Source organism: Centruroides vittatus, unplaced genomic scaffold, assembly GCF_030686945.1.
Source record: "Centruroides vittatus isolate TY-2023 unplaced genomic scaffold, ASM3068694v2 contig_273, whole genome shotgun sequence".
Lineage (NCBI taxonomy): Eukaryota > Metazoa > Arthropoda > Arachnida > Scorpiones > Buthidae > Centruroides > Centruroides vittatus.
The window spans coordinates 1,073,475-1,180,365 of NW_027121739.1; the positions used below are offsets into that span (position 1 = coordinate 1,073,475).

At 31.0% G+C, this 106,891-nt stretch overlaps 2 protein-coding genes across 2 annotated transcripts; one reads left to right on the top strand and one right to left on the bottom strand.

The window, feature by feature from the left end:
* Positions 1-15,135: 15,135 nt before the first annotated feature.
* Positions 15,136-50,558, top strand: LOC136971863 (F-box only protein 21-like). The gene is made up of 12 exons (XM_067266378.1): positions 15,136-15,401; positions 27,506-27,748; positions 30,860-30,984; positions 31,059-31,214; positions 34,200-34,342; positions 40,888-41,021; positions 47,132-47,270; positions 47,333-47,512; positions 47,609-47,731; positions 47,932-48,002; positions 48,326-48,483; positions 49,849-50,558. The coding sequence occupies exons 1-12, from the start codon at positions 15,220-15,222 to the stop codon at positions 50,028-50,030; spliced, it is 1,836 nt and encodes a 611-aa protein (XP_067122479.1). The 5' UTR covers positions 15,136-15,219; the 3' UTR covers positions 50,031-50,558.
* Positions 50,559-64,010: 13,452 nt separating this feature from the next.
* Positions 64,011-85,407, bottom strand: LOC136971864 (BLOC-1-related complex subunit 8 homolog). Its single transcript, XM_067266379.1, has 5 exons — positions 85,226-85,407; positions 83,791-83,844; positions 73,249-73,361; positions 73,103-73,167; positions 64,011-64,557 (listed from the first exon to the last, which is right to left on the bottom strand). Exons 1-5 carry the CDS (start codon positions 85,236-85,238, stop codon positions 64,167-64,169), a joined length of 636 nt encoding a protein of 211 aa, XP_067122480.1. The 5' UTR covers positions 85,239-85,407; the 3' UTR covers positions 64,011-64,166.
* Positions 85,408-106,891: the final 21,484 nt, after the last annotated feature.

Sequence of the window (106,891 nt, forward strand, 5' to 3'; positions counted from 1 at the left end):
TTAGCCAATTAAATAAAGAATTTATACAGCCAAAAACGTAAAATAAGAAAATTATACGTCACGAGAAGACAGCCAACGTAATTCAAGTTTCCATTATTTTATAGAATTAGGTTGAGAATTGTACATAAAACACTTTATATATTTTTAAATGCACATCCTGATAGACTGGAATTTTATTTGATATACTAAAAAACACGTGTCTACTGTATAGAATCCCATTGAAAAGGTAAAGAATCTCTTCCATCCGAACGTTAATTTCATCACAAATCTTCTTATCAATTTCTTTAACTGTTTCCTCTTTACTATATTTACTAAGGCATTAACCTAAACCCTTATCCTATTATAGACCAAAATGTTATTTAAAATAAAAGATAGAATGACGAAATTTCTCTTATAGAAACGACATGAAGAATTAATAGTTTCTACGAATTGTTCGGAGAATTTACTGATATTTCAATTCTCTTTTGTATAAATCGGATTTTGCTTGCATCGGAAGATAAGTGAAAGAATAGAATCAACACTCCAGAAATCACGTTAGTGCCGAATAAGAGAAAAATGAATAAAGAGAAAGGACATAGATAAGAAATATCATTTCCTCAAAAAGAAGTTGGACCCAAGAGATGGTTATTGATCTTAACCTGGCAGGGGGCCATTTCTTCACCAATCTCGTTGCTGAGATTTAAGAATATACCAGAGGAGTTGCCATGGTTCAAAGATTTCCAATAGATTTATCGTAGGAATTGATATTCTACTTCGTGCAAGGCGAAAAGGGTTCAACATACCCAGGACAAACTGGCCATTGCTAATCAAACCAATGGGCAGTTTGTCTTCTCTACAGCCTTTTCCTTCCAAAGATACTACAAAATCTTTTTTTTTTTTTTTAGTTTTTTCGCTAAGGAAGGTCTTTTTTCCATGCCCATTATAGGTCTGGCTAGGCCCACAATGGAGGCATCCGGGATGGGGAATGGAGTCCGACTTATCGGAGACAGATCACCCACAAAAAATTCCTGGATCTGTTCAATCGGATCGATCTCGGGTCCCCCAGAGCGGTAGGTAGAGCGAGGCCTTACTGTATATTAACAATTAACCGTAAATATTTTTAATAAATTCTTTCAATTTTTTTAGTATAATGATAATTATTAAACTACATTACTTATAATTATACATTATAATTATAATTAATAATAATACATTAAGCAATACACACATTTACGCAAAATTAAGCGAAAAAAATTACCTCTTCCTGTACTTTTTGTGTCATTTACTATCCAGCGCCATCTAGTATCGATTATGTAAAATTATCTTTCGATTTTTTGTAAAATTTTAAATCGTAATTTAAACCAAGTAAAATTTTTTTTAGTATAATTAACTTAGTTGCAAGTTATTTATATTTAAAAAAAAAATTAGATATTTATATAAATAATTCTCTATTTCACTAATCTCAATGAAAGACAGCCGGATGGACCGAGCGGTAAAGGTGGCAGCCTACCGCTCTGGGGGACCCGGGATCGAATCCGAACGGGTCGAATAATCCCCAGGAATTTTTCGGGGGGTGGTCCGTTCGGATATGTCGGGCCCCGTCCCTCACCACCCGGTCGCCCCATTGTGGGCCTGGCCGAACCCATAATGGGCCTACTAAAAGAGGCCCTCTTAGTGCCCACAGGGCGGAAAGAGTTAAAAAAAAAAAAAAAAAAAAAAAATCTCAATGAAAACAAAGACATACTTGGCAGCCATATTGGTAATGAAGTCTTAAATATATAGTAAATTTCATTGTAAAAGTCTTATGTAAGTTAAAAGACATTAAACACTTGACATATATTGTAGGATCAGTACGATATTCGTACAATATTTTTATATTGTTGCACTAAATTTACTAGATATACATACATAGGCCTATATATAGACACAATATATCGAAACAACATATGTGTATTGTTATATTCAAAACTAGACTTTTTTAAAAAAGTTAATAATAAATACTAAAATTCCATTACAAGTAAACAAATATTTAAAGTTTCTCTTGTTGTAGTCATTCCTCCACTATGGCATCTTAATATTTTATGGTTTGCATTACATTAGACATGATTTCGTTCTTACGGTGTGCAATGAGATGAGCCTGCACCAAACATGGAAAAGTGTAATTAATGTTTAGTTCCTCAAAATAAAGTAATGTTAAAAGTATTGTGAAGTAACAAAGCCTTCATGAATTATTTTTATCATAAAAAATAATGAATTCGGTTTCGGTTTGATGGGATAACACGTGGGCGAACTGTCAAAAGGGTACCTCCCAGGGGACTTTCAATGGAAATCTGGGCTATTTTCAGATACGTGTAGTCACTTGAAGAAAACCCGAAAAACTTCTTCACCAGCCATGCAGTAGTTAGACGCGAACCCGCGACCAGTAACCACTAGTGTTCAGTGATTTTTAGTCATTCTGTCACTGGTGGGCTATAATGGATTTGTACGGGGTGATTTACAAAGATTTGTTAGCATTTAAGTATCCAATCCTGGCAACATTTTGAGTAAAAATTCCCATATGATCATGGATCAAGTTTTCGAATTCTTTTTTTCTTAAAACACATCACTATGAGATCGTCTGATCTAAATTCTTAAGTTTTGTATTTCGGGTATAGATTAAAGACAATGTTTACATGTCGAACGTAGGACACGAGGAATTACTTGCCAGTGTTATGAATATCGTTGCACTCATCAACAATAGTCATGTTCCAGTGTTCAGATAGGCACAGTTCACAGGCACGCCAAAATGCAAAAATGCAAGAAATCTTTGAAAAATCTCCTTTAAGCATGATACAAAACTTGTCATTTTATCAATAGAAAGCTTTCGAGCATTTTATTTTATGTTTTTCATTGATTCCTTTGTATTCCATTTAAAATTAGTTACAGTTATTTCCGAATAATCCAATGTAATTGTATATCAGATAAAGTTTCCTCCTCTTTAAAGCGCTATTTATTAACACGCGTTAAACTTTTGTATCGATAAGTATTGAACAAATAAAGTTATAATAATTATCTAGTAACCCATTATGATTATAATAAACCCGTTTGTGTCACACTTCGATTTATCACTTGCAGACAATTTCCAATTCCTTCCTCTAATGTTACCAACTGATAACAACATTACTACTAGGATTTAACTCTAATTGTGTTTTATTTAAATTAACTCTTTTAACCCTCCTTAATTCATGTACTACAGTATAATAATTTTAACGTATAATTACCCTCTAACTCCGTCCGTTCTCCGTCTCCATTTCTTGGGAAGAAATGAAGTAATCCTATATCATCGAACCCTATAAATCATCTTGACCACCTTTAGGGTTTATAATTCTTTTGTAGAAACTCTCTCTGTCATACTAAAATTAACCCCTCCTTATCCACATCAAAAAAATCTTTACGGGATCTTCCTGTCTTCTTTGCATGTCAGTGGGTACGAGTGTCGTCGTGATGATCTCGACAAATGTCTTTGCCCGAATTAATAACTTTAACGTCTTCTTTTTTAAATTTAGAGTAAAATAAATGTTAATTTGCAATTACACTTTAAAAGATCGTTAAAAATATTCCGTATATCGCACAATACAACCGATTCCAAATGAAAACACACCAACACCAATCACGACCAATAACTGCCCCCCATCAAAATTCCACTATTCAATAAAGTAACAACTTATTAATTTAGAATAACTTAATAAATAATTTGAGGATTATTCATGTATTAAACCATTCATTATTTAATTTATAATTCGTTTAATTGTAATTAAATTTAAATATTTTTGCCTTGTCGTCTTAATTCCTCACAGTGTTAAAGTGTAATTTCTAACTACAGTTGATTCAGAAATAGACGTTTGTGTTTGTTAGTAATGGGAATCGTTGATCGGGGTGCTTCGAAACTATTCAAAATGGTTAGTGTGAATCAACAAAGTCCGGGTCTCTCTCACGATAGGTTTGAATAGTCAACTCTGTAGTCTTAATAGTTAAAGTATCGTCCTACTCGCTATAACGTCTCCAGTTTCGAAACCGAACGACCTCCAGGAATTTTTCATGAACAATCTTTTGTTCCTCACCACTTGGCCACGTCTATTGTGGGTCTGGCCATTATGGTTTGGGATGTCATTCTTCATCCTTCTTTCAATGTTAGCCAAGTCCATTGAGAATCAAGCTCGTCGGTAATGGACATAAAATAATAGCCCCGTATAGTTTTAATATATTAGTGTTTCACTTTGAAATATCAAATTCGTTTATTTTACATCTGAATACAGTAGATGTATTTATTGTAATTACTTTTGGGATTAGCCTATGCCGACAACAATGATCGAGTGATAAAATTATGTGGTGAAAGTTAATTATACGCGTACCAACAATTCGATAAATATTACCGGTACTAATCAAACGTTACAAAGGAATTCTTATCGGACTACTATAAGCTAATTAATTAATTAATTTGGACTATAGACAGGACTTCTTCCATTACGTTAAGAGTAACATATCGTTCTTCAATTAAACAGTAATACAGATGTGATTTTCATTATTTCTTGCGATTATCTTGGACAATAGCAAATAGCAAGTCTTTAGCGACCGGCCATTCATTACATGTACAGTTTTTAAGCCACTTTTAATTCTCTCCCTCTTTGTTGTGTATAATGACGTACTTTTAGTAAATATCCTCCCCTTTAATTACGTTTATTTCATGAACCCTGACGTCGAAGAAATAACTTAAGGAAGTTCTGCAAATATAGTCTGACAGTTTACTCGCGTGACTAGTAAGTAGGCTTATAATAACAAATAGATACGGCATTAATAACACTAAAAAAAGTCCACATAGACAATGTCCCCCCTTTCTCCCTCAAATCGTGTTCATAATTAATGAAGTAACAAGTGCCACAAATCCAAACCATCCAATATATATAATATATGGATGCTATTTATTAATTATTCCCACGTAAACCTAAGTTATTCCTTTTAATTGCTAAGTTTCCTATATTAATTACTACAAAGTAATCACAATAAAATCGCCCAAGTTAAAGCAATGAATACAAATTCATTAGATGTAAGCCAAATGTAATCAGAATTAATATGTAACGGCGATTGCATGAGATGAACGAACTTAAAGCTTCATAATTCTATCAATTTTTAATTAATTTATGATATAAATATAGAGATATTGTTACTTACAGTCTAGCTTTTTTTATCGAAAATTAATTGAAAATATTTTTTAACAATGAAATGCCAATAGCAACTCTAAAATGGTGGCCATGTGGCCGAGTGATTAACGTGGCAACTCACCGCTCTGGGAACCCGGGATCGGATCCTGAGATATTCATTGCTGTTCCTAACCGTTATTTATAAGTTTATTTTGATTAACCAACTTTGGAGCCATCCTGTACATAATAAAGGCCTTTATATAAAGCATTAAAAAAAAATTAAAGGGAAGTATATAGAAAAAGACTCAGAATGTGACAACACCAAACTTTCATGTATTGCAACTGATATTATTATTTATTCATTATCTATTGAAGATTGCAATTTAATGTGTGGCACGTATGTTCTATGCTGAAGATAAAAAGATTACCAGTAATAAAGCATCACAATCTCTCATCTAGAAATTACAGTGTTTGAGTAATTTGTCAGAGGAGGAGACTGGCTTCTGTCCAACTAATTCGAGTTATCTGATTTACTACTTCCCTACACATATCACGAAATTTGTACCTTCGACCAACAGCTCTTAAAATCTCTTCTTAATATAAAGATAATAAGTATTTTATAAGTTCATGTACTACTTAACACTCTCACTTATTAATATTCCAAAATAATTTATTTTTTAGTGGGTTTAAAATGCACGAAAACCGAGAGAAGTGCAAATTAAAAAGCACTCCATTGTCCATCGTGGGTCGTTTATTTAAAAATAATCTGATTTAAATGGTATAATGTGATGTTTATTATAAAAATGTTTATATTTTTCGTTGTTTTTCTTAAACGCTTTAAGTTTCTTTAAGTAGAAATAAGATTATAACGTTTTTTATTAAATATTATAATGTGGGTTTTAATAATATAATAATGGCTGCTATAATAATAATGATAATGATAACTGTATTAATGTTATTATTGAGATAAAATTAAATGATTATTTAAACTTTTAAATATTTTATTTTAATTCTAAAGTGGTATTATTAAATTTATTTTTACTTAAATTAGCTTCTATAGCAATAGGATAGTGTTTTTGTCATATGTTTTATTACGATTTAATATACAAAAATTTTTCTATAAATGTCTTCTGTTTACACTGTTATTGTTAAACTAAATTTCAAATCAACTTACAACGAAAATCGATAAGTAGTTTCCATACGTTAGCGATTTGAAAATCAATTGATTAAGTTTGACTGCAACTTTCAAAGCAACGTATTCACTTACATATGTAAATAGTGGGTCAGAAATAAGTTAACCATGTTTTAATTTGTGTACATAAATCGTAAATTGAGTTTACTGTTTACAAATCTATAAATAACGAGGCAATTTAGCCTTTACAAATGGTTAACTGTCTTTTGGCCGCCTCGTTTATACTTTTAGAAAGTTTCAAAATGTATATTTATCGTAATTTATTCTCTTCAAAAACTTTTAACTTATATTGAATAAGTCAATTTAACCAAAGATAAGTCGTTTGTTTGCTATTGAGATTTATTTAAATCTCAATAGCAAATAAAAAGTCTTATTTTTAAAAATTTTACGTAAATAATAAGTTTCTTAAGAGATTTATTTTGAAAATTTTTAAACAAATAACCTTGTTGAATAAAGTTGAATTTTTCTAGTAAAAAATCTGATAAATTTTTATACTTGAAGAAAAGTTAAAAATCAGAAACAAACTTCAAAGAATAACAATTTTGGAAATCGAACCCGGATCCTGCTGCTTGGTTTTTTTTAACAATATTGAAACTGCTGTATACATTTAACTAATTATAATAACGAGAAAATATTTATTGAGACATCGTCACAATAAATACTGGCTGCAACTTTTAATCATATTTATTTATTTTATTTAAAATATATGCTCTCCATTTTAAATTACTAGTGGCTTGCCCCTCTACATTATACTTTTCCTTTAACAATAAGTCGTGCTGGCCGTCTGCTGAACACCTTTGAGAAGAAAATGTTTGAATTAAAGTAACTTTATTTCTGGTGCAAATCGGAAGTTCAGTATTGGGGCCTCCTGCCCCTAAGGTTTCCATATCTGTCTCGTCTTTCGCAACATTTTGATCAGAAAAAGCTAAAAATTGTTTAAAATTAGAGTTTTAATTATTCTAAATACAGTACTTATAGTTTAAAAATTGTTAAGTCTTTACACGCAGTAAAAATTAATAAATATACTGTAGTAGCTTATAAAATGCATAAAATATAGTAGCCTTGTTTAAACATTAAATAAAAAAATTGCATTATCTATTTATTAGTCTGAATTAATAACTAGAAAATTACAGCTTAAAATCTTTATACATATACGTTAATATAATTGGATATCAGAGAGATTTTAAAATTCTATCAACCAATCAAATTTCAGAAACCGTTTTAACTCTATTACTGTTGTAAAAATCGTTATTTTTCGCTTACATTTTAAATTTCTTTCTCGTTATTTAATCATTTATTTTTCGAAATTGTTCATACAATTACTATAATAAATTAATTGAAATTTTCATGTCACAATTTGAATTCTAACAATATTATTGAATCATTATAATTCATGCTTAATTCCACCTTCACTGTATGTTTTGTTATTACAATAGTATTGTTAACCTGATAGTAGTATTACTGCATAGTTATATTATTACAGTAATATATAATGCTATCGTTATAACATCCTCAATGTACTATTAACTAGTATTAATACACGATTTTATTGTAATAGTGTTGTTAGCGTGTCAATAGCTAGTAGTGTTACTAGTGTATAATTGTATTCAATATAATAATTAATTATTGGATTCAAACTGCTGATGCAGATATAAATGACTTACCGTGATTTACATCTGAATCTGCATTCACAGACACTGGACAGTTATAATATCAGTGGCGCATTATAGCTTCATGAAGCACATGTAAATTTGAATTTTGGGTCCCATATTCAAATTGTTGACAATGTTGACATTCGGCATTTACCCGTAGGATAACGCGCCAATGTGTAATATGTAGTACAGTACTATTCATTCAAATTCATATAAAGACGTTCAATCCGTCAATACAATCATAATGTTATTTGTCTATAAAATATATATATATATTTGTCAATTAAATAACTATCTTAGTATATACATTTTACTATAATTAGATATGAGAAATCAACAAGTTATTTGACAAAGGGAGAATATTTTCCGAAAAATTTCTGTTAGAAATACATTTACAGTCATACTATGTATATCTGAGCTGTTGGGATAACAAAATGGTATGCCCAAAGTATATTTTTATGTTTATTTTTTTAATATATAATAAAGATGTAATTCTTATTGCCTGTTTTAATTGTCAGTATAGTTCTGGAATAATGACACTTAAAAACACTAAGTACAAAATAGATTTATAACTTAATTACAATTTTATTTTCCTTGCATCTTAAAATTTGGGGCTTATCATTTTTTCTGAACAGCTCTTTTATTAAATTAGAGCCTAATAGGATAAAAATATAAAATATTATGCAAAGGAATAATTAAAACAAAACTAAATAGAAATCTGTTGATTCATGAAAATATGTAATAATTATGTACTAAAACCCATCTCTACCCTTAAAATCAAGCTTTTTGCCATTTTATAATAATTAAAAATGTAAAAAGTTTTTAGTAATAAATTATAATAAGAGATGGCGCCACACACGCAGTTTTAAATCAAAATCAGGACAGGATTCCCTACGGAGCCGCCATATTGGGTCCTTAGTTCCAAGGCTGCGGTATAGATTTCATGTTATGTAGATGCGATAAATTAAATAAGGGTATATTTATAAAAATTTATTAAACAATAGACAATACCATAAATAGAAATATCAACTTCAACTTTATTTATTGTTTATTTTATAATAAAATGATTATTAAACAACAATTATTCATTAGAATATGTAATTTGTACTGTTACATTACTCTGAATTATTATGAAATATTAATTTAAATGACTGAAAGTTTTAATTTCAATTACTATATTTTATTTTAAATTTTGAAGTGTTCTTAGTCCACAAACAACATATTATAACAACATATTATTTCTGTTTAATAAATCTGTTATACTTTTGTTTCTGTTAGCCTGTTTAATAAGTTACATAAACATTGCTTTTTTAGATTTAATGTCCTAGTTCAGGCAGATGGTATTTTTTCTTAATGTACTAATATTGAATAAGAAAGTTGATTACATTATCAAACAATAAAATGTCACCATGGGGCAAAAAATCTTTAAGGTGGTATTTCTTTAATAATTTATAATAAAAATTTATTATTATACAATTCTAATAAATCTAGTTACTCTGTATATAATCATTAATAAAGCATTACTTATTAACTTTTAAATCATTACACACATTATTAAACCATTGAGAAACTGGTTTAATTCTTTCATCAAAACTTACAGAATACAGTAGAAAGGTACTGTACTTCATTCTATTTCTAAACTGAAAAGTGAATGCTAGCCTTTGCAGTAAAAGGATAGATTTTATTTAGAGATTCAAAACTTAAAACTTCTTTAGTGAAAATTAACAGATTAAAGTACAAAGATATTTAGCAGATACAGTTTTTATTTTTCTTTTTTTTTTCTTTTTAGTGGAGATTTTAGTCATTATAGTACATGGCTAGATTTTACAGAAAAACAAATACATCATCAGTGTTTCTATGAACAGTAATGTTATAATTGTGAGAATCAGAGAATCAGTACCTCGTTGGTACCTTGTCAGGATGACATTACTGTGACTTTTCGAACAGACACAGAAACCCTAACTTCGAGCGAGCGGTCACGCACGCGGGCAATCGGATTTGGGAGGAGAGGTGTGAGAGATGGCGAAACGGAAGTGATTGACTCGGATACAAGATTAACAACTAAATAACTGGTTTAATTAACATAAACGGAATACAGAAATGGACGATCGAGAGAGAGAGTTTACAGTTAATCGTGTGATGATACAGATACCTTGACTGCAAGTGGGCGTCCTTCCGAATTTTTTTTTTTAACTCTTTCCGCCCTGTGGGCACTAAGAGGGCCTCTTTTAGTAGGCCCATTATGGGGTCGGCCAGGCCCACAATGGGGCGACCGGGTGGTGAGGGACGGGGCCCGACATATCCGAACGGACCACCCCCCGAAAAATTCCTGGGATTTCTCGACCCGTTCGGATTCGATCCCGGGTCCCCCAGAGCGGTAGTCTGCCACCTTTACCGCTCGGCCATCCGGCCGCTCGTCCTTCCGAATTGATGTTCGGGCTGTTATTTGGACGGAGCGGAGATCTTGAGTGTGGGAGACTCTTCTGTTGACAGAGTTGAATGTCCTTTTCTTGGAGGGCGAATAATAATTCGTATCGGAGGGTTAACCAATAATCCGTATCAGAGGATTGAACAGTAATCCGTGTCGGAGGATAGTTCGATATTCGGTGATCCTTTTCTGGGCCGACACTCAGTTTCTGTCCCCTCGGACTCTCGACGACGACCTTCTCCTTGACCTTTTTCCGTTTTATATCTGCAAGCCACGTTACTCTTTTTCACCATAGCAATTTTTGTTATTAGTTCCCCGTGACACATTCGATGAGTTCCATGGGAAAGGAAATGACTCCGGGGAGAGAGATGCGATCATCCTCCGGTAATAAAATGGAAAAATGCAGTTTCTCTGAGATTTAAATAAATGTCTTCTCAAAGACGAAAAGTGAATTTTCTTTCGAAATTTCGTTCAGTCCGACTCTCACATTATCAATTTAAGAGGAACATTATTGTTAATGGAAGTTTACCCACAAATTTAAAATTTACCAAATATAATAAATAGAAATATAATTTAAAACAAAGGGATGACTTATCGACACTTATTTATGACATTTACAACAATTTAAACATTTATATTTGTATACCAGTTACAGTTACTTTCTGTTGTCGCTCTTATAACTTCAGATTGTCACTCCTCAAAATGCATCTAAAAGATTCCATTACATTATATTACAAAAGTTATTGTTTACACTTCGTAAATTTATATTTTACACATTATTTATCCAGTAACATAACCTGGAATTCACAGATTTTTTTTTTTATACTAGGCTCTTTTGTAATATTGAAGCCATTTAGTTCTTCCGGTTTTGTCGGCGAAAAAAACGAAAGAATCTTACGCTTTTTGCTGACGAAATTTTATTTTACAATTCGGCTTCTAACATCAAACCATTTAAAACAAAAATAAACAAGAAATCTGGTTAATTGGGATTGAAAAAACCCGAGCCAACTTCGCTCTTCAAACACCGTAAACACTACCGTATTGGAGAAATGGATCCAATATGGCGACTGCCGCGATGCATCACGATATCGTCACCCACGGGAAGGACTGAACAAATGGATAATTTCAATGAATTTAGGAAATGGCAGACCTCGGGCGATGCTATTCCAGAGGAAAGCGCAGCAGCCAGGTGACCTTTCACCTGGCTACTGCTCAATGAACTAGACGTGACTTTTCATCCTAGTCTGGCTTCCTCCATTTCTAATTTACGACACTCGGACAGATACTTCGGCATCATCCGAAAACTTCACTTAGACCATAGAACAACATGTCGTCACGAATCGTTTTAAATGACTATAACAGGCCAAGGCAACATGATTGAGAGTCCTGACGTAATGAAAAATTTAATTCAAAAATTTTTCTTATTCGTAAGAGAAAAAAAAAAACACAAAAATCGATATGATTATATCTTTTACTACGGACTTGCTTTCAAGTCCAGAGGTGACACATCTGGGTGGGTGTGTCACCGGGAACTAACGAAAAAAAAATCGCTGTTGGACATGGACTTACAATTTATCATAAAAGAGAGTGAACAGTGAGGGGGGACCCCAGAATAAAAGAATGGAATCGATGACGATCGGGAGTTCGTCCATCATCGAAAGTTGGCCGACTTTAAGCGTTTGCTCTCGTCTTGGATTAAAGACACAGTGGTGTCAGAATCCTGACGTGGAATCAACAAGTAGTGCCGATCCTTTTTTTTTCTTTTTCTTTTTTTTTTAACTCTTTCCGCCCAGTGGGCACTAAGAGGGCCTCTTATAGCAAGCCCATTATGGGTTCGGCCAGGCCCACAATGGGGCGGCCGGGTGGTGAGGGACGGGGACCGACATATCCGGACGGACCATCCCCCGAAAAATTCCTGGGGATTTTTCGACCCGTCCGGATTCGATCCCGGGTCCCCCAGGGCGGCAGGCTGCTAACCTTGACCGCTCGGCCATCCGGCCGCTAGTGCCGACCCTTAGTTCCCGTGGTGCGGAAACATAGGGGACGTTTCGCGCATTGTCACAATATATTATACAGATATTTACACTGTATTTCAACCAGCGGCCGGATGGCCGAGCGGTCAAGGTTAGCAGCCTGCCGCCCTGGGGGACCCGGGATCGAATCCGGACGGGTCGAAAAATCCCCAGGAATTTTTCGGGGGATGGTCCGTCCGGATATGTCGGTCCCCGTCCCTCACCACCCGGCCGCCCCATTGTGGGCCTGGCCGAACCAATAATGGGCTTGCTATAAGAGGCCCTCTTAGTGCCCACAGGGCGAAAAGAGTTTTAAAAAAAAACTGTATTTCAACCTTGCTCTAATTAATAAAAATATTCACCACGAAACAGAATGCCACGATATTAGTCATCAGAATGCACTACCAAAAGGAAACCATAAAATTTCATTAAACAATCCGCCAGCAAAAAAATCCTCAAAAAATAGAATTACAAAAGAAATGGGAAAATACTATGGTTATTCGCGACGAATAATGTTTCGCTTACTTCGGTACTAAATAAAATTAAACGTAAATTTGAGGGATTTGCCTAAATCTATCTCATTGTCAAAAAGATAGCATATTCATAGTTTATTTTTAATTTTAACCGCTATGGACTAACATTAATTGTAATCGTTAAATTAAAGAACTAAAAAAAAAAGGTAAACCTTATTACAAAAAAGCAAAATTTTTTTCATTTTTACTTTCTGCCTTTGAGGAATTAAGATTTAGTAAGGAATTACTTTTTATGCTCATCTGTAGGTACGGCCAGGCTCACAACAGGAGAGATCAGGGACGGACCGCCTATGAAAAATTTCCAGGAGTTCTTCCATTCTTTCCAGTTGTTCTTCCGAATTGATTCCAGTTCCACAGAGTGCTAAGATGATATCTTAGACGTCTCGGCGAATACAGTGTTATACAATATATTGTATAATACTGATGCTTGCTTGCATGCTTCAGAGAAAGTTTTGATTGTCAATATACTGTTTATATGAGAACAAATATGCCAATAATTTATTCTAACGTGTAAACTCTTTCATCATTTGTGTTTACTTTTACATTGGCAGCTAGCGGCTAGCCGTTTTAAGTCAGTACGATGCTTACGGGACTCGATCGTTTGCTCGTGTAGAGGTTTCCCATAGCAAACAAGTGCGCGCGCATGACGTCATTCAAAGCATTTAACACGGCTAGATTGTATCGGAACCTGGCCGTGCCCAGGCAGCATACATGTATTGTGTACGGAGCGGATATACATAGAGACTAGTAGGGTTTAAGCCCTGGGCCCCCAGTGTCAAGGGCCCACAAAAATTGAATTATTATATTAATTTTTAGTACTTTTTCACTATAATATATTTTGTGTAGATATAATGGGCTTTATAATAGTCTATACTTTTTTATTCACACCAAATAACGTTTCTGCCTATTATTTAGTGATAGAGATAGGCCTATTATTCTTATTATAACTTTCGGCATGCCCAAAAATGTTGTTCAGGATTCTCCCCTGGTAAAGATGTTTCGGCAAGTTGGTCCTTTATATTCAGCTGTTTCGAAACATTGACTCAATTTTAGTGTGATGCTCTGAAGCATTTTACCGTAAAATTAAACAGTCAATCACCAGAGAATATACCTTTACATCTTAGTATATTCTGCTTAATTTTATTATTTTCAATTAATCCAACAAAATAGACACACTCTCAAGGGACTTATAAATTAAAAGAAATACCAGACAGTATGATAAAAAAGTAAATTCCTCTTATTATTCTAATAAAATATTAATTTCCAGATAGGTCTAGATCTACTGTACTTTATTAGAAAAGTTATAGTCGTAATTCAGAAATTAAACTGTTTCATATCTTTAACTTCATTTCGGAAGAGTTCAATCTAGTGATCTAGCCAGCGCCGGATCCAATAGGTTGCGAGGCCCAATTAATTTTTTTTTTTTTTTTTTTTTTTTTTTTTTTTTTTTTTTGCGGGGCCTCTCAAACTTTAAATAACAAAATTAATTAACAGTTAATTTACATATTGAAATATGCTGTTTTATTTTTTAATAATAATATATCTAGATATTTATTTTTGTAACATGTACTATTTTTAAATATATAAATTTTGACGTGATGCGGGGCCCCTTCAAGCGCGGGGCCTGATATGTACCAATCGCTCCAATCGCCTCAAATCCGGCCCTGGATCTAGCTTTTTCTATCGAACTATTTAAAGTGTATTGCACGAAGCTATGCATTACACTCATTGATTGATTTTTAATTCAGTAATTCGACTCGCTGACTTCAGTGTGTGTGTGTGTGTGTTTCGCCAATAAGTCAAATATCGAAACTATGAGCCGATTCTTTTTACTGTTTATTTGTTTAGTTATGGCAACGCAACACTAGGGCGATCTGCCTAGGGGGTGCCTTCCGGGAGGTCTTTTTAAGGGAAACTGGCCCCTATTTAGGCGTTACAGACGTGGAGAAAACCCGAAAAACTCCACGTTCGATTTCGCGACCCGTCATCGGAAAACCTTTGATCTGGCAACACTAATATATATTTCTATTTAAATAAAACAGGATTTATTATAATTAATAATATTTTATTTACTATCATAAAATTACAAATATTAAAAGATACATTTCAAAAAATATACGTAAAATATTTTTCTTGCCATTTCATTTCTTTTTTTTTTATTTTTTAAATATATCAAAATGAGTGGCGCAGTATTCTACGTTTGTACTTCAGTCAAAACATTCAAGGCGAAGGGCAAGTATTAGAAAATGGATGTAGACGAAGACGATAATAATCCAACTCTAGATTTATTGCCACACGAGGTATTAGAATACATATTATGTCTGCCGAGTTTGATTCACACGGACGTTTGCAACTTCGGGAGAGTTTGCGAGAAGTTTCGTGTTATTTCCAATGGAAACAAGATTTGGAGAAAGAAATACAAAGCCAGGTATGACGATGTTTACATTTGGCCGGATAAAACGGTTATTTCCGTATCCAAATGATTTAACTTGTCGTTATTAATACACCGTGTCATATGTTAATTGTTTCTGCGTTTGTGACGCAGAAATAATTATTTGACGTCATTGTTTATGTTTCCGTACATTGATATTTTCCTTTGTTTGCTGCTTGTTTATTTTGGGTTGAACAAAATTTGGCTGGTGTAAGAATATTTGCTGTTTGAAAAGGAAGTGATTTGTATTTATAAATTATAAACAAAATTATTTTAAAATGAAAGCCACGTTAAATATACCCATATTTTAAGTCAAAAACATTTTCATTTGATAAGAGACAATGCTATTACATGCTTATAATCTATAAGACAACAATGATAATTTTTAAGGGATGTGTTTATTACTTGGTAAAACGTTTTTCGAGGCTGTTTCGTCTCCTCGGATTCAAACTTGACGACAACATCCGAATCAAGTGCAAAAGACATAGTAAGGCTAGACATTTACCCACACTAACTACTATAGTTCAACGGACAAAAATTTTAAACGCTTATAAATGTTCTAATTGCGGGAGATTTGGAGAACCAATTTTGATGTCGTGTTGATAAGTATAACCTTGCCAGACAATATGATTAGAAGTTTTATTATGTAATTTTAGATATGTAAAGTGCTTTTTGAGAGCCATAGATTTAATGTGATGATAAAAATAGACTAAATTTAACAATTATGATGCTGTCTTTAATGATTTTTTTGCATATGTTTGCATATTTATGATGTTTATTTATTTATTTTTTATTTAATATTTATTAAATAAAAAATAAATATATTAATAATATTTAATAGATGATGATAATAATTTTGAGACAAAAAATTTACATATTTTTGATTGTTACAACAAAAAAATGTAAAAATTAAATAAATAAACACTTAAAAACAAAATGTTCATAAATTTAAATCTGGTATTTGGTATATAAATAGTTTGGTTTAGTAAAAATTTAAATTATTTTTATATTTTCATAATTTTATCTTTTTATACAGTAATTTCTCCATTTATGCCTGTTCACTTACGGCTGTTGGGTGTGTTGTTCCATTTATGCTAGTAACTGGTTTCGTGAAAACTTTAAAGAGAGCTGTGGTGTTGCATCACTAAAAAAATTCTAACTTCACTTTAATTCTTAATGGGAATTGTACATGGTAGAATAATAAACCTTATATGTAAATGAAGTATATTTAATAAACTTTCAGAATTTGTAATTTATTTTATTCCTATTAATATAACTTATATAAATATTTTATTTATAATAAAAGGCTATGCATTTTTGACACAACAGATTTTAAACTGCTTGCCTTTCCTAAACCATAAGAGATAGATCTAGATATATTGCATATGAAATACTGTATCATATGTTAAATACGAGGGCTGTTTCTTTTTCAGTCTCCAATGGTCCATAAAACAAAGACAAGTGTAAATAACAAAATGAATTTATTATCAAAAGTTAGGTACGAACATGATTACTTTTCGACATAATCATTGTGAAGATTGAGGCATTTGTCTATGTTGAAAAGTAATCATGTTTGTACCTAACTTTTGATAATAAATTCATTTTGTTATTTACACTTGTCTTTGTTTTATGGACCATCAGAGGTTGAGAAAGAAACAGCCTATGTATAATATACAGGGAATATAACATATAGAAAAACTATAAGCAACACAATCTATATATAAAAATATTTTATTTTTACTTCAAGGTAAGTGTATAGACATATTTATGTCAATGTCTCGGAACCGTGATTCTACTGTCACTTTTTACTACACTATGCATATTTATTACATATTGTAAATAAGTTTAAAGAATGAGTTAAATTGGGGAATTCATAAATTTGTATAATTACAGTATATCAATATATATATCAATATATATATATATATATATACATACTAATTTAATTTACTTTAATGCATTTTACCTATAAAAATTTTAAATTTATGCACTGTGGTGACATCTGGTGACTAGTTGATTAGTGAGCTGCAATATGAAGAAATTGTACACCTATAAATTCCCATTGTTGTCTGTCCATATGTCTTTCCTTATTCTCAAGAATGGAGTTAGGTAAATGAAAGACGAGACCAGATATGGAAACCTTAGGGGTGGAAGGACCTGATTAACTATATATGAACTTCTGATACAAACTGGAAGTCATATAATTTCAATTCAAAAATTTTCCTCCAATAGGTGTTAGATGACTGGGAAGACTGTATTGTTAAAGGAAAGGTATGATATATGGGGGCAAGCCACTACTAATTTGAAGTGGAAAGCATATATGTTAAGTTAAATAAATTAAAAGTTGGAGCCCAGCATTGTGACAATGTCACAATAAATAATTGAAAAATTTTTGGATTTTAAATGAGCAATCACATTAAAGTGAATTTGCATAAATGGAGAACTTACTGTATTTCTAATAGAATATGTGATGTAATAAAATATTTATGACTCTAATAATCTTTAATTATATAGTGTAGTAATATTTAATTGCAGATTACAGTAATATAGGTTGTGTTTCTAATATGTCATGCTGGCATTCATAAATAGATATCAGATGAAAGAAAATTATGACAATCATTTCAAAAATGCAATTGGAAAGTCTGAAAATTCAGATGAACTCGTGTGATTTCTGAATAGAATTGAAATTTTTTGTTGCATTTTTTTCACAGTATTCATGTTTAAAAGTATAAGAACTTGATACTAAATGATACAATAGCATTATCATTTTTACTGTAAACAAGAGTTTTATAAAATGTTTTTCATAATTTATTAATTGATTAGAATATAAACAGTGTATAACTTCCATATTGTGCCAAAATTATGCACCGTTTGAAACTGTGTTTGAAATATTCAGTACACTTATTGTACTGAACCTTTCAATGAGAAAGAATGCTTGCTTGTTTGTATGCATGTCTAATTTTATCTTAAATGTGAAAATTTTAAAACAATTCATTGAAATATTATAAAATTGTTTTATGATTAATTGGATATAAATTAAATCAACTTAGTTTTAATTTTGATTGTTTATAATACAAGTTTGTAATTAGTATAATTAAACTTATTTAAAAACTCAAAAACGAAATAAATTCAATTTTTTTTTAATGTTAAATGAACAAACCTATTTAATTTGTAATTATTATTTGTCAGAAATGTAATGCTCAATTTTGCCTTATTAATGATAGATTCCATATAAACAAATAATGTAAATCTTTGTCAACAACAACTTCATTAAAATTGGTAGTACACTTAGAAAGGAACACACAAAGAACACCAAAGTATAAACATCCAATATATTGGATATTCATAGCTGGTTTTTGTGTTTTGTGTGTGTTCCTGTCTTTGTCAATAGTTTTTATATTTAAAAAATCATACTGGTATCTAGAATATTGAATTTTATTTACTAATCAACAACATAACAGAAATATTTCTTGAAATCCACTATAATGCATTTATCAATATGTTCAATATTTCAATCAGACAACTTTTCCACATATAAATTAGTGAATAGAATTCTAATTTCTTAAGATTGGTCTATATGTAATGTTTAATCATCAGACTTGCATGATTAAGTAAAACTGATGGTGGTCATGTTTTGTGTCAGTTTTATCTGTCTTTCACTCAATCTCTAGTCCAGTCTCTTCCAGAGATAGATAAAATACTGTTGTTAACAATTATTTCATTGTACATGGTGAAATTGAAAAAAAAGGCTGTGCATCACTCAAAGTGTATCAATGAGATAACTTCCTTTTTATTTCCAGCAACTAAATCACAGATATGACAAATGTTTTTGAGCTTGGCTGTTCTGCTTCAGGTCTGTTACAAATGACATCTGTAACAAACCCAAAGCAGAGTGGTCAAGCTACTTTGCCATATCTGCGATTCAATTGCTTGGAATAAAGAAGTTATTTTATTGATATAATACTTCCAGTTAATTTTTACTTTATTAAATAATCTGTAAATAAAGAAGTTATTTCCAGATTATTTAATAAAGTAAAAATTACATTACAGATACTAGGCATATTTTTACTGCTTGCCATGTCCAGTCACCACGAACAACTATTCTCCACTGCAGAGACGACCTTTCTTGGTAGGCTACTACTCTGCACAAATATGTAAAACAATCTAAAATGTCCACAGGTGATAATCCCAACACAATTGTGAAGATATGGCTAGTATCTGTAATGTAATTTTTACTACATTCACCAACTTTTAATATGCAGTCTATTTTATTTACATAATCTAACGTTAAAAGTGTTGTCACTCTCCATGAGAGACTCACTGCAACTTTAACAACACATTTACTTTTACTTTCCCAATTGTTACATATACATAACAAGGGAAAGTTTGGGAATCGTGTCAAACTTGACTATCTGAGGTTTTGCAAATCTCCACATTCTGAGATCCCCGAACCCAAAAAAGTCCAAAAAAAAGGCAAAAAAATTCCATAGATGTGTGTGTGTTGTCATCTACTTCACTTAATATCTCAGGACAGAATGAAGATAAAGAAACAAAATTTGGCATTGTAGCTTGTATATAAAGGGCATTGTTGCTATTAAATTTTGGTTGTGAAAGGTCAATAGGATAGTCACATGTTATATCTTGCAATGGAACAGACTTAATAAAGATTTTAGTAGTAGTAAGCATTTACAGTGTTTTATAAAACTCATCTCTACTCTCAAAATTAAGTCTTTTGTTATTTTATAATTATACAAAACTTTATATAGTTCTAATTATGTTTGGTATCAGTAATATGCACACTGCATGAATGTTTTTTGACTCCTCCCGAGTCCTGCTTCAGGTGGATCCCATTGTTTTGTTGATAGAATGCAATCATGGAAAAATAAAAATTCAAATGTTCATTATAAGCAAATAAAATTCAATGTTTGTTAAAAATCAAACCAATTTAAAAAACGAAACATGTTGGATATTTGAAGTTTTATTTTTCTGTCATTGCATTCTACCAACAAAACAATGAGATTCACCTGAAGCAGGACATGAAGAGCCCGAAAATGTTTGTGCAGCATGCATATTACTGACACCAAACAATAGGTTAATAGTGCAAATTATTTAGTTATTGAGCTATAATTTGAAAAATTGTACACCTATAAATCCCACTGTCATCTGTCCATCTTTCCTTAATCTTGAGAATGGAGTTAGATAGATGAGATCTGAGACCATATATGGAAACCTTAGAAGCAGAAGGCCCTGATTAACTATAAATGAACTTCTGATGCAAACTGGAAATCATGCTATTTCAATTCAAAACTTATCCCCTGAAAGTAGTTAATAGATAAGCAGCACGACTATTGTTAAAGGAAAAGTATGATGTACAGTACAAGACACTACTAATAATTTGAGGTGGAGAGCATATATTTTAAATTAAATAAATGTATGATTAAAAATTGCAGTCGTCTGCATTGTGATGATGTCACAATAAAAAATTGCTCACTTATTTTGATTAATAATACAAGTGTTGTTTTTAAAGTAAAATCTTATAAAAGCTGGGAAAGTTACACAACTCATTGTTATTTGCATTTCTTACTTTAGACAACTCTCTACCATAAACTGTTTGAAAAGAGTTGATTTTTATGCAGTTGTATCTTTAATAGCCTCAAGATCCACTTTTCTACATTTAGTAAACAAAGCAGCACATGATTTTTTTTTTTTTTGGTACATATCATTACAGTCATTTGGTTTAACTTGTCATAGGCAAGAAAACTATGGTATAATTCTATAAATTCAATAAAAAAGTTACGAGACCAATATCTTAAAATCTTGCATCAATTTTTTTTTCTTTAACCAATGTTCGTCAAACATTGGTTAAAGAAAAACAATACAAGATAAATACTTGTTGTACCCTGTTTAGAGAAAGTTAACAGATAAGGCTGATGATCATCTATCTACAAGCAATGACTTGCCTATCAGTTTGCTTGAAAATAATGCTTTGGCTCATTAGCCTTTTGAGAGGTCATTAAACTTCATTCAGTTCATGCAACACGTCAAACTTGCTGTCCACACAATGATTTGATTATTTTGTCTGGTATGCTCATATGGGACTGATTGATAAAATGTTGTGTGTAGTGGCATTTAAACTGATATATGTCAGCCAGCAGGTTTGTGGGACTTGGCCCTATATTCAAAACTTATTTATTATGCAAAAATATATGATATTTTAACAATATTTGTTTGAATCAGTTCATATTTTTATCTGCTGAGTTTATTTTAAAATAAAATATTGCTATGAGAAAAATTTTAAATATTAAGTAAATAGATATACACCAAAGAATATTTATATAAATGAGTTAATATCATAAATGAAATCTGACTAGGCTACTAATGTTGACCTATGAGTATATCATTGATGAAATAGCTTATTTCAGCATATTCATAGATTGTGTCAAGTGTTTTCTAAAATGAAGACTCAGTATGAAATAGATAGTAATTTACTGTTATAAAAATAAGTTATTTATATGCTATGCTATTTTTATAATGATTAAAATAATCATTAATATATTACTTAAACAACAAGTATGCAGTTTGAGACTTATCTAACAGTTTATTATTCGATAAAGTGATCATCCTATAATCCAGAAAATAAATAGATTGAAGAAATAATAAATTTATAAAATGAATTGTATAACTATAATTCTAAATTCAAAATTCAGAAAATAGTCTTTGAGCAAAAGCACTCTACCAGCACCAACTTTGAGAGCTTTACAATAAAGACAGTTAACAATTAAAAAAATATATTTATTATAGTTTTACTCTTTTATCCTAAAGCATTTAGCCAGTATAATCAAGCCTCATCAGTGGATAATGATGCTAGGTTACGTCAACGTTTTTATAGTTGACAAAACTATCCCAACATGCATCGACAGACATTCCCGTATTCAAATTTATGTTATTTACATAATTCTTAATTTTATAATGTTCTTTTATGCAATGCTTAACAATATTGTTTTCTTTATACAGGATTTTAACATTATTTTTATCAATTTTACAATTAATGTAATGAAGTACAGTAGAGCGTCGATAAGTGGAATGTTGGTAAGTGGAGTGGCCGGAAAGTGGAACGATTTTCAGTCGGACTGTGTCGTGCTGAATCGAATGTTTTTGATACTAAATTTACTTCTAAAGTATAATTTTCATGTTTTTTATATTCTTTAATATATTTATTTTGTTTGTACAAAATGCAGAAATAATTTTTAACGATACGATAGCCTCAATGATTATTATAAAAATTTTCGTTAGGCTTAAAATCAACGAAAATTCAACACGAAGCGACACGCAACGGAGAAAAATTTGAACATCGGACAGGTTAATGTATTTTTTCGTACAAAGTCGGAAACTGGAACAAATCATTAACTGGAAGGACCCCAGTCCCCAATTGGTTCCACTTATCGACGCTCTACTGTACAATTAATTTCCGTATTTACTCGAATGTAAGACAACCTTGCACATAGGACGTGGTGTGACTTTAAAGATCAAAATAAAGAAAATTAGTTTTATTAATACAAATTCTAATTTTATTTTGTTTAATCACAAGTAAAACATCAAATGAATGTAAATGCACACATTGTCCTGCAAAAATTACTAGCATTTTAAACTTTAAGGAAAAATCTTGTAAAATTGACAACATAATTTGTTCATGTAAAGCTGGACAATCGGGAACCTTTTTTTGCCAATTCTTAATGGTCGAATCCACTCTACGTCGATTACACTTTATGAGTTTCTCAGAATTCTGATTTCCAAATAATCATCTGTTTTCACGTGGGAATGGATTAAAACGTATATCATGCTCCCATTTGATTTTGGAATTTCAGTCTGGAATTCAATTCAAAAGATTTGCTTTTCCTATTGCTATTCATCTCTATTCCTGTCAGTATAAAAGAATGATTCAAACGACCCAGATAAAACACTTGTTTTTAAATACAAGAGGGTAAGCATCCAGTAAAAAATGTGAATACATGGTTCACAAAAATTATTTGCAAAAACGCAAAGAATCTTTTGCTCACGCGTGTAGGACGACTTGGGAATTTGAAGCTGTGATAAATGAATAAAAACAGTCTTGTCTTATATGTGAGTAAATATGGTAATTATTGAAAGGAAATTATAAATGACTGTGAATATTCATTAAAAATTAAATTTAATATTAATACAGAATTTTTAAATTTTAATTTTCAAATTAATTTGCAATCTTTATTTTAATGCAATCTCTAACCTATTGACCGGAGTAAAAATTTTGTTCTAAAAATTCGCTAACATTTTCATCGCCCCTTCCGGGCACTTCCTCAGGCTTTCGATAAAAGACCGTTGCGAGCTGTATACCAACCTTCAAAGCTCGCATCCGGAGATGTTCGATTACCTAAGAAAGGTTATCAAACACCTCCGGATGCGAGCTTTGAAGGTTGGTATACAGCTCGCAACGGTCTTTTATCGAAAGCCTGAGGAAGTGCCCGGAAGGGGCGACGAAAATGTTAGCGAATTTTTAGAACAAAATTTTTACTCCGTCAATAGGTTAGAGATTGCATTGATTTAACATCCTGGGGTATTGGAAGGATTAGAAAGTAGATTAATCTTTATTTTATTAATATTTCATTATAATTAAACATTAATGTACAAATATTGGTTATCAAAATTTTTAGATGCAATTCCGGATTTAGTTCTGTATTAGTCAAAGGTAAAAATTAGAAATGAAATTATATGCATTATGTTTAAAATATTTAATAAAATTTTTAAGCTGCATCTCTAAATTTATGTATGCAAAACATTTCGTAAACCTAAATAACCAACTATTTTCTTGCATATTTTATCATTTTACATCATCTATATATGAATAACATGTAATATCTTTAATAAGTTCATTCACAGTTCTTTAATAAATCAAATATATAAAAGATTGTCAGATTTTACTGAATTTTTGTTCAAAAAAATTTCATTCGATTTATTCATAAGAGTTAATAGTATATAAAATTACTATTAAAATTATTTCAATTTATCATAATCGATCTAGAAAATTTTTAAAAAATTTATCCAATTAAAGTTTGTCATAACGATGCATTTTTTTATATTAATTAATATATTCTACTGGACACATGAATATTTTGTATTAATTCAAATGATGATTTTAGACTTTAATTCAAATTATTTAACAATTAATTAAGAAAAGTTTAATTAAAAATGATAACATGCAAATGGATATATGTTTTATTTATTTTAAAAAGTCTTAAGCTTCAAAATAGTTTAATAGGAAAGTTATTTAAAAGAAATAAACATCTAAAAAATAAGTTCTTAAAGCATTTTATATCTGTTGAAGTAGTGCCAGGCATTTTGCTAGAATTATATAATTGTAGTATATGTATACACTTTCTACAGCATTTATATATATATATATGAATGACTAAATTCTCTTATATATATACAAAAATTGTAAAATTTATTTTAACAAATTAATTGTAATTTTCCATTTTTTGCTTTTCTTTATATAAATTAATTGTTAATATCAAAGTTAATTTAAAAGTAAAACGTTAAAATTGATTTTTTCAGATTTATACTTTGTACAGATATTATAAACATGTATATGTTTGTCTGTCATTTAGTTTTAAAAAATGAAAGTAGACTATTTCTTTTGAATATAATAGTATAGTTAATTTATTCTCTAAGAAATTGTATTGACAAAAATAGTTACTGAAGTGCAAAAAAAAAACCAAATATGTTTGTAAGGTTATTTGGTTTTTACTAAAATTATTTATGTCAAGGTTCTAGAAATGATTTGCTTGATAATTTAAAAATATATTTTTTATAAATATATTATATTATTTATAAATTTAATTCATTAGATATAAGATAATTCATTAAAACAAATAAAAATATTTGATACTAAAACTATTAATATGATGTGCAGTTATGTTGTTTTTTTTCATATTGGATTTTGATGACAATGTATTTGATTTTAGATTTATCCTGTTTATTAATATTTTTTATTAGGGTAAAATAATTACAAACATAAAAATGTCGACTGTGAAAATATATAGATATTAATGAAAATTTTTATTAATCCAAAAGCTTGCTTTAACTTGGTTCACAGATTGCTTACGAAAATCTGAAAATAACCTATTTCAGTTAATTTCTAAATATTCAACCAAAAAAAATATATATATAAATAATTGAAATAATCTCAAATCTTTGTAATGTAGGATTTATATTGGTTTTTCATATCATTCATACAGCCTTGAAAATAACATTTATTTTTGTAACAAAATACACCTAACCTTATCGGGATTGTTAGAATGATAACAGATATTTTATTTATCTGTTTGATGTATCCTATACATATTGAAGTGTAGAAACCTTAAATACAGTCACTTCATATGTTCTACACTTTATTTTCAATATATCAGCCCAGTAATTTTCATTCTGGATGCCAATACATATTAAGGTGCTGCAATGACACTTTAGAAGTGCCACAAAATATAGTGTTAAGCAACATTGTATACACTACTTATTGCAATTTTTAATATTTTAGTAATACACATACGTCTACATTGATAAAGAAGTAAGGATGTTGGAAGAAAAAAAATGACCAAGTTGGGGGTACCACTATTAGAAAAAGGTTGAAAAAACTGTAGTAGACCGTTAAATGAGATTTGGATGGGTAAACTTTGCCATATCTGATTGTCATACAAGCAGCGCCGGATTAAGCCTCTAGCGGGCCCTAGACAAAATTTAAATTGAGGCCCCATTTAAATAAGTTGCATCTAAACAAATCTTATATAAAGTGACATTAGCGTAGCTAGTATGGGTGACACCCGGTGCGGATATCGTGGTGTCACCCATAACTTTTTAACTCTTTTATAAAACACTATTGAATTGTAATATCTTTGCACTCGAGCAACTTGAACGCTATATCGAATATGCGATGTCGTGACGTATAGGTGTAGATTTATAAAATAAATCATAACCATCCATACATCAGTACTACCACGAGACGCGGTCGTAGGAATATTTGTAGATGGCGCGAGAGATCCCGTGGCGTACATTACTTCTGACGCACGGGTGGCTGTTGACCTTTTTTTTTTTTTTTTTTTAGGTAATGGCTAATCGAGCGGAGTTTAGTGAGAATTGTTAAATACAGCCTTTTCTGTCCTATCGAATTTCGAAATCGAAACAGAGCAGTCTTCTGCACTGAAGCCGGGCCCCTCCGGATTACGGGCCCTAGACATTTGCCTACTTTGCCTATTTGATAATCCGGCCCTGCATACAAGATCAAGTTGTAAATATGAAAACTACAGAAAGTATGTTAGTGTTGTATCTTAAATGATATGACATATATTGCTTTGTTTAGAAGTCAGTTTCAGGCTTCTACTGAAGATTTGTGTTGCAAGTCAAATATTTTAAAATCTTCTGGAATTTCTCTTAGGACATGGAAGAAAAAATTTGAATAAAATTTTAAAAAATTTATAGTAATCAGCTTGCAACACAAATCATCAGTAGAAGCCTGAAACTGATGACTAAATGGAACCAAAAGCATTTTCACTATATTTCACACCTTGTTGCTGCTAGAAACATATGTAGGGTTAATATAAATTACTGTTGTAATAATCTGACCTTTAGTACCAAGCTAAAACTAGCAATATTTGCTGGATATAATTGTTCATGTTTGTAACCACTTAAAAAGGGGTTTTTTTTTCTTTTTGATGAATAAACTGAAATGTTATGTCCAAATCTGATGTTCACCAGTGTTCAAGAAGAATTGTTACTGTGGTTTATGTTGGACAGTCCCAAATATTGGTGTAAACTCTGTCGCAGATTATATCTTTACCAAACAGAGATTAGCAAGAACTCCAATCTGAAATGCATTTAAATAAAATATCTGGGAATAAAATCATGATCTGAGTAATTGCACTCTGGTAATACCAGATTCGAAGGTCATAACATTTTGGTTTATTTGTCAAAAAAGAAAAAAAAACCTTTTAAGTGGTTATAAAAGTGAATTTCAGCTTTATCTATAATCTCTGATTTGATAGCTTATAATTTTTAATAAATTTTTTTTTATTTAGGTGGCCACATTTATATAAACTTTATGATCTTAGTAAACAATATAACTGGAAGGACGAATATAAAATACGATACGACTGTGGATCTGTGCTTCGTAAAAAAGTTTTTATGATGTCGAGTCAATTTTATATGTACGATGAAATGTCACAAGAAGCATTTAGTGATTTTCTAAAAATATCTGATCATCCAATGACTAGGTATTTTCTTATTGAAGAACTAGAGTTCATTCTTCACGATGGTGTACCGTAAGTATTTATGCAAAAATCTTAAGAAATAGTGTTAATTTATTTGTAAATTTAAATACAGTAAAAAAAAAACGTTTATTTAAAATAAAAGTAGAAGCTTCACAAGAAAAAATTTATATCATATTTCACATATTCACAATTTGGTGTTAGCATGTGAACTGTTCACAAAACTGAAATTCATTTATTTGTAAATAGATTAATAAAAATAATATATTAGCAGATAAGAGAGAGAGAACTTTTTAATGTTTTTATCTTAAATATATTTTAAAGTAATTTATATTGTCAACTGTTAGACCATCCTAATGAAAACTATCTCATGGTTACCTGTGCACTGTTAATAAATATTTGCTTATTCTTGAATGCATTGGAAATTCCAGAATTGTGTAGTATTTTACAAGAGGATCTTAATTAGTTTTTCTTATATTCTTATAAATCAACAATGTCATCTAAACAAAACAACTATAGTTAAAATATATGAAAATTAAAGCTCTAAGGAAGACACACTCATTGTAAATGAATATTATAAGATATATGAAGTAAAAGAGAGAGATTACAAATTTGGCAGCAAAATATCTTTATATGAAAATGTATTTTCATTTTCTAAACATTGTTTTTTGTAAGTGTTGTTTTAAAGAAATTTTGAAAATATTTCAATTTTTTAATTTATTTATAAAAAACGAAGAAATGTAAACTTCATTGTCTTTACAAGATAACAGGATTTTAATACTTTACACTGTACACTACACTAAGGAATATTGAATATATATTGAATATTTATGAAGAAAATATTGAAATTATTTTATTGGAACAAAGATAGAGTTATGTAATGAATAAACATTATTATTATTATTTTTTTTATTAAAAAGAATAATGTTTATGCACTCATGCACTATGATAAACTACATAATCTTATAAATGTATACATATGTATAAAATATTTAAATTTATAAATATATATTAACATTGTTTATATATGTTTTTATAATTATAAACTTGTTATTCTATGTATATTATGATTTGATTGACTGAATTGAATTAAAAGTAATGAGTATGAGACAACAGTGAATGTAAATTTTGTTATTATATCAGATGATACTTTAATGTGGAATTTATATATTATAACATATTCAAAATGCATAATAAATGTAATTGTAATTGAAATATAAATTTCTCATAAAAAAAATTCTTAGAGTTGAGCAATAAAACAACTTATTAACGATAAAGATTACTAATATAGTAGAGTGTCGTTTATCCGAATCAATTGGGGACTGGGATGGTTCGGATAACCGATTGTGTACGAAAAAATATATTAACCTGTCCAATGTTGAAATGTTTCTCCGTTGCATGTCGCTTCGTGTTGAATTTTCGTCAATTTTAAGCCTAACGAAAATTTTTATAATAATAATCGAGGCTATTGTATCATTAAAAATTATTTCTTTATTTTGTACAAACAAAATAAATATATTGAAAAATATAAAAACATAAAAATTATACTTTAGAAGTAAATCTAGTATCAAAAAAGTTTGATTCAGCACGACACAGTCCGACTAGAAAGCATTCGGAACACCGGTGTTTGGATAAATGACACTCTACTGTATTTACTAAAAGAACTAGGATATGATTGATTAATCTTATTACGGGGTTTTTTTTTCAACCCTTGATGATCCATAAAACAAAGACAAGCGTAAATAACAAAATGAATTTATTACCAAAAGTTAGGTACGACCATGGTTACTTTTTGACATAAATTACCGTGAAGATTGAGGCATTTGTCATATCTGTGGATGAGCTTTTCCATCCCCTTGTCATAGAATGTTGCCACCAGTGAATTGAGATGGCCTTAACATTGTTTTGAAGATCGTCATTAGTCTCACACTTCTGCCCTGCTAGCCACATTTTCAGTTCAGGAAAGAGGTGGAAGTTTTCACACATTAAAAGGTTCCAAGCTGGGTGCAAGTCTGAAGGGTGGAAGTCTTCACCACCTTTAAACACCCAGCATATAGCCTCAATTTAGTGCCGAGCAACTGCCACCTCTTTCCTGAACAGAGAAAATGGCTAGGAGGGCAGAGGTTTGAGACTAATGACAATCTTCAAAACAGTGGTTACAGCCCATCTCAAGTCATTGGCGACAAGGGGATAGAAAAGCTCATCCACAGATATGACAAATGCCTTAATCTTCACGGTAATTTGTCGAAAAGTAACCATGTTCATACCTAACTTTTGGTAATAAATTCATTTTGTTATTTACACTCGTCTTTGTTTTATGGACTATCAGGGGTTGAAAAAAACTGCCTACATAGAGAGAATTTGTAATGTGGAAGTTATAGATATTTATAATATTTACATCAAATATTGAAAATTTAAAAATTTAAGATACAAAAAGAAACCTCTCTCAGCCAACTTATATGATTAAGTAGTTATTAGTCAGAAGGAAGCTAGGATTACATACAAACTTAAAAAAGAAAAAAATTACAAATATTAATTAACAATAGAGGAATTGATTGATTACAATAGAATTTTCAGAGATTTATCATCATTAATATGATAATTTAAGGAACAAACAAATATATAAGAAGGTTTACCTAAATAAATCAACAGTTAAATCCACAAGTAAAAAATTGATGATTAATGCAGTTTTATTGTTATCACTAAAAATTCTGTCGAACTTATTGTTTTCTTTCATATTTGTTAGATTTGTCGTACGAAGAAAAATATTTTAAATAAATGAAAGATCAGTTTGTTTCAAATGCTACCATTGAAAGATTTACTTCTTTGATTCCTGATATGTATCTAAACTAGAAATTAAGCAAATTATTAAGAATTTTCAGAAAACTTTTTTCATTTTATTTACTATGGTAGTGAGTGGAAGATTTTATTACACATAAGAAGAGATATTACAAATGTTCAAATATATTTTTTTTCTTAAATAAATCCTCAATACTAACAAAACTTTTGTTTTTGTAAGGAATTTTATTCTAGAAGTGTGTGTGTGTGTGTGTGTGAGTATATTATATAGATTTATTAAATATGTATTAATATATAGTCATTTTTAAGTTATTATAGATAGCCAAATTGAGAGAATGAGATTTCATTTTAAAAAATATTTTGCAGATCAAATAATTTAACAATTAAATACTATGCCCAACGAGTTCTTAGATATATTCGTCACGAATGCCTTCAAATCACTTGGAAAAATTTTCTTAGCCTTCCTTCTTCTTTACAAATGCTAGAGAAAGGTAAGATTATGTTTAATTTTAAGTATTATTAAAATAAACAGATAATAATAATTTATGTAAAATAATATATTTAGGTGCAGTATTATTAGCTCAGTGGTGTCAACCTACTGAAAGAATATCTGAAGATGATATCATATCACAATTGGAATATTTAACACATTTAACAAAAAATGAATTGCAAATAAGGCATCCAAAGCATCCTTTATTGCAAACAGAATTAATTAGAAGAGGTAATAAAATTTAATAATTTAATTATAAAACTTTTTTTCTCAATTTTCAAAATAGTAATTTTTACAGATTTGAAAAATACCCTTATTAATCTTTAATTTTAAGAACTTTGAAAAGTTGAAATATTAAACATTCATATTATGTTTTTGAGTAAATGATTACTCTGTTCAAATAATTAGTTAATAACTGATATTTTGTTTATTTTAATATATTTGAATTTAATATTAAATTTAAACATTTAACACACTGCAAAATATATTACAGGTAATTCCCGTATAACACGGGAGTTACGTTCCAAAAAATTGTCGTGTTATGTGAATTCGCGTTATACAAAACAAAGAACTAGTACGAAAAGGGGGGTTACGTTCCAAAAATTAAAAAACATGCTATTATATCTTCATAATTAAGATAAATATCTTTATTAAAATTTTCTTAAGTGATACATATTAATATAGATTAAACAATGTTTTCTTCGTCATCACTAAGCACTTTTAACCAAGAGCATTTTCTTTTTGGCAAATTATCCTTATCTTCTGATCATTTTTCTGCATTATCTTCAGATCCGTGCTTTACCTTTTGCAAAAAGTATGTAGTGTTAGATTGCTTGCTTTTTACTTAAAAAGATCTTTGTAAATTTGCATATATGGTGCCAAGCACTTATGGAGAATAAAGCAAGTTTGGAATAAGGGAAAAACATCTGGCAACATGAAAAGCAGAAGCGTCGAGATCTGGCAACATTGAAACAAGTGTCGAGAAGGACCATATGTATCAACAGAAAGTGGGAAAAGAAAATTTACATACTTAAGTACTAATAGTTCACGAAAATTATTTTCGTAAACTATTAGTACTTAAGTATGTAAAAATTTATTACATTTCATGTTGTACGAGGGTTTTACCTAGAGTACCTGATATGTAGGTACTCTAATTTTACCGAATTCTTGAACCGTGTCAGAGTGAATCTGTGCTATAGAAGTGCCGTGTTATATGGTGGTTATCTGTACTGTATACTTATAATATAGCACACATTATTAATTTACTGTTTTGATAATATGAATGGAAACAAAAATAATTGTTAAAATATTTATCTTGTCATTTTTAGTAAAAGGTTTAATGATATAAAATATAACTTATTTATTTCATTCTGTATTTTAAAATGCTATAATGATGCAAATAAAGCTAGCAAAATCTTAGAAATTTAATTAACAACACAATTTGATTGTTTATTTACTATAATCATATCTTTTCTATTATTCTTTTTAATTCTAAAATCAAACTTTAACATAAGTAGTTTTAAATCACATGATTATTTTTTCATTTATAACAATAAGATTTCTTCAGTAAAGATCATTATAATAGAATAAAGTAAATGTTATATTTTTGGAAATGTCAATCAGATTTATTTTGCACATGAATTCTTAATTGACAATCTTCTCTGTCTCTGTGTACAAGTGCACTCTCGCTAATCCAAACTTGTGCTGCACCACTTCAAACTATGCTCAATCCAGACCCATTTTATTCATTTTTCTACTAAATGCCCTGCTGAAAATGAAAACAAGTTATAGATTATTTTTAAAAAACTGACGAAGTTTTGAAATTAATATGTACTACACATTTTAAATTTATATATAACTTTACTAATCCAAATGCTCTTGTACAATAATTAGTTTGGATTAGTGAGAATGCATTGCATTTATAATATGCTTGTGGAGATTATATTATTAGAGAATGGCACAATATATAGTTTTGAAGTGTGATAATTTAATAAAGCAGAGAATAGTTTCAAATAGCTATATTATACAATCTTCAAAAAACTGGGTTGATAGTCAAAGAGGAACACTCACCAAAACCAAGATCCAGCAGAATAGAAAAATTTTACTGGATCTTTATGTTGGGAGTTCTATCTTTAAAAAGCTATATAATTGCGATGTGAAACAATAAGTTATCGGTGTTCAGTTGAACTATGGTTCTCTACAGCAGATCAAATGCTAATGATACACAAATTTTAAAAAGTGATTTTTCTTTTAAGTTGTTGTTAATTTCATAAAATGAAGTACGGGTATACCTCGAGTTACGTCATTCTCGATTATACATCATTTGTCAAAAAAGTATATGGAAAAATAAAAATCAAGTTTGTGGTTTTATTCGTCTTTACATCCACCTTCCACAAATATTGAAGTCGTAATATCACTAGAAAAGCGTTAAAAGCACAAAATCATACTAAAATATGCACATTTACAGTAAATGTTAATATAATCATCATAAATCCTAGAGAACGAAACATGAAAACATCTGTGTTTCTGTGTTGTCGTCTTATTTAGTGGTCTTTAAGTGCTCGTTATTGGCATTTTCCACGGTAGTTCCAATATCTACCATTTGGCGTCGCTGTCAGCACAACTCAATATTGGTAAATTTAACATAAATTACTTTATTTTCTACTATCGCAAAATAATTTTAATAACTGTATTTGTTATTTAACCTTAAAAAAATCATCATATTTTATAATGTCTTAGAGAAACCACATTCACAAATAAAGACTGTACTGTAAACATCACCAAATTGTAAACATGTACATTTACAAGTATGTACTGTACGTACTGTACATGTATTCATAAATTTAGATTACTTTTTTCTATACTATATTAAAAACTAAAATTTATTTGTTTGTAAGCTTAAAATAGATTCTTATTAACCATGCATTAAAAATGAATTTATAAATAAAATACAGAACTGGGAATGGTAATTTGTGGTTTAGCCTAGTGACAAGTAAATTCAACTTACATTGCCTCTCCTGGAACCAATTACCGATGTAAGGTGAGGTATACCTGTATATTTAGTAACCAACAAAGATATTGACTTCAATTTAAAATAAAAACAAACCAAAACTGAACCTCATATTTATAAAAAAAAATTAAAATATCTGCATGTCTTCTTTTTAAATTAAAAAATGAGATTTTGAAAAATATTTATTTATTAAAATATAATTTCAGATGTGTCATTGGAAAATTCACTTTGGCAACCAGCTGACTGTAGAAGTATTTTGTCTTGTATTAATATTGTTCTTTTTAATCAACAAGAATTTAATGGAAATCGTGATGACTATTATTCTGCTCTGAATTCCTATATTGATCAGGTATTTTTTTGTTAAAATAGTATTTATGATGATGATGATGATTAAATTATTTTAATTTAGTTTGAATTTAAAATATTTAGAAGTTTTTATTTTTATAAATATGTATTAATATTAATGTATTTTTATTGAATCTGTAAAGGATTCTTCCATATCGTTAATAAAAATTCATAATAATTCCATTCAGAACAAATTTATAAACACGAGTTATGGCAATTAAGTTCTAATTCCATATAAATTTAATGGAAGATATTCAATGTTTTCATATTAGAATGAAAAAAGGCTTTAATATTCAAAATCTCATTGAGAAGATAGTTTTTGCACTTATTTTTATAGGAAATGAATTATGAAATGTGTTAAATAAGTAATGCCTTTATATTTATATACAAGATCAGTGGTAGATATTAAACTGAAACCAACACAAGAACAAAGTTTAATATTTCTAATTTAATCAACATACTTCATTTCTTGACAATCCTCTTCAGGTTTAATACAGATATGCCAATACTTAACAAGTTTATCAAACCTATTTCTTTAGAAATCTTCGGGTTGTCAGAACCATTTCCTTATGGCAACTTTTAAGTCTTCATTACAAATAACTTCCTTTGAGATGTTGTCTCTCGAGAGTACAAAACAACTAAAATTCTGAGAGTGCCAAATCTGAGTTATAAGGAAGGTGGTCAAAACCTTCACATCTGCATTTGTGTATAGCTTCTTATGAGAAAATGCTGGTATAGTCTAGCATTGTCATGTTACAGAATCATTTGTTTTGTCCATAATTCGGCACCATAAATTGCCACTAGTCTTTCATGGAGTTTTTTGAAAGACACACTTTCACAAATTGGAAACTTTATAACTGATCATTATTTAACACAGACACAATTGAAAAAATATCATCCATTTTAAACATAATTAAATTCAAACTACAACACGTTTGATGTTCTACTACACGTTAGTTAGCTAATGAAACAAATAATCATTTTCAATATAAAACACAGAAGAAACTAAGTCATCTTCCTTTCCATCCTGTCAAATCACCAGGAACAAAAAAAAGTCTTCCTTTGCAGAGACGACCTTTTATTAGAGGTTCTACTGTTTTACATAATTTTACAGAGGCATAGCCTTTAATGAAAGGTTATCTCTGCAAAGGGAAGACTTTTTTGTTACTGGTGATTGGATAGGATGGCAAGGAAGACAACTTTGTACATTCACAATATAAAATACTTAAGAAACTGTCTTCTTTTTAATTGAAATAAACAACAAATGACTTTCAATAAACTGTTTTCTAGATAACAACTATGTGAAACACTTGCATGGAGGCACTACTTATTGAATGGCTTATATATTGTTAAATGTGTTTAAATTTATTTTTGCTAATTTGTTTGTCATGTAATCATTTTGTTTAATTTTCTCATTAAAAATGTGCAATAAATTTAACCTCCAGAAATTTTCCAGGACCAACAGAATCCTTTTGAACTTTATTGAAGGGATACACGACCATAAGAAAGTTTAAGCTCCCCTCTTATATCAAAAGAAACATGTATCAATTGTAAAGGTGCTTGTGTCAGTATGTCCATCACCATCCGCATAACATTCTAAACACCTTGTACATTTTGACTTGAGTCTAACCAACACTCCCCTTTCTTGGTTGGCAATCCTTACATATTGTTATGTCTGTGATTTGCACAATACAAAATCTTTAATGTGACTTTGTATGAATTATGAATACATGTTGATTGTTTCTGCATACAAGATAAATGATCTTGTATGCAGAAACAATCATATTAGGCAGTTGTCATAGATATCTGGAATCTTGTTTTATTTGCTTTTAATCAGGCACTACTTGTTGTCGGATTTGTAATGTTGTTACTTAAGGATGTGTGTTGCCCTCATCCTACATATTTTCATATTCTTAATGATTTGTTTTGAGAAATTTTACTAAGATCAGGAAGTTTTGTTAGACATTAAAATTTGTTTTATTTATATTTTACTTTGCTTCAATTAGAATACATTAAAACTAATTTTGATGTAGAAACAGAACATTGATATCTAATCAGATTGATAAATACAGAAATACGATAACTGAAATTATTGTTAAACTTAATTATAATTTCTATTAAAGTTCTTCATCTGTTTAGTCTGGATTTTTAAAATTGCATTGTTTGCAGATTGTTTTGTGGTATCTGCAGATCAGTGCAATAGGCTATACGTTACACTCTTGGGTGCTGGTTTCCTATTCTTCTTTTTTTTGGACAATATTCACACTTTTCTCTTGATACTGATATTGTCTGTGGATGATCTGGTTTCTTCCTCAACACTTTCAGGATTTTCATACAGAGATTCTTGCTGTCAATTTCTCTGTCCTACATTTTCTTCCTCAGATTCCTCAAGCCATTTCAGAAACATTTCATCATGTTTTATAATAGTATTTATATACAATATCATTTCGCAATTAGAATCATGCCACTTCAAGTGCAAAAAACAAGACATGGATTACTTGTGGGTGAGTGCCACACTAACTTGTCCAACACAACCAAAACAGAGACTGCACCTAAAGCTTTAGCAATCACTGTCATTTCTAATTCTGGTATCTTGTCAAAGGGGATACTCAGGTAGAAAGGTAGATGAGTTTGGCCACAAAACTTCCAAGAAGCTCAAGTTACAAGCATTTTAAAACAAAAGGTGAGTGAGCAGCCCCCCTCGAAGTAACGCTAGTTAACCCCTTCTCAGTCACTGCTTTGTCCCATATATCTTTATGCAGTGATCACCTTTTGGCTTTGACATACGTCATATGTTTATTGTGAAAAATACTGTAGAAACTTTGATTTTAATTTCTCTGATGCATTCACTGTTGTTAAATATTTATTTCTCTGTTTTTCCAATAGATTGCATTATGTTACAGAAATTATTTTTCTGTTTTTGGTGGGAAAATATAGTTTCATTTCAGAATCTGACAGTATTTATGTAAATTGTTTTTGGTAGTTTTTCTTACAAATAATGAAAATTATTTTATTTTTAGAAAAATACACATGTATGAGCTAATTTTTTGCATATTTTTTTCATAAAAAATTAATTATATATAAAACATCGGACACTTTTTGGATGGTCAACCTGAAAAAATTGGACTGGGAAGGGAGTTAATACTATCAATAATTAATAGTTTTTGAAAATAACATTTATCAATTACTGATTTAAATATTTTATTTTAATTCAAATGTATTAGTTCTGGTAATGCTTCATTTGTAATATTGTTTTATACTACATTACTTTAATACTATAATTATATTTTATCAAATAAAAGATTTTAAAAAATTTTTGTAATCTGTCTTTCTTTTATTTTTGTTCTATCACTTGCATAATGTTTGAACTTGGTTCCACTTAGAGTTTTGAACCCATCCCACAAATGTTTGTCATGTCTGCTTGAAGTAATATGAATTCCTGAAACCCTCTAGGCTTACCTTATTTAAGTAAAAGTTCTTTTTCAGGATTTTGACAGATAGTTCTTTTTGGGACTAAAACATTTGATAAAGAATAGCCAGATCAATAAAAATATTCAGTAAAATCTCACTGAGTTGGACATCTGTGGTGAAGATCCAAAGTGTCTGGGTTAGAGAGATGAGTGTTTCCGTAGACATGTACAGTACATACCTATATGCATACCAAGTTTTCTGCTACTGTTTTGGTAATATAATGCAAGCATCAATTTTTAATATTATCACACAATTTAATGACCAAAAGTGCATGTTATGTAGTTCAATAAGGTATCATTAAACTAGCTTGTAAGATATAAGTTGTAATGTCTTGTCTACACTTATATAATATTAATTATACCAATATGACTTTCCATCAAAACATTCTGATGTCCTGCAGTTGAGTACATTAAGATCAAATTAACATCTGCTTTGATTCTGCAATAGAATTCTGCAAGAATGAATACTTAAAGGTATTCATTCTTGAACCCTTTTCCTTCAAATCCCTTCTCTTTACAATACCAATCACCATGTACTGTACAATCTACTGGCCAAGCAAGCAAGTTTTAATCTGTCACTAGGTGATATTTAGTGTCCAACTTGGAGTTGCCATCAAGAAGTGGAAAAATACGACAGTGGCAGTAATAGATGACCAAGATACAGGATAGTGAAGTACAGTCGAATCCGCATAAGTCGACAACTGATGGTGTCGAGTTATCCGGGTAAGTAGTCACTTTTCTGTGGTCCCGGCCGACTTACATAGGCATTAATGTTAAAAAACTCTGGTTTACTCTACACCGTTTAATTCATCACCACTGGATAAGTTGACATACTTTTGCTGTCCCCCACTCTGATAAGTCATCACCCCCTCCTGAAAAAATGAATTCACTCCGCACGTGTGGTGTGAACCCATGTTTTTTTCAGGAGGGAACTCGATTTATTTATTAATATATAATTAATATATTTAATAATATAATAATATTATTAATATATATATAGATATACATATTAATAAAAATGCCTTAACATTTTATGTATTTTTATGTATAAAATAATAACAGATAAACAAAAAGAAAATATACAATCTGCATCAACATCACACCAGAATCCAATTTTGCATTTTCTCACGCTAGAGGCATTAAGAATCCTTAGACGTTACTTGCTAACAATTGACAATTGCAAAGATGATGATTTCAAGGCATTCGTGATCGTTGAAAAAGAAAGTGGAGACAGTTAAGTGCTCAAAACAAACAACACTAAACAAATTTTTCAGTTTTTCATCTACAGAGTAATTGTAAATGGAGGACACAATGTATTGTAAGCCTATACTACTGTATAACGCACTACTGTATTTTATTAATTGTAGTTTTGTGGTTTTTTTCAAACTTCGTTTTAGTCGTCACATCAGATAACTCGACACATTTCCACTTCCCCTTGGGTTGTCGACTTATGCGGAGTCGACTGTATCTAGGTTATAGAGATAGGAATACATTATAATGTCTATACTTTTGTCTGATGTAAGGGAAAGTGTCCAAGTTAGCAGGGTGTCCAGGTTAGAGAGTTGTCCAACTTTTGAGGTTTTACTGTATATATATATATATATATATATACACATATATATATATATATATATATACTGACCATACAGTATATATACTGTATGGTCAGTGCCAGATGGAAAAAATAATAAAGTGAGGCAAGCTTTGCAATTGATTCCCCATTGTACACAAAATTAATGATGGGAATAAAAACTTATACTGTTGTCTTTACAATTTACAACCACTTGTGCCTTTGAATATTTTATCATAAAAACAAAAACATGCAAAGTACTTTTAAGAAGGATTCATTAGCAAAATGCCACTTCTTAATGAACAAAACCTGATATTTTTTTATACAACCTACAGAGTAAATGTACTTTATTGTATTGAAATCAGCCTCTTCACCAAGACAGAAATTTTCCTGTCTGAAGCCATCATGTAGCTATCACCACCATATCACCATTAATCTTTTGGGTTAGAGTCAAAATTGAACAAACTTTTAATATAATTTTTATGTTAATATTGTACACAGAAGGACTACCTTCAAAATAAGTATCTTCTATAGCTACACATGTTTGCTGACATTGACATTATAAAATAATCTTGTAGCCCATTCTGCATTATCTCCTTGAGTGCAATCATGACAACACTTTTCATGTAATCTGATTTGAATCTGATATGTCAACGGAACTTTCATTTTAGTGAAGATTTGAAATATGTAGGAGTGAAGTCTGGTTAGAAAGGATGCTTTAGAAGAACAACTACCTTCTAAAGCATATCTAACTAGTGTTTTACCAGATATTCACTAACTAGGAAAATGTAATGTGCTGAGGCATTGTTGTGATAGAGTTCAGTTTTTTGCTTTCCAGAAATGAGGCCGTTTTCACTATAGAAATGATCGGAAATGTCAATGAAGGATATGTTGGCATGTCTATCATTGGAAACAAACTTGTGGTGCAACAAGTTATATATATCAAAGCTTTTATATCAAAAAAGCCATTACCATTATCTTTCCTTTTTTTCTGTTATGGTGAAGAGGCTGATTTCCATATTAATCAATAAAGTGAATTTGCTCTGTAGATTGTACAAGAAACATCAACTTTCATTGCCAGTAATTACTCTGAATCTTTATCAACTGTCTCTTTTCTGAGTACATGTTCTTCATATTTGTCATCTGTTAATTTCCTCTGAATAAAATGAGAGTACATACAATGCATTTTCAAGTCATTGTGAAGAATGCCATGTACAGAGCTATGTGAAATTCTGAAAATATCAACCAGATCATCTATTTATTGTCTACAGTCTTCCTAATTTCGTGAATAAATTAAAACAATCATTTCTTCATTTCTTTTCTTCTGAGAGAGACTTTTATAATAGGTTGTACAATCAGTTTATTAGTTTGTATCTGATAGTCATGAATATGTCATTAAAATTAATTAAATTTTTTTGACTTATTACACAATTTAAAAATATTAAAACAACAAATATATAGATTTTATGTATTTTGAATTTAAATTTAATAATTGTTGTTACAAAATAGGTACTTACCCGAAAAACAGGAATACCCATTACTTTATGCATAATTTATGCATCTATTGCAAGGAGGCTTGGTGTTGTTTGTCACCCTGTTAATTTTCCCGGACATTTTCTTCTGAAGTGGCAAGAACATCCCAGGTAGTTTTGTAATTTATTTAAGTTTTCTTAATAATCTCTCCATTATTTCAAGTGTTAAACTTTTGAAATAATGCTGAAATTAATTGAATATTTAAATTAAGTATTTTTTAATTTTAAAAATTATGATATAACTAAATAAATTTTTATCAATTTATAAAAACTAAAATGGGCCATGCAATATATCTGAGAGTTCCACATGTTTTTAATTTTAAATTAAAACTGCATTCCCTGTCCTTGATCTGAAATTCTTGATATCCTATTATCATTATCTTCCAATTACATTTATTCCTATTAAAACATGTTTTTGCTTAACCAAGACTTTAGATGCAGTTAAAAGTTTATAGTACATGTGTTAGCATGTATATAATGGATTCATCTAAGGATAAATTTGACTTCAACAATGTAGACAATACAGAAATGATTAGTAATATTGTTTTGTGCAACATAGATATGCATAAAAAGGAATTGTGATACTTCTGACACTGCTCTTGAATTTGTGTTGAATACTTCTAGTAAATAAAAAGTCATTTTGTACATTTGATTCAACAATCAGGAATGCCTAACTAGTGTTACATTTCATGCCAATTTCTTTAAAATATTCCAAAGTAGCAGTAAAAAAAAATTCCTTGGAAATAATACTTAAAAAAGTCATGATAATTTGCAAATATACCAAGAGTATCTGACAGATACATTGCATGCACTTGTGTTAATTTCCTATTGTGTACACTCCAGGATTAAGTACTTATCTGCATATGTTCTGATTACTTATTCATTGTATACTTAATTTTTATCCTATAATTATACAGATAAGTGATTTTGTATTCATGATGTGATCAAAAAGTTTATGTACTGATTATGATCCTCTATATCAAGTTGTAAAGGTGAAATTTTGAAAAAACTATTAACAATTAATTCAATGCTTGCAGTTCAGTCTTGTAGGTAATCATCAATCACACCTTGCCACTTTCGCTGCAAACTTCAATCCTATGAATGTAGAATCATGTTTCTGTGTTATAAACAGATGGAAATGTTAGTAAAAATGTTATATAAAGCCTACATCTGCTAAAGCTAGGATTAACTGCTAATGCTAACTTTATCCAAGTTTTTTTTTTATCAAAGCAAGTAACATTCTGTTAATTTTGAATTTTATTCGTATAAAACATACTTTGTCCTAGTCACATTAAAGCTATTATTTGTAAATCCAACCTGCATCTTTTCTTTTTCATACATGTCGTTATTTAATAACATGAGGTAAATTTATAGCCTATATTAATATTTTTTTACTAAAATTTCAAAAAATAAAAAATTTTAGTGGAATAAAAATACAAAAAGTATTAATATTTTTCATTATTTTAACCAATTATTTTGATATTTGAGGTCTATAGATATATGATAGCCTGAATTTTTTTCAGGATTTTTTTTTTGTCGTTAATTGAATTTTCTTCTCTTATTAACCAATAATGTTGAAATTAATGAAGAGGACACTAACAAACAAATGAATTTTTTGTCAATAATAATGACTGACTGACTTAGATTTCTCAGATTTCATAATTGAATTATTTATAATGAGAATTGTATCTATTTGACTACGAAATGAAACTATTTGATTCTATTCTACTTTCTTTTCAAAATAACCAATTCAAATAGCAATTAAATACAAAAACTAACATAAAACTTAGTGCATAAGCAGACAATAAGTTTTTTTTTTTTTTTTTTATACAATTAAAAGACACAGTCGCTCTAAAAATCAGACGATCACCATCTTCACCAGTTTACCACACCAATTTTAAGAAAAATTTTTTAATTTTTATTGGTTTTTCTGTGTAAGGAAGTTTTTTAAAAATGGGCAGCTAAGTAGCCTAAAAGGAAAGGTCTGGCTGTCTGATTCGTTCCGGAATACACAGAGAAAATAGAAGATGGTGATCGTCTGATTTTTAGAGCAACTGTGTCTTTTAATTGTATTAAAAAAAAAAAATTTATTCATCCGACGGAAATGAAAACAGACAATAAGTTATCAATTTAATCAATGTTCAATTAAAGTAAAGGTTTTGAGTGGTAAAGTGCATTTTATAAATTACTTTTTTGGGGATCTTTGAAAATATTGCCATTTCTTACAGTTTAATATTAAACATGTTCTAACTCTAACATTGCTTGAATTCAATTTCTTAATGAGAGAGTGCTTCTTAAGAAGTATTTATTGCAAGAAGACATCTGGAGAAGTATTTACTGATTATTAGCTTCAATTTGTAGTCATATTATCTCTGCAAATTATCTTGATTTTGACTGTTAAAATTCTTTTATAAAACAGTCATTGTTAAATCTATATAATATTATCCTCCTTATTCTTCCTATGAGAAGGTTTTAAAGCTGATTGTAACCTCTTTGATCTTCAGCAGATGGCAGTAAAAATGTAATGCTTTTCTATGGGAAAATTCTCAAAAACAAGTAGATAGAACCAAACACACTTTTGCATTTGAATCCCATTTAATTCGTGTATTAATGTAAAGTTTAGAATTTTTTAAAATAAAATTTGTTAATTTTCTACAAATTTTTAATATCACAGAAAATTAACAAATTCAATTTTCAAAATTCTAAACTGTATGCTAATTGAAGAGTTAACTCATTAAAGCATAGCAGTACAATTATTTACCAATATGCATAAGTAGATAATTCATGATGTGCTATAAATTTCACAAATTTTTCTGCAAAATTTCTCAAAAGTACTGTTTTAAGACAAATTTATTTGTAGTGATATCCCTCTAATTCTTTTTATTTTTGGTGATACATTAAAAGCAGGAAAAGTCATGATGATCTTAACATGAATTTTGATTAGGGGTATTTTACATATTCATAAAATTATTATTTTGTTATTTAATAATTGCAATTCATGGACTTAGTTCACAAACTAAGTCCATGAATTGCAATTACTTAGTTGCAATACACTCACTTAGAATAATATTTAGTTAAACCTTCTTTTGTAGAGAAATCCAAGACACAATCTTTATGATATGTTTCTGTACCACTGGACTCTTCCACTATCATACATTTGTTTTGTTAGTGCAAAACTTAAATTTTTTTAAAACTGATATTAACTGCTATTCTGATTTTGGATTATTCTAACCTACTACTAATTTATGTTATGATTATGCTAAATCGTAACTATTTTTATTATGATTCAAGGAAATCTACTCTAAATTTCTTAACTCATTCTTTAGAAAGTATTTTTTCCAGTTGCAGTGTAATTTTTTACCTTTAAAGTAACAGACATTCTGTTTGATGGTTCATTTCCAGCTGCATGGGAAATGTTTGAGAAATTTTTGATGTTGTACAGAGGACATATTTCTGTATGTGTGTTTATTTATTATGCTATTATAATCATTTATTGACATTAACTGAAATAGCTTCCTTAATGAAAGATAATGATCTCAATTTTGAAGACTGTATTAGACCCACTTGATGAGAGTGAATTATCTGGTATAGATTCTATTGATGAGGATGATGGAACTTTAGACAACATTTCAAAAGCATTTTTACCTGACTATTTGATGTTGCCATATACAATGCATGGATTCTAGGCAATGATACATTTAGGAGTACCCAAAGGAAAGTATAACTCAAAAATCATATATAAATACAGGTATACCTTGATTTACGTCGTTTCGAGTTACGTCGTTCCCAATTATACGTCGTTTGTCAAAAAAAGTATATGGAAAAATAAAAATCAAGTTTAAGTCATTTTATTCGACTTCCACCACAAATATTGAAGTTGTAATATCACTAGAAAAGCGTTAAAAGCACATAAAATCATATTAAAATATGTACATTTACATTAAATGTTAATATAATCATCATAAATCCTAGAGAACGAAACATGAAAACATCTGTGTTTCTGTGTTGTCGTCTTATTTAGCGGTCTTTAAGTGCTCATTATTGGCGTTTTCCACCGTAGTTAACTACACAAATAAATTTGACTTACGTCACCTCTCCTGGAACCAATTTCCGATGTAAGGCGAGGTATACCTGTATTTAAATAATAAGTACCATTATTTAACATGTACAGTACATGGCAATTGTATTGCAGATGATCAGATAAACCATATTTGCTATTATAATTGTTTTTAAAAACAATGTTTTGAAGTTTAAATATTTAAATTAAAATTTTTGTGTGTTAATGGGGAAGCCTGTTAGCCCTTCTCTTGTATTCTGAGTCTATCTAGATCAAATGGATCCAGTATATCACAGCTTGAATTCAAGAGACAAGTAGTTGAAATTTATCTTGTCGGTTATTCAAAAAGAGTTGGAACATTTTCTTCGTATTTTCAAATTTGATGCAACAAACTGATCTCCAATATTCAATATGCCCAATTGGATCACTTAGTATGGCTATCGAATAATCATGCCAGGTATACCCGTCGAGATGAAAACTACACTAAATGTGTACAAACTCGGTGCACAAAATATAGCATTGGTCTTTGTCTTCAATGTTTGAAGTTATTTCACGCTTGCTAATTGAACAAAAAAAGTTTTTACCTTACATCTTTAAATAATTTTACAATTTATAATGAAAGTGTAAATTGTAATACAATTTCTTCAACCATTGAATAGTTCATATTTTTTTACCAAAATAATGATTTTGTATATGTAAAATGACCAGTTTTTAAATTACTACATATTAATACTCCTTCCAACAACCCTTGACCATCCATCATATCAAATAAAATACTTTAACAGATATTTCTATTTGTGTGTTTTAATATGATATGTATAAATAAAAACAGAAAAGCAATGAAACTCTTGAAACAAGACTGTACACAAACTTAGCAACATATTTATATAATATAATACTCAAAACTTGATGCTTAATAATTGTTTTGAATGGATGCAACTAATTTGTTAATAAAGGAAAGCTATAAAATTTTAAGAAAAAAGTACAGGCTTTAATGGGTCAAATAGGATTCTAACACAGAAAACTGATTCTATCTTCCATTTTTAACAACTTTTGGAAAAATTTTCCCATTAAATATTTAATGCCATCTGCTAAAAATTGCATGTATAACCAAAGAGGTTGCAATCAGCCTTAAGCATTTTTAGATTAGTATTTCTGCATATGAAAACAATTACAGTTAAATCTTGTTATTTCAAAACTTGAGGGACCAAAAAACGTAACCAAATTATCCAAACTTTTTCAAATTGAAGTTTTGCATAACTCTCAAATAAAATTATGATATTATCTTATATAATTTCACTGGTTCGTTTAGAAATGTTAATATTATGAGTTATTAGTTTTTTCAAAACAGCTTACATTACTGTCAGCTGGTGTGTACTTAAACAACAAAAACATACACTCAAAGAAAGATCTGAAAATAACATATGAAAGAAGCTTAAGTGCTTCTAAAAGAATTAACATGAATTTTATCTAGAGGATCAATGGCTAGTTCTATGAAGAATTCACAGTCTTGAGTTTGAGATTATGAAAATTGTAATTTGATGAAAACAAGCTATATTAACGGTTATAGCTATAAGTACACATTCTGTCGTGAATACGCACGTGTATTTAATGGACTTTGGAATTATTGAAACAATAGATTTTTGCAGAAAATGTCCAAAGTAATTAAATGCCAAATAGATTTCTTCCATAAAAATATAAAAAATTTTAAAAATTCTCACTATTGGCAATGTGTAAAATGTCCAAATGACCTCAAATGGACAATGTATAATTGGTGAAACCAAAAAACTACAATTGAGCATGGAAAATTTCTTATAAATACATAATACGACAGATTTCAAATTAAACAATACTTTTGTGAAATATGCATACAATGACTTTGGATAATTTGAAATATGCATACAATGAAATTCAAAGTAAAATGTATGCAAAATCGTATATTCTTGACTTTGAATTATCCAATATCAAAATAAAAAGGTTTTACTGTATGCAGAATTAAATATATTTTTCTACGAATTAATGAAATTGACATTATTTTAAAAAGTTAATTTTTTAAAAGAAATAATTTAATATAATAATGTTAATATTAGCACAAGTAAAATTTTGTTATAACTTGATTTTAAATCTTAAATAGGTTTTCATTTTATTTTTTCTTTTATTTTAGTTTGCCAACTGATCAGAAATATACTTTTATTGATGCTTTTGATTATGGAAAATTTTTAAGTCAGAAAGATTGCAAAGATTTAGTACCTGGTTATTCTCCAATGGCAGAAAATTGGTATAATACAATTGAGCCAATTCAGGTAAATCATCATTATTAATTTTCTATGCTATTTTGAGATACTTATTATTGCAATAAATTTAGGTATTTAAAAGAATGTGCTGGAATCTCGTCGACGTGGGAAGACAGCAAGAAAGTATGGGAGACGGATTAATGTGTCTTCGAAATGCCTTGGAGCTCCTTGCCATTCTTAGCCCAGACGACGTAGAACATCAGTTGCTACTTGCTCGGGTATATCTACATCTGAACATTAATTTAACAAAAGTAATTCAATATTTATAAAATACATCTTTTTAAAATTTATTATATTAACATTCATATCCAAATACAGAAAATTAATATGAAATATATCCTCAACAGGTAATGTCACTTCTCCAAGGAATATCATCTCGAGATCCCACTTCAGTAGGAATTGTGGAATACGTTTGTCAAGCGGCCCAAAGCCAAATGGCTCTACAAAGGAGTCATCAACAGACTAAAAAGGTTGACGAGTCAATAGATTATATGTTTATTTTAAAGAATATTAGAAAAAATAATTACTAATAAATTAAATAAATTGTCACGAGAATTAAATATTTTCATATATAAAAAAACAAAATCAGTTAATCATATAATTGAAAATCAATATATAATTTGCAGAACAAACTGAGAAATTTTATGTTAATCAAATATATGAATTTTAGGTCAAAATAAAACACCGTAACAACAATCTGAACATTGAATATGCAGTTGGAATGATTATGAGACACAAAAAGTAAGAACACAACATTTTTATTATAATGTGTTTATTGAAAATTATATTATATTTGTATCTAAAATAATAACTATAAAATTTTTCAACAAAAATTTCACCTTTCAAGTGAAATCAAAATCATATGATTACTTAAAATTTCTTTGTCCAATCAAAATAAATTTTCAGTTGATACCTTTTAAGGTATAGAAATTTATCATTAAACAAATTGAAATTTTAACACTATTGATGCAAAATATGTCATAACAGTAAAAAGTAGTAGTAATGTACTAAAATTTTAAATGTTTATTATTAATAGTGTAAATTGATTAAATATATACTTTCAGATATAATTATATCTGTGTTATTTATGGTTGGGATCCTATTTGTGAAGCTAGTCGAGATTGGATATATCAAATGGGAGTGTATAATTTACCCCATAAAGAAAAACAACCTTTTTATAATGTTTTAGTCGAAGATGGTTCCAATCGCTATGCGGCTCAAGGTAAATTATTTGGGAAAAATTTAATGTTTTTGTTTATTTGTAGTAGTTAAATGATGTAATTATAAAGTATTTTCTGGATTGTAAGTAATAACAAAATTCTTAAAAATTTTAAGGAACACACTAATTTCCAAAAGATAAAATTTTTATATCTATTGATGTGTGCTAGATATGTGTTGTTCAAATGAAATATGGCTAAGACTGAATTTCAATGTTGGTTTATTAAATGTCACAATGGTGATACCATCAGAGCAATTTTGTTTACCTGTTTTTGATGTAACATATATTCATCTCAAGCATTCAGACATTTGTTCCATTAATTGCATTAGTTTGTGGATGCTATCTACATAAGGTGAGTGACTGCTGAATGAATTACTCTTTCAGATGTCTAAGCTAATAAGGATATCATGAATTGGAACTGAGGTAAATGAGCAGAGACTTTCCAATGGAAGTGTGCAATGTTTGTGTTACGGTTGGGGACATGTGGCTAGGCTTCTTCAGATAGTATTATTACATGTTGGCAGCCCGGATACTTCTTTTTTGATAACATGGTGGAATCTATTCAAAATATAAATATCTAATTTGTTAGTTGCTGCATTGTCTAGTAGCCAATAACTTAGCAGTGTGCTCTCTTTATTGAAAAAGGTAAACATGATCTTACTTGCACATTACAACAATGTCATCAAAGAAAGCTATTGTTTCAATAATGCATCTTTTGGGGTCAGTGAAAAAAATACTGAGTATGCAATGACAATACTATCTTTTGTTGTTGGTAAAGTATAATAGAATCTTGTTTCTTGCTTTTGGTAACATGTAATGTCTTCAACATAGCACTCATACTGTGTTGTTTGTCCAATAATTATGTTGCAAATGTGTTGTGTGAATATCTTTTTGAGAATCATAATAATCATGGATGATATTGCAAATGGAGCCTATACTAATGTTTAGCTTTGTCAACAATCACTATATTGCCCATTTCTACAATAGTTTCTTGCATGATTGTCCCAGTTGTGAAAAGTCCATCGTACATTCAAGTCCTCAAAGCTCTTCGTACCATTTGAACACACTAATGCATGTGAAGCAAGTTTCTCCAAGCAATCAAAAGAAATTTTGATTGCAAAATCTGGACAAGCCTAGCATTATTTTTGGTCTAGAACTAGATTACTACAGCTGTGGATGACGATATCACGACTTGTAAGATGCTTCTCTATCTGCTCTCTACATTTCATTTGAATGACCCATGTATATTAAAGTGAAAAGAATGTTTTTTAATATGCTTCCATTTCAGATAATATCAGATACTTAAGAGAGAGATCTTTGAGTCAAACAGTTTACATATTTCTCATTTAAATATTATTTTGTTTACAGAAAATCTTGAACTAACTGAATATCCAAAACCTATATCACACCCAGAAATAGGAAAATATTTTCAACATTATTGTACTACTCATTATGTGCCAAATGAAGAAAAAGAAGCTGAATATCCAGAAGATAAATCTATAAGAGAAGAAGTCATTGCAAAACATTTTCCACAAGAAAGGGAAGATTAGATTATCTAAATTTCATCTTGTAAAGTAAACATTTTGCATTCAAGATTTATCATTCCACTTTTGGAAAAAAAATGTGATTTCTCTAATCTATTTATGAAGAGAGAGATATATTCTTGAAGCAGATAAGATTTTAATATGATGTACATATGAATACTTGAACATATTGCATCTTTGTATCATATGGATTGTTAAATGAACTAATAACTGCAATTTATACAAAGCCACTAATATTTTAACATTTCCATCTGCTTAAAATTGTTCTTAATCAGTGCAATGTTTTGGTATTGTGATTAATTTTTTTTTAAATAAATCACTAATGCATATGAAGTTGAAATTATATGCATTATTTTGCCACTTTTTACCAAAAATATATGTATAGAATGTTCTGTAAAAAGTGGAAATTTATTTTGTTTAATGTAAAGTCATTTTCCATTATAAAAAAGTGCAATTTAATGAAATTGCATTAAATTGTTTGAATTTACATTTTGGTATGTATGATAAAAATAAAAATTTTTTATTAAAATTTAATTGTTTCTTTTTAATTTTATTACTTTAATGGAAAGGAATCTCATATATGTCAACAATGTCATTTTCAATATTCAGACAGACACTACGAACAGATCTGAGCTTATTCTCTGCCCACTTCATTTGGAGTCATCCAAGTGAATTATCTGAAAATTTAAGTAAAATGTATTAAATTTTGTTTTCATTAATTAATATTTTAAATACTTACTTCTCTTTGCAGAGATGAAATCAAATTAGAACTTCAAAGTTCAACATGTGGCCTATATCTTCTTTCATTTTGTCTTTCACAATCACAAGTAAGTCCAGGTAATTTTAAAACATAAATAAACCAGTTTGAGAACTTAAAACAGATTTAAAAATTCAAGAATCTATTACCTAATTGTGCATGGAATAAATCAATTACCTTTCCTAAATCCTATTGGGATAATGAGTGCAACCGCCCAGACAGCGCTGGCCGCATCCTTTTTGATTGGTTCCCATCAGTAGATTTATGCTGCTGGAATTCAGGGGAGCTAGCTAACTTCCATCCAAATGGCTCATCGACCATTGGCCTGACCTTCTGCTCCCCGGACTTATTGGGCTCCACCTCGTGGCACCCCTGCGCTGACACATTAACTAGTGACCACACCCCGATCTCTATCACTTTATCCCTCCCGGGCACCCCTAGCCCAACGACTGCCCCACATCTTCATCATACCACAAATTGGAGTCAGTACTCCAATAATCTTGATCAGCTTTGGACCTCCAGGGATTCACATCCCACCTCTTACTACTCCTTCGTCGACAACATCCACAAAACTGTTAATGCTAACACGACAATTCGCTCTATTCCTTCCACGGGTACACCGCCGTGGTGGACCCCCAAATGCAGCCGCATTAGAGCGCAAAAACGTCGTGCGTTCCGTCTTGTCTGTAGGTGTGCATCTTATTCCTGGTGGGACAAATATAAACAATTACGGGCAAAACTCTGTCAGAAGACCTGCCGGGAGCGGTGGGGTTGTCTGTGTGCTTCTCCCCCTCCCAGTCTACACTCTACCGCATCTTCCGTTGTCTGAGGTCACCTCCAGTGATCACAGACATTCAACATATAATCCAAATGACACTCTCCTCAGTCCTATACAGCAGGCAGAAGTGCCTGCTGTATAGGATTTGCCTTTGCATCCTTCTTTGGGCGTGCTCATTCAAGAGGCACTTTCGCCTCTCTCAACGAACCCCGGTCAGGGTCTCCTATGTGCAATGATTTCCCCTTCCACCTTCTCGAACTCTGCCGTGCTTTGCGCTGGCTTTGAAACACAACACTGGGCCCTGACGGCGTGAATGCTTAAGCTCTATGGACCCTCCCTAATATGGGCCTCTCAGTCCTCCATGATCTCCTGAACAACCTCTGGGCCTCAGGGTCCTGCCCCCTGACTGGTTAATCTCCACAATTGTCCCAATCATTCAGCCGGGTTGTGATCGGCCCTGCAAGAAATACATTTACGACTGCCACGGCACATCTTGGACGCGTGACCGAAGTTTAAACAGCAGTCACACTGACGCAGGCAAGGAATGAACCGCTTGCAGCGGTAACGCTGGTAATAAATGCTGACAGACTCCAGTGGGGAGGCACTGGCCACCGAAAAATAAATGGTTGGACTAGGCACGACGATATCTCCGTCCTGTCGCATAAATCAGTGAATCTCTGTGACCGGAAGAGAGGAGGCCGAGAGGATATCATAGATTTTCTGAACTGTAATAGAAGGGTTCACCCCATGTAGGAGATAGGCAGTAATGGCACAGTCCAGGGCCAAATGACCATGGATTGGAATCCCGGCTATGGCGGGAATGTGAAGGGCTGCCTCTGCGGCCTGATGGTCCCGAATTTTGATAATGAGAAAGCCGCTTCGGGAGTAACGGATGTCTTGCAGCCTGTCTGATTTTTTTTCAGGGGGTGGTCCATCCGGATATGTCAGTCTCCGTCCCTCACCACCCGGCCGCCCCATTTTGGGCCTGGCCGAACCCATAATGGGCTTGCTATAAAAGGCCCTCTTAGTGCCCACAGGGCGGAAAGAGTTACAAAAAAAAAAAAAGCCTGTGATTGGGAAAAATGCGGTTTCAGAGCCACATGAAGATCGACAGGCCAAAAGCGATGGAGAGGTCCCTGTCCTTCCAAGAAGACCGTGTAGAGCTGGTCTGAGGGGAAGGACGGACAGATGGAGTGAGATTTCTCCAATTCAGACAAGGGAGAAATAAATCGTAATTCATCGGTGGGTAAGGTCACCGCCGATCCCGGCGGTGGTTGCTGATGGCTTCCGCGCAGGGACAACGCCATCCCAGGGCCCAGAGAAGCCACTCCAGGAGAAAAATCCGAAAAGTAAAACTCCTACCCGGGCGAAGAAAGGACAGTAAAAAGGCCGAAGGAAAAAGGACTATAGCACAGACAGAAAAGCTGGAAATCAAGGAGCGAGGAGAAGCACGGATATGGCGGTCGAATTTCGCGCCTTTTCCATTTGCAGCTCAAAGACCAGTATCTGCTATTATTTTTACTTTAGTGCCATCTTGTGATCACGATACAAACTATCTTCTATACACAAATAATATATATGTAAGAAACAAATGAAATTTAAACTTGTGAATATATTATAATAAAACACAGTAGAGAGTCGTTTATCCGAATCAATTGGGACGGGTGGTTCGGATAACCGATTATGTACGAAAAAATATATTAACCTGTCCGATGTTGAAATTTTTCTCTGTTGCGTGTCGCTTCGTGTTGAATTTTCGTGGATTTTAAGCCTAACGAAAATTTTTATAATAATCGAGGCTATTGTATCGTTAAAAATTATTTCTTTATTTTGTACAAACAAAATAAATATATTAAAAAATATAAAAACACTAGATTTACTTCTAAAGTATAATTTTTATCCAAAATGTTCGATTCAGCACGACACAGTGCGACTGGAAAGCGTTCGGATAAACGACTTTCTACTGTAATTATTATTTTGTGTTTTGAGAGAAATAATAATTACAAAATAATAAGTTCAACCTATGATTATTTAAAAAAAAATCATAACTGCCATGGAATTATTATTACTTTAGTGCCATCTCGATACAAACTATCTTGTAAATACAAATAAACTTCATGTTTGTGATATGTAAAATAAATTAACGCTTTTAAACGTGCATTTTACAATTTTCGAATAAATTGAATTAATTAAATATTTGAATAAGAAAAACGAAGTTAGAAATAATGGAAATGATTTTTTTTTTACTTTAACGCCATCTGGAAATCGTGACAGTAACTTTCTTTTACATACATTAATAATATATTTTATATTAGGATTGCTCATTTCCTGGTGTTTTGCTTATCCCGGGATTCCGGGATAAAAGTGAACTGTTTCCCGGGTCCCGAGATAAAATTAATTATTTTTAGATATACAAAATATCTTGAAATCAAATGATATATTAAATTAAAAAATGAAAAATAATTACGTTCTGCAACCTCCAAAATCATATTAATAATGCTTAAAAGGTAATTTTCGTTTTTTAAATAAAACATATAAAAATTTACAATAATAATTTGTATTAAGATTTTAAAAAGAAAGATGGTCAATACTCCAATCACTCGATCTGGTTCTTATTTAACTAATGAAAAGTCCCGCTACCAAGAATGCCCTTTCCGATTCAATTCCTGTGGAATCGTGTTTAATGCATTTAAGAGAAGACAGATGTTATGTGTTTTGTCACCCGTAGCTTGGAAGATTTCTAGTTCGTTTTCGAGATTGTAGTACTTCTTTTGCTCTCTAGTATTCTTGATTTGTCTACCTCGACTACTTTAATTAATGGCCGCATCAAGCTTATAGCCCGATAATTCGGCATTTCGTTTGTCTTTAATAATTAGGTTTATGAAGAAAAACTTCATACTTACAGAGTTCGTACTCGTTTGTATGCTTGCCCAATTTGCACAACCTGGAGTTACGCAGTTACTGAAGCTACTGGGTATGGTTAAAAAGACAGCATAAGCACAATTATTCCAGATATTACAGGTTCTAGCAAGTAAAGAATTTTCAGAATCCTGCCACAAATAAGCTACGTATTGATTATTGACCATTTGTGACAGGCCATAACGAGCAAAAATTTAAATAACTAATAAGTAGGTTTAAAATTAATAAACACGAATGTATTCTGACAGTTTGAGTTAATTATACTTTCTATTTGCAAAATTTCATCAACCTTAACATAAAATAAGAAAAAAGTGAAATTTTCAGAAATTTGCGGGATTTCCCGGGATATGAGAAATTTCCCGGGTTAAAAAAACAACTGAGATTCCGTTTGAGAAACACTATTTTATATGTCAGTACTGGTGTTTGTATGTGGTAGTAGCCCCAAGTCTTCCATCGTGCACTATGGTGGTTGGGTCTCGATAGCTATAAGGGTGTGAGAGATATGGGGTTTGAAAGTAGTTGACTTCGAAAATGTGTGACGCTTCAATGAGAATGTTCCAGAACTTAGAGGTGAAATTTGGTATACAGTTAGGGTGGTCATGAAAACGCGCCCACACAAGATTTTTCGAAATTTCCCCGCGGGGGGAGAGGGAGAGCATTAAGGCTTAAACCTGAAGAATGGCTTCTACTGTACTATTTTAGATGCGATTTTTTGTTTTTAATTACGTTTAGTCTTCATTGAGTACTTAGGGGTATTAAATTGATAACATTTCAGACATTGTTATAAATATTCTTTATATATTTCGATTTTTTAACCAAATGTTCGAACCATTTTAAATTCGAATTTCTTTTTGCATATTGGTTCGATTATAGAACGATTGTAAACGTTCCAGAAAATTTATCAAATTAAAAACAGGTGTTAAATGACAATTACTCTGGTTGTTGAAATATTAAATGTAAATAGGGTTTGCTTGCAAAATTCGTGCGAGCGAAGCCGCGGGTAACAACTAATCTATATATATAAAAACGAATGTATGTCTGTGTGTGTCTGTGTGGTGTCTGTCCTTCATGCATTACCACACCATTTATCCGATTGCCATGAAACTTCGGGAAGTTGTTTAATACACTCCCGCGAAGGTTTCTGGCATATGGGAAGACCACCATTTTCCCCCTTTCAAAAATATATTTATATATGGATTAAGCCTTTCATGTCCAACAGATGGCGCTAACTTCCGACGACTTAAGTTTGCTTTTCTGTCAGGCATTATGCTTTTCTGTGAGAATGGACTAAAGCAGATCATTTTCTATCTATCTATATAAATAAAATATAACGTTTGTTTGTTCCTACCGATTCCTTTGAAATTTTGACACCACGTTGCATTCGAATACGCACGTTTTTTTATATAATATACATGTCGAAATTCTCCTCACTGGGGGGAGAGGGACAGATTAAGGCTTACTGTGAAGAACTCGGCTTCTATTTATACTATTTTGCTGCGGTTATTTGCGTTTTTAATTGCGTTTTAATAGGTTACGTCAACAGAATATACACTAAAAAGGGATTTTTCGATATTTCCTTGCGGGGGAGAGGGACAAGATTAAGGCTTACTGTGAAGAACTCGACTTTTATTATACTATTTTAGATGCGTGTTTGATTTTGTTTTAATAGGGTACGTCAAGAGAATGTACACTAAGAAGGGATTTTTTGAAATTCCCCCCACGGGGAGGCGTTATACATTTATAATAGATACATTTTGAGCCACAGCAACGCGTGGCCGGGTCTGCTAGTATACATATAAATTTTTATTTATCTTTTGGACTAAATAAACAAATAAAAAATGTATTAAAAATAAAACAACGAATAATTCATAATAAACATTAATCTATATAAATAAAAATGCATATGATGTTTGTTTCTAATAGCTAATCTCCGGAAGTTCTTCACCGATTGCTTTGAAATTTTTACACAACGTTACATTCGAATACGCGCATTTTTATATAACATAGCTGTCGAAATTCCCTCCCTCTCCCCGCGGGGAGAGGGAATTCGACAAAATTAAGGCATAGCGTGAAGAACTGGGCTTCTATTATACTATTTTAGATGCGGTTTTTTGCGTTTTAATATGGTACGTCAAGAGAATATACACTAAGAAGGGATTTTTCGAAATTTCCCCTCTCGGGGGAAGTGTTATACATTTATAATAGATACATTTTGAGCCACAGCAACGCGTGGCGGGTACTGCTAGTTCGTAAATAAATGAAGCTATGAAACAAAAAAGTCATTAAAATTTTTTTTTCATTTCTTCCCTGACATAAAAGATATTAACAGTAGAGTGAAATTCTACTTTCTTGTCTCAACTTTAATGCATTCACGAACCTCCGATAAGCATTTCTAAACCACTTGTCCATTCTCACGCTATCGCATGACTACATCTTTAATGTCATACCGAGTACCGAATGATGCGCATATATCGATTTTTCTTAAAAACAAATATGTTTACATCATCTTTAAAAAAAAAATCTAGAAAAATACGTAACCGGAAAGTCAATTTTATGTAAAAATACTGTTAAATCGAAACATAAAATTAATTTTTTTGCATTAATCTAAGAGGAACTTATACAAGACTCAGCTTTACGACTGCCCGCATTTACTGTAAATTTTCTATTACGACGGCACGAAATGCATATTCTTCTCTTGACCATTTCTAGTGTCTTATTATATACTCTAAATCATATTTCCAGAAACATATCATCTTACAGTGGCGTGCCGTCATTGGAAGCGATGGAAGCGCCGATTCCACCTTCCAATGACCTTCCCTTGTATTTTATAAAATACTAGCAGACCCGGCCACGCGTTGCTGTGGCTCAAAATGTATCTATTATAAATGTATAACGCCTCCCTCGTGGGGGGAATTTCAAAAAATCCCTTCTTAGTGTACATTCTCTTGACGTAACCTATTAAAACGCAATTAAAAACGCAAAAAACCGCATGCAAAATAGTATAAATAGAAGCCGAGTTCTTCACAGTAAGCCTTAATCTTGTCCCTTTCCCCGCTGAGAAATATCGAAAAATCCCTTTTTAGTGTATATTCTGTTGACGTAACCTATTAAAACGCAATTAAAAACGCAAAAAACCGCATGCAAAATAGTATAAATATAGAGTTCTTCACAGTAAGCCTTAATCTTGTCCCTTTCCCCGCTGAGAAATATCGAAAAATCCCTTTTTAGTGTATATTCTGTTGACGTAACCTATTAAAACGCAATTAAAAACGCAAAAAACCGCATGCAAAATAGTATAAATAGAAGCCGAGTTCTTCACAGTAAGCCTTAATCCTGTCCCTCTCCCCCAGTGGGGAGAATTTCGACATGTATATTATATAAAAACACGTGCGTATTCGAATGCAACGTGGTGTCAAAATTTCAAAGGAATCGGTAGGAACGAACAAACGTTATATTTTATTTATATAGATAGATAGAAAATGATCTGCTTTAGTCCATTCTCACAGAAAAGCAAACTTAAGTCGTCGGAAGTTAGCGCCATCTGTTGGACATGAAAGGCTTAATCCATATATAAATATATTTTTGAAAGGGGGGAAATGGTGGTCTTCACATATGCCACAAACCTTCGCGGGAGTGTATTAAACAACTTCCCGAAGTTTCATAGCAATCGGATAAATGGTGTGGTAATGCATGAAGGACAGACAAACACACAGACACACACACACACACAGATAGACATACATTCGTTTTTATATATATAGATTTTAGCCCTTATATCGTGGCTAGTGATTAAAATATTTATTTTAAAAAGTTTTGGCTCAAGACCATATAATGAAAAAGAAAACATTATTAAAAGAGAAAGACCAATGCCTAAATTAAATATAAATACGTCAACAAAAAATTTCGACATTTTGACGATAAAATTTATGACGAATGACGATTCTTTCGTAAAATTGAAGCAATTTGGAAATCAAAGAGGAATAGAATTTAACATTGGTAGACAATATAAAATAAATATTGAAAATTATAACGAGATAATTACGATTAATCGGTATATCTAAATTAATAGATGTTATATGTTTTTTCTCAAAGCAAGAATTGGCATTTAGAGGGCATAGGAAATTTATTGAATCTAATAACGAAGATAATTATATTGAACTTTCTTATTTATTAAGTACGTCAGATAATCTATTAAAAATACATTTAAAGAAGTATACGGTTTTTACTGGCTTATCGAACAAACGAATACGAACGGGCCCTGACGTGCAATTGATTGATTGCCCCTGAAAGTCGGCTTCTTACAGAAACACAGCTTCCCTATCATCAAATGTCACGGCACGCCACTGTCATCTTATGACCCTGCGCCTATGTATATACATATAATGAATGTGTGAATATATGTATTATATAGGGCTCAATATAGCATTTTTCGTTGCTACATAAGTTTTGATTCATAGACTGTAAAACATGAAATAAAGATCAAAGATCAACTTCAAATTTTCTTAGAATAGTTAAGTTAATTATACAATAAAATCTGGGTTAATGTTACCTATGGTTCTAAAATGGCGACTCGTCTCTAATTTCAGCAAATAGAAGAAAGGAAACAGTGTGGACGCACGTTCTAACCTAACCTAACCTAACCTATTCTAGTAATTTATTAGAATAGGTTAGAACGTGCGTCCACACTGTTTCCTTTCTTCTATTTGCTGGAATCAGGGACGAGCTGCCATTTTGGAACCATAGGTAACATTAACCAAAATCTGTATACATTAAGAGAGCCCAAGCGTATTATTGGTTTGGCCATACCTACAATGCTGAAGGGAGATGAAGTCTGACAAATCCAGAACAGATTTCTCAAGAATTCTAGGGGTTTCTAACCTGAGCTCAAACCCAGATCTCCAAGACTGATGCCTTTACAACTTCTCAGTCATTTGATTTAATTCAGTTTTAAATATTTCTGTGCTTCACTGTTTTCAAAAAATTTTGTTACCATTAATATTGCACTCAATAAATTGCTCAATTCTGTTTATACACATTTATGAAAGTAAGTATAATTTTTAAAAACTCCAAATTTTAACCACAAATACTGTATTACAAATATCATTTCATAATACATTAGAAGGAATTAAATAAAATTAAATGTCACTTTAGAAAACTTTATGCATAATCATGACTAGGTAAAATTTGAAAGAAACATATTATTCTGCTTAGTTTGTGTATAAAACAATCATAACTTTCTTAGATATATATAAGTACTATAGAAAAATTGAATTTCTTAATACACAATCTAGTAGATTGTTCTTTTATACTATTCTTTATAAATGTCAGTATATATTCAATATAGTAAAAAAATATGCATTTTTCAATATTTACTTAGAGTCTTACATTAGTTACTTTTATAAAATATGCCTACATTATCTTAGAAATATATTCTATATATTCAAGAAAAGGAATGAATATTAATCAAATATATGTTTGAGTTATTTAAGAAAAAAACTATTCATAAAAATCTATAAATTCAGACAAAGATATTTTAAGCAATAATATTAACCAAATATTCAAAATAGAAGTTAGATTTTCCTTAGTAAATCTATTATAAAAATAATTTATAACTTCTTTCATATTATTTTTTATGTTATAAGCATATTATTACAAAAATTCATTCTATATTTATAAATATTGAACTTTTGTTTTCCTGGTTCATTTCAAATAAGTCTATTCTTTAATATAATAAAAAATTTTATGTTAATATATGTATAAATAATATCTCATTAACATTAAAACATCAAAACAAAACTATAAAAAGTATATTTTTATCATATTACGGTAATAAAAATTTAATCTTACGCTCTAGACTAAGCAGTGGACAATTTCACAATGGCCGAGGACCAGTAAATGTGCGTTACTGATAACTTGAATCAGAACAGCAATAAGTCAAAAGTTCTTGTTGTAACTGAAAAAATAAATTAATCTGATACTAGTTTTATATAATGGTAAAATGCATAATCTGAAAAAATTTTTATTAGATTATGCATATTCAAATTAATTTACAACAGTATTACTACAAAACAAGATCAAATTGTCATGAATTCTAATGCCATTGCCATGAAGGCGATTTTGACTTCATATTACTGTAATACATACATGCAATATACAGTGTCACAAATGAAGTATATAAGATACATTTTTAAATTCAAATTTTTCAGCAATAAAGCCAATGCAAGAAGACTACTCGACGTCCACGTATGTAATTAAAATTGTATTGGCGTCAGAATAAACTATGTCACGTCTTGCACGAATTCTTAGATCTCTATATTCATTACAATTACAGGATGTAGCATTAGCTGTTTGTAATAACATAGCTATATATAATAACATATGACATGATTCATTAACAGTGAATAAACTTGCACAAAACAAGTTTTATTTTCAACTATAAAAATTTTTCATTTAGGAATTCAGTAACAAATTCTCCTCCTCAGCATACATCTTTATTACAACATAATCTTATCTTTTATTAAATTAATTTACATCAATTTTTTTAACAAGAATATACCTTAGGTTTCCACAGCAGGTTTGTGTATCACATTCATAATTTAAAATTTTTATGCTGTTGTCATTGAATTTGCAATCATTTAGGCTACAATGCTAAAAATACACAAAAATATGTTCAGAGCAGGTAATTTCTGTTTTTAGCAAAAAATATGCCTTATCTCTATATATTTTACATTTGTAAAGGAATACTATGGATAATTAATCTTCAAATTTATAACTTACAGCCTTATGATTTTTCACCAGACACACTAAATTATTGTAAATTATTTGTGTATAAATATGTTTAAGAATCTCGTGAGCCATAAAAAAAAAGTCATAGAAGGCCACAAGCAGGTTGCTCACTGTTCTAGAGCAGGGCTGCCCAACCTTTTCATATGCATGAACTACTTTTATGCTAGGACATATTTCATCCAGTGAATTGCTTTTGCTGGTAACACCACCATACTACTGATATCTAGTGATATATCACTCTGCCTGATGTCATTCTCATCACAGTAAATTCACTTATTTTGCCATATTTCTTACTATTGATAGAATCAACAATAATATTTACTATATTTAATAGATGGAGAACATGCAACAGACTGGTTAGGCAGCCCGTTTAGCCAAAATATTTGAGTTATGTTTAATAAATCAATTGATATTTGTTCTCTTTTTTTAACCTGTTAATTTTAGTATCTTTAAATTTCACTGTATTTTTTAAAATAAATGTAGGAGCATCATTATATCAGGGTATATAGAGATAGGACACCCCTCCAAAAGTGATAATGATTTTAGTCAGAAAACCTATCTCACAGTCAAGAAATAATCATGATACAGCCATGAACTACTACAGGTCCATCAGGCAAATGTTTATGTATACCTTTGTGAATAAGCATATTTAATTAATTACTTTCTAAACATTTGAAGTGTCCTATTAATTTAAAACTTAATGTTAAAAGTTTAAACTCGATAACTCATTAGCTTAAGCAGGCATGTAGCCACATTCTTTTTAAAATTTCTAAATAATTTCCTGTTGTTATTTTAAATATAGAATAAAGAAAGCAATTATTAAAGGAAAATTTGATTACCGAGTTGGCTATTTTTATCATATACCCCTCCAAAATTAATGACTTAGCAAAGCCACTGGATATAATGGATGTTTGGCTAACCTGCTTTCTAGGTAACCAAACTTGATTAAGATTTTTGCAGTTGTTTTTTCTACAAAAATTTCTAAACACCTAGTTTTTAATTATGATCACTTTGTATTCAGCATATAACAAGATTCTACTATATTATGTGATGGTTGTTATGAATCAGTATGTAAAGATATTGAATAGAACATTTAAATCTAAAGCCAAGTACAAACAGCATACTGCTTTCATTTCTATATTATTATTAATAATAATTTTGCTGTTGTTTGTAAAAAGGCACCAAAGAATTAAATTTTCCAGGACTGAATCTGGACATCTGCATTTTCTTCTGTTATTTAATGAAAATTTGTCCATGATTATTTTTTCTCTTTTACAATGAAAGATGTAGATTAACAGAACTTGACATTCTCAAACAATGTTTCTGTTAAATAACAAGCAAAAATTACATACTGGTGATATAAATCTAGAAAAAAGTAAATTAATAGAATTATACGATGCAAAATTTACTTTATTTCTCAACTGATTCATTCATTTATAAAATTTTCTTTGGCATTTAGGGTATACATTTAAAAGAAAGTCTAATAACACAAAATATAACTAAAGTAGCACTTGATAATGCATTAAATTATGGCCAACACACAGAACTATACATTGCTATGTTCTCATTATCTTTCTAGACAAAACAATCACTATATATATATATACTTTAAATATTTATATTATCTATACATAATTAAGTATTCATGACAACTTTACTGGCTCATTTATAATGTTAGCCAAGTATTTGGACATCAAAATCTCTTACAAAGTTTATTATTCTAGTATAAATTCTCAAAATAATTAGAGATTTTAATCCAATATGAGAATTAAAAATTCTTTGTATAATAAAAATCTCATTTGTATAGAATGTCCCAAAATCTATCAATCAAGTCAAATGCTTTATTGTATCATCATTCAAATATCATTCAGATCAACATTCAATAGCTTTTATTTTACAATGTATTACAGTATGATTTGCCTGTCGATTACAGTAGCTACACTGCTGTTGTTAGCATAATTTTAGCTACTGTTTATTTAACTATTTATATTTAATTAACTCTTTCCAACCTTTAAAAACTAAGATGGCATTTTTACACTAAAGATAGGTTTGGTCTGCATATTCTCCAATTGTGAATTACTAAAACATCTTTTCATGATATATTTCAAAAATAGAGGCTATCAAACCATTCCAAAGACTTTGGAGAAGCTCAAATCATCTATCGAGTAAGAAATCAACCTTAGTTTTTCAACACGTAAAGTCTGACGTTGCAATAAGACCGAGAAATATTGAGAGCAAATATATTAAGTATGCCATAATATAAGCAGGTTCAAATACTGAATGATAATTGGTTTGTATAACTCGCCATTATGTTTTAATGATGCATTAAACTTGATGGACAAGTTTTGGGTCACACTAGTAATTACTTCAAAATTCTTTGGTAATTACATTAAGTAACTATTATTTAAACTTATCTGAAAATATCTTCTAACACTTTCTAATTGAAACTACATTGTTTTTCCTATTATTCTATATATTTCTTTTTACCTTTAAAAAGATAATTAATTAATTAATTAATTTTAAGTAATTATTTGAGCATTATAAAAAGAAACATGATCTGTAAATGATCATTATTCTTTAGGTATAAAAGAAAAAAAATTAAGATTTTAATCTAAGAATAACAAAGATATTTGATAACGATTTATTAAATAAAACTCTATCTTCTTAATTATTATAAACTTTTTAAGCAATAAAATTCATGAAATAATTTATTTAAATTTTTTTTAATCAAAACAAAATGACAAAATGTAAATATAATTTTAGATAATTTATTACATTTGAATAAATTTTTTTTTTAATAATTTTCTTGTAAATATGAAAACTTTATATATGTATATGTATAGTACACAGTATATCAAAACAACTGAAGTCTCTTATAGAAACATGGCAAGCAAAATAAAAATTAATGGGAGGTACCGCTAGTAGATTTTCCTTCTTGCGAATGTGATGCGTGCAAAATTCGCTTTGGTGTGCTCGAAGGTCTAGTGTGTGACGACGATACGGATGATGCTCTTGCTCTCCTGTTTGGAGAAGCAGACACGCGAGGCGGGAGCGGAGATGATTTTAAATCGGCACTGGCCGATAACGACGTACTAAGTCCCGACATGGAGGGTAAAAAGGAAGATGGAAGATCAAAGGAACCGGAGAAGCGCTGGTACATGCTCGGCTGGGTCTTTTTATCGGTTTTCAGTGATTCTTCGTAGCTGAGTTGTTGTTTCATAAACATGGCATTTTTAATTAATTCTTGAATATTTAGAAAATGTTGTTGACTTCCTTGAATGGATTTAAGTGCACTAAATAGAAAGAAAAAAATAATAAATAAATAAATAAATAAATAAATGTTGTCTTAATTCACTTTTATACTTCCATTTATTATAAAATTTACCAAATTCAGAAAAATGATTTAATGGAGCAACAAATATACTCAAATTCTCATATTATATGCTGTATAACTAGCATAGAAATTTGTTACAATAAACATCATGATTGTCAACCCCTAGTTTTTTGTGTGCACTTTCCCTTGGTATAACAAGTCCTTAAATAAAAGTAAAGTTCTCATAAACGTTTTCTACAATATTTATAACAAAGGACTACAAGCATTAACTGTAATAAATTGTATTCATTTTAACTGGATTACAGGTGTTAGTTGCTGCTTTTATTGTATTTCATCCAGTTTGCATTTTCTTTTGTTCAAGCTTTACTTTGTGCCTTAAAGTTCCTTCACTAATATTGCTCAAAGATTATCTAATGTTCAACCAAATTATTGTAGGAGCAATAACATTAAGGCATAAAGTAAAGCTCAAAGCCTTTATCTGTGACAATGCTTGTTTCCCTGATTTATTATCATGACACTGCTTCATATCAAACTCCCCATAGTTGTAATCTGTGTAATGTGTACTTTATTCACATGTTGAGTCTTACTATCAAATCTGGTTCCAGTATTCTTATGTTACAACTTTCAAGTTTACCTTATTACTTATTCCTTTGTTTAGATGTTTTTGCTGAACTTCACTTTTTAACCTGGTTCCACCAGTTTTTATGGGATAATTTATAAAGTGATACAGTGGAACCTCGTTTAATATTCATTTTTCACTGCTTCAAAAACCTAGGTTGTCCTATTCGTGCGAACAAAGGATCCTTTGCATTTTTGCAATCATTTTTGTGAACCGTGTATAGTTCATGCTGCAATTATAGCAGAGTGCTATCCAGGTCAAGGTGAATGTTGCTTTTAAAGAGATGATCTGAAAATAGCAATGATTATAAATGTAGTTATTTCATATTTGTTAAATTGGTATTTTTAATGAATATTTGTACATTCTGAATCATTAAAAATAAATTTTTTCCTGTCATGTGCAATATAATCTTTTGGTTTTGCTACATGGGTATCAGGTGCGTGGAAAAGCAATCTTCGAAAGCTGATAGCAGTCATTCAGGAAATACTACATTTTAAATTCACTTGACCAATCAGAAGACGATGCTTTGTGGAGTAAGAATGTAAAGAGGAGAATTGTAACGAAGCTTCGGAGGGCGAGTCCGAGTAGACAAAAGGTGATAGCATCAAGAAAACATGGTTGTTTGCTTTAATATGTGCATTTGATGATAATTTATTTTGATTTTTAAAGTCACACGTCATCCTATATGCAAGATTGTCTTATATGTAAGTAAATACGTATTTTACATATAATGTTTATTCAAAGAAAATTATACAATATACATTGTTAAGAAGTGTAAATCATCATCATCATCTTTTCTTCTAGCACAGAATGAATCAACCTGGAATGCAAATTCAATTTGCAAAAAACAAAAAAAAAAATCACAGATAATAGTATGACGGAGCATTTGCACAATCCAGGACTTCCCTCTCCTCGTCACTCGTTATGCAAAACTTTGCTCGTTAAGAGAGTCATTTTTTAAAAATTTGATTTGCCCATTATGCGAAGTGCTTGTTAAGCGAGGTTCCACTGTACAAATGAACTATAACTAGTATTGAATGCATAAGAATATGATTATAAAATCAAACAGGAATATTCTTGCAAATTCTGCTATTTAGTTTTATGCAATTCAGTATTTTGGTTTCCATTATACAGGTTCACCACTGATTTTCTAATAGTCCAGCACTTCTTTTAATCCAGACAGAATTATGAAAAGACAGTTAATCCCCCATTAACAGACTTGCTCACTAAATGGTTACAGATAGCATTACATGTAGTGTGTATTTACCTGGATTGTCTACACTGCTGTTGTTAGCATAATTTTAGCTACTGTTTATTTAACTATTTATATTTAATTAACTCTTTCCAACCTTTAAGAACTAAGATGGCATTTTTACACTAAAGATAGGTTTGGTCAGGCTCTACAATGGATATATCTCTATTACAGAGCCTAGTCAAACCCACAGAACAATATATACACCATTTGGCAATATATTTAAATCTATATTTGTATAATATTTAACATACAAAACTTATAAAAATAAAAGCTGTTACATAATTCCAAATCAAAAATTATTTTGGTAAAGTTTAACTACTCAAAATGAAGTTGTTTTATTTTTCTTATTTAATTACATAATAAATGTAATTTATTATGTAATTTTATTGTCTACAAGATGGATTGTCAGACTATTACATTAATTTATAATTAATATTAGCACAACTGCTAATATTAATTACCTTTAGTACAAATTACACAGTTTGTTAGTTAGTTAGTTAGTTCTAGTTTTTTGGCACAAGAGCCAAACAGGCTATGCTGCGCCATGACAAATGGTAAAATTAAACAAAGCTAAATATATATATCACAAGGCGTCAATACAACACAAAAACACAAACAAACAGAACAACACAAATATAAATATATAATAAATAAATAAATAAATAAATAAATTAGTTAACTTAAATCTCTCTATTAATATTTATAACTTTCAAAAAGTTCAGTATCTTATCAAGATTTGGCCTCTGGCCCAAAATCTCTCTAAAAGTTGCATTTCCAAAATGCTGTCTGCGACTCTGGTCAAAAGCAACACAGTTGCAAAGTATATGTTTAACACTTAAAGTACAAATGCAATACTGGCATACTGGCTGGTCATCACCCTTCAAAAGGTATTGATGAGTAAGCCGAGTATGTCCAATTCTCAGGCGAGTAAGAATGACTTCAGATCTCCTATCATACTGTTTCTTGTGTGTCCAATTTTCTATTATAGGTTTGATCTCGTAAAGTTTATTGTGGACTTGTTCGTTCCACACATTTTGCCATCTCTCTGCTAGTCGTTTTTTAACAACCAGCTTCAAGTCACCTCCTTCAATGAACATTGTATGCTGAGAAGGACTTGCTGACTTTGCAGCTGCATCAGCTGCTTCATTCCCTTTTATACCTACATGGCCTGGGACCCAACGAAATTTTACAAAAATATTACTTGCAATAAGATGGCAAAACAGTTTGTGAATTTTAATCACTATAGAGTGAGAACTAGGTTCATGTGAGATCAAAGCCTGAAGTGCACTAACTGAGTCAGTGTAAATAACACAGCGACGATGACCTTTACTAATTATATATTTTAAGGCTAGATAAATAGCCTGACACTCTGCAGTAAAAATGGAAGAATTTGATGCAATTTGTTCTGCCACGATCTCATCCTGGCAGACAAAGGCTGAGCCAACGTAATCAACCGATTTCGATCCATCAGTATAAATAGGAATTAAATTCCTGTCGTAGTGTTGAATTTCTGCAAAGTGCTGCCTATAGATGTAGTCCGGGGTGGAATCCTTAGGAAACTGCTTTAAGCTAAAGTCAACATTAATCACAGGAGTTGACCAAGGTGATATATTATCGACCTCGACCTGTGAAATGTTGCTTGTGTCCAGGTCAATCGTGCTGCTTACATTCTCCATTCTAATGTCAAATGTAGGGACACAACTTGGGCGAGCTGTAAATAATCTTTTCAGCTGAGTATCTGATACTCTACAATAAACTGAAGGTTTAGCCAGAAATTTCTGTTTAATGTAATAAAACAAAGACAACTGCTCTCTCCTGAGAGATAGTGGAGGCTCATAAGCATCCACGTACAAACTTTGAACAGGAGAAGTTCGAAATGCACCAGTGCACAAACGCAATGCTTGATGGTGGATTGGATCCAGCATCCGAAGAGTAGATTCTCGCGCAGAGCCATAAACAACACATCCATAATCCAGCTTAGAGCGAACGAGGGCTCTATATATCCTGAGCATCGAACATTTGTCTGCTCCCCAGGATGAGCAGCATAATACCTTTAAAAGGTTCAGAGATTTTAAACATCTACTCTTCAAATTGCGCAAGTGTGGCAAGAACGTCAATTTATGGTCGAACACAACACCCAAAAATTTTGCTTCATTGACCATTGGGATTTTAACCCCATTTAGGTGAATTTCAGGTTCCAGGTGCAAACCACGCCTTCGGCAAAAGTGGATGCACGAGGTCTTCTCTGCATTAAAAGTAAAACCATTGATCTTGGACCAACAGTCTATGCGATTTAGGGAGGTTTGCAGTTGTCTTTCAATAAAACTCATGTTAGTAGACTGACAGGAGATCTGAAAGTCATCCACATACAAAGAGTGTTTCACACTGGAAGGAAGACACTTAGCTATGCTATTAATTTTGATTAGGAACAGAGTCACACTCAGAATAGAACCTTGAGGAACACCCTCTTCTTGTGTGAAAGGCCTAGACAAAGTGTTGCCCATCCTGACTTGAAATCTTCGATTTTGCAAGAAGTTTTTTATAAAAATTGGCAGATTACCCCGCAGTCCAAATTCTTGCAGATCACGGAGTATTCCATATCGCCAGCAGCGGTCATAAGCCTTCTCTATATCGAAAAACACAGACACTAAGTGCTGTCGTCTTACAAACGCTTCGCGTATAGATGTTTCAAGGTTTACTAGATTGTCTGTGGTACTTCTGTTCCTACGAAATCCACTCTGATGTGGTGAAAAGTAGTTCTTTTCCTCTAGGAGGAACATCAGGCGTCGGTTTACCATTCTCTCGAAAAGTTTGCAGAGACAACTAGTCAGAGAAATTGGTCTATAATTAGAGGGATTCTTGCAGTCTTTACCTGGCTTGGGAATGGGAATTATGATAGATAGCCTCCAAGAGTCTGGAAAAGTATGTTCTGTCCATATTCTGTTGAACAGATTCAGAAGGTTACTAAGGGAATTGTCTGACAGATTTTTAATCATGCTGTAATGGATTTTATCCGGACCTACAGCAGTATTCCCCGAGCGAGAGATTGCTGTACATAGTTCTATTCTGCTAAATGGCACATTATATTCCTCATTAGATGGAGAGTGGAAGTTTAGATATTGTTTTTCACTTTGGACTTTATAAGCCTGGAAATTTGTTGTATACATAATATTGCTGGATGAAGACGAAAATGTTTCACCCAACAAATCAGCAATACCTTTAATGTCACTGATTATTGTGCCATTATTTTCCAGCATGGACAGAGAGTGAGAAGCATATTTCCCATTAATTTTATGGATTTTATCCCAGACTGCTTTTGAGCTGGTGGAAGATGTTATGCTAGAAACATACTTCCTCCAGGAATCCCTTTGGCTTTGCCTCCTTATTTTTCTGGCATTTGCCTTTGCTTTTTTAAAAGCTATCAAATTCTCAGCAGTGGGGTATCTTCTGAAAATCCCCCATGCTTTCTTTTGTTTTTTAAATGCTGCCTCACAATTCTGATCCCACCATGGTTTCGGATGTTTTGGATATCTGGTTGACGTTTTCCCCATTGTTTTTTCGGCTGCCTGAATAATACTGGAAGTGACAACTTCTACTGCATCATTGATATCGGCAGTATTGACCATTTCCTCAGTGATGTTAGCCAAAGAGGAAAATGCAGGCCAATCTGCCGTTTCAAATTTCCAGCGTGGTGGACGGGCTGTTTCACAGCTTCCTCTGCCCCTATATTTTAAAAATATTGGAAAGTGGTCACTGGAAAGTGGATTAGATCCAACCTCCCATGTAAACGCTGAGAACAGATTTGGACTAGCTAATGTCAAATCAATGGCAGTAAATGTTCTTGTTGGGGCGTGGAAGTATGTCACTTCTCCAGTATTAAATAAATACAGTTGGTGATTACCTATGAATCTTTCAATGGCTCTGCCTCGACAATTGATGTCGTGACTGCCCCACATTGGATTGTGGCCATTGAAATCACCAAGTAGAATAAACGGAGTTGGCAGTTGTTCAACCAAGTCATCCAATTCATCCTCATTGACTCTGACATCTGGTGGCAAGTATATGGAACAAACTGTGACAGTTACTCCAATTGAAATTCTGACTGCCACAGCTTGCAGCTCTGTTCTTATTTGTACCGGTAAGGAAGGGATGCAATTTGAAACCAGTACAGCCACACCTCCACTGGCGCGAGTGTGGCTATCATCATCCTTACGGTAAAGATTAAATCCTTTTAAAGTAATTTTTTCTCCAGGTTTTAGATGTGTTTCCTGGAGTGCCACGCAGAGAGATGTGGGAGATGATGTCAAATGTTTAATGTCAGAGAAGTTGTTGCGGAAACCACGACAGTTCCATTGGATTATTTTATAATCCATTATGTGGTTGAGGCAGCATTCTTTGCGAGGGTATCCCTCTTTAATTTAACAGGCGGTCTCTCTTTTGGAGGTGACATTGGTTTTTTTACCTCCACATTATTCTCTTCATCAGAGATATCAGAGAACTCGCTCACAGACTGAGTCTCTGATTTTTTAGCTTTAGAGAGAGCTGCTTTCACTCTCTGTTTGTTTAATGGGTTCTTACTAGCCTTTTTTGAACCCAGGTTTCTTGTTATCACCCCTGTTTTAGGGAGGGGTGTTTTTTGTTTTTTATTGTCATTTTCTGCTGTTTCTTTTGAAGGGATCAGTAAACATTTTGCATGGCGAGTGAAAGATTCCTTTGGGGAAACAGAAATGTCTGTCTGAACTTCACATGTCTTTGTGAATTTCAGAGCAGCAGCAAATGTTTTTTGTTTCAGTGGTGCACTTGAAGTGACCATGCGACGTGCCTCTGGGTAGGGTAAGTTGTTGACTGTTTTTACACGCTGTATTTCTTTTTCTCTCTGCCATGCAGGGCATTTCCGGGAGTAAGCAGGATGGGCATCTTTACAGTTCACACAGCATGGGGTACTTTTACATTCTGTACTGTCGTGACCCTCAGTCCCACACTGTGCACATGCGCTTTTTCCTCGGCAGGATGTTTGCGAGTGTCCAAACCGCTGGCATTTGAAACAACGCAGCGGATTTGGGATATATGGACGGACTGAGCAACGTAGGTATCCTGCTGTTATAAAGGATGGCAATGTTGGTTTGTTGAAAGTAAGAATCAGGTGTTTGGTTGGTATCAACTTTCCATCTCGACGAATTGAAATGCGCCGGACAGCAACGACACCTTGATCTGAAAGACCAATCTGAATATCTGATTCGTCTTCAGACATCAGATCAATTTCAGATATCACACCACGTGATGAGTTTAAACTTCCGTGTGGTGTGACAGTGATTTCCATTTCTCCCAGGGTCTTTGTTTCTAGAAGTTTTGCAGATTGTTGTGGGGAGGATGTTTCCACCAGTAAATCACCTGATCTTAATTTCTGAATTTTTTTCAAATCTCCAATAGTCGACTGGAACAATTTTTGAATCAGAAAAGGAGAAGCTTTAGATAATGGTTTGTCACCAGTTGCGTGTACTATTAAGTACGCTGGGGTACTGGACATTTTTAAATTTTTCCGCTCTTTCGAATCTTTTATTTTTGGGGAATCCATGATTAAAAGTAAAACATTCAGCTTCTGGTGACCCCACCCACCATGGGGCCCAACAAGGGGATGCCGTCACATGGGAGACTCCCATAGACCGTCGCACCAGGGTTTCCCAGGAGCTATACCCTCACAATGCAGTCGAGAAAAGCACACCTTGTCTGACGTGTCTGCCCGGTCTGCATCGATCGGTTGACTCCAAGCCGAGGTCAACAATGACTCAACGACCAGCCGATTGACTCAAACGGAGCCTGATTTGAGCCTCCCGTTTATCCGAAGCAGGGGCCAAAGCAGTGTGTTGGGGACGGTATGTTGCCCCTCAACTACCAGGATCCCCCTTTCCGGCATACGGGCCACCACGCACGGCAAACACGTGGGTGGGCGTTCAGATCCCAGGGATGGTTAAGAAGAAATACTAAACCATCTCTGGGAGGTCCCCTCACCACGGACAGGAAACCCACATCGAGGGGAATTACACAGTTTGACTGAAATGAATTATTAGTCTAATGATAAATACTATAAGCCAGATTTTTGGGTTAAATTTTATACTTTGTAGTTAACCTGAATCAATATTTAAACACTGATTTATTTTGTCAAATAGTACATATAAAATGTTAAATTAAAGGCTGGTTCTCACTTCCATGGAATACATAATGGAAAGCAGCCATCATGACATCAGACCACAACAGAAAAAGGGTATATTTAAAAGTTAAGTTGAGCTCAACTTCTACAATAACAGCAAGTGAAAAAATTACGTATCGACCAGTGCAAGGCAGTGCAACATCATTCATTATGATTTCCCTCAAGTTGTCAGCCCCTCTGAAATGCACCACATGGATATCTATCATTCATTTAGTGGTGTACTACACTAATGAGAATAACATTGTGGCTTCCTCATCAGTAAGCCATCCCATCCTAAGTGAGAACCAGCCTTAAACATATATAAAATACTTTATCATTTTGTCATTTCAATGGGCTTTGCTTCTATTCTGTCATATTTTACAGTAATGCTACTTACATATATTAAGTCAAACAAAATATAAAATTATAGTACCAACTCATACCTCACAGAATATTCCAGATCATAACATTTTCCTTGTAATTCCTGATGAACAGTATTTACTTCTAACTGTTGCATAAAGAAATATATAAATATATAAAATCTATTTAAATAAATACATTATTACTACTTAATATAGTAAATTTATACCCTTTTTTCTACTAGTTGAGGTAGAGATTTACGAATATGCTCCTGTAATCTGTAGCATGCAAGCGACGGTTCATTAGCAACGATATGAAGATTTTCTGATATCTTCTCACAAGCTGAAATGAAAATAATAATCAATATTTATCAATATAATATTTAATAAACTTATTTCTTACATTACAGTTTAAGTTTTATGATTACGGTTAAGTTGTTAGGAGTTCACAATCACATCTATCAGTGTCTAAGAGTGTCAACTGTACAGTTTAGAAAAGTTTTTCTATTATCCAAAAACAAAGTAAATCAAAATCAATTAGTAACAAAAAACTATGAATTTTGATAGTATAAATTACCGAATAAGCTGTGTATTATCAAGACATAAACGATAAAAATCTATTTCAAGAGTCTTCAAATTCAAGATTCAAATAATCAATCTTTTAGTAACCAATGCAAAGCTTTTTATACAAAGTGCTTTCAGTCCTTTTTTAAAATGTTGTCAGTCTCACCAATTTTACTAGTGAACCTTGTTCTTGTTCCACTATTATTACTGCACTATTCCTCACCAATTCCACTATTATAACTTGTAAAATAGGTCGATATTTTAAATTGTTTCTGTGTAGATTAATGCACAAGAATCTGATACTCTTTAAAAATGCCAAAAATATTTATGATAAACTATGTGATGATTAGCAAAGATTTAATTAACTAATATTAGTATCCAGTTTATGACTTGATTTGAATCTCAATGTTTATTCAACAATATTTCATATTTAAATATTCATGAAGTTTATATGAATATACAGAACATTCATTTGTATACTTATAATTTTAAATATCTAATTCCTTTAATGGTAGATTAATTATTAAATTCTGATCCTTCATTAGTTTTATCTAATTTTTAATTACATTAGATTTTTAGTCCATCTCTCTTAATTATTTCTAATTAAGTAATGGGTTTTTTCCATGCTTCCATGCTAAAGAGCTGTCTCATTATAAACACTAGTATTAAATTTTATTTTATTACAGTACAAATAGAGAAGCATGATTAATGAGTCACAGGCTTCTAAGACATCAAATGCTTCACTGTGCATATGTACTGTACATTGAAACATTAAAAGCCTTAGTGCTTGTTTTTAATAATGTAGACAATTCTTTTTGTTATTTCTTATTGTTTGTCTGTATTAAATTTCTATGCCTGAACATGTTATTTTACTAAAGTAAAAATAGAATTAAACTTAATATTTTCACTATAAATAATAAGATTTTTATCTTTTAATTCTTTCCCTACAGTATGTAATTGGTTATCCAAAAAAAAGTTAATTGAAATTGTTCTGCTTTGAAAGTTACTTTTTACAATCATTTAAAAGAAATTTATGAACTTTCAAGAACTTTTCTATAAAATACAATGGAATATTTTATAGAACAATTGGAATTAAACGAATTGAAATTTTTTATTAGAAGCATTTCAATAGAGTCCTGCACACTAGTTCAGATCAAACCAGAATGAATTGGTTTACCAAAGAGGGAATACTTTGACATTCCAAAACTGTTCACCGACATGCTACATGCATCATTCATTTCAAACATGTGCTCTGCATGTTTGTTCCATTTCTGTTTGCTGAAACTTTTTGTTTGCAATTGTGATTTTGGATTTTGTTATTCAAAATGAATGACAATGAGAAGATAATTAATTGATTACATCAATACCTAATTATTTACAACATTTTGGACAAACATTTATGTAAAATTCTATTTCATGATGTCATTGAATGTTATTTATGAAACAGAATCTTCCTCCTCTTCTTCATTGGCAGCAAGGCACAAAGCAACTGCCATCACTGATTACTGACATAATGCCACACCCTACCTGGCTGCTGTTTTCCAAATGACATGAATTCCAACCCCCACTTCAAATGATGTTAGGACAAAATCTGTTTCCATTCATAAACTTCTTATTTTGTTTTGTCTAAGTTTAAGTTAAGTAAGTGTGAAGCAACCTTAATAATCCACTTTTCATAGCTAAAAATTTATTTTCAGCTATGCAAAGTGTAAACAGTAAACTTGCAGTTTTACATAAACATGAATTCCAAATGAATTAAAGTTGGTCTCTGGGTTGAAGAGACATTAACCCCATTGCTAGATGTTTGCCTGCAGTTCTAAATGGGACAAGTTTCTAATCAAAAGTATTTTTTTTAAATGTGCAGCTTAAAAACAAAGAACTAAAGATTATTCTGTGAAAGTATATTGTTTTATTTTTATTATTATTATTGCATATTAAAAATTAGCCTTTTTGTGATTTGTTTAGTATATTTTCTGAGGCCCATACCCATAGATCTAGTAATGAATATTCCTGTCTCTGCTGAATTATAGCATTTATGTTTGTAAAGATAATTTCTTAACCAGAAGTTTTATGCATAATGTTGCTATTTCAAGTTATACTTTTAACATTACTACTGTAAGCAAACTGCAACTTCAAATAATAATACCCATTGTCAGATGGCACAGAAGATCAGATAATTTGGACTCTAGGGGCTGTCCATAAATTACATCCTCATTTTTCTTGAAATTTTTACTCCCCCTCACTGTCCCAGTTTGTCCAAGTTTCCGTAACCCCTTCCTCTCTTCAGACAACCTAAAAAACTCAACCCCTCAAAACCTTTATGCATTTTATTACTCATAAAATGATAAACTATATAAAATTTAATGAAATAAAACAGACATCCATTAAAGTTCAACCCCTCTCCCCTTGTCTGACTTTGTCCAACTTGTCATAACCCTCTCCCTTGCATCCAGTGTGGACATCACTTATGGGCACCCACTATTTACAAATTTTATTATTATTATATTGGGTTAAGTGAGATATTCTTGGTTAACACCGGTGGCTGTGTACTATGCCCGACCAAAGTCAAGGCATAGTAACCAAAACAGAAATTAAAGAAGTGTATCAGTGTGTGTGTCTGTATTCAGGAATTTTCTCACAATATGACATGTATTCAATATAGTGGCCTTCTGTAGTGTGATGTATGTGTTTCTATTCAATTGTAATGTGCTCAGGCTTTTGTGTAGTATGTGTGGTATGACACCTGTAGAGGAGAGAACAACAGGTACAATAAGCACCCTATCCATCCTCCACAGATGCCTTATTTCCTGGGCGAGTTCTGTGTACTTGCTAATTTTTTCAGTGCATGCGTTTTGTGTATTGTGAGTGTTTGGAATGGCTATGTCTATAATGTATGTGATTTTATTGTGTTTGTCAATGAGTGTGTCTGGTCTGTTGTGGTAAATTGTTTTATCTGTGATTATGGCTCTGTCATAGTACATTTTGTGCGTGTTGTTTTCCAATACTCTCTGTGGAATGTATTTGTAGTATGGTTCGTGGATGTCTACTAATTTGTGTTTCTTTGCAAGCTCTTGGTGTATTATATTTGCTACTTGATTATGTCTGTGTAAATAATCTGTCCGTGCCAAGAGTTTGCAACCAGAGGTGATCTGTTGTATAGTTTCTGGCATGATGTGACATTTTCTGCATGTGTCATTTGTGAGTGTTGCATCTTTGAGTATGTGTTTTCTGTAGTTTTTAGTATTTATGACCTGATCCTGTATGGCAATCATGAATCCTTCCGTCTCTCCAAAGAGGCATCCCCGAGCTAACCAGTTGTTTGACGCAGTTTTGTCAACAAAATCCTGGGCCAGATCATAAGGATGCCTGCCATGGAGTGCCTTTCGAGCCCACAATTGCTTAATGGTGTCTATGCTTTTTATATGTTGTGTTGTGTTCATATGATGTGAGTATAAGTTTAATGGTGTGTTATTTGAGTCTGCTAGAGTTACTGCTTTATGTAATTGTGATGTTTCTTGTTTTTTGTAGAAAAACTTTCGCAGTGACTGTATTTGTTTGTAGTGAAGGTTAACTATGTCAATCAGGCCATGTCCGCCATCTTTACGTGGAAGGGTTAATCTTTCTGCGGCAGATTTAGGATAATGATGTTTATGCTTAGTAAGTGTTGTTCTTGTTTTCCTTTGGAGTTGCTCAAGATCTGTGTGAGTCCAATGTATAACTCCAAAAGAATAAGCAAGTACTGGAATGACATATGTGTTTATTGCTTTAACTGTATGTTTTGCCTTTAACTGTGTTCTGAGAATAGCATTTAACCTACTTTGGTATTCTTTAATTAATCTTTGCTTTATTTGTGTATGTTCTGTTAGTTTGGCCTGTTGGAATCATAAATACTTGTAGAACTCGCCCTCTTCCATGGATTCAATAATGTCTCCATTTCCAAGTGCAAAATCTTCTTTCTTCAGGATTCCTTTTTCTATGTGAAGTGTTTTGCATTTATCTAGGCCAAATTCCATTTGTATGTCCTTGGTGTATGAATGTGTGATTTGTAGGAGTTGATGAAGTTGTTTTTGTGTGGATGCATAAAGTTTTATGTCATCCATGTACATGAGATGTGACAGTGTAAACTGTGTTGTTTTTTCATGTCTGATATTGTAGCCATATTGCGTGTTGTTTAACATGTTGGATAATGGGTTCAGGGCTAAGCAGAACCAGAGAGGACTCAAGGAATCTCCTTGAAAAATTCCTCGCCTAATAAAGATTTGGTTTGTTTGTATGGAAGTGTTACTAACCCTGAGATGTAGTGTTGTTCTCCAGTGCTGCATAGTGTTTTGAAAGAATGCAATGAGTGATGGATGTATTTTGTACATGTGTAGAATATGTAGCAGCCAACTGTGTGGAACACTGTCGAATGCTTTTCTGTAGTCTATACATGCCATGTGTATGTTTCTGTGTTGTTTGTGTGCTTGCCGTAGAATGACTGAATCTATGAGTAACTGTTCTTTGCATCCCCTGTGATTTCTACGGCAACCTTTTTGTTGTTCTGTAAGAATGTCGTGTTCTTCAACATGTTTGTATATTTTGTTTGCAATACAGGATGTCAATAATTTGTAGAGTGTTGGAAGACATGTAATTGGTCTGTATTGTGTGGGGTCTGTGGTATTGTTGTTTTTAGGTTTCATGTAGGTGATGCCCTGAGTAAGAAAATTTGGCATCTCTTGTGGATTGATGATGATGTGTGTTAGGTGTTTAGCTAGTTCCTGGTGCAGTGATGTAAACTTTTTGTACCAGAAATTGTGAATGTTGTCTACACCAGGTCTCTTCCAGTTGTGTGTTCTGTTAACAGTGTATTGGAAATCATGTATGTTTATTTCAGCACAGGGCATAGTTGGTATGTTGTGCAAGTTTCTGTTCTCCTCCTTGATCCAGCCTGCATCAGCATTATGCGTGACAGCACTGGACCAAAGAGAAGACCAATATGTTGTGAGTTCTTCTTCTGTTGGTGTGCCACTGTGCTGTGTATCAGTGTTTGCTTTGTTATTAATTTGTCTGTAAAAGAGTTTTTTATTGTATGTAAATAATTTATTTTGTTATTTTCGTAGTGTACCTGTTTTGTATCGTTTGAGTCTACGTGCTTTGGCAGCAAGTTTTTGTTTTAGTGTATCAATGTATTCTGTAATGCGTGTGTTGTGATGTTCATGTTTTGTGTGTGTTTTTATTTTCTTGAAAATGTTTTTGAGCTGTTTCCTTAATTTGGGTGTTATGTTGTTTTTAGTGTATTGTGTCAGCTTGCCTAATTGCTGTCTAATGTCATTTATTTGTGTTTCTATTCTTCTCTGCCAGGCAGGCTTGTGATAGAATTTTGTTTTCTGTGTATTTGTCTGTGATTGTACTTTCAGTCCATGGTGTGTCACTACTGTGACTGCCCCAGCATAAACTAATGTATGAATGTCTGCGAGTGTAGAAATTGAATGAATGTAGTGTGGTAGTAAGTGAGTGTTTACATAATTTAGTGTTTTTCCTACTTCCTTTGACGTGTTGATTTTTGGTATTCGTGGTCGTTGTGTGGGATCTGTGCCTGTATATTTAGTGAGTGTTTCCTGAAATATAAGTGAGAGCGTATTAACTAAATCCATGTCTATGTTATCAGTGATGGATGAGGAAGTGTCTGTAGTATCATTAGTGGTAATTGTTGTATGTGTGTTATTATCAATGCTTGTTGCTGGATTATCCTGACAGGTTACATGATCTTCATTAATGTTAGATGTTTCTGTCTGTTGATGTATTTGATCAGCAACCTGTTGTTTGATAAGTTCAAGTGTTGTTTGTGGAATAAGGTTGTTGTGTATAATTGTTCTTTTTTGATCAACAACCCTTTGTTCGGTGACAGTGAGGTGAGGATACTGTTGTGTGAATCTATGGTGTAGTTGTTGTCTGTATGCTGTCATGTTTGTTTCGAGTTTTGTGATGGTGTAGTAAGTACGGATGATAAACTCGTTCATTTCTACTGTCCATTTCATCCGTTGGCGTGGTTTTCCAGCCTTTGTGGTCTGTGGATGCATTGCCACAGAAACACCAAGGCTAGTTGGTTCCTCACATCTGTTGAGGGCATTGCAGTAGCCATGCTTGGGCCGGTGCTGCTTTCGCCACCGGTAACCAAGGGAGACTGTGGCCTATTTTTCGAACGTGAGCCTCTGCCTAACCCACGAACGCGGACCTTGTTAACCCGGGCGACGTCCGAGCCGGTATCACATTTGATCTGGTTACTACCATGATACATATCTCCACAGAATGTGGGTGTGTGGTCACTCTTAGCTTCATTTCTCCCCATAGACCTTACTGGCATGGGTGTCCCTACCAGGAGCTTGTGCTCCAGCCTGCATTGCCCTATGGATCAGTAAAATTACTGGGCTCTCCCACCACGACCAGGTGGTGACCACAGGAAGAGTTGTTATTATTATTATTATTTTATTAAACCTTTATAAGGAGTATACACAGCAAACGAGATATAAATGCTGGATTTCAAAAAAAACAAAACCACAAGTCGAACACTTCCCAAGCGTTTAGGACTGTGTGATATATTTTCGAATGATGCGTGCAGATCCAAGTAAGGTGGCCTTTTGCAGCTGACAGATGGTGATTTTGTCAATATTTATGGTTTGCAAATGCCGGCCAAGGTCTTTTGGCACAGCCCCCAGTGTGCCAATAATCACTGGGACCACCTGTACTGGTTTGTGCCAGAGTCGTTGCAGTTCAATTTTAAGGTCGTGATATCGGTTAAGTTTTTCCTGTTGTTTTTCATCAATTCGGCTGTCACCCGGTATGGCGACATCGATGATCCACACTTTTTCCTTCTCCACAATCGTGAGGTCTGGCGTATTATGTTCCAAAACTTTATCAGTCTGAATTCGGAAGTCCCAAAGTATTTTGGCACATTCATTTTCAACTACTTTTTCGGGTTTATGGTCCCACCAGTTTTTTCCTACAGGTATATGGTAGTTGTGGCACAGATTCCAATGGATCATTTGGGCCACATAATTGTGTCTCTGTTTATAGTCTGTCTGTGCAATTTTTTTACAGCAGCTGAGGATATGATCAATAGTTTCATCAGCTTCTTTACACAATCTGCAAGTTGGGTCATCAGCTGATTTTTCAATTTTGGTCTTAATTGCATTTGTTCTGATTGCTTGTTCCTGGGCTGCCAAAATCAGGCCTTCTGTCTCCTTCTTCAGTGCTCCATTAATAAGCCATAACCAGGTCTTTTCTTTATCAACTTTTCCTTCAATTTTGTCCAGGAACTGCCCATGTAACGCCTTGTTACGCCAGCTGTCAGCTCTAGCTTGTAATGCAGTTTTCTTGTACTGATTCTTTGTTTGCTGTGCTTTAAGGAGTTTTCTATTATTGACAGCAATCAGTGCAGGTTCCTTACTTTCCTTGACATATTCTGCCAGTGCATATTTTTCTTCTTCAACAGTTTGTTTTACTTGTAAAAGTCCTCTACCACCCAACTTTCTGGGCAAATACATCCGGTCTACATCACTGCGGGGATGTAATGAACAGTAAATGGTCATGAGTTTTCTCGTTTTTCTGTCCAGATTGTCCAATTCCGCTTGTGTCCAGTTTATGATACCCGCAGTGTATCTTATGACAGGTATAGCCCAGGTATTTATGGCCTTGATGGTATTACCTCCATTGAGCTTGCTTTTAAGAATTTTTCTGACCCTATGAGTGTACTCTCTGCCAACCACAGTTTTCACCTGCCCGTGTCTGATGCTGTCCAGCTGCAGTATGCCCAGGTATTTATAGGCTTCTGGCTGATGGCACTTTATGGATTGACCATTTGGCATATTTATACCCTCACTTTCAGTGATTTTGCCCCTCCTCAGTGCCACAGTTGCGCACTTGTCCAGTCCAAACTCCATCCTGATATCAGTGCTGAAGATTCGGACAATGTTAGTCAAAGAGCAGATTTCAGCTTCACTTTTTCCGTAGAGCTTCAGGTCATCCATATAAAGCAGATGTGAAATTCTGTGAGATTTTTTTGATATTTGATAACCAAGGTTTGTTTGTTTTAAGATTGCTGACAGAGGAATCATGGCAATGATGAAAAGCAGTGGTGACAAGGAGTCTCCCTGAAAAATCCCTCGTTTGATGTTGACCAATCCATAGCTTTCATTTCCAACAAACAGTTCAGTCTTCCAGTACCGCATCATGTTTTCAATGAAGTTAACAACCTTTTTGCAAACCCCAATAGTGTCTAGGCACTTGATTATCCAGCTATGTGGGAGTGAGTCAAAAGCTTTTTTGTAGTCAATCCACGTCATGTGTAGATTAGTTTTTCGGCCTTTGCAGTTTTCCAGAATCATTTTGTCAATTAAAAGCTGATCTTTTGTGCCCCTACTTTTTCGTTTGTTGCCTTTCTGTTCATCTGGCAAAATGTCATTCTCTTCAAGATAATCTTGAATCCTATCAGCTATGATGCCAGTCAGTAATTTAAACATAGTGGGTAGACATGTGATTGGCCTATAGTTTCCAGGAGCTGTTCCCTTTACTGGATCTTTTTGTATCAAGTATGTTCTACCAATTGTTAACCATTCTCTGATATTTTCGTTTTGCAACATCTCGTTGAATTGCTGAGCTATTTTTCCATGCAGACAGGTCAAGTATTTAAGCCAAAATCCGTGCAGTTGATCATTGCCAGGTGAAGTCCAGTTCTTAACTTTTTTTACTCGTTTGTTAATCATTTCAGTTGTTATTTCCATCTGTTGCATTTTATTCTTTAAGAATTTTACTTCAAACTCCTTTATCCATCCAGCATTTTTATTATAGTCCTTCTCATTTTCCCAGAGTTCTTTCCAAAACTCAATTGTTGCAGCTTTCTCAGGTTGTTCAGCTACTCTGTCTATTGTTTTACTCAGACTCTGATAAAACCGTCTTTGGTCTGACTGAAATAGTTGGTTTTGTCTGTACTGGATGATCCTGGCCTCGTATCTTTCGATTTTTCTCGCTGTTGCTATAATTTGTTGTTTTACGATTTCCAGAGCTTCCTCAATTTTTCTGGTATTCAGCCAATACTTTCTAACCAGGTATTGCTTGATTTTATCATTCTTTAGTTTCTTTTCTTTCATATTTTTCAAATTACTCGCTTCCGATCGTAGATTTTTGATTTTCAACTCCAGCCTGACCTTCCATTTTGGTTTTCCATTTGATTTTCTTGGTGGCTGCACTGGTTTTAGGAGCCCCAGCTCTTCTGTTACTATCACTGCAGTACTGTAAGCAATCTGATTTGTCTGCTCAATGGATGTTATCTGGATAGTAGAAAGTGATGTATTCACGTCCTTCATGATGGGTGCCAGGTATTTTCTAGGTATTGTTTTTAAAGGTGGAAGGCGCTTTCTTACTGCGTTTAATGCAGCATGAGCCATGATTCTGTCCTTAAGCTCTTGTTGCCTTGTTGTTAAGGTTCCTGGTTGTTCATCCAGTGCATCAGCTGCTTGTCCATCAAATTGTTGTAAAGGGTTCATATTTACTTCCGGTTCGGTTTGCTCAGCTGCTCCAAGTGTCACCGGAGCATCTGCCACTGTTAGTTGTGAGAACTGCTGCCCATCAGTCTCACTGAGCCCCTGAATCTCTTCAAGTTCAAGTTCACCGAACACTTTATTTCTGATGATGAATCTTCTTTGATCAGCTAATCGAAGTTCAGTTATTCGTGAATCGGGGTATTCTTGTTTCCACAGTTGGTGCATCCTCTTTTGGTAGCCACGTTTTTGAGGTTCTGATGCGTAGTAGCATTTCATAACCGCACGGTTCTCTGACATTGTATATTTCTGCCGCTTCTGTGATTGTTCATTTGAATTCTGATCCTGTAGCCCACTTGTCGACGGCTGCCCAGAATCAGCAACATCCGCCGCGGCCCTTTTTATCCTGGGCGACGACCGAGCCAGTATAGACTTGGTTTTCATTCGTTTCTCCCTAGTGATAATGGGTTGGGTGCACTTAGTTCCACTCCTCAGCTGAGACCTCTCTGGCTTGGTTGAACCTACTGGTAGTGAACAACCGCCAGCACAGCACTCAGTCTCCTTGGAGCAGTTGAGCCCCCCCACCACGGCAAGGTGGCACACCACGGGGGGTATTATTATTGTTATTATTATTATTATCTGACTCTAATATACAAATATATTGTTATATTATTAACTATTAAATGTACTTACATTTTTTCACCTTATAATCAAGTTCGGTATCAACATTAGTTGTTTGGACAGCCTCTGTAACAACATAAATTCTGTTGATTACAAACATTAAAGTTCAATCCTATAAAGAAAATATTACTTAAAATAAGGAAAAAGTAAAAAGTATAAGGTTGCAATCTATATATTTACCATCATAGCAAATATTCACAGGTGAACATAAATTAATGTAAATCAATCATTACTAATTGAATATCATTTCACGATATATAAAAATAAACCATTCTGTAACAATCAAAGTAGCTACAAAATTACAAAATTATAACACTCAAACACCAAGTCTAATAATATAATATAACTCGTATTTTGAAGATATTCTTTATGATAATTATAACATGTGTTCAATCAAAGTATGAAAACAATGATGCAAATTTATTTCAGTAGTTGCAACCAGTAGTTACATTACAATCACCCAATAATAAACAACATAACCATTAATTTTCTACAATATTCAATTTAATAAAAATAATATTTTCAACTGTATTTTAAGTCACAGCCTTTAGAACAAATGAATATAACATAATTAAAAAAACAGAATACTTGGTATGTCCAAAGAGAACGTAACCAGAAATGGAAAGAATACAAATTTAAACATCATTCCATGTTTATACGTAAGTACAAACATATTAAATGAGTGATAGTGACAAATCTAGAATATAATATAAAGTAATGCAGACCCACAACATATAAAACAAAGTAAAATAAAAATAAAATAGATAAGTAACTGATGCCGAGCGGACACGCCTTTTTGAACCGGTGAAAATTACAAGTCACAGAACGCCGCAAAATCACCAGCCAACAGCATTCGAGTGGGGGGACGTAATGGGTTTCCACGTCTTTTGCATTTACATACTCGACTTTTCTGGTGCACATATAACTTTTAGGATTTTGATCCCTAACTCTGCATAATTATCCTCGTATTAAGCTAACTCATTGTAGCTTAATATGGCTATCCAGTTCCAATGCAAATGCTCTCAACCAGGCAACAAGTTTCTTTTTTATTTATTTAGACATTTGCATCAACGTAATTTCTTTTTTACGGCAAACTCATTTGAGCCCTTAATTCTGACATAGCCCCAACATATCTATAGTACATTGGACAACAGGGCTCTTTGAAACTGTAATAAAACCTCAATGTACTTATAGTACATAGGGGCTACATTGCAGTTCCTAAGAGCCCTGTTGGGGCTGCATATATTGAACCTATTATCCCTGATGGGAATGCTGTACACTCTGCAATGTTTGTTCATCACTTCTATGTTTCTGAAAAGCGTGTGAATTTCCTCCGATAACAAATTCTCGTGAATACCGGCACTAGAATTTGTCAAAAACCAGAATTTTACTAAATTTTAATTAATCACTAATATATTACACGTGACACTAATTATTAATCAATTACCATTTGAATGCATGCTGTTTTCGGTTTCCTATTCTACGAGTATTTAGCTGTAATTAGGTAAATAATCGATGAGAAACTTCGGTATTCTGAAGGTACATTCGATAAACCGATTAAAATACAAAAATTCAACTTATTTGTATTTTTCTTGACAGTAAACTTCTAAGGTTAAAATCACCATCAAATGCTGCAGTCGCGCCCTCTGCTTTTTTAAGTCGACGCGAAGTAAATAACATTATTTGTATAATTTTTTTTCTCCCTCAGAAATATTCTTAAAACTATTTCGTTTGTTTTGAAAGTCTAATATCTGGATTTTAAAACATAATAGCAAAATAATTACGATTTTAAAAAAGTTCGGATTTTTTTTTCTTTTGAATTCTTCTGAGGGCTTCGAGATCCTTTTATAACTGGCCAATCGCCACGGCCGAATTGCTGAGGCGGTTACGGATTGGTTCACACTACGGAAAATGATGAGATTTCATGGGTGGTCGGTCTCGGATTTGTTGGGCACCCTCCCTCACCTTCCGGCCGCCCCATCGTGGACCTGGTTGAACCCATAATGGCCTTGCTAAAAGAAGCCCTCTTAGTGCCATGGAGATAAAAGAGTTAGGGGAAAAAAGTACGAATTTTTTCTGAAATAAATATTTCAATAGTATTTCATAATACACGAAAAATTTTATTAAGTACTTCATAAACAGGGTCTGAGAGGAAACTGAGAATTTTTTCCCTGGTCTCGAAGAAAATTTAGAAACCCGTAGTGATCCCTGCCTTTAAAAAATTAACGGTATTTTTCTAACAGAGAAGAAAATCAAGACTGCTTTTCATTAATAAAGAACCATTCTACGTATTTCATTTGTTGAAAAAAAAAGTTAAAAGGGCCCACAAATACACAAAAAGAATTCGCTCTATTTTTCGGACTCCGTACAAGATCTCGATGGCCGCGTTCAAGAAACAATATTAACGTATAGTACGTATATTGTAATATAATATTATATTCAGTTAATGTGGACAGTGCTGGATTTGTCCTAAAGCTAAGTGAACTATAGCTTAGACCCTCGTTTCTATTCTCAAAGATAGCTCAAATATATTACTATTATTAATTGTTGAAGGAGTAAGGGTCTTTGTATCTTGTAGCACAAGTCTAAACTCGTGTAAGGTAGCCGAAGTCCTTACTCGTCCGGTGAAGATAGGGGACTTGGAAACCCACTCCTCGGCACCCGTGTTAGATTGTCGTCTTTTAGATGGGATCGGTTAATCCCGCGTCAAGATAAACCGAAAGGAGGGTTGTAGGTGGATCATAACGGATTTCAGGACGTGAGGAAGACATTCCTGTAAAAAAACCCCTCTCACCTCGGTTCTTTTGATGACATTTTTAAATGACCCCACAGTCAAAAATCAACACCAATTAAATCTCTGTATCTCTAAATATCGTCGAAGAGGGGGTTATTTTAAAATTACCCGGGATTTATGAACATTTTAATTATTGTCAGTTTTACAAGAGAAAAATTATAGGTTTGTAGGATTGATGGGATAAGGCAACCAACACATGGACAATCTGCCGAGTGGGTGCCTCTCAAGAGAACTACTATGGGAAATTAGTCCCTATTTAGATGTTAGATACGTGAAGAAACCCGCTAAACTCCACGCGGCTAGCCCGTTAGTGAGACGCAAACTCTCGACCAACTGCCAGTGTTCAATAGTTTTATCCACTTGGCTATTCTAGAGAAATAAATATATTCATTTACCGGTATTTACATTGGAACGTTTGCAATGATTTCCGAGAAGCATTTGAGAAACTAAAAACTAAGAATGCAATGTATAAGGCTTCAGAACTACGATAGAAAATGGTGAGGATATAAATTAACTGGGTCCGAAGAAATACAAAATTTTCAGAAAATAGAATAAATTGTCATAAATCTCTCCGTATTTTCATAAGTTTGATAATTTATAAATAAAAATAAATTTAATTCCTGTTACTTGCAGGAAAATTATCAATGTGCAGTAAAGAAAATGCGGGTGCCTTGTTGAACCAGGATCCTGTTTGTCATTCAAGAATCTGACAGGATACAAGAAACTATTTTTAGCCTTAGAATCAGATTCTCAACGTATCGTTTTAAAATTAAACGATATAATAGTCATTTAGTCAAAAAAGTGTATTAAAGGATTAGAAAGTGCCCGTTGCTGTCTTCAATTAAGAAGCTGGAAAGTAGAGACACTGTTGCAAGTGTACGTGGATGAATCTGCGAACAATAAAGCAGGTATCTTTGTAAAATAGGGCTGGCGGAAATACAGTATTAACGTAAAAACACGTAAACAGATAATAAAAATATCTTCTTTACTCGCCATGTCCAATCACCAGGAACAAACTATTCTTCACAAAGAAATTTTATATTTTTAATTGTGAAGGGACTGTCACCTGTGGACATTTTAGACTGTTTTACATAATTTGGCAGAGGTGTAGCCTCTAAAGAAAGGTCGTCTCTGCTGTGGAGAATAGTTTGTTCCTGGTGATTGGACATGGCGAGTAAAAAAGATATTTTTATTATCTGTTTACGTGTTTTTACGTTAATAAAGCAGGTAGTTCAAGAGAACTTTACTTACAAGAAACTAAATGGCTATTTGAATGGTATGCATCCAACGGATAATTTTTGGATACAGATACAGCAGTTCTATCCATTACTTGCAAATCCTATACAATTTATAGAACCGCTTCACAGTGTAAGATTTTGTCCCGCGAATCTAGCGGGACAAAATTCAATGCTGTGATTACTTCAAGTGTCTGACCGTTAAACTCCACCAAGGTTTGCTCAATAGTTGTGGCTGAAGTTATCAATCTCAAGGCTTCATCTGGTGAATATTGAAGTGTTTCTTCTGCCTTTTGATAGGCTTTTTTTTCTTTTTTTTTTTTTTTTTTTTTTTTTTTTGTTGCTCTTTTGGGACTTTTCACTGATTCCTCCATTATGCCAGCAGCATTCCTTTTACCAGATTGCCTTAATTTGAGAGTGGCAGCATTAGTTAACTCAAATAGTGTGCTTTTTGTGAGCAATGATTTAACATTTCTCGCTTTTGATTTCAATCCACTTGAAGGAAAATCTTTTTCTGGTCGTCCTACTCTTCTTTCAGCCTTCTTAGTACTTGTAGAAGATGCATACAGTTCCTGTCTTGACATATTAGCGAGGTTGAGGCCGAAGTTTTAAACGCGAAAACGTGTACGTCGGACGTTCAGCGCCGCTTTCCTGTAAGCCTAGAAGTTTGAAAATGTCGTTTGGAATGTCGAGCATGATTCCACTGACTTTCCAAACACCATTGTCAAACTTCTAGACTTACAGGAAGGCGGTGCTGAACGTCCGACGTACACGTTTTCGCGTTGAAAACTTCGTCCTCAACCTCGCTATTCATAACGGTACTTGTAAAAAGTACATTGTTTTGCGAAAACACATTTTATTGCATTCAAAATTTCATTGTACGAGGTCTCTAGATCCTCGAGATTATAAAAAACACAAAATCTCAATGTACAAAGTTGTACAGAATTTTTGGCAGGCTGTTACAATTGTTAATTGAAATTAATTTCCGATTAATTTGACGTTGGCACTATTGACATAACTCAAACACGCGACTTTTTCTTGGAAAGGAGACTTATACTGTAAAACAGTGTCAGCATAACACGAGTTCAAATGTGTAGCCACCTTTGTGGCTCATCCTATAATCTTGAACATCACTTATAAATGATAGAAATAGGCCTAATATTTGTATATGGAATATAGGGCCTACAAAACTTTCCTGGCCCTGCTACTGCCTTATAATCAGTTTGGTTTTGATGACAGATGAGGATTTATCTTAACTTTCAATTAACTATTCGCTTTTATTTCTAAATAATGAAAATATTCCTAATTTAATGTTAGATGCAGAATAGGCTATAAAATTTCAATATGGCGTAATGACAATATGATTATAAAAATCGCCGACAGATGGCGGTACAGAGCTGGCTATTTCTAAGTTTATTTTTCTATAATTTTTTTTTTATTCAGCTAATTCCTTTATAAATATTAACAAATTTAATTATTTAAATAATTTATAATTTATTTTATTTAAAAGTAAATATTTGTTTGAAATTTTAATAAGCTTTAAAAATTTATATTCTTTATTTGTTAAATATGGTTAATTAAATAGAAAATACTTTCAGTGTTATATAAAAAAATTTATATAAATAAATTAAGTAATATAATATTTAAAAGCTACTGTAATCAATTTAATGTTTTTTTGATGCAACAGATGATTTTATTACAGTATCATCTGTTGATTATTCCTTATTTTTCTTGAAAAATTAGACTTAGTTGCTTAATTGTGTGATATTTTTTTATGCTTTTATATGATAAACATTACGATTTTTCTTTTAATTTTTAAATTATAAAAGTTTAAAAGAGAAACATTCGCGTTTGGAAGAATTTTCATCTTTTCTGAATACAAAATAGCATTAAAAACCTCATTAATGCAGACAAAAGATCCAAAGTAAAGGAAGAGGAAGAAGAAGGATAAGGAGAAGGACGAAAAAGAAGGATGAGGAAGAAGAGGAAAAAAGAAAAAGAAGAGGAGGAGGAGGAGGAGGAGATGGGAAAGAAAAGGAAAATGTGAGAAAAAGAAGAGAGTAAGAGAAAGGAAAAGGAGAAGATGAGAGAAAAAGAAAAAGGAGAAGGAAGTAAAGATGGAAAAAGAAATCTGCTCAGACTTTTTCCTCTTTCTATTCCTTTTAGCAATTGAAAGCATTCTGAAATTAATTGTCATAAAATATATATTAAACACTGCTTACTTAACATCTGTCAAAGATAGATGTTAAGCAAGCGGTTCTTATATTTCTAACTGCTACATCACGCTCTGCACTCCATCATAAGATAAATCTATTATTAAAATTGCCTCTATGCATTAAACAGCTTGTGCCATAAAATAATGATGCCACAGTCATCACAATTTTATTATATTTAATATGGCGTGATAGCGATTCTGCAGCAATATTTCAACCTCATTTTTAGTTAGTGACACACTTTCAATGCCCCGAGGGATCGAGATGTACAGTACAGAGATTGAAAAACACTTTCGGATTATATTTTTGTATTAGAGAAACTTGCAAATTCGAATTAAGTTCCATTCGTCTGATTTAACTTATATTATAATTCTATATTTCGTTTGATAAAACAGAATAATTTTAATTTAAAATGGTATTTTATAGCATTCTGAATAAACAGTAATCCTATTATCTTCTTCTACCATCTCTCGTTCTTCCTCCTCCTCATCTTCTCCCTCTTTTTCTTTCCTAGTTGAGGCGTAGGATGAAGAAGAAGGAGATGAAGAAGAATTATTTAGAACTGAAAGAACAGAATAGAAATTTAAAGGACCAGAACCAGAACTGAACAAATGGGAACAACTCCATTGACCACAAGATCAATCAATAACCATCCAACTCTTCTATTCAATATATAAAGCCGTAGAATTTTCATATTTTATTAAAATTTTCTCATAATTTTAATAATTTTAAATATATTTTGTATTGATTTAACAGCCCAATTTTAGAAAGTAGAAAAAAATCAATGATGCATCAATCACTGTTGTTAACAGAGAATAAAAAAGCGTACCCTCCAGAAAGGAATTTTTTTATTTAAAGAAACTTCCTATGCAAAACATTTAGAGTTTTTTCTAATACCAGATTTTTTTGAATAAACTTATACAAAATAACAGTTTTTATATAAATTTTTTATGAAATTTTATGAAGATTCTTTTTATAAATCAGCATGTATAAGGGCAAAACTATATTAGCTCATTTAACACTCACAAACCCTCAAAAGAGGAAGAAAAAAGAAAAGGAAGAAGATGAAAAAACAAGGGATGTGGTGTTTCTTCTCATGGATGAAGAGGGGAAAAGAAGAAGAAAGGAATAAATCTAAAATATTTAAATATTAACTATAATTTAGTTTAAAATGTAATTAAAACAGTAAAATTATAAAATTATTTTTAAAAATTTTATTCTTAGTCTACTGCTGATGCTTAAAGATTTGGATTTTCTTTTCGAAATAATTAAAAACTATACATCATTTACAAAATAAAATAAAGATTATATTAATTCTGATGTTAACTGTAATATTATAGTATAAATAGATGGTAGAGTAAATAAATAAATTTAGAAATATTTGCATTCTTTGCTCTCGTAGAGCTTAACTGCCAGCTAATTAGCCAAATACATCGTCTCTTTATTGCAGTTTGGTCAAAGTAAACTCTAGGGATTATAACGTCTGAACTCGTTGATTTACTGATGTATATGTATCTCCAATTCCGCAGACAAATATCGAATTAGTGACGTAATTTTCCAAAATTTGCACACACAAACTCTATCTCTCGTTTGTGTAGTCGTTCTAATTTTAGAGCAGTACGAGTAAAATTTCTATCGCTATACGCTTCAATGTAAATCGCAATTGTGTATTAATATTTAAAGCAAGATTTAAGCTTGTTAATTGAACTTTTGCAAACTGAAAACTTTGATAGACACGCTTTTATCTTTAATTACTTTATCATACTTCCATAAGTTAATCCAGGCATTGAGAAACTTTCTTGCATAATTTACATATAAAGATGATCTTAATGGAATTCGTATGGTTTTCTATATTAATTTCAATTTTAACTCCTTGACGAGTGATAAATCAGTGATAATACCGAGTAAGTTTAGTGAGGATATGCTCCCTCTACTCGATTTTAGTGGATATCCCTTTGGTTTTATTTTGTTGCAACATATTTTTCCAACATAAATTGAACAAGACAGCTCTTTGTACAGACATACCTTTGAGTTTTAACGTCAAGAGTATCTGACAGACAAAATACCCAGCTGACATTTTTGAAAATCAGGTGGTGTCAAGTCGCATCTTGAAACTTGTCATTTTTTTTGTGTAACCAATATCCTGCAATCGCCCAAGATAATAACACTCGTAGATGATTATCCATAAAAATATATTTAAAAAAACAGAAATTTCACTTCTAAAACGTTTCATTTATGCATTTAAAAAAGAAAAAAAGATTAATTTAATATTTTAAACGCGTCATCACTACAAATTACTGTTAAAGAAAGTCGAACTTTCTGCGTGAAGTAAATGTAATATTCCTTACGTTAACACGCCTTATAAATTTTTAAACATTGTCATCTTCATAAAATATTTACAAGTAAAAAAATCATTAACCTTACCAGAAAAAAATAATCATTAATAATCAAGAGTGGGGCGTATAAAATCGATGAGAACAGCATGATTAAAATTGAATGTAATCCAATAAAAATAATATATACATATACAGTATATAAATATAATTTCACTCAAAAAATGTAAGAAAATATAGTATTTTAGTATACTTCAAAACCATGAAAATTCATTTTGTTATTGGAAACTGCAAGTTCCCTAGATATTCTGTCATTCTCAGTTTCTAAAATCCTCTGATATTGGTTATCTTCCCATCTTTCTGGTATTGAACTGTCTTACTCTCAATATATTTGATCCGACTAGGGACTTTATCTTGAAAGAAGAAATATAAGTCTGTGTATCCTTTCTTCTATTTTAATAATAAATCAAAAAAAAGTATTCGCATTCTACTTTATTTTCGAATCTTTCTTCTCAAAAATATATTCTAAAATCGTAAAATATAAAGCTAAAAAATGTATATATATATATATATATATATATAAAATTATCCTTAATTTATTTACGATAAATCTACATCGTTCGTTGGCGAACTCTACCTCTGTCCGCCATATTTATGCATTCAATATCCCATCTTAATGGCTTCACCGAACGATAAAATATATATATATTCCTCTCTTTTTTAAAATAATTTCCTAATTTTAATATTTTATTTTTATCTGATGAATGATATCGATCAAAAGAAGGAATAATAATAATAATAATAATAATGTTAAAAGAAGCTACAGCAATATCATTGGTGCTATTTTCTCGATATTGATCGTGGCTTTAAACATATATGCGTGCAAACATAGAGCTGTAAATATTTATCTTTGAACATCAACCTCTTTGCTAGACCAAAATTTAAATATTTGTCTGTTTCTTTTTTATTTTAATGGTACATAAAATATTCCAACAGAGGAAAGTGATTTTCATAACTTATATATGTTAGCACTTTGTTATGATAAAATTATCCGAATTTTGTAAAATATATACAATTTTCCTTTTGTAAAATGAATCAATATACACTTTAACACACGTGCTACACGAAATTGCTATTAATTTTTTTGCATTTTTCGTCATCACCGAAATACTTTACGCACAATTTACCTCTTTATATTCTTTACTATATTCAATTATGGCTCGAAATTTATCGAACGAGATAATTAATTAATTCGCTAACGAGAGACATACATACATTTTAGGTTAAGTGTCAGCTACGATAACACCCATTGCGTAATGGGCCCGACCCGCAATGAGGTCGAGAACACGGACGAAAGATAGATATCCCAATCAGTGGCGCGTTATCCTATGGGCAAAACGGGTAATTGCCTGGGCCCCACCAACAAGAGGCTCCAAACCAGTCTTTTATAAACTCATTACTGTAGTAAGAATATAGAAATTTAAATTTGGCGCCATATCTGGTGCTCTAAATTGACGGTTTGACACAGGTGCAAAGCGGGACTTAATCCTCTAGAGGATACTGAAAGATTTCCTCGAAGAAAAATGTCTGAAGTCAACACTGTAAGTGGGGCTCCCTAATTCAAATTTATCTAGGCTCCAAGAAGCTATAATGATTCCGATCCATACTAATCGTGATAAATCATAAGATCTGGACTTGTTTCGAACCCAGATCTTACATCACAGCAGATTAATTATGCCATTTTTAACCCATAATAAGATATACTACGACCTTGATAAGACAGTCTGGACATAAGGCAATATTGCTGATGAGGCATTAAGTCTAACATAACTAGAACTAAACATCCTTGAAATTTTGTATTGATCCTACCTGAATTCATTTGGTATCTTTACCATCTTGAACATCCGGCCACTTCGGCATAAACTTGAAGATTTTAAATATATTTTCGCTACTTTATAGCTATAAATTACAGAGACTGACAATATTCTTAAAGCTTTAATTGCATTTATTTTAAATTTAAATATAAATTATAAAATGTTTTCATAATAAAATCACTGTAGAATAAGAAATATAGCTTCTACTTATCATAATTCACAGATTTTAGCACTTTCTTAGTAATTTTCAAAAATTTATCTCTTAATTTACAACATTTGTTGTATTCAGTGACAAGTTTTCTAGTAAAATATATAAACATTTGAATAAGATTTTTAAAAACAGTATTTAAGTGTAATATCAATTTTCCATTTTTTAAAATAAAATAAGTTTAAAATTGAATAGTAAAAATTTAAAATGCGATAGTTTTATCTTAACTTATTTTTTAAAATTTTAATTGTATTTAAACATTCTGAATACATTAATATAATAAATTTGTTGCTAAAATTATTCTCTGTGAACATGGCACGGTCTCACTAAGCTTATTGAAAGCTAGCGTGATATACTTTAAATTTTGTTAACAAGAAAAGTGTACTTGTGCAGAACGATTTTAAAAGTAGCTCTTGAAAACGTTGATTTCAGAGATTACATTTAAATACTCTGTTACCAGAAATCCTCTTAATGCATTTAAATCTTTCCAACCTTCGCTAATGTAGCAATTATCTGGATAAACAATATTTTAACTCTAAAGTAACTATTTATTCATTGAAATATATATATAACGAATTACTCTACAGAAGTGTAAATTTAGTCACGATAAATCAATTAATATTTTGAATGTAAAAAGTTAGGTGGCGCTGATGTTTCTGCATTTTGCTATTAGCGCCACCTAACAGCGTATTGTGCGACATCATTTACAACATTTTAATACAAAATTTTCAGCAACTCTCCCAAAGCTTACTTTAATTATTTAATGCAATAGTATCGCCGGTATAAAAATAACTAATTCTAAAAGATGGTGGAAGAGATGTTAATTTTATTTTCACGCCTTTTACGTGTAACAAATTAATATTTGCATATGCCCTTTTTAGAAAATTAACACGCTCAAAAACTGTAACTAAATACCTCTTATCACGCTATTAATCACTTATAATTTAACACAAATTATTAATGTTGATAATAGATTATATATGGTCAAATATGTTGATGATCATCATTCACATCCGAATGGATACGTGCCATTGATTAAATTTCAAATCTAGGTAACAGAAACTCGATCCCAATATCCCAAACATTCTGTTCGAACTCGTGCACATCGTTTCGTGAGGAGGAAGACAACTTTCCATCAAACAAATCTCACATACCAATGGGATTTAGGTCTGAAGATTGGAAAGTGCATCGGAGTATGGTTACCTTCTCTTATTTAAACCAATCAATAATATGTTACGGTCATAGTTTTCTTGATGTAAGTTTTATTCAAATTAACTCTTTCACAAGAGAATACCTTTTTTATTAATAATAAATATATTCACTTTTCTTTAAATGTTATAAACCATAATATCCTTCTGTACTATGGAAATTATGAATTAATCTTTTAGTAGTGTTCTTAAAAATTAATGCACACTTATCTTAATGAAACTTTCAAATATTTAAAAGTACGAATAATAAAATTCTTATTAAATTTAATATAGTTTTAATATATTTTATGAATTTTTTTTATCATCATCTATAAAATCTTCTCGCGCTTTAAATGTAAAACTTCTATCTTTTCTATATGTAGATAGTCTTACACCTCGCTCTATAAAACGTTTTATAACCTAGAAAAATACTATTTTTAAAGTTTCTTATCAGATAACCTAAGATCATTAAACAATTTGAAATATTTTTGAAATTTTCTTTCATCAATATTGCTTCTAACTCTTAACAATTCTTTCGATTTTGCATTAATTCTTCTAATTCCAGAGTAATTATCGTATCAATAATGTAACTCCTTGTATATTATTGGCTTAATTTAGTCATAAATCATATAAATTTTCTCTTATAGGTATTTCCTGTACAGCACACTTTTCATAATTTCTAAGTTGAAATATTTTACAATTTTCTTATTATTTTTGCATATTTATGTCGAAATTAATTTAAAATATCGTAAATCGATAAATTTTATTATTTAATCTATTAATATTTTCGATAAATATCTGAAATTTTAAACGAAGATAAACTTTTGGTATCGATCCTACAGAGGTAATGATCACTTAAAGCTCTGTATTATGTGTTTAAATATGATAGCACTTAAATAATTTATACAATATTTTAAAATTTAAATCTAATTATGCTTCTACCACAAAAATCTTTATAATTTTTAAAGAGATTAACAAAAATATTAACGCAGTAACAAATACTAAGATTTGTCCTATATAAAATGCCGTGCAGAGCCATGAAACAGTAAGTTATTAATCAAAATTTAGGTTTTATATTAAAATTTTAGCTTGCCTACTAATTTTTTAATATAATTACACGTAATTATATATTTTTTTAAAAATAATACCAATTTATATTTGCAAAATATTAGGCTTTTAAAGCATACTTTACTTATACCCCCAATAGATGGCGCTTTGTCCAAAAATGTATTTCCTGTTATGAACGCCGTCTGGCGTACTTTTTGGGAAATGTTTCGAATTGTAGAAATACTTTCTGGGTCTACATTTTAGAATTTTTGGCAAAAATTTTGAATAATTCTTACATTTATAACAAAAACTTTACTCCAGAATAGTTCTTGAATACATTTTAATTATGAAGTTTTATGTAGAGTAAATGTTGTGCAGTTATTTCCTGCTGGCAATAAGTACAAAATAATTTCAACAGACGGTCAGAGAGGTCAAAATCTGACTCACACACCTTTATAAATTCTGATACATACGGTTTAAACAAGACTTTCTTAAGCAGAAGCGACAAATTCATCGTACAAAATTATGAATTTGCCTTCCAGGAATTGCGTTAAACGCTACTATTTTTCAAATTTCATATATCTTCCTTCGTAGAAAAAGAAATAATCCTTATGATAAAGATAGAGAGACAAAGAATTTTTTTTAGTAGATAGGAGAAGTGCTTTTTATCAATTTTAAGAATTTAGTAGAAGGTATATTATAGCTTGTCAAATATATTTAATAGTACCTGCCGTTTCTTAAATACATTTCTATAAAAGAAAAGCTAAAAATTTCCTTTAAAATTTATATTTTTATATACTGTTAATATGTCTTTCTGATAAAGGTTATTTATAAGTAATTAACAATAAATCTTCCCTGTGTAGTTTTTATTTTATATACAACAATAGTATTATTAGCAGTAACACTTTGTTTCGTATAAACAATAAGGATAATATCAACTGTAGCAGAGTTTAATACATAAACAACAATAATATTTTTCTTGTTTAGTTGTTATTTTTTTTTTTTTTTTTTTTTTTTTTGAAAAGAGAAGATTTTTATACTCTAACATAGTTTATATAATATAAATAGCTTACTTGGAAGAAACTATATATCTATATATAAACTCTCAAATATTTAATAATATACTTTATAAAATATCTACAATTAAAATATATCATGTAAATTTTAAAAAAACACATTAAATATCGATTTTTTTATGTAACAATTCACTTATTATACTAGAAAGAAACTTTATTTAAATATAAGTTTAAAATATCTTCATGTAAATTCATTAAAATTCTGTTAATTTATTTAATTATATTCAATTAAATGTAGCAAACTTTAAGTTATTTACTTGACATAACAATTTAATCGCCTCTATAGTGCTATCTTCTATGAATATTAATAATAGATAGTTATTAATAAAAATTTCATATTTAAAACGGCAATTTAACAAATTAAATATTCTTAAATGTAGTTAAATTGAGGTTAAATTTCCAGTATAAATTGACATGATATTAAATTTTAACTAATAATTGAATGAAGCATTATCTTCAAGTTCGACAATTGCGTGATATTTGGCTAAGGGATAATGATGTTTATTTATTAATCACCAAGTTTAAACTTTGATAACAAGCATCTACTGCCTTATATGAGTATGTATACAAGCTTTAATTATCATCAGCTTAGGTATTATCTTCGATATTCGTGTCTAGTTTTCAACTACTTCTACAAATAGCGCAATTATCATCCTTATCTTCCAGTAACAATCGATCACAATACGAATATTTTTCTCTCTAGCATCGATAATGATGTGAACTGCTTCACCTGACAGTTTAAATAAATCATTATTCTTTCAAATGATGGATACGACTCACAAAAAAAAAAAATAAATAAAAGATGAAATCCTCCGGATGATCTTCTACGAGATCTGATAGATAAAGATACGTTCTTAATTTATTCAATTTATTTAAATAATTCTAGGGGCATTTTCTAGAGTTAATTAGCTTGACTATATGTTCTAGAATATGTAATTTAACTAAATGTAGTTATATCTATAGTCGATTATTAGATACAGCAATACTATTATTAGATCTGGTGCTAATAAATCGATTAAATCTCTTCTATTTACGCTATTATAAGGCTCAAATATGAAGTAATTTTTTTTATCCATAAGAGATCTAACGCTAGTACTAGATTTGCTGAGTGCATCCTCCTACTAAGAATACAGGTAAGAAAAATTATTTTATCATCTCCATTTTACTCAGGAAAAAAAACTCTGAAAGAACATAATCTTCTTATCAGGATTATTTTTTAAAAAATTCACTAAATCAATTAGTTAAACTATTTTAGAATTGAGGTATATGGTGCATTATTTCATTACCATAATCCTTTAAAACAAAGTCATCCTCGATTGACATGCAAAGATATCATTAAGCTAAATTATCCAAGAATAAAACTCATATTACTCGTCTCCTTTAACATATAATTTCCTATAAAAGCTTAATTTAAGAACGATTTTCTTTTAAATTTCAAAGATCTTTATCGATATTTACAAGAGAAAAAGATAATCCGGGAAGACTTACAAAAGATAATAAATCCGAAGAGAAATGATGATGATAAGAATTAAACAACTCCGAAAGAAGATAATTTAAAAGGAAAAATTACCATAGTTAATTGGAAATTTGATAGAATAGGAAATTAGAACAATTCTCTCATTAATGGGGGAGAGTTTTTGAGAATAATAAACATTACAAGAACAAGAAAAAAAAAAGGCGATTATCAGTTAGGATCCGAAACTCATCTACAACTTGGAAAATCGAATAAACAACATGGTGAATCGTCTAAGCATTATGAGTCTCGACCTTAAACTGCCAAAGAGATAATGGCGGGTCACGTGACGTTATTAAAGAGACAGGAAGTGAACGAAAACGAGGCACGAATACCCGATAATTACAGAAGGAATTATTTATTCCTTTCAGCATGTGATTAATTCTACAAATGTCCGAAAGTGGTTTCTGATGAACAATTGCCTTCGCAACCATTCATTAATCTAATCTTTTGGATCATTTTACCCATCCAAAATTTATCTGCTTTGATAGAATAAATCATTCTTTGTCTTTTTCTCTGCCTCTTCTTATCCTTTTTTTTCTTCTTTAAAATTTTTTTCCCTCCAGATGCTCGATTCTCCTTTAATTGGATACTTTACAATAAGCAAATTAGGTTGGAATTAAAATCTATATTTTATAATTAACGTGTAGATAACTCTACGAATGTTTTTGCTTATTAAATTCTAATTTTTTTATACTTTTCTCCCTACTTCACGTTGTCGTGCACTTATTTTTACACTTACAGAAGTTTTTTTGCGTTAACTTTGCATTTTTTTCCTATTATTCTTACATTTATCTTCAATTTTTTTCATCTTATTTTCTCTTCTCTGCTTTTTTTACATTGCTTATATATTGCTCTTTCATACTTTTATCTTATTTTTCTCTTATGACTTACTTACTCTTTCTTTAATAATGCTATTTCTTAAATTCTCTCATTCTTTAACAAAGGATAAACAATTTTTCTTATCAAATTTAATTTGTTTTTTCATCTGTTCGCAAATTTAAATTTAGATTTAGATTTAGATTCGCTACATCTTATAAATATCTTGAATATTTCAATGCTAGAATGCCAAGAATTTTGTTACGATGATAAACTAAATAATGGGGAAAATGCTTAGAAATTTAGAAAATTTCGTGATATTTAAACGATTTTAATAGCCACTGAAAGCGAAATTTTCTTGATTTAAAACATTTGGGTGCTTTATTTTAATTATTCCACCATTCTCTAAGATTCTAAACAGTTCTAGAATATTTAGAAAGTGTTTTATAAAGAGCTCTTGAATAAGCACGATACAAGAGCTCTCTGCATTAAATGTATCAAGTCACATGCTCTTAGAACCATAATTATTCTAGAGTAAACGTGCAGCTGTCAAATTTTCTAGAAGAAGTAAAATACTCTACAATGATTATATCCATCTTACAGTAGTTGTTGTAGAAAAAAATATACTTAAACAGTAAAGAACTACAGAATTATTTTAAAAAACTTTACTGTATTCATAAGCTATTCTTAGGAATATTTTAAATTTAAAATATTCAGCAATATTCACGAACAGTTCTATGATACGCCTATTTACTTGGATACAAGTTTAAAATAAACACGTATATTCTATGCATTAGAGTAAGAATATCGTTGACAATTATCACAAAATATATTTAAAAATTTCTAAAATTATAAAGGAAAAATTCATAAAATAAATATAATTAAATAAATTCTACAAATAATTTGTTATTTTTAATATCTTACGATAACGTCATCGAATAACATCTCAACCCTTTATGAATAAAGATCCTAACTATCACGTGATCATTTCATCATCCTCCTCATCATCAAATAGCATTTACAGTATTTATTTTGAAATTATTCAATAATTCTTATGCCATATTTGAGAATAAAAGTAATTTTTAATTATAATATTACAGAATAAATCATAAAATCATAAGTAATTTTTAATTTAAAAAATCTAAACTACTTTAGAACAATTTAAAACACAAATCATCTTAAAAAGTCAATAATTTACAATTAAATAGAGTAAAAATGTTTTAATTTACATCATTTTAGGCCCCTTTTTATATAAATTATATAATAATTTTAAACAGTGAAGACGTGTTGACATTTAGAAAGCAGACAGTTAAAAAATAGTAAATAAATAATTGAAGATAGTAAGTAAATTTCTTGAAAATTTAATAAAAAGATTTCCACCTTTAAGACTCTAAAAACTCTCTCTTTACTTAAAAATAATTAATTTAAAACGTTTATTCATTTTAAAAAAGATAAACATTCTTACCAACGATCAACATCCATAAAACTATTAAACAACTTGACCTTTCGTGTAGAGAGTATTTTCATCATGCAGAATCTTTAATTAAATGTAAAAATGTATGCAAAATTTATCATTTATCATCTTCCAAGAAGCAAAAATTTTATTTATAAATGAAAATATCTTTTATTTATCACTTATTTTATTCACTTGATTAAAATTTAAGTAACACATTACACGATAAGATAAATGAACAAGTCCATTCTCCTTCTGTTAATACATAAATGATCTTTTCCTAACTCATTTTCATTGTTCATCTTAATGATAAATATCCACACCACTTTTAATTTATTTATCTAAGGTTATAAATTAAATATATTCCTTATAAAATTAAGAATGTTTCCATCAACTTATAACGTAATTAATGTATAAAAAAAAAGTGTATATATATATATATCAGAAAGATCAGTAAATGTGGCATGAACAAGAAGAAGAAGGAACAATGATTTAAGAGGCAAGAATGTTTTCAGTTTATAAACCACTAATGGGCGGTCATACAACGTTTCTGGACAGAGAAAGGGGTCATTGAACGATTTTTACTTGCATAAATGATATATATTTTACTCCAGACAATCAATAAAATGAATTCATGCAGGTTTAGAATATTTTAAGATGAATAATTTTATTTTTTTGGATAAAGATTCACAGAAACTAGACAAAAGGAAAAGCTTGAATATATTGATTTTCATTCTAGCTATTGCTGAAAAATTCTACCTGGTTGCTGTAGTTACAGAAATAAAGCATTATTCTGCAGATAATAACCATTTAAAATTGTATGAGAAGAAAAAGAAAATGATTCTTTAACTAGTAATAAATCATCCTTATTTAAATAATATATAAAATGGAGACGTTTAATACAATGGAAAACTATTTTTTAATCTTTAAAGATTAAAAAATAAGCTTTTTTAATATTTTTTGAGAGAATTATTTATATGCTGAAAAGGTATAATTACAAAGGACAAAGATAAAGAGTAAAAGATAATTATGAGCTTTATATAAAGAAAGAGATAATGGATAAAAATATGAACTGTATAAAAGAAAAAGATAGAGGATAAAGGATGATTTGAGCTGTATAGAAAATATATAAATGGTAAAGGATAAAGTGTTGTATATAAAGTAGAAAACAAAGAATAAGAGATGCTTATTCACTATACGTAAAAACACAGAAAATAAAGAATAATTATAAGCTGTACGTAAAGAAGGAAATGCTTAAAGAATACTCATATGCTGTACATAAATATGATGATGAAGAATGAAAGATAATTATGAGCTGTTCATAAAGGAAATAAAGGATAAAGGATGTCATGTGCTGTATATAAAGAAGTAGAAGAATGAAGGCTAATCATAAACTGTAAATAAAAAAGAAGCGTATAAAAGAAGGAATATATGCTAAATACTAACAAATTTTAAACGAAATAAGTTTTCAAAGCTTATTATCAATTTATTCATTTTAATATTATTTATATTAGCAGTTAAAATATTCCCTTTTTAAAATGTATTTATCCAAAAAATTGCTTTACAAATAAATAACTTTAGTTTAAAAAAAAAACAAAAACTATTCCCAGTAAATATAAATATTTTAGATAGAAAAAACAAGCATTTCATTAAAAAATATTGCTTTATATATTCGCTAAATCCTCAAAGAAGGTTTTTTTATCACAAAAAATATATATTTATATATATATAAAGTCCTATATTTAAATTTACAATTTCATATCTTTGCCTACATTTTATTTTTATTATTGTATTACTAATTAATGAATAAATATAAATAAATCCATTTTAAAATATGTAAAAATATATCTTAATTATTTTTTATGTTTTTTTTATAAATTCTATTAAAATTTATAATAAGAGATTAATAATAAAAGATAAATAAACTAAAAATAAATTAAAATGATAATAAAATTAAATATAAAAAATACATTCATTTAAATTTTAATAAATTCTTATTTAAAATTAAAATTTTAAAGTATACAAAATTTATTTAGTTTAATTTAATTTTTTATCATAAACAATTAATTAAAAGTAAAAGTGAACAGTAGAATTATTATTTTTTTATTTTATTTTAAAATGTAGATTTTTAAATAAAAGTCTATTTAAATAATAACAATAATAATTGATTTATTTTCTAAATAATTTAATAAATAAAATTATTTTAAAAGTAATTATGTACTTAAAAATTTAATAATTTTATTTTAAATTCATGAAAACTAAAATTATTATTTATAAAAAGGAAAAATTAATTACAATTATTTATTATTTATTATTTGTGTATTTTTCTTCGGTAAATATTTTTAAAATGCTTTTATAAAATTAAAAAAAATTTATTTATTTTAAAAACATGTGAACTTATCACAGTAAAGCATAGAAAAATATTAATTTCCTTTTTATATACATATACATATTATTTTTCTTTCTGTGGATGCAGACAATCTACATGATTATCTGGATGTTCTCTCTGTGTTCCCTTCTTGATACATCTGATTATATCAAATATATTGATGCTTAGATTCCTTAGAATCTTTTGCTATTTACTGTATCACCGATATACAAACAAGAAAATATCGATCTTAGATTACATTCAGCTATATTAATGCGTACTTGGATATTATTTTTAATTAATGTTCTTTATAAAAGGTTTATTTATAGTTTTTCTTGTTTAAAACTTATTTTAGAATAATTAGATACATATTTTATTCAATAAAATATAATTCTGTACATTCTTTATGTGTGTGCCTTGTCGTTTTTAGTTATAAGCATCCTTAGCTAGAATTTTTTCAATTATTTAAATAGGTTTTTCTTTTATTTAAAGTTTACTTTACATCAATTTTTATAACTGTAAAATTGTTATTTGTGTTCAAAGCTTAGGTTTTTATCATTCAGGAACAGCAAGGACGGTTATTTTTCTTCCAAACTTTCATAAAGATTTAAGTGTTAAAGCATAACAGAGACTATCTTCAAGTTATATGAGGATACATGTAAATATATATCAAAAAAAACCTAGTAAAAAATGCAATATGTCTGAAAAATGGTAAAGTGTTATTTTATCCCTTTTCTTTACCTCATTTAGTTGCTGCTGGACATATTCTTCCTATGATTCCGTATCATTTTATTGGTGTAATATGATACACTTGTGTGGTTTGCAGAATCACAACACACCAGATAAATTTGAACCAGATGGCCAAACATAACAGTCACAAGTCATCGGATTTCAGATAAGAAGCTAGATAAACTGGTTATTTCTTTGTAGAAAACTAAACTAGATCCACTTCTTTATCGTTTTTTCCCTTTGTTTGCCATAAGAGAAATTCTTAATGACTGGCTTGGGAAGTGGAAATTTTAAAAAATTAAACTTTAGAAAAATAAAAATAATATACCTGGAGTTTCACGAAATTTATTGATAGATCACTCAGCAGATTGTATAAAAAGAAATATATATATTTGTATAGAAAAGCTCAGAGGATCAATGAAGTGTATTTTCTTGGAAATTTTACTTGTGATTTTTCTAAGCATCTGTCTAGTTTCAAGACGTTGATAACTATCAGAATATTATGAAAGATGTCCAGAAATTGTTGATGACGTCAAAAAATGCCTTTTTTTAAGAAAATACTTCCTGTTTTTCTACTTCTTAAATGAGATTTTAATAATGGTGTTACTTTAATTAATATAATTACACGGTTCACAACATTAATGAATCTGAGATGATACGTTTTACAACCGATTCTTCTAATAATTTTAATATTAAAAGTATTCTTTTTATATTTAAAAACGCTTTAATAAAATTTTTCCAAGCGATTAAATAATTTATTTTAACTAATTTCATTAATTTTTTTTAAAGTTTCCTTTTTTTATTTAATATTTTAATTGAAAATTTATATTTCTTATAATGTGTAAAATGTAAATAATATTAATATAAAAATTTTAAAAAATATATTTTAAATATACTAAAATTATACATATTTTAGACCTGAGTAGCATGGAACAAAGCGTAGGCTTTTCCTCACAGCTTGACTGCTTGCAAGAAAGCATGGTTTACAGGGGAATGGTTTAATTAATTAATTAATACAGAATAATATTATCAATAAAATCATATTTCCTCTTACTACTAATCTAAATTTTATACATTACATTAAAATAAACATTTTCATTGTTACATGTTTATTACAAATTATATATTTTATTATCTTTCTTTAATTTTAAGTTCATACATTATTATGTAATATTAAGATTTTTTACGGTCTCTTATCTCTGTTCTTTATATTTTATTACTTATTCTTGGCCCATAAACTTAAATGATTTAGTAGTTATCTACATTCCGTTGTTATGATTCAAAAATAAATAATTAAGCATCCTTTCTCCTTCTACATCACCTTGTAGAAGTATTAAATTAATCGTCATTAATCCTATTGAGAATTCCTACTTTATTCTCTTGTATCCAGTATAATAAACGTCCAATAAGTTTTTATTTCGTTAGTGGAAAATCCTCTCCTCAACAATGTACTCTCTTTGACCTTCTTTCTACTAAGCTAACAAATTAGCTACTAATGGTAACATTCAATAGTTCTTAGTGTCATCTCTTGCTTGTTATCTGTAAAATTATTGCACCGACAATCCCACCAATAAAGATAATAACATTTTGAGAAAATTATATTAGAATATTGACCAAAATTTTATACGTAGTGGATTAAGAAACGAGAAAAAAAAAACAAGAATTCAAATGATATGTTGGCTTCTTCTCCTGGCTTCTGATGATTGCAAGAAACGTGATTTACAGGGGCAGGTTATAACTGTAATGACCAGACATAACGTTTTCCTTGGAGAAAACAAAACTAACTTTGATTTACTATATAAACTGTTATGAAGATGGACAAACCTGACTACAATTTGAGATGACTGCTGAGAAAATTACGTTAGTTTATTATGTGTAGAGAGACATGGAATGCTGGACAGTAATAAGGATTTCGTGATTTGTAGACATCTCTAGTGATTTATCATCAAGTATATTCAATATACAAGTAAAGTTTTAAAGTGGATTTGCATGTATCTAAAGGTGTTCTAATTCTAATAACGTTAACAAAGTCGATAATGAAATTATTTAATTTTTTAAAATTATTTTTAAGCTAATAGTTGCAAGAGTTAAATTGCTGTTGACAGGTTTTAAAATATTCATTAAAATTTATAATAAATTTCGTTTCATAAAATTAGTTTTATCCTGTTTTATCCTTCGGTTCTTTAACTGGAATCAATCAATCTTTCTTCACTCTTCTGTCTTTTTTTACTTCTTCTCTCCTTCTTTTCGCAATAGAAGTAATA

Bases quoted from the DNA above. Each gene is read 5' to 3' on its own strand.
- LOC136971864 (XM_067266379.1), bottom strand. The intron at 73,362-83,790 runs GTAAGTACATTT...TTTTCATTTCAG, and splicing joins TGATTATAAGGTGAAAAAAT to CTTGTGAGAAGATATCAGAA. The intron at 73,168-73,248 runs GTATAAATTTAC...TTTATGCAACAG, and splicing joins CTCAACTAGTAGAAAAAAGG to TTAGAAGTAAATACTGTTCA.
- LOC136971863 (XM_067266378.1), top strand. From the start codon at position 15,220: ATGGATGTAGACGAAGACGATAATAATCCAACTCTAGATTTATTGCCA. The intron at 30,985-31,058 runs GTAAGATTATGT...TAATATATTTAG, and splicing joins TTTACAAATGCTAGAGAAAG to GTGCAGTATTATTAGCTCAG. The intron at 34,343-40,887 runs GTATTTTTTTGT...GTTACAAAATAG, and splicing joins TGAATTCCTATATTGATCAG to GTACTTACCCGAAAAACAGG.